Source organism: Emys orbicularis, chromosome 2 (assembly GCF_028017835.1).
Source record: "Emys orbicularis isolate rEmyOrb1 chromosome 2, rEmyOrb1.hap1, whole genome shotgun sequence".
In the NCBI taxonomy this organism is placed as follows: domain Eukaryota; kingdom Metazoa; phylum Chordata; order Testudines; family Emydidae; genus Emys; species Emys orbicularis.
This window is the reverse complement of record NC_088684.1, coordinates 299487888-299622820: the sequence shown is the minus strand read 5'-3', so window position 1 is coordinate 299622820 and position 134933 is coordinate 299487888. Positions and strand designations below refer to the sequence as shown.

At 63.0% G+C, this 134933-nt stretch overlaps 3 protein-coding genes across 3 annotated transcripts in view; 1 reads left to right on the top strand and 2 right to left on the bottom strand.

Moving 5' to 3' along the window:
• The first annotated feature begins 50209 nt into the window (after nucleotides 1-50209).
• Nucleotides 50210-56547, top strand: CDK5 (cyclin dependent kinase 5). Its single transcript, XM_065398793.1, has 12 exons — nucleotides 50210-50266; nucleotides 50919-51007; nucleotides 51370-51437; nucleotides 51834-51894; nucleotides 52084-52140; nucleotides 52410-52505; nucleotides 53045-53119; nucleotides 54840-54936; nucleotides 55035-55104; nucleotides 55403-55463; nucleotides 55960-56040; nucleotides 56461-56547. The coding sequence occupies exons 1-12, from the start codon at nucleotides 50230-50232 to the stop codon at nucleotides 56545-56547; spliced, it is 879 nt and encodes a 292-aa protein (XP_065254865.1). The 5' UTR covers nucleotides 50210-50229.
• A 1991-nt stretch (nucleotides 56548-58538) lies between these two features.
• On the bottom strand, nucleotides 58539-117041 carry ASIC3 (acid sensing ion channel subunit 3). The gene is made up of 10 exons (XM_065398930.1): nucleotides 116487-117041; nucleotides 100267-100417; nucleotides 98161-98288; nucleotides 75453-75603; nucleotides 75061-75117; nucleotides 74392-74545; nucleotides 73754-73845; nucleotides 73211-73290; nucleotides 72543-72614; nucleotides 58539-58643 (listed from the first exon to the last, which is right to left on the bottom strand). Exons 1-10 carry the CDS (start codon nucleotides 117039-117041, stop codon nucleotides 58539-58541), a joined length of 1545 nt encoding a protein of 514 aa, XP_065255002.1.
• Nucleotides 117042-127221: 10180 nt separating this feature from the next.
• Nucleotides 127222-134933, bottom strand: part of LOC135873914 (uncharacterized) — a 14581-nt gene continuing 6869 nt past the window's right edge. The window contains exons 7-14 of the mRNA XM_065398523.1: nucleotides 134893-134933; nucleotides 134250-134337; nucleotides 133813-134012; nucleotides 133503-133745; nucleotides 130812-130910; nucleotides 129770-129963; nucleotides 127529-127703; nucleotides 127222-127355 (exon numbers count right to left, since the gene is read on the bottom strand). The exon at nucleotides 134893-134933 is cut by the window's right edge and continues 52 nt beyond it. Of these exons, the coding sequence (XP_065254595.1) occupies nucleotides 127222-127355; nucleotides 127529-127703; nucleotides 129770-129963; nucleotides 130812-130910; nucleotides 133503-133745; nucleotides 133813-134012; nucleotides 134250-134337; nucleotides 134893-134933 (1174 nt within the window). The remainder of the gene's footprint in view (nucleotides 127356-127528; nucleotides 127704-129769; nucleotides 129964-130811; nucleotides 130911-133502; nucleotides 133746-133812; nucleotides 134013-134249; nucleotides 134338-134892) is intronic.

Genomic DNA, 134933 nt, shown 5'->3' with positions numbered 1-134933 from the left:
GTCCCCTCCCCTCCCCCAGCCCTGTGCCCGGGGGCCGAGTCCCCTCCCCCCAGCCCTGTACTCAGGGGGCGACTCCCCTCCCCTCCCCCAGCCCTATGCCCTAGGGGGGGCGACTCCCCTCCCCCAGCCCTGTGCCCAGGGGGGCGAGTCCCCTCCCCCCAGCCCTGTACTCATCCCCTCCCCCCACCCCTGTGCCCGGGGGGTCGACTCCCCTCCCCTCCCCCAGCCCTGTGCTCGGGGGGGGGGGAGCGACTTCTCTCCCCTCCCCCCACCCCTGTGCCCGGGGGGGGGGGACTTCCCTCCCCTCCCCCCAGCCCTGTGCACTGGGGGGGGCGACTTCTCTCCCCTCCCCCACCCCTGTGCCCGGGGGGGGACGGACTTCCCTCCCCTCCCCCCAGCCCTGTGCACTGGGGGGGGCGACTTCTCTCCCCTCCCCCACCCCTGTGCCCAGGGGGCGTAACTCCCTGTCCCCATTGCAGAGCGAAGGTCCCCAGGGTGCCCCCGAGGGGCCGTGCCTGGTCCAGTGTCTCTCCCATCACCAAGCCCCCATCCAGGCCCCCGGCGGCCGCAGGAGCCCAGCTCAGGTCTCCAGCACCAGCTCTGGAGAGGGGGCTTCCGGGAGCCGGTTGGGTCTGTCAAAGCTCCGGCAGGGCAGGGGAAAGGAGACTCCTGCCTTTGCTCGCAGCCCGGGGAACCCCAGCCGCCCCCACTGCCCTGGGCCCCGCCCCAGAGCAGGCCGCACTCTGGGCGCCTGCGGATGGGACCCAGTGTGCTGTGGCTCCCCCATTGCGGAGGGGCAGCTGTGCTGTGTGGGGCGAGGTCTCCGGCTCCCGGGCAGGGGGAGGCGGGCGCTGGCCAGGCCGGGCGGCAGGAGGGCAGAGGCAGCGAGCAAAGGAAAACAGAGGGGCCGGCTGCTCATAGGGCGGAGGCTCCAGCCAGGTTTGTCTTGGCCCCGAGGCCCCGAAAGAGAGAGCATGCGCCAAGAGAAACGCAGCAGGGCAGCGAGTGGGACGGAGTCCCCAGCCAGCGCAGGCCGGTGCAGCCGTGAGGGCAGGCTGGGGCACAGGCCCATTCGCACTGCAAGCCGGGAGCCCCACCCCACAGACCCCTCCTGAGCCCTGTCCCACAGCCCGCAGCCTGCCAGCTTTGGCAGAGGGAGGAAAGGGGGGCAGGGAGTAGAGGGGTAGGAGTGGAAGGGGGGAGGAGGGGGGCAGGGAGCAGGAGCGGGAGGGGGCAGGGAGCAGGGGTGAAGAGGAGCCGGAGAATGAAGGGTCTGGAGGATGAGGGAGCAGGTGTAAAGGAGGCGGGGGGGGGGGGGCAGGGAGCAGGAGGGGACAGGGGACAGCGGGGAGGGAACTGGGGGGCAGGAGGGGGAGGTAGCAGGTGTAAAGGGGGCAGGGAGCGGGGGGCAAGGAGCAGGAGGGGGCAGGAGGGGAAGGGGCAATGGGCAGAGGGGTGGGGGGCAGGGAACTGGGGAGCAGGGGGCAGGGAACTGGGGAGCAGGAGGGGGAGGGAGCAGGAGGGTGCAGTAGGGAGGGAGCTGGGGGGTAGGAGGGGAAGGGGCAACGGGCAGGGAGCAGGGGGTCGGGGGGGGCAGGGAACTGGGGAGCAGGAAGGGCAGGGAGCAGGGGGGCAGGGAACTGGGGTGCAGGAGGGGGTGGGAGCAGGTGTAAAGGGGGCAGGGAGCGGAGGGGCAAGGAGCAGGAGGGTGCAGGGGGGCAGGAGGGGAAGGGGCAACGGACAGGGAGCGGGGGGGCAGGGAACTGGGGAGCAGGAGGGGCAGGGAGCAGGGGGGCAGGGAACTGGGGAGCAGGGGGGCCGGAGCTCCTCTCACTGCTGCCAGGCACGACGCACTTGGGGCATCTCCAGGCCCCGCGTGAAGCAGAGGCCGAGGGGGGCCCGAGCCCCAGGGGTTTCTGCCCCCAGGCTGATGCTCTGAGCAGGCCTTGGGCCCCGGCCTGTGCTGTGGGGCCTGGCTCCCAGCTCTGCCGCACGCCAGGCCCCAGCTGCAGGGACGCCCTGGGCCAGTGGATGGAGGCCGCGCAGCCCTGGGGTCCCGGCCCAGGCCCAGCCATGAGCTGAGGGGCCACTGGCAACACAACAGCTTCACTAAGGGGCAAATCACAGGCTGCAGTGAGCCTCCCCCCACCCCCCCCGGCCCGGGGTCATGGCACAACCCCCGCCGTGAGCTACAGGCCCCTGCGACGCCCCCGCCGTGCGCTACGGGCCCCTGCGACGCCCCCGCCGTGAGCTACGGGCCCCTGCGACGCCCCCGCCATGAGCTACGGGCCCCTGCGACGCCCCCGCCGTGCGCTACGGGCCCCTGCGACGCCCCCGCCGTGAGCTACGGGCCCCTGCCCTGTGTCTCCAGATGCCAACCCAGCCTCTGCTGGTCTTCAGTGCCCGCGCCCGGCCTCCACCCATACCCAGCACTGCCGATCCCCGCGCCCCGCCTCCACCCGTACTCAGCACCGCCGATCCCCGCATCCAACCTCCACCGGTACCCAGCCCCATCGATCCCCACGCCCAGCCTCCACCCGTACCCAGCCCCGCCGATCCCCACGCCCAGCTCCACCCGTACCCAGCCCCGCCCGGCCTCCACCTGTACCCAGCCCCGCCGATCCCTGTGCCCGGCCTCCACTGGTACCCAGCCCCATCGATCCCCGCGCCCGGCCTCCACCCGTACCCAGCACCGCCGATCCCCGCATCCAACCTCCACCCGTACCCAGCTCCGCCGATCCCCACGCCCAGCCTCCACCCGTACCCAGCCCCGCCGATCCCCGCGCCCGGCCTCCACCCGTACCCAGCCCCGCCGATCCCTGCGCCCGGCCTCCACTGGTACCCAGCCCCGCCCGCGCCCGGCCTCCACCCGCACCCAGCCCCGCCCGCGCCCGGCCTCCACCCATACCCAGCCCCGCCAATCCCTGTGCCCGGCCTCCACCGGTACCCAGCCCCATCGATCCCTGCGCCCGGCCTCCATCCGTACCCAGCCCCACCGATCCCCGCGCCCAGCCTCCACCGGTACCCAGCCCCGCCGATCCCCGCGCCCGGCCTTCACCCGTACCCAGCTCTGCCGATCCCCGCACCCAGCTGCCGCTGACCCTGGGACCGGACTGTCCCATCTGCCGGGTGTAACATCCTCCCCAGGACTTATTGTCCCATGCGGTGCAGACACATGACTGAGGAGGAAGGTGGCGACTGATGACTGGCCCTCACATGGGTTACTCACCCAGCCCTCTCATGGGAGCTCCTCCCCTGGGCCTGGGCCTGGGTGGCACTGACTGCCAAGGGCCTTCCCCTCCCCTGCCCCCCAGCCGGCATCAGCCCTTGCCCTGCACGGGGCGCAGGGGAGGGGATGGTGGAGGGCTCATACTGGGCCTTTCCTGGGCACACCTCAGCAGCAGCAGCAGCCCAGGCCGCCAGGGCTGCTGGGTGTCTCCAGCGGGGCTGCCCAGGGGTCTCCCCAAGCCAGACTCAGCGAAAGTCTCCAGCACTCCCCAGGAGGCCCATGACGCCTGCCCAGGCCCGGCCTCTGCCCTCCCCCACCAAAGGAAGCGGGCACTGCCTGCGGGGCCCACAGCCCCACCCCATGGGAGTCTATGGAGCAGGCTCGGGTGCATTCTGGGGAGCCCAGCTCAGCGGGGCAGAGGGCGCTGTGTGGCCAGGCTCCCAGTCCCACTGCCAGTCCCTGGGTACTTGGGAACGCACCTGCTGAGCCGGGGTGCCAAGGGCAGCTCTCCCGAAGGACGGGCAGGCACCTTTGCCTGTGACAGGCACCACGAGAAGCAGACGCACCCAGACGCCTGGAGCCAGCTCAGCCCGGACGCTTCCCTGGACGGCTCTGCCCTCCTTTGCCTCAATGCATCGTCCCTGCCAGCTGCAGCCTCCGCCACTGCCCGGCTGCCCCCGGCGCCCCTTCCCACAGACCACTGGGGGCTGAGCCCCCAGGCCCACCCCCGAGTCAGCCACTTTCTGACGGGGCCTCTGGGAATGGCCCACCCCAAATGTGGGGCACGTAGCCATTGGGCTGGGTTCCCTCACCCCCTATTCCCGTCCGGAGCCCTCTGGGGGGAGCTGGGCCAGGCAGCCAGTTGGGGTCCCTCGTTCAAACCCAAGCTCCTGCCTGCTGTACCATCCCAGCCCCCTCACCCCCCCCCCCACCCCCGGGGAAGGAGCTGACTCCGTGACACATCCCCCTCTGAGGGCTGGGGTGGGCTGTCAGGCCCCACGGCTGGGGGCTGGGGTTAGGCCCCATGCCTGGGGCTGTCAGAGGTGCCGGGGGAGAGAGAGCCAGGATCCTTGGGAAGAAGCCTTCCAAGGGGAGTAGTGAAGGCAAAAGACATATCTGGCTTCAAGACTAAGCTTGATACGTTTATGGAGGGGATGGTATGATGGGATCGCCTCATTTTGGCAATTAATTGATCTTTGACTATTAGCAGTAAATATGCCCAATGGTCTGTGATGGGATGTTAGATGGGGTGGGATCTGAGTTACTACAGAGAATTCTTTCCTGGGTGCTGGCTGGTGAGTCTTGCCCACATGCTCAGGGTTTAGCTGATCGCCATATTTGGGGTTGAGAAGGAATTTTCCTCCAGGGCAGATTGGCAGAGGCCCTGGGGGGTTTTCACCTTCCTCTGCAGCGTGGGGCACGAGTCACTTGCTGGAGGATTCTCTGCACCTTGAAGTCTTTAAACCACGATTTGAGGACTTCAATGGCTCAGACACAGGTTTGTTACAGGAGTGGGTGGGTGAGATTCTGTGGCCTGCGTTGTGCAGGAGGTCAGACTAGATGATCATAATGGTCCCTTCTGACCTCAAAGTCTATGATTCTAAGTGGCTGGACACCTGAGTCGCTATTTCCAGGGCCGGGGTTTTTCCAGGGCTGGCTGGGCGAGGCGGGGACACGAGGCTGCCCAAGGAGATGCTGGCCGGGCACTGCCGCACCCGGGCCCTGGAACAGTCCCTGCCCCACACATCTCCATGCAGCGGCGCAGGCTGGAGTAGCAGTGTGGGGGAGATTGCAGCTGGTACCAGCGGGGCTCTGAGCCCCTGGCAGCGCCACCAGGCACAGAAGGGGAGAGTCAGAGCCCCGCGCCCCACAGTGCCCTGCCTGGGATGGGATGGGGCTGGAGTAGCCGGGAGCCTGAAACCGGAGCGCAGGTATTTCCCAGCTGTGCAGGCCAGGTGGAGGGAGATCTCTCCTGACCCACAGCAGGGGTCGGGGTGGTTACCCTGTGGGCAGGGCTGGCTGCGATGGTAGGAGAGCTGAGCTCCTCTCCTCCCCATGGGATCAGGGAGCCTGGCAGTACCACACCAGCCTCGTGCCAGCATGAGCAGGTGCCAAGGTTTCTGCAGCGCTCGTCCAGATGAGATTACCCAGAGGAGGAAGGGAGGGGAGCTGCCAACCCAGAGCCCCCTCCCCTCAGGGCCCCCTGTGCCTGTCGCCGTGGGCAATGCCCCCAGCCAGAGCCGCCCACAGAGCCAAGGAAATGGGGAGGGAGCGGGGAGAGGGATGGGCAGTGCCAGCACCCCCACATGCCAGAACAAATGCCTGTCTCACCCCCGCCCCCTCGAGTCCTGCCTGGGGGGGCAGGGAGAGGGAGCCGGTTTGTGCATCACCTCGCTGGCAGGCAGTGCGACAGCAGGGCGCCGAGCCCTAGCTCCACACACACAGGGTCCGTCAGTCCCTTCTCCCAGCCAGCGCCTGCCCCGTCCCCCACAGCCAGCGCCTGCCCCGCCCCCACAGCGCCCCGGCTGGGATGGGGCTGGAGTCGCCGGGAGCCCCCCACAGCCAGCGCCTGCCCCGCCCCCACAGCGCCCCGGCTGGGATGGGGCTGGAGTCGCCGGGAGCCCCCCACAGCCAGCGCCTGCCCCGCCCCCACAGCGCCCCGGCTGGGATGGGGCTGGAGTCGCCGGGAGCCCCCCACAGCCAGCGCCTGCCCCGCCCCCACAGCGCCCCGGCTGGGATGGGGCTGGAGTCGCCGGGAGCCCCCCACAGCCAGTGCCTGCCCTGCGATGCAGAAGACAGAGACCAGCAGCCCTCTGAGATGGAGCCGTATCTCCCCTGCAGCCCTCGCCGTCTCTCAGTGGTGACGGCACATCCCCCATCCTGGCCCTCAGTCCCGCTGGGGCAGCCTTGCTGGCCACACTCCTTCGCTGGCCTCAGGTTAGCGCCTCCTGCCAGGGCCCGAACATGTGCTGGGGGCAGCACAGACCCTGGGGGGATCCTGCTGAGGCCGCGTCAGGACCCCCGTTTGGGCGCCTGTCCTGACGCGCCTCCTGACGCGCCTGTCGCTTCACTGCCCCCCCTGCCCCCGGGAGAACCGGCTCCGACCCCGGCCCGCTCCGGACATACCTTCAGAACTGCTCTGCCTCTGCTCCGGCTCCCGTCAGTGCCCAGCTCAGCTCTGATTACGGGAGATTCACGGAGCCAGAACTTCCACATTCCTGTGGAGCCAGGGCAGATTAGGCTGACCTGCCTCACGGCTTTCCCACCGCAGCTGCCCCCGCCTGTGGGGCTGCCCAAAGGAGACACCCCAGCTCCCTCGGGCTCAATGGGACTGGATGTTCCCCACCTGCCCCAGCCCGGTGCCACGCAGTGCTGCGCGGTCAGGAGGCTACCTGGAGAGTCCAGCTTCCAGCAGGTCTGCCAGGCGGGGAGCCGGGAGCTCAGGGCAGTGCGCTGCCCGCGGTTCTCCCTGTGGGCTCGCCCGGCTCCGTGCGGAGCAGCCGGCGGAGGCAGGTGCCGAGGGCCCACTTGGCGGGGGCTCAGAACCCCCATCAGTGCTCAGCTTCTCCGCAGTAGGGAAGTCAAACCATCGCATTGGAGTCACTGGCCCCCGTGCCTGCCCTCCGGCTCTGACCGCTGCAGCCAGGGAGCTGGGGGCTTTGCACCCACCGCTGCCCAGCCTGAGGGCTCTCCCCAGACAGCATCTCAGAGACAGCCACCTCTGGGGGCAGCAGGAGCAACCCTGCCCCTCCCTTTCCGAGCCCCCTGTGCCCCCAGGCCGTGTCCTGCCCAGCTAGCGCGAGCTGGGAGCCCTGCTCAGAGACCAACAGCACTGACCCCCCACTGCTCCCCCGGAAGGGGGGTCGCCCCCCCCCCCCCCAGCAGCTGAGACATCCGTTGGCTTCCCCCGGCCCATACTCTGGGCCCCTCACCAGGCCTCAGGCCACACCAGGGGTGGAAGTCGGGGCTGGGGGGAGCAGCAGGCCCCAGGCGGGAGCTGGGATTCAGCTCACATCTCCCCTAGGTGCTGTGCGGAGCGAGGTACCTGGCTGGGCTCCACCTCATGGCTGGGCAGCCCAGCTCAAGGCCCTGGGCTGGAGCCTGGCCCCTAGCCAGGGGCCGCAGCACAGGGCAGCAACTTAGCTGAAGGCCTGGCCTTGCGTGCCAGTCCCCAACTTCCTCTGCCCCCCCCAGCTACACAACAGGCACCTCCTTGCCAGGCCCCCAGCCTGCCTCACTGCATGTGGGCACCACAGCCTCCCCTGCCAGACCCATCTGCGGTCCTGCGTCACGGTCTGGCCCAGTCCCTGCAGCTCCTGTGGGCCTGAGCCCGCGCTGTCCCCTCCCCAGCCCGGCCCCACTGCACGGGCGTCCCTGGGCGTCTCAGCAGCTAGCGGAAAAGGGCAGACGCTCTGCAAGGCCCAGCCGGGGACAGCACACTCCCTCGGCCTTCGAGGGGACACCCCATGTACCCCGTGTGCTCACCCCAAGCCGCATTCTCCAGCCTCAGCAACAGCCTGCCCGGGGCACCTGTCCTGGGAGCGCCGGGGAGAGGCCAGGGGAAGCCGGCCAGGGCTCAGTGGCACACGCGGGGCGTCCACAGGGCTGGGGCGCGCTAGCGCGTTGGCCGCTCCTGTGAGATGAGAAGGTAAAATCCACAGAGGTGCCCGCAGCTCCTGCCCCAGGGGCTGGGGAGACCCTGCACCCCTCTGGCCACTGTCAGAGATGGGTCTGGACCCAGAGCCGACCCCCTCGGCCACCCCTACACGGCTCTTCCGCCAGCCCCCCCCCCCACCGTGCCATGAGCCCAGCCCCCCGCGCTGTGCCAGCTGTATGTGGGGGGGCACTGCCCTCTGCTGCTCTCGCTGGCCGGTGCCCGACCGGCCACATTCCTGCTGCTCCCGGCCCTAAGCAGCTTTGTTTAATGCTGGCAGCCCCTCAGGATTACAGCCCGTAAACACCCCGGGGATTGGACAGTGCGGCCGAGCCCCGTTCTCACAGCCAGGAGCCACCCCCGCCCCCCACCCAGCACCCCCAGGCACGGGGCCAGGCCCAACTCTTCCCCCCCCACCCCCAGCACCCCAGGCACAGAGGTCAGGCCCAAATCCTCCTCCCCCCCCCCAGCACCCCCAGGCACGGGGCCAACCCCAAATCCTCCTCCCCTGCCCCAGCACCCCCAGGCACGGGGTCAGGCCTAACTCCTCCGCCCCCCCCCAGCACCCCCAGGCACAGGGGTCAGGCCCAACTCCCCCCCCACCCCAGCACCCCCAGGCACGGGGCCAGGCCCATTCCTCCCCCCCCACACACACGTCCCCCCAGCACTCCCAGGCACGGGGTCAGGCTCCCACCCCGGTCCCATCAGGCACAGGGTCAGGCCCAACTCCTCCGCCCCCACCCCCGCCCCAGCACCCCGTTGCTCCCAGATCCCAGGAGCCGTCCTGCCCCGCAGCCTGGCCTCCTGCAGGAATTCGTGCCCAGCCCAGCCCGCCTGTTAGCAGGTCAGTGGCAAGCAGGCAGCAAGGCGCCCCGCCAAATGCAGTAGTGGGGGGCAGGCAGATGACAGCGCCCAGGGGTGGGGTGCAGAGGGGGCGGTGGCCAGCCCAGGGCTCTGCAGAAAGCATGAGCTAGCTCCACGCACTGCGCCAGAAGGGGTGCAGGCAGCCAGCGGCACCGGGGGGGGGGGGGGGGGGGGAGGCGCCCCCTGCCCGGGTGAGTCACCTGCTGAGCGAGGCTGACGGGCGACAGGCCCTGCTGGAAACTGCTCAGCGCTTCGCCCTGGTGCCCGGAAAATGCGCGACCGGAGCCAGTGGCTGAGTCAGGCCGTTTCCCCTCAGCTGCGCCGTCCGTCCCCCCCCCGCACACACACACACACCAGACGCTGCACGAGGAGCCGGGGCGGGTCCCCTCCCCCACCCATGCCCAGGGGGAACAGGGCTCTGAGGGGCTGAGCCCCACAAGCCCAGACCGTTAGCAGCTTCCTGCAGCTTTCCAGGAACACGCCTGAGGCGCCGGCACTCAGTCTCAGCGGGCGGGACCAGCTCCCACGCCAGGCCCCGTGTCAGCCAGGCCTGTGCCTGGGGCAGCCCCTCCGCTGGGCTCTGGGGACACGGCCCCACTGCCCCGCGCAGTCCCAGAAAGACACCGGCCCACGAGCAGGGAGGGAGAGCTGGGCTGCTGGCTCCAGGGGACGTGTGCCCCGGGACAGAGCAGGGGCGCATGGGACTGTGAGCAGCAGGGGAGGCTGAGGCTGGACCCCAGGGGACACTCCCCAGTAGGAGAGGGGTCAGGCTGGGGCATCCTTGCCCGGAGCAGGGGGCACAGGGAGGATGGCACCAGTGCAGGGGTCAGCTCTTAACCAGCCACCGGACCCCGCTCCCCATGTTCTCTGCTGGGGGCCTTTGCTCTGCTTCGGGGGGGCTGTTGGTGGCTCTGTGGGTACGACCCAGCCAGCTGGGGTTCGCGGTCTCCGGCTCTGCCATTCTCACGGGCAGCGCCGATTCTGTTTGTTTCCACCCAGGCTGCTGCGTCAACACCTCCGCCCTCCCCTGCCACCGCAGGCCCAGCAAGGCCCAGCCCAAGGGGGTCAGGCCCAAATCGTCCGCCCTCACAGGGACACACAGGGGTCATGGCAGTCATGCCTGCAGCCCACCTTCCTCCCGGGGCTAGAGCAGCCTTTCCTGAGCCCCGACGAGCCGGGGGTGGGGGCAGGCCCTGCAGGCCAGGGAGGCCCAGCGGGGAATGCAGAGCAGGGCAGGGACACCCCGAGGGACACGGCCTCACACGCCCCATAGCAGAACTCTCCCAGCAAGACAGCTGGAACCCAGGCAATGCCAGGCTGGATCAGACCCAGGGCCCATCTAGCCCAGTCTCCGGTCCCCAGCGGCTGGCCTCCAATACCAGTCCCTATCCCAGCACAGGGAGCATGGGGCAGCTTGGGCCAAGGGGGCCAGGACAAACCCCTACCGTTACGGAAAGCCCTTGGAGTCTTCACTGTCCCTGAGGACGGCCAGGACTCCTGGGTTCTACCACAGCATCAGAGTCATAGGACTGGCAGGGACCTCGCGAGGTCTCTACTCCCGTCCCCTGCACTGTGGCAGGACTAAGTATTATCCAGACCATCCCTGACAAGAGTTTGTCCAGCCTGCTCTTAAACCAAAACGTCTGTTTTGGTACCGCAGGGGTCTGTTTTGGGACCGGCTCTGTTCAATATCTTCATTAACGACTTAGATATTGGCATAGAAAGTACGCTTATTAAGTTTGCGGATGATACCAAACTGGGAGGGATTGCAACTGCTTTGGAGGACAGGGTCATAATTCAAAATGATCTGGACAAATTGGAGAAATGGTCTGAGTTAAACAGGATGAAGTTTAACAAAGACAAATGCAAAGTGCTCCACTTAGGAAGAAAAAATCAGTTTCACACATACAGAATGGGAAGAGACTGTCTAGGAAGGAGTACGGCAGAAAGGGATCTAGGGGTTATAGTGGACCACAAGCTAAATATGAGTCAACAGTGTGATGCTGTTGCAAAAAAAGCAAACATGATTCTGGGATGTATTAACAGGTGTGTTGTGAGCAAGACATGAGAAGTCATTCTTCCGCTCTACTCTGCTCTGGTTAGGCCTCAGCTGGAGTATTGTGTCCAGTTCTGGGCACCGCATTTCAAAAAAGATTTGGAGAAATTGGAAAGGGTCCAGAGAAGAGCAACAAGAATGATTAAAGGTCTTGAGAACATGACCTATGAAGGAAGGCTGAAAGAATTGGGTTTGTTTAGTTTAGAAAAGAGAAGACTGAGAGGGGACATGATAGCAGTTTTCAGGTATTTAAAAGGGTGTCATAAGGAGGAGGGAGAAAACTTGTTCACCTTAGCCTCTAAGGATAGTATAAGAAGCAATGGGTTTAAACTGCAGCAAGGGAGGTCTAGGTTGGACATTAGGAAAAAGTTCCTAACTGTCAGGGTGGTTAAACACTGGAATAAATTGCCTAGGGAGGTTGTGGAATCTCCATCTCTGGAGATATTTAAGAGTAGGTTAGATAAATGTCTATCAGGGATGGTCTAGACAGTATTTGGTCCTGCCATGCGGGCAGGGGACTGGACTCGATGACCTCTCGAGGTCCCTTCCAGTCCTAGAATCTATGAATCTATGAATCCCCAGTGACCAGGGCCGGCTCTAGGCACCAGCGCTCCAAGCATGTGCTTGGGGCGGCACTTTCCAAGGGGCGGCACTCCGCCCCCCCCCCCTTTTTTTTTTTTGTTTTTTTTTGTTTTTGTTTTTGCTTCGGGCTGCAAAAAGCCAGGAGCCGGCCCTGGCCAGAGCCCTGCCGCTGGAGAGCCAGAGCATCATTCCCTGGAGCCGAGCCCGGGCTGCAGTGGCGAGAGGGGCTCCCAGAGTGTGTGAGGAGCCAGGGAGGGAGGGAAGCGGGGCCCGGGATGCAGGAACGGAGGAGGGGTCCTGCTGCCGCCACCGCTGCTGCTCCGAGTCTCCCCAGGGCGGCGCGGCGTTTCCCCGCCCGAGTGGGCTGTGCAGGGCCCCGCCGGGCTGGGCAGGGGCACAGATCCCGGCTCGCGCGCTGATGGGGCGAGTGGCTGGGCAGCCCGAGCTGCCAGGGAGCTGCCCCCTCCTGCCCCCGGACCCAGCCCGCCGCGCACCTCCCCCGCCTCAGCCCCGCACTGCTTGCCCTGGGGCGGGGCGGGGAGAGGCAGAGCCTGGCTCCGAGCGGGGCAGCGGGGGATACTGCTCCACCGGGGGACCCCCGCAGCTCGGGCACCTGGGGGTCAGTGTCCGTCCTCTCGGCTCTGCCTGCACGGGGCTGGGGAAGCACCTGTCAGTGCCTGCCCCTCTCAGCCCTTGCACCCCCCATCCCGCTCGCAGCCTCTTCACTTGTACCCCCCCATCGCTCCTTCGTCGCACACCTTCCCCTTGTACTCTCCCTTCACCCGCACCTCTCCCCTTGTACCCTCCCCCAGCCCTCTCCTCCCGCACCTCCCCCTTCCCCTGCACCTCTTCTCCCGCAACCCTCCTGATACCCCCTCTCCTCCACGAGTACATCACACCCCGCTTCTCTGCCAGTGTAGAGCCCCCAAGCACCCCCACACCCGCTCCTCTGCCTGAACCCTCTTTACTAGATCCCCATCCCTTTCCGGGTACAAGGTTTGAGGGTTAGTCCCTATGCCTTCCATGTGCATTTGGAGCACTAAAGATGGGGTTGCAGGGGATGGGGGGGGGGCAAGATTTATACTAAAGTGAAATAAAAATAGGAGAAACGGTTTGATCCCCACTGCAAGTGTAAATGGGGATTGCTGTGGTGAACGAGGAGGTCACGTTTGGGGGGGGGAAGCCCAGGGCTGGGGTGGCAGGGGGTGTGGGTGGGGGAGGGCACTGGTGGGAGGGGGAGCCAAAAATTTTTTTGCTTGGGGCGCCAAAAAACCTAGAGCCGGCCCTGCCAGTGACGGAGATTCCACAACCTCCCTGGGCAATTTATTCCAGTGCCTAACCACCCTGACAGTTAGGAGGTTTTTCCTAATGTCCAACCTAGACCTCCCTTGCTGCAATTTAAGCCCATTGCTTCTTGTCCTATCCTCAGGGGTTAAGAAGAAATTTTTTTCTCCCTCCTCCTTTTATGTACTTGAAAACTGTTCTCATGGCCCCTCTCAGTCTTCTCTGCTCCAGACCAAACAGACCCAATTTTTTCAGTCTTCCCTCGTAGCTCATGTTTTCTAGCCCTTTCATAATTTTTGTTGCTCTTCTTTAGACTTTCTCCAATTTGTCCACATCTTTCCTGAAATGTGGCGCCCAGAACTGGACACAATACTCCAGTTGAAGCCTAATCAGCGCGGAGCAGAGCGGAAGAATCACTTCTCGTGTCTTGCTTACAACACTCCTGCTAATACAGCCCAGAATGATGGTTGCTTTTTTTGCAACAGCGTTACCCTGTTGACTCATATTTAGCTTGTGAGCCACTATGACCCCCAGATCCCTTTCCACAGGACTCCTTCCTAGGCCGTCATTTCCCATTTTGTACTTGTGCAACTGATGGTTCCTTCCTAAGGGGAGCACTTTGCATTTGTCCTTATTGAATTTCATCCTATTTACTTCAGACCATTTCTCCAGTTTGTCCAGATCATTTTGAATTTTAATCCTATCCTCCAAAGCACTTGCAACCCCTCCCAGCTTGGTATCGTCCACACACTTTACAAGTGCACTCTCTATGCCATTATCTAAATCAGTGAAGATATTGAACAGAACCGGCCCCAGAACCGATCCCTGCGGGACCCCACTCGTTATGCCCTTCCAGCCTGACTGTGAACCACTGATAACTACAATCTGGGGACTGTTTTCCAACCAGTTCTGCACCCAACTGAGCGTATATTTGTCTAGGCTCTATTTCCCTCATTTGCTTTTAGAAAGTCATGTAAGATAGTAACAACATCCTTACTAAAGTCGAGGTACACCACATCTAGTGCTTTCCCCCATCCACAGGGCTTGTTACCCTGTCAAAGTTATCCCTGGCTCCAGACGGGGAGGAGAGTCTAGATATTAGAGCAGGGGGACTGGGAGTCTGGACTCCTGGGTTCTCTCATAAGAATGGCCATACTGGGTCAGACCAAAGGTCCATCCAGCCCAGTATCATGTCTGCTGACAGTGACCAATGCCAGGTGCCCCAGAGGGAATGAACAGAACAGGCAGTCACCAAATGATCCATCCCCTGCTGCCAATTGCCAACTTCTGGCAAACAGAGGTTTAGGGACACCCAGAGCATGGGGTTGCATCCCTGCTCATCCTGGCTAATCGCCATCGATGGATCAGGAACTGATCTAATTATTTTTTTTGTACCTAGTTATAGTTTTGGCCTTCACAACATCCCCTGGCAATGAGTTCCACAGATTGACTGTGTGTTGGGTGAAAAAATACTTCCTTTTGTTTGTTTTAAACCTGCTGCTTATTAATTTAATTGGGTGACCCCTTGTTCTTGACTTCTTCACTTTCTTCACACCCTTCATGATTTTACAGGCCTCTATCATATTCCCCCCTTAGTCATCTCTTTTCTAAGCTGAAAAGTCCCAGTCTTATTAATCGCTCCTCATACAGCAGCCGTTCCATACCCCTAATCATTTTTGTTACCCTTTTCCAGTTCCAATATATCTTTTTTGAGATGGGGTGACCACATCTGCACACAGTATTCAAGGTGTGGGCGTACCATGGATTTATATAGAGGTAATGTGATATTTACTATCTTATTATCTATCCCTTTCTTAATGATTCCCAACATTCTGTTCGCTTTCTTGATTGCCACTGCACATTGAGTGGATGTTTTCAGAGAACTATACACAAATGACTCCAAGATCTCTTTCTTGCGTGGTAACAGCCAATTTAGACCCTATCATTGTATATGTATAGTTGGGATCATGCTTTCCAATGTTCATTACTTTGCATTTATCAGCATTGAATTTCATCTGCCATTTTGTTGCCCAGTCACCCAGTTTTGGGGGATCCTTTTGTAGCTCTTCACAGTCTGCCTGGGACTTAACTATCTTGAGTAGTTTTGTATCATCTGCAAATTTTGCCACCTCACTGTTTACCCCTTTTTCCAGATCATTTATGAATATGTTGAATAGGACTGGGCCCAGAACAGATCCCTGGGGGACACCACTATTTACCTCTCTCCATTCTGAAAACTAACCATTTATTCCCAGCCTTTGTTTCGCCTCTTTTAACCAGTTACCAATCCATGAGAGGACCTTCCTTCTTATCCCATGACAGCTTACTTTGCTTAAGAGCCTTTGGTGAGGGACCTTGTCAAAGGCTTTCTGAAAATCTAAATACACTATATCCACTGGATCCCACTTGTTCACATGCTTGTTGACCCCTTCAAAGAATTCTAGTAGATTGGTGAGGCATGATTTCCCTTTACAAAAACCATGTTGACTCTTCCCCAACAAATTATGTTCATCTATATGTCTGACAATTTTGTCCTTTCCTATAGTTTCAACCAGTTTGCCCGGTACTGAAGTCAGGCTTACCAGCCTGTAATTGCCCCTGGAGCCTTTTTTAAAAATTGGCATCACATTAGCTATCCTCCAGTCATCTGGTACAGAAGCTGATTTAAATGATAGGTTACAGATGACAGTCGGTCAAAGGATAACTTCAGAATGCCACATCCAACCAATTCCCAAATGTCCGAGCGCATTCTTGGCACCAACAGTCAGACCCCCAGTGATCTGGGGGGAAAGTGAGCGGGAAATGTAGCACTCAGCCCCCTTTAGCACAGCCCCAGCCCCAGCATGCTCGTCTGCAGCTGGAGAACTGGCTGATGGCCCCAAGAATGCCTTCAGCACAAGGCGTAACACGCTGACACCCTCACTGACTTCCCTCCCAGGAAGAACAAAGCGTAACGCCAGGGGAGTGCACACAGCTGCTGCAATGTGAGGGGAGAATGGGGGACCCCGGTCTGGGGTGCACATGACCCCCACTATTTGGGGCAGAGGGAAAGGGGGCCCTATGGGGGGAAGTGGAAATGGAGAGAAGGGGGTAAGGAGGGTTCATACAGAGCCTCTGCCAGGGGAGAACGGGGTGCTGGAAGGGGTGAGGAGGAGAATCGGGGGCTCTGCTGTGGGGGACACAGAACCTCTAGTGGGGGGTGAGACTGGAGGACTCTGGTTTGGGGAAATGGCAGAAAGGGGGGATGGGGGTGCACACAGCCCCTGAGGTGGGGGACCGCGGTGTGGGGGGAGGGGGCACCCAGAGATCCTGGGGAGGAGTCCCTGAAATGGAGGGGGCTGGGAGCATGGCACCCAGGGGTGTGGGGGGGATGGAGGGCTGCAGGGAGCCCCAGTGGTTAGAGCAGGCAGGCTGGGAGCCAGGACTCCTGGGTTCTGTTCCCAGATCTGGTGCTCACGCGCTGTGGGGCCTGGGGGAATGGGGCTGGGGGGAGTGGGGAGCAAGGGGAGGGAAAGCTACAGCCTGGCCCAGAGCCCCTCTGCCCCCTGGACTCTCTCTCAGGCGCCAGTGCACAACAAGGCCCAGGCCCAGCGTGAGACCGGCTGCTCCCACCTGAGCAGCAGGGGTCTGCAGGCCGGATGCAGGCCCCTCGGCAACTCCCCCCCAGGCTCCTCCCGAGGCAGCGCTCCCGGCTGCGCACAAAGGGCTCTTGTTTGCACAGAACAATCCAGCCCAGATAAGCGGGGCAGGTCTGCAGATATGGAGATACGGCTGCCAACGCTGCTGCTCACAAGCCCTGCCCGGCGCCGGGAATTACTGGCTGGCTCAGCTTAGCACGTGTGTGCCAGACGGCGCTGCAGCTCCTGCCACTCGCCAGAGTCACATTCCAGGGACTAGCCTCCACTCGCCCGCCTGAGCCTGACTAAGGCGATTATGGGGCGCGTTGTCTCCGCAGCCCCTAGCAGCACCACACCCCGTGCAGCGAGCCCTGGCCTCCTCAGCCGCCTGCCCGCAGGGCCCTGCTCCCTGGGACGGCCCCATCCCCGTTACCAGCTGGGGCAAGCATGGACAACCCCTGTCCCCGCCCAGCGGGAGGGGGGAGCCAAACAAACCGGGGACAGAGGGAACGGGGAATGGCCCCCAGCCCGCACCGCACAGTGACCGCGCTCCAGGCGGGAGGGCCGGCCCACGGCGTGGGAGTCAGGGTCAGTCCCTGCGCCGCCATGGGCTCCTGTATGACCTTGGGCAGGGACCTCAGCCCAGGCCCTGCCCAAGGGTAACAGCCGGGCCTGCCGCACAGAGACACGGTGAGCAGCGATACATTCCCGGTACTGCCTGCTAGAGACGGCGCGCACGGGCCTGTAAAGTAACTTAGAAACTCCCTGCTCCCCATCTGTCCGAATCTGTTCCCCGCCAGACCGCGCCGCGGCCTCACAGCTCCCCGCTCCCCCCCAGACCGCGCCGCAGCCTCACAGCTTCCCACTTCCCTCCCGACCGCGCCGCGGCCTCACAGCTCCCCACTTCCCTCCCGACCGCGCCGCGGCCTCACAGCTCCCCACTTCCCTCCAGACCGCGCCACAGCATCACAGCTCCCCGCTCCCCCCCAGACTGCGCCACAGCATCACAGCTCCCCGCTCCCCCCCAGACCGCGCCGCGGCCTCACAGCTCCCCGCTTCCCCACCCCCAGACCGTGCCGCGGCCTCACAGCTCCCCGCTCCCCCCCAGACCGCTCCCCCCCAGACCGCGCCGCAGTCTCACAGCTTCCCACTTCCCTCCCGACCGCGCCGCGGCCTCACAGCTCCCCACTTCCCTCCAGACCGCACCACAGCATCACAGCTCCCCGCTCCCCCACAGACTGCGCCGCGGCCTCACAGCTCCCCGCTCCCCCCCCCCCCAGACCGTGCCGCAGCCTCACAGCTCCCCGCTCCCCCCCCCCCAGACCGTGCCGCGGCCTCACAGCTCCCCGCTCCCCCCCAGACCGCGCCGCAGCATCACAGCTCCCCGCTCCCCCCCAGACTGCGCCACGGCCTCACAGCTCCCCGCTCCCCCCGAGACTGCGCCGCGGCCTCACAGCTCCCCACTTCCCTCCCGACCGCGCCGCAGCAACACAGCTCCCCACTTCCCTCCCGACCGCGCCGCGGCCTCACAGCTCCCCGCTCCCCCCCGACCGCTCCCCCCCCAGACCGCGCCGCAGCATCACAGCTCCCTGCTCCCCCCCAGACCGCGCCGTGGCCTCACAGCTCCCCGCTCCCCCCCAACCGCGCCGCAGCATCACAGCTCCCTGCTCCCCCCCAGACCGCGCCGTGGCCTCACAGCTCCCCACTTCCCTCCCGACCGCGCCGCAGCATCACAGCTCCCCGCTCCCCCCCCAGACTGCGCCGCAGCCTCACAGCTCCCCGCTCCCCCCCCAGACCACGCCGCGGCCTCACAGCTCCCCGCTCCCTCCCTCAGACCACGCCGCGGCCTCACAGCTCCCCGCTCCCCCCCCTCAGACCACGCCGCAGCCTCACAGCTCCCCGCTCCCACCAGACCGCGCCGCGGCGTCACAGCTCCTCGCCTGCCCAAGCTCTGCTCTGTAGTTTCCTAGCCTGTCTCTAATCTCCCATCTCTGGGCAAGTTCACCAAGTGGGGTGCCCAGGGCAGAGCGGCTGAGTGCCCAGCTGTGAGAAAATGGGACTGTTCTTAATGTTTTCTCTGAATACTGTGTGGGTGCCTCAGTTTCCCCTATGCAATTCTTAAGTATCTAGGTGGTGGGATCAGGGTGTGTGATTCTTGCAGAGCCCTAGAGGGCCAGTGTGATGGTGTCTGCATAGAGAATGGACGACACTCTGTCTCCTGGCAACTGATGGCCTGGGCCCCTCCTCTGCAAGGTGCCAACTGAAGGTGTGGGAGAACGAAGAGATCAGGTGACCTCCTGGCCAGGGAAGGAGACAAAAGGCCAGAGGAGGGGCTGGAGGGAGTTTCAGTTTGGAGCTGGCTGGGGAAATGGGGGGAGGCCCAGAACTGGGGTCTGGGCTACCTGCCCCCAAGATGGACCTGATGGAGAGGTCCTGGTCTCTGGACCTACAAGCTCTGGTTTAGACCATATTCCTGTCGTCTAATAAACCTCTGTTTTACCAACTGGCTGAGAGTCATGTCTGACTGCGGAGTTGAGGTGCAGGGCCCACTGGCTTCCCCAGGACTCCGCCTGGGCGGACTCGCTGTGGGAAGCGCACGGAGGGGCATATGCTGAATGCTCCAAGGAGAGACCGAGGAGGTGAAGCCGTGTGAGCTTCTTGCCCTGAAAACAGTCTGCTCCATGGGACAGGAGGCTCCCCAAAGTCCTGACTGGCTTCGTATGGAGCAGTTCCAGAGCATCGCCCAGTAACTCTGTGACAACTGGTGGCAGTGGTGGGATCTGCTACACCCCACCGACCAAGCATCCAGCAGTAAGTGACTGGGGAGCAGTAAAACGAAGGGAAACTGCGGTGAGCAGTCCCAGGGGCGGAGGAGTCTGCAGCTTGACCCTGGCAAAGAGGTGGTGACCTGGAGAAGGGCTGGCACACTAGGGGTTCTTCCTGGAAACCATGCGGAGCTGAGAGCACACGGGCCTGCGAGTCCACAACAACTTGGGAACAGCGGAGTGATGGCCTATCACCATCTCCTCAAGAAGGACATTGTAAACCTGTGCAAAAAGAGAGGGTTACGCATTGGAAAGTTCACCAAAGCACAGTTAATCGTGCAGCTGGAGGACGATGACCGCTCTAAGGAGCAGATTCCTGACCCAGATGGGGCTGCAAGAGGATCTGGGAGCAGCGGGAGCGGGAGCCAGGCATCTCCAAGACTCCTGTCCCCAACCAGACGGGGGTCTTCACGATCGGGTTCCCCATCAGGGGATCAGAGATGGGTGGGATTGGAGTTGAGTCCAAGAGGGCTGGAGGACCGTGAGAAGGAGCGAGAGGACCGTGAGAAGGAGCGAGAGCCCAAGAAAGAGGTGCAGGAGAAGCAGCAGCAGCATGGACTGGCGATGGTGGAGCGGAGAGGCATAAGGGGCTTCCCAGGGGTGAGTGGGGATAGACCCCAGGCTGCCAGTTCCGCAGGGAACCTCGACACTAAATTGCTGCCCCTGGTTAAGGGGGGGGGGGAGGATGTAGATGCCCACTGTACTGCCTTTGAGCAGGCTGGCGATTCGAACCAGGGGGACCCTGCGGAAAAGCCCCGGTATCTAGCTCCCTTGCTGGGACCCAAGGCCATAGATGCTGTCAGCCAGATGGGTGGGGTGGTGGACAGGCTCCCACTCCTGGCCCCGGCCTATATGTCTGCATGGAGTCTCCTGGGCTCAGGCCCCTCGGACCCCCAGTGGGAGCAGAAGGTGGTGGTCAATGGGGAGACATGCCTGGGGTGGCGAGATCCTGGGACAGAGAGAACTGTTGTCAGGCCCCGGGGGGTGCAGCCGCAGATGCTGAGGGGCTGTGTGACCTGGGTGAAGGTCCCCGGGATGAAGGCCCTCGCCCTGCCTATGGCCCGGATCCCTGTGCAGACCCAAGAGGGGTCGGGCTGGCTGGTCGTTGGGGTTTTCCAGGATATCAGCTGTGAGGTCCTGTTAGGGGGTGACTGTGTCTCTTTGGGACAGGATCCAGGCCCTGCTCCTGTAACGGCCGAGGATTTGAATTTGAATCCAGGGAACCAATTGGCTAAGATGGAAATGGTCAGTGAAAATGCAAATGACCTGGCTGGGGGGGGGGGGGGGAAGAGCTGCTAAGCTCGGGATACCTGCCTACCTGTAACCAGACCCCTGGGGCTGAGTGGGGGGACACATAGGCTGCCAACCAGGTTTGCCTGGTCCAGACGTGCTGCTGGGAAGTGATTACACAGCAGGGAGGGAGCTACCAGGGACAGGGCTCAGAGGGGCTGTGACCCCAGGCCCAGCCAGCGAGAGGGAGCAGGTCCCACTCCCTTCCCCAGCAGCTGAATTCCAGACCGAGCTGCAGAACGATCCCTCCTTGGAGAAGCTGAGGGAACTTGCTGGCCACAGCGCTGCAAACCCCCTTGGGGAAGGCTGCAGGGACAGAGTCCTGTGGGAGAAGGGATTCCTGTACCGGGAATGGGCTCCCCAAGGGGAAGTAGAACTGTGGGGAATCGGGAGGCAGCTGGTGGTGCCCCAGAAGTACCGTCACAGGCTATTGTACCTGGTCCATGATGTCCCTCTCTCGGGACACCAGGGGATCCAGTGTCCCAGGCAGCAGCTGCTGCAGAACTTTTACTGGCCCAGAGTCTGTGACACAGTCCAGCAGTACGGCAGGTCCTGTGACCCCAGCCAGAGGGTGGGGAGGGCCCGGGATAAGGGTGAAACTCCCTTGAGACCCTTGCCCATCATAAAGGAGCCTTTCCAGCAGGTGGCTATGGACATAGTGGGGTCCCTCAGCAAGGAGACCCGGTCAGAGAAGAAATACATCTTGGTGGGGATGGATTACGCCACCCGCTACCCAGAGGCAGTGGCTCTGTCCTCCACTGAGGCAAACACCGTGGGGCTGGTCCCCAAGAAGGACAGGTCGATCCAATTCTGTGAGGACTATCGGAAGCTTAATGCCATCACCATGTCCGATGCCTACCCCATGCCTAGGCCTGGGGAGATTCTAGACAAGCTGAGGGGGGCTCAGTACCTCTCTACTATGGATCTCAGATGCCAGGTTGAAATCTGCCTTCACCACCGCTTTGGGGCTCTTTGAGTTCCTGGTCCTGCCTTTCGACCTCAAGGGGGCGTCGGCCACCTCCCAGTGCCGGGTGGATCGGTCAGTGAGGGGGATGGAGAACTTGGCCCTGGCGTGCATCGATAAAATCTGTGTCTTTAGCCAGACCAGGGAGGAACATGTGTCCCAGGTGAAGAGGGGGCTGGGCTGCCTCAAGGAGGCAGGACTGATGGTAAAAGCTGGAAAGTGTAAGGTGGGGATGGCAGAGGTGTCGTACCTGGGCCACAAGGTGGGGAGCGGCTGCCCAAGCCCAGAGCCGGCCAAGGTGGAGGGGATCAGAGATTGGCCCATTCCCCGGACTAAGAAGCAGGTCAAGGCCTTTATCAGGATGGCGGGGTACTACCGGGGGTTTGTACCCTACATTAGCCCCCTAGCTGCCCCCATCCCTGAGCTATGCAAGAAGGAGAAGCCAGAAGAGGTGGTCTGGACCGAGGAGGGCCAGAGGGCTCTCTGTATACTGAAGGTTTCAGAGTAGCAGCCGTGTTAGTCTGTATCCGCAAAAATAACAGGAGTACTTGTGGCACCTTAGAGACTAACAAATTTATTAGAGCATAAGCTTTCGTGGGCTACAACCCACTTCTTCGGATGCATATAGAGTGAACCATATATTGAGGAGATATATATACACACACATACAGAGAGCATGAACAGGTGGGAGTTGTCTTACCAACTCTGAGAGGCCAATTAAGTAAGAGAAAAAAAACTTTTGAAGTGATAATCAAGATGGTTCAGTACAGACAGTTTGATAAGAAGCAAGTGTAAGTATTTTCACACTTGCTTCTTATCAAACTGTCTGTACTGAACCATCTTGATTATCACTTCAAAAGTTTTTTTTCTCTTACTTAATTGGCCTCTCAGAGTTGGTAAGACAACTCCCACCTGTTCATGCTCTCTGTATGTGTGTGTATATATATCTCCTCAATATATGGTTCACTCTATATGCATCCGAAGAAGTGGGTTGTAGCCCACGAAAGCTTATGCTCTAATAAATTTGTTAGTCTCTAAGGTGCCACAAGTACTCCTGTTCTTTTTGTGTATACTGAAGGAGGCTCTAATCCAGGGCCCGGTAAATCTGGAAAGCCCAGACTTTGCCAAGCCTTTTGCAGTGTTCACCAACGCCTCAGACGCAGGGCTGGGCACGGTGCTGATGCAAGCCGATGCTGGGGGCGGGGGAGACACCCCATCGGGTACCGGAGCGAGAAACTGGTGCCCCGGGAGCAGAACTATGCGGCCACAGAGAAGAAATGCCCGGCCATGGTGCAGGCCCTTAGAAAGCTGCAGCTGTATCTATTTGGGCGGCGCTTTACTGTGTATACTGACCACTCTCCTCCAACGTGGCGGTGTCAAATGCAAGGGGCTGAGGCCGAGCTGCTGGGGACAGAGACACCTGTTCAGAGGGTGGCCAAGGTCCAGATGGGGGCTCTTAACCAAGAGAGCCCGAATTGCAGCCCTCCAGACCAGAGTGCTGGGAAAAGACCCAATCCCAGTTTAAACCCCAGGAGTTTAGGGCTGGCAAAAGGGCACGGGCTGCATAAACCTTCCCACATGCAGCCTGCAAGCGCCATCAAGCACACCAGACCTACAGGAGGGCGTAAAACTGGAAGGGCCTGGTGTAACTCCCACCAAGGAATGGGAGAGATGATGGGGCATCCATGGGAACGTTGGTGGGTTCGAACTTCCCCAGGTCACCAGCTAAAGTGACCTCGCTCAGTTCAGTCTCAAAGGGGGGAGAGATGTGACGAAGTGGGACTGTTCTTAATGTTTCCTCTAAATTCTGTAGGGGTGCCTCAGTTTCCCCAATGCTTTTCTTAAGTATCAAGGTGGGGGGATCAGGGGGTGCGATTGTTGCAGAGCCCTAGAGGGCAGGTGTGATGGTGTCTGCACAGAGAATAGCCAACACCCTGTCTCCTGGCAACTGATGGCCTGGGCCCCTCCCCTGCAAGATGTCAACTGAAGGTGTTGGAGAACAAGGAGATCAGGTGGCCTCCTGGCCCCGGAAAGAGACAAAGGCCAGAGGAGGGGCTGGAGAGTTTCAGTTTGGAGCTGGCTGGGGAAATGGAGGGAGGCCCAGAGCCTCGGTCTGGGCTCCCCACCCCCCAAGATGGACCTGACTGAGGGCTCCTGTTCTCTGTACCTACAAGCTCTGTTTTAGACCGTGTTCCTGTCATCTAATAAACCTCTGTTTTACTGGCTGGCTGAGAGTCACGTCTGACTGCGAAGTGGGGGGTGCAGGACCCTCTGGCTTCCCCAGGACCCCGCCTGGGCGGACTCGCTGTGGGAAGCGCACGGAGGGGCATATGCTGAATGCTCCACGGTCAGACCCAGGAGGTGAAGCCGTGTGAGCTTCTTGCCCTGGAGACAGTCTGCTCCGAGGGAGAGGAGGCTCCCCAAAGTCCTGACTGGCTTTGTGGGGAGCAGTTCCAGAGCATCGCCCGGGGACTCCGTGACACCAGCGTCCCAGGGCCATGCCATGCGGCACACACGCCTCCTCTCCAGCACACTCAGTTACACCCAGTGGCCCAGGAGCCATGCGCCTTCCCGCCGCTGGACACGTGCTCTGGGCTGTCGAAGCAGTCACGGTGTCTGAGCTCTGTCCAGCCACGCAGCAGCCCCCTGCCTAGCAGCGGTTCGTTCTCTCTAGCCCTCTCCCCAGGAGGAGCTGCGCAGCGTATGAGCCGGGGCTGGGGCTTTTCTAACTAACCCCTAGGTGCCCTGCGCTGGGGGTCTAGCCCTGCACGGGGCTGGGGACCTCCACCGGCAGCGTCTGCACAATCCCGTCGCTGCTCCCTGAGCTAGAGCCAACAGGGAGGCCTCCCAGTGACCTCGACCCCGCCACGTGCCCTGGGCAGCTGTTCCCAAGGGGGAGGGACCTTCACCTTGTTGCTAGATTCAGCTGCCAGCCCTCGGATCTCACGGTGTCTGCCAGACTACAGAGCCCCCATCACCAGACACCTCCTCCCAGAGCACAATCGAGTCACCTCTGGGCCGTGTCCTGGACAAACCAACGAGTGAGTCACTCGACTCGGACTCTCAATCAGCGTTTCCAGGCCTGGACTCCTCCTTGGGCCTCTTTTCTGAACCTTTCCCGTGCGTCCAATGACCTTTGCTGAGCGTAGCCCCAGGGCTGGTCTCACTGGAGTAGCCCACACAGGCAATTCCACCTCCGGCCGCTGCTGGCGACAGCCCTGCTCACCCAGCCCAGGAGCCCCTCTGGGCTACATGCCGCACGGGGCCCGTGTTCGGCTGCTTTCCGCACGACCCCCAGGTCCTTCCCCGGGCCACTGATCCCCAGGATACAGCCCCAGCTGGGGAGCACGACCCCCACCCTGGCCCCCGCTGGCTGCCCCCGCGGTTAGCCGGATTAAAGCACATTAAAACACCTGCCAGGGATGGTCTAGAGCAGGGGTCGGCAACCTTTCAGAAGGGGTGGGCCGAGTCTTCATTTATTCACTCTAATGTAAGGTTTTGCGTGCCGGTCATACATTGTAACGTTTTTAGAAGGTCTCTTTCTATAAGTCTATAATACAGAACTAAACTATTGTTGTATGTAAAGTAAATAAGGGTTTTAAAATGCTTAAGAAGCTTCATTTAAAATTAAATTAAAATGCAGAGCCCCCCGGCCGGTGGCCAGGACCCAGGCAGTGTGAGTGCCACTGAAAATCAGCTCGTGTGCCATAGGTTGCCTACCCCTGGTCTAGAGAATACTTAGTCCTGCCCCGCATGCAGGGGACTGGATTAGGTGACCTCTCGAGGTCCCTCCCAGCCCTACGACTCTGTGATTCTATGATCTCGTTCACAATATCTTTATGAAGGCTGTGTGTGCCTCAGTTTCCCCACATGCTGCACTGTTACCTGGGGAGGGGGAAGGCCTGTCTGCTCTCAGGGCAGGCTGGGAGTCGCTAGCTGCTGAGGCCCTAACCCCATAGCAGTGCAGCATGAGAGGACAATGGCAAATCCAATGGCCAGGACGTGGACACCCAGCAACCCACGCCCCAGAGAGATCTGGACCCCCCTGAGCTACAGCCCCCAGCTCGGGATCACAGGACAGGGAGGGGGGGTTACGTGGGGCTGCGGGAAGCAGTCGGGGCCCATATGGGAACTGACCAAGGAGGCCGCACAGACAGAGCCAGACCCCAGGGTTCCCCACAGCCGGGCTGGGTTCGGGGCTGGCCAGGACGGACCCTGCTTCCCCCTCATTGCCCCGGGCTGCCCTAAGGCCCCTAGGCCAGGCGCCCGCTAACGACTGAACCCGGCTGTGCCCGCACTGGGAGTGTCCCTGCTGGGGCTGGGCGAGGGGCCCTGATCCCTGCGAGTGGCCGAGTCTCCCTCAGGGGTGTCTCCGGGGGACTCGCTGCCCAGAGCTCGCAGGGTGGGGAGGGGGCTGCAGGCCCAGAGGGCCAGTCTAGGGGGCGGTGAGGCCGCGTGGCTCACCCTGGAGGCAGAGCAGGACCCCCGGGGGGCTGGCCCAGTGAAGGGGCCTCCCAGAGACCATCCCAAAGCTGGGGGCGCAGCCCTGACCCTGTGGGTCTGTGACAGAGCCCCTCTTCCCCAGCAATGCCAGGTGCTCTGGGGAACTGACCCCACTCGAAACGCCCCCGTGGAGAATGGTTCCCCATTTACAGCTTTTTGAGAGATGGCGGGTGGGAGTGCGCCCGGCCTGGGGAGCGGAAGGGGGGGAGCTCTGGGATGGTCCATGGGTCCTGTGGGCTTCGCTCCATGCGCTCGGACTGGCCCAGAGCAGCTTTCCCTGCACTGGACCCCGCTGCACCCCCAGAGCCGAGCTACCGACTGCAGTCTTCAGCCCAGAACTTTGGGCTCTTTTAGCCATCCCTGGCCCAGGTCCCTACGGTCAGAGACCGCGACTGGGGCAGGCTGGGTTTTGGGAGCCAGCAGAGGACGGTGGTAGTGTGCTCAGGGCAGCCTGTGCGGCCAAGGAGACGCGACGCGCTGCAGTGCGCTGTACTGGTGGGAGCTTTCTAATGACCGACGGCTCCCTGCCCAGGTACAGCAGAACAACCAAGGCCCGTTCACCGCCCGCCACACTGGGCTGGAGTGTCCAACCAACCGCAGAATCGCAGCGCCCGGATGCTGCTGTGCGAGCGAGGAATCCGAGTGCATTCCTCCACTCTGGCCTTAGCCCACCGAATCCTCAACGCCCCGCCAGGCCATTCTCTGGCCACCAGTATCAGCTCCCTCCCGCGGCTCCATTCAGCCAGCGCTCTGCACCTCGGAGCACTGGGCTGCTGCAGTGGGAGCGGTGTGGGATAGGCAGAGCTGTGTGTCACCCGCACGCTGCTGGCCCAGTTGAACCTGTTCCCCCAGTGGGTCCCCAGCAGGGTGGAAAGGTCCCGAGAGGGCCCTAGTGGTGCGGGGGAAGTTTCCCCAGCATGGCCATCTTCTGGGGTGCATCCTTCCAGGATGCTGGAGGGTAGGGCTAGGCTCCAGAGGGACCTAGACAAATTGGAGGATTGGGCCAAAAGAAATCTGATGAGGTTCAACAAAAGACAAGTGCAGAGTCCTGCACTTAGGACGGAAGAATCCCATGCACTGCTACAGACTAGGGACCGAATGGCTAAGTGGCAGTTCTGGAGAAAAGGACCTGGGGATTACAGTGGACGAGAAGCTGGATATGAGTCGACAGTGTGCCCTTGTTGCCAAGAAGGCTAACGGCATTTTGGGCTGCATTATTAGGAGCATTGCCAGCAGATCGAGAGACGTGATTATTCCCCTCTATTCGGCACTGGTGAGGCCTCATCTGAAGTCTTGCATCCTGTTTTGGGCCTCACACTACAGAAAGGATGTGGACAAATTGGAGTCCAGCGGAGGGCAACGAAAATGATCAGGGGGCTGGGGCACATGACTTACGAGGAGAGGCTGAGGGAACTGGGATTGTTTAGTCTGCAGAAGAGAAGAATGAGGGGGGATTTGATAGCTGCTTTCAACTACCTGAAAGGGGGTTCCAAAGAGGATGGATCTAGACTGTTCTCAGTGGTACCAGATGACAGAACAAGGAGTAATGGTCTCAAGTTGCAGTGGCAGAGGTCTAGGTTGGATATTAGGGAACACTTTTTCACTAGGAGGGTGGTGAAGCACTGGAATGGGTTACCTAGGGAGGTGGTGGAATCTCCTCCTTTAGAGGTTTTTAAGGTCAGGCTTGACAAAGCCCTGGCTGGGATGATTTAGTTGGGGATTGGTCCTGCTTTGAGCAGGGGGTTGGACTAGATGACCTCCTGAGGTCCCTTCCAACCCTGATATTCTATGACTGAGACCATGGCAGCGCCTTACCCTGGGCCCTGCCCCTCCCTCGGGCAGCACGGCCGTGTCCCAGGGCCGACAGTGCTGGGTGCAGCAGAAGCCGAGTCTGCCTCTCTCCACTGCCAGCAGCAGATCCCCATCACAGCCAGTCGGGCGGTTTCTGTCCCACGCCCTGGTCTCAGTCCGGGTTGTCCCAGGCCCATGGTTTCCTAGCTGCCTTGGGCTCTCAGCTAGGAGCGGCTCAGGATCGCCAGGCTCCTGAAGATCCATTGGGCTGCGTCTGCTCCTTCATCCCACCCAGGTCCCCGAGGGCATCCCTGGACCCTCGTCCTGATGGACTGCCACAAGCTCGTACCATCTCCTCCGTGGCAGATCCCTGGGGAGCAGCCCCTTGGCCTGCAGGGCCTGCCAGGATGACAAGCGGTCACTGCAGCTGAGCCCAGCAAGGCTGAGCAGGCAGCGGAGGGGGAATGACAGACATCCTGGCTACTTCTGCGCCGGGGCGGTGGCTGAGGAAGAGCTCTGGGCAACACTAGCCCCATCATGGCATCTGGCAGTGCCCAAAACTCCTCCCATGTTGGGGGTCTCTGGACGCATCCCGGCCATCCGCCCTGCCTCCACAAGGATCTCCCTGGTCCTCCGGGGGCCAGCAGCCTGCCTCCCACCTGTGCCTGGGACATGCCCACAGCCCTGTGATCAGCGGCGCTCTGGGGGAGCCAGCAATGGGCCGCTGGCTGTGGCGAGCAGCAGGAGCCCATCTCTCCCCCTGCCTAGAGCCCAGGGCAGGACACCCCTCAGCACAGCTCTCTGCCCCGTGCCCAGCAGCAGGCAAGGAGCAGAGCCGGAAAGGAACCACCACCAGGACACGATACCGCCTGACTACAGACCAATGGGGCCACACCACCTGCCCAGGGTTACTGCGTCTGCAGCTCACAGGACAGGCTCAGAGACGGGCGGGGAGCATTCGAGCCTGCCGGAGCAGGGACCGCTCAGCACGGCTGGATACACATGGGCCAGCGAAGGTGGATCGCGGGCTCCCGTTTGCCCTCTCACAACACAAGGACGAGGGGACCCTGCCAGACTGAAAGGCAGCACATTGAAAACGGATCCCACAGCAGCCAATTAACCTGTGGAACTCACTGGTACAGGCCCCAGCTAGCCAGGTGCTTACGTGGTCCCTATCCCATGCTCAGCGGGAACTGACGGACAGGCCGGCAGACCCCATGCAGCGCACTGGAGCCTGCCAGGAAGATGTGGGTCCCAAGCAGGGGCTGCGGGTTCCACCCGACTGCACTAGCAGCAGCCCCCCCCGGCCCCCCACGTGCCCACAGCTCCGCCAGCCTTGGGGGGCAGAGCCCCAGGACGCAGGTGCTTTGCCTCACTGCCAGCATGGCCCGGGCTCAAGGCTCTGCTCACCCTCGGCGGGTGCCAGCGAAAAGGAGGAATTCAGCCGTAACAGGCACTAATCCCCACGGCTGCTCTTCATCCAGCACATTCCTCACAGGCTCTAATGTTCCACGGTTAAAGAGCTACCAGGAACCGGCCCAGGCAGGATGGGGCCCCAGCCCCTCCCGGTTGCCCTCGAACACAGCACCCTGGGGAGGGAGGGAGGCACGGCCTGCCCCCTCAGCTCAGGTTTCGCTCGCCGGTCCCGTCCCAGGAGAGCTGCGCTGACGTGCGGGCCACAGTGAGCTCACGCCCCCAAGCGGAGGGGCAGGACCCCTCAGCCCAGTGCTGGCCTGACGCTCCCCACCCCAAGGAGGCTACCAGCAGGCATTAGCACTGGCACCCAGGCGCCCCGGCCACAGGCCAGGCCCCGCTGTGCCAGGCGCTGGACACACAGAGCCACACGCCGGTGCCCGGCCCAGAGAGGGGACGGCCTGCTCTGACCCCCCACCCTGCTTCGGCACCCAGGCCTGCGAGGAGTCCCAGGAGACATGCAGCCCTTCCCCCTGCACTGAGACGTACTCACCCCCTTCCCGACCCATGGGCACCTGCCAGCCCCCCGGCTCCTGCCCCACCCCACTGGCACTTTCCAATCCCCAGGCCCTGAATACCAAACGGGAGAGGTTTGCTGCTCTCTGGAGAGGCCTTTGACTCAGTCCTGCTTCCACAGCTGAGCCCGGGGCAGAGCTGGGGGAAATCCCGACCCAGCCCAGCGCTCACCGGCGCAGCGTGGGACAAAGGCTCTGAACCGGGGCAGCAGCCGGCCCCTGCCCCTCTCTCCTCCCCAGCGAGAAGGCACTTAGCAATGCACATCTATGGAAATCAGCCCCGGCAGCGCTCACCGCAACACAACCCGAGCCCTGGCCAGAGACCAGGTGCAGTCAGGAGACCCCCTCGCCCCAGAACCAGCAGCAGGAGGCCCCCGCCAACAGCTGGAAAGGTGCAACCCAAGGCAGCTGTCAGGGGTGCCCCAGAGGCAGGGCTGGGATCTGATGGGGCCGCGCTAGGTCTGCCAGCAAGAAGGGGGCAAGGAACCCCATTCCCCAAGCTCAGCTGGGGCAGAGAGTCAACGAGATCCAGAGCCTTCCTGCTGCCCAGAGCACCAGGGAGCTCCCACCCTCGGCAGAGAGGCCCTGGCATCCCCGGACTCCGGCGGCGAGCCGAATGCTGGGAGACGGCGCTGCAGGCCACCCCCATTTCTACAGCCGGCTGCTCTGCCTACCCCAGCCAGCTGGGGCCCCGCTCCACAGGCTGGTTTCCTCCCCCGGCGCCCCGCACAGCTTGGCCCCTGCCAGGCGATCAGAGGGCCCTGCCCCTCCCAGCCCACACGGCTTCACCCAGCCTTTGGGTCTCTTGCTCTGTCCTGGGATGCCAGGCTCTGCGCATGCCTCAGGCCCGGCAGGGCCCCTGCCTGCAAACCAACCCCTTCTGCCCAGTCACGGCCAGGCCAGGGAGCTCTGTCTTCCCTCCTGTCTCCATGGTGAGAATTGAGGCATCTCCAGACAGGGCAAGCCTGGCCCATGAGCCCACCTGCTCAGCACCCCCTGCCGGCCCCCAGCAGCCTCCCCAGACCGTCCTGTGTCAGACAGAGATCTCAACACCGTGACTCCAGCAGCACCATTCCAACATCCCTGCCCCTCCGCAAAGCAACCGGCTCCTGGGGATGGAGCCTGCCCCGCTCCACAAGACCGAGCGCAAAGCCGGCACGCCCAGGAGGGCATGGGGGGCCTGCAGAACGGCTGGCCTGAAGCACAGAGGGAGGCAACGTAGGCTGCAGAGCACCTGGGCACAGAGCAGCCTTCCCAAGGTGCTGGCAGAGGTCCATGCCAGGCAGACGGCTAGCAGGTGAGTGGGGGCGGCTAGCACTGCCCTGTCTCTGGACCCACTAGCTACAATGGGCTGGGTGGTCTGGCCCTTGAGCAGCGAGACATCCCCTGAGGGCCTGCGGGAGGGAGGCTGTGGGAGCCCATGGGGCAGGTGACAGAGGGTTTCTGATCACCCCGTTGCTAAGCCTCGTGCCCAGCCTGTCACCACCTCCCTGTCACACTCGGCTCGCCCCAGGGCCAGGGGAGGTACCACACCAGGAGCCGATAGCCGTTACCTGGCACCGCAGGGCGTGAAGTCGGTGCGGGAACCCGCCCAGGGAGCAGCATAGTCCGGACCCTCTCCAGCCCCCACCAGTGTCTCCGCCCCCAGCACAGGGACCCCAGAGTCCAGCTCTGAGACCCCTGGGCTCTGGTGGGCACCGTGCCCCCTGCCAGACACTTCTCCCCAGCAGCGGCTGAGCCCCAAAGGATGCCAGCCCGGAGGGGAGGCCCATGGAGGCTGCTGGCCGCAGCAAGTGCAGCTTGGTTCCAGCTGGAGCACTGCAAGCTGGGAGCTGTAGTTCCCACGTGCCTGGCCACAGGGCCCAGCTGGACCACATCTGGCCCTGAGCTCACACAGTGGCCTGCTCTGACCAGAGTAACTGGCCCCAACCAGCCTCCTTCCCCCAGGCAGAGCGGGGGGGGGGGGGGTCGGGCAATAGCTCCCTGCTACACGCCCCTTCTCCACCTCACCTGGTGACCATCCCCTCCCCCGGGACGCGGTGCACCCCTCCCCACAGTCCCCCTCCCCGGCGCACCCGTCTGCTAAGTGAGACCGGGGCCCTGGCACGAGGGAGTCCCTTGTCCAGCTCTGGCGGCGCAGCCTGGCTCCGGTGCCCCGGCTCCGCTGGCACGCACAGAGCTGCAGCAAATCGCACGGGCAGCGGCCCCAGCACAGCTCCCAGTGCCCTCCTCTTCCCCCACAACCGGAGAGGCGCCAAGCCCCCGCAGGGCAGGGAAGCGCCTGCACCCCACTCACCCCACAGCATGGCCTCCCACGCAGGGATCCCGGGCACCCAGCCTCACAGGCTTCACTTCTCAGCAAGTTGCTTCTTGCTTAATGCAGAGGCTGCCGGGGCGTCTGCCCACCTCCGGGAGAGCCCTGGAAGGAGGAGCAGGCAACACCGCTGGGCAGCCGGGGGCCCCTCAGCCAGGAGTGGGAGCTGCCATCCCACCCCACAAGGCGGGACTGCTGCTGCCCATTTGCTGGGGCAGAGCTCAGCTCTGCCGGGCCAGCCCAGTGCCAACGCTGGACTTGGGTGCAAAGGCGCCACCTCTCCGTCCTGTCCCAGCGAGCGCTGCCCAGCGGCTCTGAGCCCGCATGCCTGCCTCACGCTGGAGGCTTTTATACTCGTGTGAAAGGGAAAAGCAGCCGCGGCCAGACTTTGTTTCAGCAAGTCTGTAACAGGCGCGTTCCCCAAACAAGGCTGCCGGTGCCAAGTCTCTGTAACTGCTCCTCCGAGCCCGGCGGCTGCAGCGAGCCCACCCGCTGGGCACAGCCGGCCTGCACTGGGCAGGGAGCCTGGCTCGCAGCACAAAGGAGGCCAATGTCCAGCACTGGCTCCAGAGCGGGGGTGGGAGAGAGGAGGAAAAGGAGCAGCAGAGGAGTGAATGTAACCACTTCACCTGGGTCCGAGGGGGAGGCGCTCAGCTACCCTGGCAAGGGGGCCATGAGTCAGGGCAATGGGGCGAGATTGCGGAGGGGCTGGGGATCTGGCCTGAGGGCACCCAGCACTGGCAGGCGGGAGAGGCCGGCTCTGGCCCCGCAGGGGGGCTGGGGATCTGGCCCGAGGGCACCCAGCGCTGGCAGGCGGGAGGAGAGGCCGGCTCTGGCCCCACAGGGGGGCTGGGGATCAGGCCCCGCAGGGGGGCTGGGGATCTGGCCTGAGGGCACCCAGCATTGGCAGGCAGGAGGAGAGGCCGGCTCTGGCCCCACAGGGGGGCTGGGGATCTGGCCCGAGGGCACCCAGCGCTGGCAGGCGGGAGGAGAGGCCGGCTCTGGCCCCACAGGGGGGCTGGGGATCAGGCCCCGCAGGGGGGCTGGGGATCAGGCCTGAGGGCACCCAGCATTGGCAGGCAGGAGGAGAGGCCGGCTCTGGCCCCACAGGGGGGCTGGGGATCAGGCCCCGCAGGGGGGCTGGGGATCTGGCCTGAGGGCACCCAGCATTGGCAGGCAGGAGGGGAGGCTGGATCTGGCCCCACAGGGGGGCTGGGGATCTGGCCGAGTGCACCCAGTGTGGGGAGGCAGGGCCAGCTCTGGCCCTGCAGGAATTCCACAGGAGCCGAACGCAGAACCTGGGGAATCTCGCCAAGTGCCAGGCCTGGAAAGGCAGCAGCAGCTCCTCGGAGAATGCTCACTGGCCAAAAGGGAGCCGGAGCAGGACTCCAGACTGGGTCAACCTGCCTTCCATCTCCCCTGTGAGAGGGCCCTTGCCAGAGCAGGTCCCACTGCCCAGACACTCTGCCCCACGGGCAGTGGAGAGAAGACAGTCCCTCCCTCCTGGTGCTCTCAGCCAGCCGAAGGGAAAGGCAGCAGTTGAGCACACGCCATAGAATCACAGAATATCGGGGTTGGAAGGGACCTCAGGAGGTATCTAGTCCAACCCCCTGCTCAAAGCAGGACCAATCCCCAACTAAATCATCCCAGCCAGGGCTTTGTCAAGCCGGGCCTTAAAAACCTCTAAGGATGGAGATTCCACCACCTCCCTAGGTAACCCATTCCAGTTCTTCACCACCCTCCTAGTGAAAAAGTGTTTCCTAATATCCAACCTAAACCTCCCCCGCTGCAACTTGAGACCATTATTCCTTGTTCTGTCATCTGCTACCACTGAGAACAGTCTAGAGCCATCCTCTTTGGAACCCCTTTTCAGGTAGTTGAAGGCAGCTATCAAATCCCCCCTCATTCTTCTCTTCTGCAAACTAAACAATCCCAGTTCCCTCAGGCTCTCCTCATAAGTCATGTGCTCCAGACCCCTAATCATTTTTGTTGCCCTCCGCTGGACTCTTTCCAATTTTTCTACATCCTTCTTCTAGTGTGGGGCCCAAAACTGGACACAGTACTCCAGATGAGGCCTCACCAATGTTGAATAGAGGGGAATGATCACGTCCCTCAATCTGCTAGCAATGCCCCTACTTGGACAGCCCAAAATGCCGTTAGCCTTCTTGGCAACAAGGGCACATTGTTGACTCATCTCCAGCTTCTCGTCCACTGTAACCCCTAGGTCCTTTTCTGCAGAACTGCTGCCTAGCCATTCGGTCCCTAGTCTGTAGCAGTGCATGGGATTCTTCTGTCCTAAGTGCAGGACTCTGCACTTGTCCTTGAATCTCATCAGATTTATTTTGTCTACTGGACCCCATCCCTGCTCCCCTGCCAGGAGAGCTGTAAAGGAATCCACATGATGCCACAGGAGTCCCCCCGCTGGCCTGTTCAGTATCTGATACAACATCCTGCAGCAGGAAGTTGCACAGGTAGCTGGAATCGCAGGCAGGTCTGAGTCTCCAAGCTTGGGCTTTTGCAATTCCCTTCCCATGCTGCACCGACAAAGCGCTGGGCCTTCCCACCCGCCAAGGGAGCACCGCATCCGTCCAGCGCGCAGCTACGCTCCTCCAGAGCAATGCCAACGAGTCACACAGCCATGGCTGGCGAGGAAACTGCATCCCGTCCGGGCGCACAAGGACCAAGCCCCGGTTACACACGGGTCTGTCACCTGCCAGATGGACTCGGCCGTGTTGCCTGGCTAGAGTGCCAAGTGGCCACCTCGGGAAACTCTGATGAGTACAGAGCGTGCAGCTCAGCTGGCGAGCTGCCACCGGCTACCAGCACGTCGCACCCAGCCTCCATTCGCTGCACTTGTGCCCCCCAGAATAGCAAGTCCAGGCGTCGATCCTTATCCTCCAGGTTATCTGAAAGGGTCCACAGCTCGGCTCTGTCCAGCGCCTGGGCAAGGGACGGAGCTTGCTCAGGGGACAGTCCCAGCCTGGAGCAAACCCCACAGGACCCACAGACCAACCTAGAGCTCCCCACCTTCCGCTTCCCATGCCGGGCGCACTCCTCCGAGCTGCCGTCTCTCCTACGCAGAGAGCACAGGGTACAAACAGCCTCTCCCCTACGCCCATACTTACAGGAGGGGGGGCTAGCCCAGGAAGCCGGGACCCTGGAGGTCCTGAGGCACAGGCAGCGGCCTGCGAGCCCCCAGTGCGACCCTGTGGCCTTCCCGGGATTGGCTGCGGGAGCTTGATGGAGTTTGAGTAACAAGAAGTTTGGGGGGACGATCCCAGGCTGTAAGGAGCTACCTGGGGAACCAAGGTTTGATGGGGGCTCTTCCCTCGAGCAGAGCCAGCCAAGCTCCAGGTGGGAGAGAAGGCGAGCATTTCTAACAGGGAGGGAAGGGAGCCACTCACCAAGGCTGCAGACGAGCCTCTATTGCTGGCAATGTTGAAATCAGGCTTGGCTGGTTTTCTACAAGCCCTGCTCTAGTCCAGCCGGGAATGAATGCAGGCCAGCCCTGGGGCCGAGGTCAGGATCACAGGCCCCAGAACCGCTGGCCCCCTCGGGGAGGGGGAGAGACGGAGGACAAGCCGCCCACGGCAGACACCCTGGTGCGGAGAGCTGTGTACAGATGTGAACAGCTCGGGGCAGAGAAAGCGCTGCAGCCTTCCGGCCCGAACCATCCGCTCAGGAACCCCACAAAATACCTCCCAGCGAAGGGGGCACAAGGATGGCCCGCGGGTGGGGGCTGCTGTATTTTCTGTGTCAGTCAGTCCAGAGCTCCTGGGCACAAGGCGCTCGCAGCCCCAGCCTGGCACTGCTGAGCCAGTTCAGTTTGCTCTACGTCCCATATGGGAAGCCCCCAGAGGAGCTCTTGGCGCCGACGCCGCGAGGGCCCCGGAGAGCTGGCACTGGCAGTAACAGCACGGGCTCCGCTCCTCGCCGCGGGAAGGGCTGCCCGGCCCAGCGCTGGGGGCCCCTCCCCCCCTCTTCGCCCAAACGCCAGGGACTCCAGAGCTCTCAAGCCCAATCCCATGCTGTCAGCCCCCCCGGCTGGCTCTCACCCGGCTCCCAGGAGCTCTGGGATCCAGGGACCAGAGCCGAGTGCAGAGTCCCAGGGAGTTTCTCCAGAGCCCCCCAGAGGGGCTGTCCCCTCTCAGTCCCGGAGCAGAGGTCTCTGTGTGCAGCCCCCACCCTCCACGGGGCTCCAGCCCCTCCTGCGGCCACCACGCCTGATCTGCTGCCCCCAGCCGCTCCCCCTCCTACTCACGCCTTCCCCTGTGAATCGTCACCACAAGACCTCCCCGCCCAAACTGTCCAGCCAAGGGGCCTCCTGGTGAACCCAGCAAGACCCTGCCGGTCCCCCCGCAGCCTGTGCCAGCGGGAGGGGTGTCCTCGTGGAGAGACCCCCAGGCCGCCCCACCCTTTCGGGTAGCTGCAGCAAAGGCACTGGCAGCTGCTCCCTGCTCTAGCCGCCACCCTTCATGGCTAGAGGGTCCCCAGCCCAGCAGGGAAGGACTCGGAAGGTTAACAGCACCCAGCCCCGCAGCAGGCCTTGGAGGGCAGGAGGCAGAGCGGAGCAGCCTAGCTGGGCACCCCTCCCCTACAGAACGAGGCAGCTCAGCTGGGAATGGGGACAGTGGGAGGTAGGGCCCTGACAGGTGTGACTCACCAGCCCCCCAGGGCAGCGCACGCCCGGGCCAGCGCCCATCTGCCTAGCTCAGGGGCCAAGAGCCGCGACAGCCACAGACCCAAGGACACGCCTGGGCTGCAGTTCCACTGCCCGGGGGACCTAAGCTAAGCTGGGTGGGATCCATCTGCACCCACCCCCATTGGACTGCAGCAGGGACAGAGCAGAGACCGGCGCCCCTCGGACGGCTGGGAGCCGAGGGAGCCATCCAAGCACCCGCGCCCTGGAGCAGGGGGTTTGCCACCCTGCTTCCCGTGGCACCCGCCCAGGCAGAAGCCGCGACCGAAGGAAACGGACTGAGGTGCCACCCAGAGGGCTGTGCCGGGAGCTGCTCCGGCCCAGCGGCAGGGCGGAGACTGACAGGTGCCAGCCAGGGCGGATCGTTAGGGCAATGAAATCCCTCTGCCTTTGGCAGCCTGCTTGAAGCACTCCAGTGACCCCGAAGAGCCTGAAAGGGGGCTGGGCGACCGGCCCCCTGAGGGCAGTGGGGCTAATTGCTCTAACAGAGCATGCTCCGCACAGACCCACCCCAGCAGCCGAGGGAGGCTCAGACAGGCTGTACCGTGGGGGGGAGCCCTTCCCCCTCCCAGCCCGGCCTTCCTGGCTGCCCCACAAAGCGACCCGACGCCACGGGAGCTGTGCTAATGAGAGCCCGAGCTGCGGGAGGAGCGGCCCCAGCCCCACACTCTGCTGGGAGGAACACGGCACGGCCAATGCTGTCCCCACGCAGCTCCGGGAGCCCTTGCCCCTGCACCCCCAGCGCCCTGGGACCCTGACCCCACTGCTACCCCCATCCGCTGCCACCCCCCACACACTGCCAGCGCCCCGGGACCCTGGCCCCACTGCTACCCCCATCCCCCTGCCACCCCCCACACTGTCAGCGCCCCGGGACCCTGGCCCCACTGCTACCCCCATCCCCCTGCCACCCCCCACACACTGTCAGCGCCCCGGGACCCTGACCCCACTGCTACCCCCACCCCCTGCCACCCCCCACACACTGCCAGCCCCCCGGGACCCTGACCCCACTGCTACCTCCATCCCCCTGCCACCCCCTACAGACTGTCAGCGCCCCGGGACCCTGGCCCCACTGCTACCCCCATCCCCCTGCCACCCCCCACACACTGCCAGCGCCCCGGGACCCTGGCCCCACTGCTACCCCCATCCCCCTGCCACCCCCCACACACTGTCAGCGCCCCGGGACCCTGGCCCCACTGCTACCCCCATCCCCCTGCCACCCCCCACACACTGTCAGCGCCCCGGGACCCTGACCCCACTGCTACCGCCATCCCCCTGCCACCCCCCACACACTGCCAGCCCCCCGGGACCCTGACCCCACTGCTACCTCCATCCCCCTGCCACCCCCTACAGACTGTCAGCGCCCCGGGACCCTGGCCCCACTGCTACCTCCATCCCCCTGCCACCCCCTACAGACTGTCAGCGCCCTGGGACCCTGACCCCACAGCTACCTCCATCCCCCTGCCACCCCCTACAGACTGTCAGCCCCCCGGGACCCTGGCCCCACTGCTACCCCCATCCCCCTGCCACCCCCCACACACAGTCAGCACTTCCGGAGACCTCGCCCCTTCGCCCCCGCAGCACTGCTGCTACCCGGGACCCTGGCCCCACTGCTACCCCCATCGCCCCCCACCCCACCCCCGCCAGTGCCTCAGGGACCCTGGCCCCAGCGCTACCCCATCCCCCGCACACACAGTCACTCCCCCCACAGCTGGCACCACCCCTGCCACATGGCCAGCGCCTCAGCCCAGCAGGCAGGGCGGCAGAGAACACGCTCATCTTCTTCCCCCCAGCGGTGACCCGCTGGGCCCCGCAGACAGACGCAGCGTCAGGACACCGGCTCTGGGGCCCGTGGAACAGGCGGCAGAAAGCCACGTCCGGCACATCAACAAGGGACAGGAATCAGGCTGGACACGTGCCCCCTACATCGCTCAACCGCTCCCAGCATCACGCAGCCACGAGGTGCCACCCTTACCCAGCGCGGGACACAGCACATACCCACAGGCTGACCACTAGCCCCCCAGGCCTGCAAGGGGCCACCAGCGACACGAATCAGCAACTCTCAGCAGAGCCCAGGGACCTTTGAGCGCAGCACATGCATGTCATGGGCTAGCCAACTCCTCAGCAGAGCAGGGCTGGACAAGCGGGGGCAGGGACAGAGCTGGGGAGGGGAGCCCAGGGCTGGAAGAGCAGGGGGCAGGGGCAGGGACAGAGCTGGGGAGGGGAGCCCAGGGCTGGAAGAGCAGGGGGCAGGGGCAGGGACAGAGCTGGGGAGGGGAGCCCAGGGCTGGAAGAGCAGGGGGCAGGGGCAGGGGCAGGGACAGAGCTGGGGAGGGGAGCCCAGGGCTGGAAGAGCAGGGGGCAGGGGCAGGGACAGAGCTGGGGAGGGGAGCCCAGGGCTGGAAGAGCAGGGGGCAGGGGCAGGGAGAGCTGGGGAGGGGAGCCCAGGGCTGGAAGAGCAGGGGGCAGGGGCAGGGACAGAGCTGGGGAGGGGAGCCCAGGGCTGGACGAGCAGGGGGCAGGGGCAGGGACAGAGCTGGGGAGGGGAGCCCAGGGCTGGAAGAGCGGGGGGCAGGGGCAGGGACAGAGCTGGGGAGGGGAGCCCAGGGCTGGAAGAGCAGGGGGCAGGGGCAGGGACAGAGCTGGGGAGGGGAGCCCAGGGCTGGAAGAGCAGGGGGCAGGGGCAGGGACAGAGCTGGGGAGGGGAGCCCAGGGCTGGACGAGCAGGGGGCAGGGGCAGGGACAGAGCTGGGGAGGGCAGCCCAGGGCTGGAAGAGCGGGGGGCAGGGGCAGGGACAGAGCTGGGGAGGGGAGCCCAGGGCTGGAAGAGCAGGGGGCAGGGACAGAGCTGGGGAGGGGAGCCCAGGGCTGGAAGAGCAGGGGGCAGGGGCAGGGACAGAGCTGGGGAGGGGAGCCCAGGGCTGGAGGAGCAGGGGGCAGGGGCAGGGACAGAGCTGGGGAGGGGAGCCCAGGGCTGGAAGAGCGGGGGGCAGGGGCAGGGACAGAGCTGGGGAGGGGAGCCCAGGGCTGGAAGAGCGGGGGGCAGGGGCAGGGACAGAGCTGGGGAGGGGAGCCCAGGGCTGGAAGAGCGGGGGGCAGGGGCAGGGACAGAGCTGGGGAGGGGAGCCCAGGGCTGGAAGAGCGGGGGGCAGGGGCAGGGACAGAGCTGGGGAGGGCAGCCCAGGGCTGGAAGAGCAGGGGGCAGGGGCAGGGACAGAGCTGGGGAGGAGAGCCCAGGGCTGGAAGAGCAGGGGGCAGGGACAGAGCTGGGGAGGGGAGCCCAGGGCTGGACGAGCGGGGGGCAGGGACAGAGCTGGGGAGGGGAGCCCAGGGCTGGAAGAGCAGGGGGCAGGGGCAGGGGCAGGGACAGAGCTGGGGAGGAGAGCCCAGGCTGGAAGAGCAGGGGGCAGGGGCAGGGACAGAGCTGGGGAGGGGAGCCCAGGGCTGGACGAGCAGGGGGCAGGGGCAGGGACAGAGCTGGGGAGGGGAGCCCAGGGCTGGAAGAGCAGGGGGCAGGGGCAGGGACAGAGCTGGGGAGGGGAGCCCAGGGCTGGAAGAGCAGGGGGCTGCGAGTCAGGAGTGAGGAGCACTGCAGTTGGACGGAGGAACCTTAGGCTGGAAGAGCAGGAGGCTGGAAAGGTGGGGCACTGACAGAGCTGAGGAGATACCTGGCTCGGAGGTGCACCTTGCAGCCCTGAACTGTCCCTCCCGTACATGGCTGTCAGCCGGCCATGGGAGGTCTCTGAAGCAGAGAGAACAGCTGCAGTACCCGGGGGTGTCTACCCAACATCATTGTCCTACGTCAAACCAAACGTCTGGGGCTTCCCGCACACTCCCTGCGCCCCAGCAATGAGCCACCTCCGCCTGGGCACAGCGTCCGGACAGACTCACCTGCACAGTGACTTCCAGCACCGCTGGAGCTCAGGACGGGCAGCGCAGAGAAGGGACTGATCCACTCAGCACCATTCCACCAGTCACTGAAATACAGAAAGGACAGTAAGGGGTTAACAGCAGTGCCCCTGGCCCCACTTCACTGCCTCCCCCAGACCCCCCTTCTCTCCAAGTGACACCAACGCCAACCCTCGGGGCGCTAGCGCCAAGCACAGGAACGCCAAAGTGGCTCCAGTCACAATTGTATGGTACCATCGCTCCCCAAAGCATGTTGGGAGAAGACTCGCAGAGCCAGGGTGGATCAGGGCATTAGACACGGGATCGATACCCTCAAGGGGACTCTGGCTCCAATCCGTCCCCAAGGCATGGGGAACAGCTGGCTCAGGGGGGCAGGGAATGGGGACACGGGGTTTTTCCCCTCTAGGGGACACCAGCTCCAGTCCTGCCCCAAGGCAGGGGCCTGGCTGGCTCAGGGGAGAAGTAAGGAATGGACACAGAGAATGTCATGTCCAGAGTGATACAGGCATTCCCGGTTTCCAGGCTTGATTGCTGAGACTTATTATAGAGGTTCTCTGAAAGCCACTCGTTAGGGCTGCGTGCTGAAATAGGCTTCAAATCCCCGTTTCTGGCCCTGCTCCAGACGCCCCTTGACCCAAATGACCGTCACTCACATTCGAAGGCCAGAAGGGACCCATTTGCCCAGAGAACCACACCAGGGCTGGTAAAGGAACGGCCCCCCCCCCGATTCCAGCATCCAACCCGGCACTGCGGTGTGTGCTGGAGTGGGCCTGGCAGAGAGTTGCCCAGGTGGGAGGGGCTGGCGAAGGGCGCAAGGCAGGCTGAGGTTCCTGAGGCGGCAGAGTTCAGGCTGGGCTGGTGGAACGGGGCAGCCTCTGGCTGGGCCAGGAGTAGATCCACATTCATCTCCTTGCACTTGTGGGCACGAGTCAGGCACGCCGTGTGTGCCACAAACCGAACTGCTTCACACCCGCGCTCCCGCACGTGCACTGCCCCTGAAGATGCAGCTGGACTGCCTCCGAAAGCTCCCGCTGGTGCAGAACACAGCAGCCTGTCTGCTCAGCAGCGTAGGGCTGGCTCCAATAACAGTTCTCCACTCTGCACCTTCTCCCCACTGAACAGAGGCTAATTCAAGGTCTCTGCCCTGATTTGCAGGGGCTGGCCCTAGCTCCGAGAGCCCTTGTGACAAAGTGGGAATTGTTTGTAATTTTTTCCTGAAACCAGCATGTGCCTTGGTTTCCCCTACACTTTGCATGGCTGCGAGGGGGGGCGGGGGGGTGGAGAGAATTACCATCTGGATGGAATGAAGAGTCATTAAGGATCTGGTTGAAACCACCCCAGGTCACCAAGGGGGTCAGCGAGACAATGGAGCAGCAGCTACTCAAGGATTTCCCTGCCGAGAGTCGAGCTCCCAGCTGAAGAACAAAGGCCTGAGGGGTGAGTGTTGGCTTCTGAAGGAAGCTCTCTCACCTGAAAATGGGGTTCCCGGCAGCTTGGCTGGTGCGCGGGGCTGACCAGCATGGACTCGGCTTTACCCTTCAGGTCTGTGCGCTGACCTAAGGACGGCCGATGCCATGCGCCAGTGACTAATAAACCCGACTGTAAACATGCCGAGGTGCAGCGGTCCCTGCAGAGCAGGTGAGTCTCTGCCAGGAGTCTGGCTCAGTTGCTCTCGCTGGGCAGAGCTCACGGGGTGCAGTGGGGGGCTGGCGCCCCAGAGGTTCAGTTTCAGCAGGCGGTGAGGCCTGCCCCGGAGGCTGAGTGAGACCCCTGGGGCTCCGGCACACTGAAGGGGTTCCTCCATCAGACTGTTGTGAAACAGGAGGTGTTGCCCCGATCCTGTGGGTACATGACACCCCTTCCCTCCACAACCCCAAGCTCACACCACAGCTCAGTTCTGACAGAACAATTCCACTGTCGCCCAACTGGAGAAGACTCACAAGTGCAGGAGACAAGTATAGGAACTGGCCCTAGCCTCAGGAACTCTCTGCCACCAGGGACAAGAGACCCGTAGCCGCACCGCGCTGCTCTCAGACTCGGCTTCCTCTCGAGCCAGGCTAAAGGCAAATAAGCCTGGTACCCACTGATGCCATCTCTCTCTGACGGGCCAGGCAGGCAGAGGAATTGTTGCGGTTCTATTTTTACCTCCTAGGGCGGTGCTCAGACAGCGAGGGGACGAGACAATTAGATGAGGCAGAATGGAGCAGCAGGAGACAGCGCTGGGTTCGCAGCAGTGAGGAATGGCTGGAGAGAAAGTGACAGTGACCAGGGCAGACACAGGGAAAGGGAGACAAAGCTGACAGCGAGTTGATGGGCAGGGGAGACAGGAGCAGTCGTGGAGATGCCAGGTGGGGGAGAGGAGTCCCGAGGAGGAGGAGAGAGGCGGCTGGACACCTCAGGGCAGAGAGGCAGAGGCCCAGCTCAGAGAGATTTGAGAAGCCCCAGTGGACCGGTGGTGATGGAAACACTGGGGCAAACGAGGCCTCCAAGAGGACAAACCTGAGTGACACCAACAGGCCTGGGGGAGAGGGGCGGCCCAGCCAGGGACAGGGAGCCAGCAAGCAGACAGGCATGGAACTAAGTGGGCAGGAAGAGGAGGGAGCAGAGACTTACAGCGTGGAGGAGGGCGCCAAGGAGAGCCGAAGCCAGCTTGGAGGGGAGCAGGCAGGGAAGTGGAGGAGACACAGCCCAAGCCCGGAGAGTGGGAGGAAGCCGGGCGAGGAGGGCGCAGAGCGGCAGGAGGGGACACGGTCAGGGGGTTACAGGCTGACCGGGCACATGGGAGCAGGAGGAGGAGGAAGCAAGTACTTGGGAGCTAGTGACAAGTTTGTTTCCTTTACAGCTGGCCGGGGAAGTGGGGGGGGGGGTCAGAGCGAGCGGGGGCTGGAGGCAAGAGAGCGACTGAGGAAGGAGGAGTGACGCTGCATAGGCTGGGCACGGAGAGGATGCCGGGGCAGTCACAGGATGCCCAGGCTATGCAAAGCAGGGTCCAGGTTTGGGGGGTGATCTCCCCTCTGCGCCCTGAGTCAGGGCCCTTGCCTGGGGAATTCCCCACCACCAGAAGCCCTCCCCCTCCAGGGTACGAGAGGCTAGACTCACCTCCTCCCAGGAGGGCTGCAGTATGGCCCTGGCCAGGGGGCACTCGGATGGGATCCTTCTCCTTTCTCCGAGAGAGGCTGCAGGGAGAGGGGGAGGGAGGGTTTGTTCCTCTTCCTGGAGGGAATGAACATGCTTCTAAAGTTACGCAAGAGCCCCATCCCATGGGGAGCCGCCTCCCAGCCGGGCAGCAGGGAGCAGCACCTGCCCACCCCCACTCCCACACCACTAGCCCTCACCCCCAGCCCAGGGGACTCCACCCCCTGGGGCCGAGCCCAGGGCTTTTCACTCAAGGGGGCTCAGTCACTAACCCAGGCCACCATGGAGCTGCTGCTCCCTGCCCGCTCTCCAGCTGGCCTGGAGGGGGACCTGGCAGGGATTCCCTGACAATTCTCCTTCCCGTCCCTTCCTAACACCTGCCCCTGGCTCCCGGCCAGCTCTGCAGCCTGCCCCCCCGCCCCCCTGGGTTCTGCGCCCCCCAGCTCTGCAGCCAGCCAGCCCCCCCGGCCTGGGGGCTGCCTTTCCAGCAGGGCTGCTCCTGGCACAGCGACACCCCCTCTGGGAGCTGCCACAACACACACCATTAGCACCACCGACCATGCGAACCGGGCAGCTCCCAGCCAGCCGGGGGCATCTGCACGGCTCTGCCCCACGTTCTCCCAATCTCCCCGCCCCACTGAACACCCCCTGCCCCACCATTCCCTCCGTATCCCCCCTCAACTGCCCACAGGCCCCCTTCGTCACACGCACCCCTTCAGACTTCTGTCCCCCCCACACACACCCAGCCGTCCCCCACGTCCCCCCGGCCATTCCCCCGGCTCAGCCAGCCCAGCTACCCCCCACCCCATTCCCCTGCTCAACCAACCCATCCCCTCATCCCCCTGCTCAGCCAGCCCAACCACCCCCCCGCCCCATCCCCCCCACATACCCCGCCCCATCCGCCCGCCCAGACACCCCCTGCCCCATCCGCCCGCCCAGCCAGCCCATCCCCATCCCTCTCGTGCCCCCAGCCCCAGCCCCCCCTCAGCCAGCCCATCCCCCACCCCTGCCCCATCCCCCTGCCCAGCCAGCCCATCCCCCCCACATACCCCTGCCCCATCTGCCCGCCCAGCCAGCCCATCCCCATCCCTCCCGTGCCCCCAGCCCCAGCCCCCCCTCAGCCAGCCCATCCGCCCGCCCAGACACCCCCCGCCCCATCCGCCCGCCCAGCCAGCCCATCCCCATCCCTCCTGTGCCCCCAGCCCCCCCTCAGCCAGCCCATCCCCCCATCCCCCTGCTCAGCCAGCCCAACCACCCCCCCGCCCCATCCCCCCCACATACCCCGCCCCATCCGCCCACCCAGACACCCCCTGCCCCATCCGCCCGCCCAGCCAGCCCATCCCCATCCCTCTCGTGCCCCCAGCCCCAGCCCCCCCTCAGCCAGCCCATCCCCCACCCCTGCCCCATCCCCCTGCCCAGCCAGCCCATCCCCCCCACATACCCCTGCCCCATCTGCCCGCCCAGCCAGCCCATCCCCATCCCTCCCGTGCCCCCATCCCCCCCTCAGCCAGCCCATCCCCCCCCACATAACCCTGCCCCATCTGCCCGCCCAGCCAGCCCATCCCCATCCCTCCCGTGCCCCCAGCCCCCCCTCAGCCAGCCCATCCCCCCCACATAACCCTGCCCCATCTGCCCGCCCAGCCAGCCCATCCCCATCCCTCCCGTGCCCCCAGCCCCCCCTCAGCCAGCCCATCCCCCCCACATAACCCTGCCCCATCCCCCTGCCCAGCCAGCCCATCCCCATCCCTCCCGTGCCCCCAGCCCCCCCTCAGCCAGCCAGCCCGCGCCCCCCCCCCTCCACCCTCCGCGCAGCCAGCCCGCGCTCCGGGCTCCACTCCCCCACTCATTCTCCCTGCCCCCCCCCCGTGCTGCGGGCTCCTGCGCGGGCATCGGGAGCGCGCTTCCCGCGCGTGGAGCTCGCTCCGGCCCCAGCCTACCTGAGGCGGCTCCTCCTCCGCGCGCCCGGGGATGAGCGGGGCCTGCGCGCGCCCGAGGCAGGGGGCGGGGCCAGCGGAGGAGCGAGGGGGCGCGCTCCCGAGCGTGTCAAGCGCTGAAACTTTCCACGTGTCAGGAATATGCGCGTGCCCGCCCGCCCAAAGAGACCCCCCCGAGACGCCCCACACAGAGACCCACCAGCAGCCCCCGCCCCAAGACTCCCAGCCCCCTGCACCGAGACCCCCAACCCACCCCCCACACTGGGACAAGCCCCCCACCTCCAGTCCCAGCCCCCAACCCCCCAAACTGCCCCACACAGAGACCCACCACCAGCCCCTGCCCCAAGACCCCCAGATCCCAGCCCCCTGCACCGAGACCCCCAATCCATCCCACACACTGAGACTAAGCACCCCCCAAGTCCCCTCCAGATTCCAGCCCCCCACACCGCAACCCCTCAAGTCCCCGCTCTCAGACCCCCCAATACCAGATCCCTCCAATCTCAGCCCCCCACCATGATCCCCCAAACTCCAACCCATCCTCTGCACCAAGACCCCCCAAAGCAACCCCCTACATCAAACCCCCCACCAGTCCTCTACACCAAAGCCTCCCAATCCACACCAACCCCACACCTTGAGGCCCCTATCAGCCCCTTGTGTCAATACCTCCAAAACCTCTCAAATCAGACACCCCCACTGAGACCCCCAAATCCCAGAGCCCCCCACACCACAACCCTATCCACACCCTCAATCCCAGCCCCCCTCCATCTCCTGCACAGAGACCCCCATCAGCCCCCTATGTCGACACCCCCAACACCTCTCAAATACCAGACCCCCCTGCACTGAGACCCTCAACAAGCGCTAAATCCCAGACACCCCCACCCACCCCCCACACTGAGACCCCCAAATCCCAGCCCCTCCCAGCCCCCTACGAGGCACACAAACACCCATCCCTGGCCCCCCAACACCCTCTACTGAGACCCCCCCAAATCCCAGAGATCCCTAATTCCCCTCCCTGCACCAAGGTACACAACAGCCCCCTCCAAGAATCTGCACTGAGCCCCACAGGGGCAGATGGGTCCAGAGGCCTCGCCCGCCCTGCCCCATACACACGTGCCTGCGGTGAGCCCGTGCTGCCCCCTGCTGAGCGACAGGCAGCAGTGCAGGGATGCTGCAGCCAGAGGGGACAAAGAGTCCCGTGGCACCTTATAGACTAACAGATGTATTGGAGCATAAACTTTCGTGGGTGAATACCCACTTCTTCAGACGCATGTGACATGTGAGTATTCACCCACAAAAGCTTATGCTCCAATATGTCTGTTAGTCTGTTAGTCTATAAAGTGCCACAGGATTCTTTGTCGCTTTTTACAGATCCAGACTAACACGGCTACCCCTCTGATACTTGCAGCCAGAAGGAGCAGCCGAGGGGGGCTGGGCAGCCCCACTGAGCCACACACGGGACAGACCCAGAGAGAGACAGGCCCTGCCCGGGCCACGGCCAGCCCCCCTGGTCAGCACAGGAAACAGAAATATCATCTCTGCCAGTCAGCATGGTTTCGAGGAAGTTGGGGCGTGTTTTGGGTGGTTGTTTTTTTCACAGGATTGCAGGTCTGGCTGATAAAGGTCACTGCATTGGTATCTCCAAGGCATTTGACGTAGTGCATGGCATTTTGATGAAAAAGCTTGTACTATGTGGAATTATCAGGGCACATGATTAGATTAAAACCAGGCTCACGGGCAGATCTCAGAATGTACTTGGTCATAGGGAGAGATCAACTGGTGCGGCAGTTTCTAGTTGATGTTATCAAATCGTGCAGATGAGAAAGGTTGGCAGAGTGATAAATATTGAGAGGAACAGGTCACTGTTAGAGTGCTCGGAATCGCCTGGTTAAATGGTCACAGCCCAACACAAGGCAATACAGGAGCCAAGCACAGGGGTCATACGTACAGGATGGGAGAGCACTGACTCGGAGAAGGACTCGGGGTCATTGCAGACAGGAGCTCTGGGTGCCAGGCTGTGGTGCAAAGGGCTAATGTGATCCTTGGCTGTGTAAAAGGGGAATATCAAGTAGAAATAGGGACGCGATCCTGGGAAGATCACTAGTAGAATACTACCGGCAGTTCTGGTGACCACACTTTGAGGAGGAGGTGGAAATACTGCAGAGTGCCAAAGGGGGCCACAGGAATGACCCAGGGCTGGAAAACAAGCCATATAATGCAAGGCTAAAGGAGCTCAATGTATTCAGCTTACTGAGGCTGAGAGGTGACCGATCAGTGTCTAGGCACCGACACTTGGACAAGAGATCTGGTAGTGGGGGCTTTGCAATGCTGCTGACTACAGGTCTGTGCCCCTGGGATCTCTATTAACTCCTGAGCGGGCACAGACCTGGCGCGCCGCGGGCCCTGCCCCGAGGGAGCCGAGCGGGGCGCGGGCCTGGCGCGCCGCGGGCCCTGCCCCGAGGGAGCCGAGCGGGGCGCGGGCCTTGCCCCGACAGCTCCAGTGTAACTAGAGCGAGGCAGAGGATTATTGTCCCGTTGTGGCCCAGGGCCATTCCCCAGCGCCGAGCCGGTGACAGGCTCTGGGAGCTGAGCCCTGCTCCAGAATCAAGGAACACCCCGCCCCTCAGAGCGAATTCCCCCGCCCCTGGAGGCAGAGTGTGGAGCGCAGGCTTTTGGGGGGCATCCTGGAGACAGAGGGGAGCAGGCTGTGCCGGGGGGGAGGGGGAGGGGAGGGGGCGGGCTGTGCCATGGCGGGAGGGCGGGGGGAGGGGCGGGCAGGCCCCACGGGCTGTGCCATGGCGGGGGGGGGAGGGCACGGGGCGGGCTGTGCCATGGCGGGGGGAGGGGCGGGCAGGCCCCACGGGCTGTGCCATGGCGGGAGGGAGGGGCGGGACGGGCTGTGCCATGGCGGGGGGAGGGGCGGGCAGGCCCCACGGGCTGTGCCATGGCGGGGGGGGGGGGAGGGGACGGGACGGGCTGTGCCATGGCGGGAGGGCGGGGGGAGGGGCGGGCAGGCCCCACGGGCTGTGCCATGGCGGGGGGGGAGGGGACGGGACGGGCTGTGCCATGGCGGGAGGGCGGGGGGAGGGGCGGGCAGGCCCCACGGGCTGTGCCATGGCGGGGGGGGGGGGAGGGGACGGGACGGGCTGTGCCATGGCGGGGAGGGCGGGGGGAGGGGCGGGCAGGCCCCACGGGCTGTGCCATGGCGGGGGGGGGGGAGGGGACGGGACGGGCTGTGCCATGGCGGGAGGGCGGGGGGAGGGGCGGGCAGGCCCCACGGGCTGTGCCATGGCGGGGGGGGGGGGGAGGGGACGGGACGGGCTGTGCCATGGCGGGAGGGCGGGGGGACGGGCGGGCAGGCCCCACGGGCTGTGCCATGGCGGGGGAGGAGGGGACGGGGCGGGCTGTGCCATGGCGGGGGGGGGGGGAGGGGAGGGGACGGGCTGTGCCATGGCGGGAGGGCGGGGGGAGGGGCGGGCAGGCCCCACGGGCTGTGCCATGGCGGGGGGGGGAGGGCACGGGGCGGGCTGTGCCATGGCGGGGGGAGGGGCGGGCAGGCCCCACGGGCTGTGCCATGGCGGGAGGGAGGGGCGGGACGGGCTGTGCCATGGCGGGGGGAGGGGCGGGCAGGCCCCACGGGCTGTGCCATGGCGGGGGGGGGGGGAGGGGACGGGACGGGCTGTGCCATGGCGGGAGGGCGGGGGGAGGGGCGGGCAGGCCCCACGGGCTGTGCCATGGCGGGGGGGGAGGGGACGGGACGGGCTGTGCCATGGCGGGAGGGCGGGGGGAGGGGCGGGCAGGCCCCACGGGCTGTGCCATGGCGGGGGGGGGGGGGGGAGGGGACGGGACGGGCTGTGCCATGGCGGGAGGGCGGGGGGAGGGGCGGGCAGGCCCCACGGGCTGTGCCATGGCGGGGGGGGGGGAGGGGACGGGACGGGCTGTGCCATGGCGGGAGGGCGGGGGGGAGGGGCGGGCAGGCCCCACGGGCTGTGCCATGGCGGGGGGGGGGGGGAGGGGACGGGACGGGCTGTGCCATGGCGGGAGGGCGGGGGGACGGGCGGGCAGGCCCCACGGGCTGTGCCATGGCGGGGGAGGAGGGGACGGGGCGGGCTGTGCCATGGCGGGGGGGGGGGGAGGGGAGGGGACGGGCTGTGCCATGGCGGGAGGGCGGGGGGAGGGGCGGGCAGGCCCCACGGGCTGTGCCATGGCGGGGAGGGGGAGAGGCGAGGCGGGCTGTGCCATGGCGGGAGGGCGGGGGGAGGGGCGGGCAGGCCCCACGGGCTGTGCCATGGCGGGGGAGGAGGGGACGGGGCGGGCTGTGCCATGGCGGGGAGGGGGAGAGGCGGGGCGGGCTATTATTGGAGAAGCGCCCGGGGGGGGTCCGGGTCCGGGTCCGGGTCCGGGTCCTGTGACCTGGCGGGGCGGGGCCTGGGCCAGAGCCAGGACAACAAACATCCGGACCGGCCTGGAAGCGCGGGGGCTGCCGGGAGCCGTGGGGGGGGGGAGTGAGCCGCGGGGGCTGCCGGGAGCTGCGCTGGGGGCGGGGCCGCGCGGGGCCTGACGGGAGTTGTAGTCCGGGCGGGCCCGGTGCGGAGCGATGCAGAAATACGAGAAGCTGGAGAAGATCGGGGAAGGTACCGGGGGGGCCGGGCCGGGCTGGGCTGTGCGTAGCCCCCGCCCCGCGGCCAGGCCCCGCTCGGCTCAGAGTCGGCAGCTGGGGCTGCGGTGGGGGCAGTGATGCGGTGGGGCTGGGATTGCAGTGGAGGCAGTGATGCAGTGGGGCCGGGCTGGGGTTGCAGTGGGGCCGGGCTGGGGTTGCGGTGGGGGCAGTGATGCAGTGGGGCTGGGCTGGGGTTGCAGTGGGGCCGGGCTGGGGTTGCGGTGGGGGCAGTGATGCAGTGGGGCTGGGCTGGGGTTGCAGTGGGGGCAGTGATGCGCTAGGGCCGGGCTGGGGTTGCAGTGGGGGCAGTGACGCAGTGGGGCTGCGGTTGCGGTGGGGGCAGTGATGCAGTGGGGCCGGGCTGGGGTTGCAGTGGAGGCAGTGATGCAGTGGGGCCGGGCTGGGGTTGCAGTGGGGGCAGTGATGCGCTAGGGCCGGGCTGGGGTTGCAGTGGGGGCAGTGACGCAGTGGGGCTGCGGTTGCGGTGGGGGCAGTGATGCAGTGGGGCCGGGCTGGGGTTGCAGTGGGGCCAGGCTGGGAGTCAGGTGCTGCAATTGCTGTATGGTTGAGCTACAGGTTGCGGGGCTGGCACTGGGGTGCCTGGTTCTCACGGCCTCTCCCCACAGGGACCTACGGGACCGTGTTCAAAGCCAAGAACAGGGAGACCCATGAGATCGTGGCATTGAAGAGGGTCCGGCTAGATGATGACGACGAGGTGACCAGCCCGCTCTGCTTTAGTGCCCAGCGGTGGCCGGTGCTGCTGCTTTGGCCCCATAGTGCCTCCAGTATGGGGGGGTGGCCGTTCCCCTCAGGGACCAGATGGGGGCTGCAGCTGCCAGCAGATGTTCCCAGCTGCCGGGGAACAGGTTTGGGCCCAAGCCTTGCCATGGCTGCCTATCCTGGGGGCTGGGGGCTCACCAGCCTTTGTGGTTCCTGGGCCCTGTTCTACTGTTTCTGCCCCACTGGGCTTGAGGCTAATGCTTCTCTGTGCATTTGGCCAATGCCCTGCTGGGGGCACGTAGGGTCCTGGCTGTGTGGGGCAGCATGTGCTGATAACCTCTCTCTCTCCTTCTCTAGGGTGTTCCCAGCTCTGCCTTGCGGGAGATCTGCCTGCTCAAGGAGCTGAAACACAAGAACATCGTCAGGCAAGGACATTCCTTGTGCCAGGCAGGCCAGAGGGCTCTGGATGGGGCTGGGGTTGGATCTGGACACGTGGAGCTCCTGGGTGCTGTGTGGCATTGTCCCCCCTCTGCTCTCCTCTCCATGAGTCCCATATGAGCTCTGGGGAGCTGCTCAGGGCTGGGGGATGGGAAAGTGTTTGTCCCTTTCACAGCAGGGCTGCCACTGGGGTGACCTGCTTGTTTTCCACCCAGGACCCCGGCCCTCGGTCCCCTGAGGCAAACGGCCGGGGGCCTGTGCTGGACCTCCCCTGGGGGGGGGGGCATGCTCTCGGCACTGGGGCTGGCAGGAGGCCCCATTTGCTGTTGAAGGGCCCGTGGGTTCCTGCTGGGGGCGCTCACTGGGTTTTCCCTGCATTGCAGGCTGCATGATGTCCTGCACAGTGACAAGAAGCTGACGCTGGTGTTTGAGTTCTGTGATCAGGTGAGCTAGGGAGGGGGAGCCCACAAGGCACTGAAGGCCCTGGGGGTCCGTATGCTCCCCTGCCTCCAGCAGGGAAATGGGGAGCCCGGGGTGAATTCCACTGTCATCCCCGAGGGGGAGCGGAGATGTCCGGGTGCCCCTGAGCTCCTCAGCTCCCCTCTGACCCAAGCGTCCCTCTTTTCCTGCTAGGACCTGAAGAAATACTTTGACAGCTGCAATGGGGACCTGGACCCTGAGAATGTCAAGGTGGGTTTGCAGGGCTGGGCTATGATGGGGCCTCGCGGGGGAGGGGGGCATCAGTCACTGTGCCCAGCTCGGTGGCCCCCATGAGCAGCCCCCTTCCAAGGGCGGTTCTGAGTTGGCAGCTGCCCAGGCTCACAGCATCATAAGCTGCTGCTCCCAGACAGTGGGTCTTGGTTCCCTTGGGCCTGGCGGGGAGAATTCCCTGTCCTGGCTGGGGCACGGGTAGGTCTGGGTTCCACCTGCAGCATGCTCAGCGCTGCCCTCTCTTTCAGTCCTTCATGTACCAGCTGCTGAAGGGCCTGGCCTTCTGCCACAGCCGTAACGTGCTGCACAGAGACCTCAAACCCCAGAACCTGCTGATCAACAGAGTGAGTGACCCACGCAGGCCAAACAGGGGGGCCAGTGCTGCTGCTGGGCTGGAGGGTAGGGCATTGACAGGGCTGGCGGGATCCCAGGGCTAGGCTAGCAGGGGCTGCCGGTCGGGATTGAGGGGGACCGGCAGGGCTGGGCTGGCAGGGGCTGCCGGTCGGGATTGAGGGGGGGACCAGGGCTGGGCTGGCAGGGGCTGAGGGTTGGGATTGAGGGGGGGCCCAGGGCAGGGCTGGCGGGATCCCAGGGCTGGGCTAGCAGGGGCTGCCGGTCGGGATTGAGGGGGGGACCAGGGCTGGGCTGGCAGGGGCTGAGGGTCGGGATTGAGGGGGGGACCAGGGCAGGGCTGGCGGGATCCCAGGGCTGGGCTGGCAGGGGCTGCCAGTCGGGATTGAGGGGGGGACCAGGGCTGGGCTGGCAGGTGGCTGCCGGTCGCTGTGCTGCTGCTCTGGCTCTGGGTGGCAGCCGCAGTTCCTGGCGGGCGGCGCGCTCTGCAGGGCTGATTCGCAATGGCTGGTTCATCTCCTTCTCTCTGCAGAACGGGGAGCTCAAACTGGCCGACTTCGGCTTGGCTCGGGCCTTCGGGATCCCTGTGCGCTGTTATTCGGCAGAGGTGAGCGGTCGGGGACGTCGTGGGGGCCCCGTCAGCACGTCGGCTGGTGTGTGCGGCTGTTCTGCAGGGGACTAGCCCCTAGGGCTGTGCTGTGAAAGGAGAGCCCAGCCCAGCCCCCCCCGGCACCACGCTGGGGCAGTGAGGTCAGCACTCACTGCGAGGGGAGAGCGCCCCCTGCTGAGCCCCCGCCTCGCTCCCTGCAGCTCAGCCCCACCTAGAGCTGCACTGATGCACGGGGGGGGGGGCAGCGCTGACTCGGGGGGGGAGAGCGCCCAGTAGTGGTGGTTCATGGGGATGGGCTGTTCCCATCCTCTCTTCCCTGCTTAGCCGGTGCCTCTGCTTGGATCCCACGGCAGCCGGGGCAAAGCTAGGAAGCTGCTGCTGGCTCTGGGGGGTGTTGGCCAGCCCCATTTGTTATACCAATAAAAACTAGCGGGATCTTATTAAAGGGGACAAGATAAAGATGCCACATTTATTATGATAACAATTTGATTTATGACCAATAACTAATATCTTAATCCTTATACACACACATTATACCTAATACCTATACACACACACACACACACACACATCCATCAGATGTTCTGCAGCTGCTGCATAGTTACCAGTCCTGCTTGAGTCCGTGGCTTGAGTTTGCAGCTTGGGTTCGTAGCTTGTGGCGGCTAACTGGCCAGGAAAGCCGGGCACAAGGACGAGCTGGGTCTCTGTTGGGCATGCACCGATGCCCTTCCATGTTGGCAGCAGAATGTTACCCTCCTCCAAAGTTTTCCATCTCACCCATCCTTTTTGTAGGCTTTAGTCTGAATCCAGAGTCTATAGGTCTTGCTGTGTCGCACTGCCTCTGGGTTCGGTGTGATTGATCACCTGTCAATTGCAGACATGACTTTCAGCCTGGGACCGGGCTTTGATCTTCCTTCTATTGCACCTTTTCTTTTTAGGGTGGATTCTTCTTACTTTGTTAGGGCTCTTGTCTGCATCTTCAGCCGTTGATGTTTGAACTCTATTTAATCAGGACAGGCTGGGGCTGGAGGTTGATTCCATCATCCATACATACCTCATTCACACATCTAAACTAAACTAATAAGATTACAGCAGGGTTTGCAAAAATGAAGGTTGCAGCAAGCCCTTACAAAATGTAGTAAGCGTTGTAAAATGGGGTTTGAATTACAATATGGCAAACAGTGAACACAAGTTACAATATAGACAAGTATAATGGATGGCAAACAGTGAACAGAAGTTACACTGTAGGCAAGTGTAATAAATGGTGAACAGAAGTTACAATACTGAAACAGTGCAAGTCTCAGTGATTTAAGCAGGAATTGGATTGATAGTGAAACTTACAAAGGCAGCTGACTGAACAGCTATGGCTCTTAACAAGCATCTTAATTGTTAATTAGCTGGTTATTGGGGTAACCGGTTTTATGAATGAATATTGTTTCATTCATAAAACTTTACTTATGAAGTTACATTAATAAAGTGAACAATTAAAAACAATTTCATTCATCAGTTCTACACATTCTCTGCAGGGGGGACGGGTCAGCAACCGTGGCGGGGTGCTACAGCAGCCATGGAAGGGGGCTATGGGAGGAGGGGGAAGCCACCCAGTGGCCCACCCAGCTGCCCAGAGCTTGGGGCCAGATGTGGTCCTCAGGCCGGCAGCTCGGCTGCGCCTCCCGCGGGCAGTGGGGGTCTGACCGCCTGTCTCCACCCCCTGCAGGTTGTCACGCTGTGGTACCGTCCCCCTGACGTGCTGTTTGGTGCCAAGCTCTACTCCACCTCCATAGACATGTGGTCAGCTGGCTGCATCTTCGCAGGTATGCGGTGCCCGGCTCCCCGCTGTGGAGGGGCTGTGCTCCGAACGCGCGGGGGTCTGCAGGGCTTCCTGGGCTCAGCCCCGTCTCTCTTCCCGCAGAGCTGGCCAATGCCGGGCGGCCCCTGTTCCCGGGGAACGACGTGGACGACCAGCTGAAGAGGATTTTCCGATATCCTTTTTAACCTGGTGTTTGGGCAGGTTTGTTTAGCAAGAGGAGGGGAGAACAAAAGGCCCAGGCAGGACGACAGCCTGGGTTTCCTGCCCTCCTTTGGGTGGGAGGGGCATGTGGCTGGGGGGGGGGGGGGGATGGCCTCCCCCTGCCCGAAGGAGCCCTGCGGGGGATGGTAGGATGTGCCTTGGGCAGGGCCTGGCTCTGCCTGTGGGCCGGAGGTGAGGTGCTCCCCTTCCCTCCCCCGGTTGGCTGTCTGGGGTCTGTGGGGGCAGAGATGGCCCTTAACCCGCCCCACGTTGCTGGGAACCCCAACCGAAGAGCAGTGGCCGGCCATGACCAAGCTCCCAGACTACAAGGTGAGTCCCAGGCTGGGGATGGGCGCCCAGGGCCTGGCCCATTGAGGGGGGCGCTCTGGGGCCCGCCCTGTTCTCGGGAGCAGGGGGCACGGAGCTGCCCCCTCCAGCCACAAGCTGCAGCTCTTGGGTCCATGTCAGTGGGAGCCACAAACGACGTGTGACAGGTGTGAGCCCGGCACAATGGGCAGGCCCCGGGTCCGCTGGAGACGAGCGTATGTAGGGGCTGGCTGGGCCCTCGGAGCATCAGGGCCAGGGAGGGAGCAGCTGCCAGGCCCAGTCTGGGGGTTAGTGCCTGTGGCGGGGGGGCAGGCTTAGTGTCTGGAGGGGGAAAGGGAGGCAGGTTGGCCTGTCTCCGGGGGGGATGAGTGCTGGGTCGAGGTTAGTGGGCAGGTGGGGGCAGGTTGGCCTGTCTCCGGGGGGAGGTGGGGCTTGGCCTGTCTCCGGGGGGGGGATTTGTGTTGGGGGGTGTCCTAGCTGTCTCCCTCTCTCCCCTCAGCCGTACCCCATGTACCCTGCAACAACGTCGCTGCTCAACGTGGTGCCCAAACTCAATGCCACAGGTCGGGACCTGCTCCAGGTGAGTGCCCTGCTGCCCCGGGTTGAGCAGGCGCTGTGGACCCAGCCCCATAGCACGCAGTGGGGGCGGCTGGCCCCAGGAAGGGGCAGGCCTGTCCCTGGGGGACTGCTGGGGTCCTGTGACTGACCATGACGGTTTTGGGGCACCTTGGCCCAGGCCCTTCACGTACGTACGTACCGCTGACAGCCCCCCTCTGTGTTCCCCGTGGGTGGGGGCAGCAGCTGTTCTGCCTGGGCTGTGCTGGGCAGCCAGGTGGCTTCTCTGCCTCTCCTCGCCGTGGGGCTACCCCAGACAGCCCCCTCCCCAGGGTGGGGAATGGGCTTCTGACCCTCCCCTGCAGCTCCAGGGGTGGGGGGCGCCTAGCCCCATTGCCCTGCTCCCCCGCCCCCTCCTCACCCAGTCCCTCTCCTACCTCCACAGAACCTGCTGAAGTGCAATCCGGTGCAGCGGATCTCGGCCGAGGAGGCGCTGCAGCATTCCTACTTCACTGACTTCTGCCTCCCGTAGAGACTGCCCGGAGCCGGGCCTGCCGGCCAGCCTCCACCCTGCTCCACTGGCGTGGGGGGGAGGGGATGTCCCGGGGCCAGGGCACTGGGTGATGGGCAGGGCCCTGTGTCCCACCCCCTCCCCCAAGGTATTTATTAGGTTTTTAACCCATTGCAGCGCCTGGTTTTCTACCAGTCTCTGCTGGGACCCCATGGACAGGAGCCAGCCCCCTCCCTGCCCTGCTGCGAGTGCTCATCGCCCCGGTACCCTGCAGCGTCACCTGCCTCCCACGGGACAGGGACGGCCCTGGGGTTCCAGCGGGGCACAGGAAAGGGGGGAGCCACTGCTGTCCCTTCCTTTGCCGGGGGTCCAGGGGCAAGAGACAGCTCCTGCTGGGCTGGCATGGGATGTGGTGCCCCCGGCGCAGGCTGCCCCTTCTTGCCACGTCCCCTGCAGGCCCCTGGGCCCTGGGTGGGGGCCCCCCTCCAGCTGGGACTCCTTGGGGGGCCGGGCAGCTTCCCTCCCCCTCGTACCGTGCTCCTGTGTGGCTGAAGGTGTATGTTTAATTTCATAAACAGTTCCCCTCCCCCAGCCCGCGTCCTGCGCTCTTGTCCCTTCCGTGGTGGCGGGGGAGGGCTGCTGGGGCTGCCCCGGGCATTACACTCAGCCTGGGCCAGCCCTGTGGGTCAGGATGCTGACGCGCCTGCCCTGCTGTTCATGGGAGGGGCAGCGAGTTGGGGGGGTTGTGGCTGAAAGGTGGGGGGCTGCTGCTACACCAGGGCCTGGGGAGAGCCTGGCTGTGGTGACGACCAGGTGCCGGCTCCGGGGTCCTGCGGGGCGAGCGGAGCATGGCGATGGGGGACTCCCCCTCCCCCCCAGGTGGCAGGGGGGTAGCCCGTGGGCTGCTAGCAGAGAGCTGGACGTGCCCCTTCACTGCAGGCCCAGCCTAGCACCCTCCCCTCGAGCCCCGTGTGGGACCTGCAGGGCCCCCCAGGCCTCTCCAGCCCTGCCTCCCCCTCCCCGCAATGACGCGCGCCTGCTTAGAGCCCTCCCAGCCTGGAATTGACCAAGCAGAGATGGGAAGTTGGAACCGCCAGGCGGGTTTTTAATGATACACAGGATCCGCGCTAGGCTGGAGAGATGCAAGCTGCAGCTGTCTCTATGCTGGGGGGGGCACAGATGTGGGGGAGCAGGGCAGGGGGCACAGATGGGCAAGGGGCGCAGGCAAGGGGGGTGCTTCAAGCAGCTCATGCAGATACGTGGCCAGTGGGACTGTCAGACAGGGTCACTAACACAACGGGCCTGGTTAGTCCCTGGGGCCTCCCAGTCTCCATGTGCCCCAGCAGAGGGGCCCAAGGCCACCCCCCGCCTCTCCCCGTTGCAGGGCCCAGGAAGACCAGGAGTGCAAGCCCTGCCCAGCCCCAGGGGTCAGCCGTCCTGAGTGAGTTGTGAGGGTGCTGGTGCCCCGGGGCGGGGGAGCCCTGGGGGCGGTGCCCCGGGGAGGGGCTGCAGGCAGCGGGAGGCTATGCCAAGCTCAGTGCTGGGGTAGAGGCTCCCTGGGGAGGGGAGAGCTGGCTCCGCTCTCTGTGCCTTGGCAGGGATGCTGGGAGGCAGCCAGGCACCCTGGCTTGTCGGAGGTGCTGCCTCCCATCCCTGGGGCAGCTGGCGTGATCCTGGCCAGGCCAGGGCACTCCAGCGCTGGGCTCAGCACCCCCCTGCCCGCAGAGGGGCTGACCCCTGGGGACCCCAATTCCCCCCTCCTCATGGGGCAGGGGGGAAACCAGAGCATGAGTTCCCCGGGCAGGGGCCGTGCATGGAGCCACAGCTCGCCCCAGGCCCCACTGAGCCCAGTGTGGGCAAACCCAGGACTGCACCACTGCTGATGTCGCCTTCCCAGGGGCTGCCCTGGTGTCCTCTCCACCGCCAAGCCGTGGCTGCCTGGCCGGAGCAGCTCGGGTCTTGCTGGAGGTGAGAGGCCGGTGGGCTGGGACTGCAAGGCGCAGCCGCCCCCCTCAGCAGGCAAACTCCTCGAAGTTGCCGAGAGCTGGGTGCCGAGGTAGCATGTTCGGGGTGTAGCCGAGACTGTCCGAGTGGCTCCGCAATGTGTTACAGGTGCTCTGAGGAGGAACAGGGGGTGAGAAGCAGGCAGTGTCTCTGTCCACCCGCCCACCCCCTCCCAGATCCCTGCCCTGCTGCCCCCACAGCCGTGGTCTGCCTCCTCTCCCCACGTTCCTGGGTCCCTGGCTGGGGCTGGCTGCTGGTGCCATGACCCTCCTGGCGTGCTCTGATGCCAGGGCCGTGCCAGGCTCCCCCAGTTCTGGGCCGGGAGGGTCTGTGGGAGCCACATGCAATTGGCCTGGGCTGTGTCTGTAACATGGGCGTCGATGATGGCACAGGACGTGGAGGGTGCTAGTAAAATGTGCTGATGAGACGGGGCGGTGCTGTCAGCCGGGGCACTGGAGGAGCCCGAGGCAGGGGAAGAGCAAGAGCAGGGGGAAGAGGGGCAGTGGGAGACACGCCCGGCCCGGACTCACTGACCCCGCGTGACAGAGACACCCCCCCCCTCCCCGGTCAGTCGATCCAATGGGGGCGACCCTCCCCGGGGAAAATCGGCTCCTTATTCCCAGCCGGGACGGGGCCGGTTCAGTTCCAGCCAGCAGCTCTGGTCCGGGCCCTGCCGGCCGGAGCCAAGGGCCGTCTGCCACCGGGCTCCGGGCACCTGCAGCCCACGCTCACGGCACTGCTGACCCCTCCCCTGCCCAGACCGGGCTCCGGGCACCTGCAGACCGCGCTCACGGCACCGCTGACCCCTCCCCTGCCCAGACCGGGCTCCGGGCACCTGCAGACCGCGCTCACGGCACCGCTGACCCCTCCCCTGCCCAGACCGGGCTCCGGGCACCTGCAGACCGCGCTCACGCACCGCTGACCCCTCCCCTGCCCAGACCGGGCTCCGGGCACCTGCAGACCGCGCTCACGCACCGCTGACCCCTCCCCTGCCCAGACCGGGCTCCGGGCACCTGCAGCCCACGCTCACGGCACCGCTGACCCCTCCCCTGCCCAGACCGGGCTCCGGGCACCGCTGACCCCTCCCCTGCACAGACTGGGCTCCGGGCACCGCTGACCCCTCCCCTGCACAGACTGGGCTCTGGGCACCTGCAGCCCAAGCTCACGCACCGCTGACCCCTCCCCTGCCCAGACCGGGCTCCGGGCACCTGCAGACCGCGCTCACGCACCGCTGACCCCTCCCCTGCCCAGACCGGGCTCCGGGCACCTGCAGACCGCGCTCACGCACCGCTGACCCCTCCCCTGCCCAGACCGGGCTCCGGGCACCTGCAGCCCACGCTCACGGCACCGCTGACCCCTCCCCTGCCCAGACCGGGCTCCGGGCACCGCTGACCCCTCCCCTGCCCAGACCGGGCTCCGGGCACCTGCAGACCGCGCTCACGGCACCGCTGACCCCTCCCCTGCCCAGACCGGGCTCCGGGCACCTGCAGACCGCGCTCACGGCACCGCTGACCCCTCCCCTGCCCAGACCGGGCTCCGGGCACCTGCAGACCGCGCTCACGCACCGCTGACCCCTCCCCTGCCCAGACCGGGCTCCGGGCACCTGCAGACCGCGCTCACGCACCGCTGACCCCTCCCCTGCCCAGACCGGGCTCCGGGCACCTGCAGCCCACGCTCACGGCACCGCTGACCCCTCCCCTGCCCAGACCGGGCTCCGGGCACCGCTGACCCCTCCCCTGCACAGACTGGGCTCCGGGCACCGCTGACCCCTCCCCTGCACAGACTGGGCTCTGGGCACCTGCAGCCCAAGCTCACGCACCGCTGACCCCTCCCCTGCCCAGACCGGGCTCCGGGCACCTGCAGACCGCGCTCACGCACCGCTGACCCCTCCCCTGCCCAGACCGGGCTCCGGGCACCTGCAGACCGCGCTCACGCACCGCTGACCCCTCCCCTGCCCAGACCGGGCTCCGGGCACCTGCAGCCCACGCTCACGGCACCGCTGACCCCTCCCCTGCCCAGACCGGGCTCCGGGCACCGCTGACCCCTCCCCTGCACAGACTGGGCTCCGGGCACCGCTGACCCCTCCCCTGCACAGACTGGGCTCTGGGCACCTGCAGCCCAAGCTCACGCACCGCTGACCCCTCCCCTGCCCAGACCGGGCTCCGGGCACCGCTGACCCCTCCCCTGCACAGACTGGGCTCCGGGCACCGCTGACCCCTCCCCTGCCCAGACCGGGCTCCGGGCACTGCTGACCCCTCCCCTGCCCAGACCGGGCTCCGGGCACCTGCAGCCCACGCTCACGGCACCGCTGACCCCTCCCCTGCCCAGACCGGGCTCCGGGCACCGCTGACCCCTCCCCTGCACAGACTGGGCTCCGGGCACCGCTGACCCCTCCCCTGCACAGACTGGGCTCTGGGCACCTGCAGCCCAAGCTCACGCACCGCTGACCCCTCCCCTGCCCAGACCGGGCTCCGGGCACCTGCAGACCGCGCTCACGCACCGCTGACCCCTCCCCTGCCCAGACCGGGCTCCGGGCACCTGCAGACCGCGCTCACGCACCGCTGACCCCTCCCCTGCCCAGACCGGGCTCCGGGCACCTGCAGCCCACGCTCACGGCACCGCTGACCCCTCCCCTGCCCAGACCGGGCTCCGGGCACCGCTGACCCCTCCCCTGCACAGACTGGGCTCCGGGCACCGCTGACCCCTCCCCTGCACAGACTGGGCTCTGGGCACCTGCAGCCCAAGCTCACGCACCGCTGACCCCTCCCCTGCCCAGACCGGGCTCCGGGCACCGCTGACCCCTCCCCTGCACAGACTGGGCTCCGGGCACCGCTGACCCCTCCCCTGCCCAGACCGGGCTCCGGGCACTGCTGACCCCTCCCCTGCCCAGACCGGGCTCCGGGCACCTGCAGCCCACGCTCATGGCACCGCTGACCCCTCCCCTGCCCAGACCGGGCTCCGGGCACCGCTGACCCCTCCCCTGCCCAGACCGGGCTCCGGGCACCTGCAGACCGCGCTCACGGCACCGCTGACCCCTCCCCTGCCCAGACCGGGCTCCGGGCACCTGCAGCCCGCGCTCACGGCACCGCTGACCCCTCCCCTGCACAGACCGGGCTCCGGGCACCTGCAGACCGCGCTCACGGCACCGCTGACCCCTCCCCTGCCCAGACCGGGCTTCGGGCACCTGCAGACCGCGCTCACGGCACCGCTGACCCCTCCCCTGCCCAGACCGGGCTCCGGGCACCTGCAGCCCGCGCTCACGGCACCGCTGACCCCTCCCCTGCCCTGACCGGGCTCCGGGCACCTGCAGCCCGCGCTCACGGCACCGCTGACCCCTCCCCTGCACAGACCGGGCTCCGGGCACCGCTGACCCCTCCCCTGCCCAGACCGGGCTCCGGGCACCTGCAGACCGCGCTCACGCACCTCTGACCCCTCCCCTGCCCAGACCGGGCTCCGGGCACCTGCAGACCGCGCTCACGCACCACTGACCCCTCCCCTGCCCAGACCGGGCTCCGGGCACCTGCAGCCCACGCTCACGGCACCGCTGACCCCTCCCCTGCCCAGACCGGGCTCCGGGCACCGCTGACCCCTCCCCTGCACAGACTGGGCTCCGGGCACCGCTGACCCCTCCCCTGCCCAGACTGGGCTCTGGGCACCTGCAGCCCAAGCTCACGCACCGCTGACCCCTCCCCTGCCCAGACCGGGCTCCGGGCACCGCTGACCCCTCCCCTGCACAGACTGGGCTCCGGGCACCGCTGACCCCTCCCCTGCCCATACCGGGCTCCGGGCACCGCTGACCCCTCCCCTGCCCAGACCGTGCTCCGGGCACTGCTGACCCCTCCCCTGCCCAGACCGGGCTCCGGGCACCTGCAGCCCACGCTCATGGCACCGCTGACCCCTCCCCTGTCCAGACCGGGCTCTGGGCACCTACAGCCCACGCTCACGGCACCGCTGACCCCTCCCCTGCCCAGACCGGGCTCCGGGCACCTGCAGACCGCGCTCACGGCACTGCTGACCCCTCCCCTGCCCAGACCGGGCTCTGGGCACCTGCAGCCCGCGCTCATGGCACCGCTGACCCCTCCCCTGCCCAGACCGGGCTCCGGGCACCTTCAGACCGCGCTCACGGCACCGCTGACCCCTCCCCTGCCCAGACCGGGCTCTGGGCACCTGCAGCCCGCGCTCATGGCACCGCTGACCCCTCCCCTGCACAGACCGGGCTCCGGGCACCGCTGACCCCTCCCCTGCCCAGACCGGGCTCTGGGCACCTACAGCCCACGCTCACGGCACCGCTGACCCCTCCCCTGCCCAGACCGGGCTCCGGGCACCTGCAGACCGCGCACACGGCACTGCTGACCCCTCCCCTGCCCAGACCGGGCTCTGGGCACCTGCAGCCCGCGCTCACGGCACCGCTGACCCCTCCCCTGCCCAGACCGGGCTCCGGGCACCTTCAGACCGCGCTCACGGCACTGCTGACCCCTCCCCTGCCGAGACCGGGCTCTGGGCACCTGCAGCCCGCGCTCATGGCACCGCTGACCCCTCCCCTGCACAGACCGGGCTCCGGGCACCTGCAGACCGCGCTCACGGCACCGCTGACCCCTCCCCTGCCCAGACTGGGCTCCGGGCACCTGCAGACCGCGCTCACGCACCACTGACCCCTCCCCTGCCCAGACCGGGTTCCGGGCACCTGCAGACCGCGCTCACGCACCGCTGACCCCTCCCCTGCCCAGACCGGGTTCCGGGCACCTGCAGACCGCGCTCACGCACCACTGACCCCTCCCCTGCCCAGACCGGGCTCCGGGCACCTGCAGCCCACGCTCACGGCACCGCTGACCCCTCCCCTGCCCAGACCGGGCTCCGGGCACCGCTGACCCCTCCCCTGCCCAGACTGGGCTCCGGGCACCGCTGACCCCTCCCCTGCACAGACTGGGCGCCGGGCACCGCTGACCCCTCCCCTGCCCAGACCGGGCTCCGGGCACCTACAGCCCACGCTCACGGCACCGCTGACCCCTCCCCTGCCCAGACTGGGCTCTGGGCACCTGCAGCCCAAGCTCACGCACCGCTGACCCCTCCCCTGCCCAGACCGGGCTCCGGGCACCGCTGACCCCTCCCCTGCACAGACCGGGCTCCGGGCACCTGCAGACCAGGCTCCGGGCACCGCTGACCCCTCCCCTGCACAGACTGGGCTCCGGGCACCGCTGACCCCTCCCCTGCCCAGACCGGGCTCTGGGCACCTGCAGCCCAAGCTCACGGCACCACTGACCCCTCCCCTGCCCATACCGGGCTCCGGGCACCGCTGACCCCTCCCCTGCCCAGACCGGGCTCCGGGCACCGCTGACCCCTCCCCTGCCCAGACCGGGCTCCGGGCACCGCTGACCCCTCCCCTGCCCAGACCGGGCTCCGGGCACCGCTGACCCCTCCCCTGCCCAGACCGGGCTCCGGGCACCGCTGACCCCTCCCCTGCACAGACTAAGGCAGCTCAACCTATGCGGCAGGATCTGCAGAGCTCGACCGTCACTGGCTCTTTTCTGAGCTCTGCCACTTGGTCAATCCCGGTTCTGAGGAGCAGGTGCCAGCGCAGGCAGCCGCCCAGGATGGCTCCGGAACAGGGGCTGAATCACCATGCTCCTCCTTCGCCCCCGGGCAGCCCTGCTGGGTGGGCTCCACCCTGGTCCCAGGCCCCTTTTCGAACTCCCAGCCCCCACGCTGTGCCTGTGCCCAGCCCTGCTGCTCCCTAGCAGCGAGCTGTCGTAAACCCTCCGTCCCTTTGGCAGGCGTGAGCCCAGCCAGCTCTCCCGGGCCAAGATCCCAGGCCGGGGCTGAAGGCAAAGCCAAGCCCTCCCAAGCGCTGCAGTGCCCAGAACCCGGCACTCAGCTCCAGCCACTCGGGCTCCCGCCTGGCCCTGGCGCTGTGGAACCTGCAGAGGCAGCTGGGATGTGCTGCACTTAGGGGTCTGGGTTTAGCTGCACCCACAGAACTAATGAACTCACGGGTGCAAAGGGGCGCACACACTACCCCAGTGGACCACGGCAGGTGAGTAGGGGGGGGCTCACTCTCCTGCACTCCCAGGACCCCCCTGCCACACTGGGGCAGGATGAGGGGGTGGGGCTGGGTGGAGGGTGGAGGGTGCTCCTGCGGGTGGTCAGGCCACCCACTGAATCAGGAGGAACCTATGGGAGCCTGCCCCCCGCTGCCGGGGACGAGGGACCCTGCTCCGTGCTCGCTCACGGCTGGCTGCGGCAGGGTGCACCATGCACGAGAGGGGCCTGGCGCAGTGGCTCGTCCAGGTGCCGCAGCCTGGCAGCCAGTGCCCGCAGCCCAGTGCCGCCGCCTTGCGTGGACACAGCCCTGCCTCCCCATCCGCGCGGACACTGCAGCAACGCCTCAGCTAGACCAGTTGTGACGAACTAGGAATGTTCTTAATGTTTTCTCTGAATACTGTGTGGGTGCCTCAGTTTCCCCTATGCAGTTCTTAAGTATCTAGGGGGTGGGATAAGGGTGTATGGTTGCTGCAGAGCAAAGGGCCAGTGCACCTAAATGCCCGACACTCTGTCTCCTAGCAACTGATGGCCTGGGCCCCTCCTCTGCAAAGGTGCCAACTGAAGGTGCTGGAGAACAAAGGGATCAGGTGACCTCCTGGCCTGGGAAAGAGACAAAGCCCAGAGGAGGAGGGGCTGGACTGGAGTTTGGAGCTAGCTGGGGACGGGAAGGGAGGGCAGATGGGGGTCTGCCTCGCTGCGCCCCAGGATGGACCCGGCCGAGGGGTCCCGTTCGCTGGACCTACAAGCTCTGTTTTAGACCGTGTTCCTGTCGTCTAATAAACCTCTGTTTTACTGGCTGGCTGAGAGTCACGTCTGACTGCGGAGTGGGGGGTGCAGGGCCCTCTGGCTGCCCCAGGACCCCGCCTGGGCGGACTCGCTGTGGGAAGCGCATGGAGGGGCATATGCTGAATGCTCCCAGGAGAGACCCAGGAGGTGAAGCCGTGTGAGCTTCTTGCCCTGAAGACTCCATGGGAGAGGAGGCTCCCCAAAGTCCTGACTGCCTTTGTGGGGAGCAGTTCCAGAGCATTGCCCCGGGGACTTGGTGACAACTGGTGGTAGTGGTGGGATTCATAGATTCAAGGACTGGAAGGGACCTCAAGAGGTCATCAAGTCCAGTCCCCTGCCCTCATGGCAGGACCAAATACTGTCTAGACCATCCCTGATAGACATTTATTTAACCTACTCTTAACAGGATGTACTGCACCCCGTGAATGGCGCTTCTTGCAGTAAGTGACTGGGGAGCAGTAAAACGGGGGATAACGAGGACCAGGCGTGCTGAAGGCTCAGGGAGGGACGGTTTCAGGGGGCGATTAACCCCTGGGAGTGTGTGACCAGTGAGAAGGACTGTTGGAGTAACTGCAGCGAGCAGTCTCAGGGGCGGAGGAGTCTGCAGCTCGACCCTGGCAAAGAGGTGGTGACCACGAGAAGGGCTGGCACACTAGGGGTCTCCCTGGAAACCATGGGGGAGCTGAGAGCACACGGGCCTCTGAGTCCAAAGCAACTTGGGAACAGTGAAGTGATGGCCTATCACCATCTCCTCAAGAAGGACATTGTGATCCTGTGCAAAAAGAGAGGGTTACGCATTGGGAAGTTCACCAAGGCCCAGTTAATCGTGCAGCTGGAGGACGAGGACTGCTCTAAGGAGCAGATTCCTGACCCAGACGGGGCTACAAGAGGATCTGGGAGCAGCTGGAGCAATAGCCAGGCATCCCCGAGAGTCTGGTCCCCAACCAGACGGGGGTCTTCACGATCGGGTTCCCCATCAGGGGATCAGAGATGGGTGGGATTGGAGCTGAGTCCGAGAGAGCGAGAGGACCGTGAGAGAGAGCAAGAGCCCGAGGAAAAGCAACAGCAGAGTGGACTGGCGATGGTGGAGCGGAGAGGCATAGGGGGCTTCCCAGGGGTGAGTGGGGATAGACCCCGGGCTGCCAGTTCCGCAGGGAGCCTCGACACTAAATTGCTGCCCCTGGTTAAGGAGGGGGCGATGTGGATGCCCACCGCACGGCCTTCACGCAGGCGGGTGATTTGAACCAGGGGGACCCTGCGGAAAAGCCCCGGTATCTAACTCCCTTGCTGGGACCCAAGGCCATAGATGCTGTCAGCCAGATGGGTGGGGTGGTGGACAGGCTCCCACTCCTGGCCCTGGCCTATACGTCTGTGTGGAGTCTCCTGGGCTCAGGCCCCTTGGACCCCCAGTGGGAGCAGAAGGTGGCGGTCAATGGGGAGACATTCCCGGGGTGGCGAGACCCTGGGACAGAGAGAACTGTTGTCAGGCCCCGGGTGGTGCAGCCACAGATGCTGAGGGGCTGTGTGACCTGGGTGAAGGTCCCCGGGATGAAGCCCCTCGCCCTGCCTATGGCCCGGATCCCTGTGCAGACCCAGGAGGGGTCGGGCTGGCTGGTAGTTGGGGTTCTCCAGGATCTCGGCTGTGAGGTCCTGTTGGGGGGAGACTGTGTCTCTTTGGGACAGGATCCAGGTCCCGCTCCTGTAACGGCCGAGGATTTGAATTTGAATCCAGGGAACCAATTGGCTAAGATGGAAATGGTCAGTGAAAATGCAAATGGCTGGCTGGCAGGAGGGAGGGGTTGCTGGGCTCAGGATACCTGCCTACCTGTAACCAGACCCCTGGGGCAGAGTGTGTCAGAGAATTACTCCCCACCCCCCTGCACACCGGAGAGGGGGCTCACGCTGGCTCTGATGCTGTAAGGAGAGCAGAAAGCTCGCTGCCTGCCCCCACTGGGACAGCCCGGGCAGCACTGAGCACGGTGGGAGCTGAGACCCCAGCTGAGTGGGGGGACACCCAGGCAGGGCAGGTCGGCTGCCAACCAGGCTTGCCTGGTCCAGACGTGCTGCTGGGAAGTGATTACACAGCAGGGAGGGAGCTACCAGGGACAGTGCTCAGGGGGGCTGTGACCCCAGGCCAGACCAAGCTGCAGAAGGATCCCTCCTTGGAGAAGCCTCCTTGCTGGCCACAGCGCTGCAAACCCCCTTGGGGAAGGCTGCAGGGACAGAGTCCGGTGGGAGAAGGGATTCCTGTTCCGGGAATGGGCTCCCCAAGGGGAAGTAGAACTGTGGGGAATTGGGAGGCAGCTGGTGGTCCCCCAGGAATCCACAGGGTTCTTCCCTTTCGAGCTGCTGTATGGGAGGAGAGTGAGGGGACCCCTGGACCTGGAAAGGGAGGATTGGGAGGAGAAGGGGGAAGACCCCCTGGTGGATCTCTTCCCTGAGGTGGGAGCCAATCTCCCAATCAGGTGTTCCCCGTTCAGAGTCACTGGAAAAGCAGCCCAGAACCTGGAGAGAGAGGTCTAGGACATGCTGGCTTTAGATGGGATCCAGCCGTTCAACAGCCCATGGGCCTCACCCGTGGGGCTGGTCCCCAAGGAAGACAGGATGATCTGGTTTTGTGGGGACTATCGGAAGCTTAAAGCCATCACCGTGTCCGATGCCTACCCCACGCCTAGGCCTGGGGAGATTCTAGACAAGCTGAGGGGGATGGAGAACGTGGCCCTGGCGTATGTCGATGACATGTGTGTCTTTAGCCAGACCTGGGAGGAACAGGTGTCCCAGGTGAAGAGGGGGCTGGGCTGCCTCAAGGAGACAGGACTGACGGTAAAAGCCGAAAAGTGCAAGGTGGAGATGATCCGAGATTGGCCCATTCCCCAGACCAAGAAACAAGTCCAGGCCTTTATCAGGATGGCGGGGTGCTACCAGAGGTTTGTACCCCACGTTAGCCCCCTAGCTGCCCCATCCCTGAGCTATGTGAGAAGAAGCCAGACGAGGTGGTCTGGACCGAGCAGGGCCAGACAGCTCTCTGTATATTGAAGGAGGCTCTAATCCAGGGCCCAGTAAATCTGGTAAACCCAGACTTTGCCAAGCCTTTTGCAGTGTTCACCGACGCCTCAGACGCAGGGCTGGGCACGGTGCTGATGCAAGCCGATGCTAAGGGCGGGAGACACCCCATCGGGTACCGGAGCGAGAAACTGCTGCCCCGGGAGCAGAACTATGCGGCCTCAGAGAAGAAATGCCCGGCCATGGTGCAGGCCCTTAGAAAGCTGCAGCTGTATCTATTTGGGCGGCGCTTTACTGTGTATACTGACCACTCTCCTCCAACGTGGCGGTGTCAAATGCAAGGGGCTGATGCCGAGCTGCTGGAGACAGAGACACCTGTTCAGAGGGTGGCCAAGGTCCAGATGGGGGCTCTTAACCAAGAGAGCCCGAATTGCAGCCCTCCAGACCAGAGTGCTGGGAAAAGACCCAATCCCAGTTTGAACCCCAGGGGTATTGGGGTGGCAAAAGGGCACGGGCTGCATAAACCTTCCCATATGCGGCCTGCAAGTGCCATCAAGCACACTTGACCTAAGGAAGGGCCTGGTGTAACTCCCACCCAGAAATGGGAGAGATGCTGGGGCATCCATGGGAACGTTGGTGGGTTCGAACTTCCCCAGGTCACTGGCTAAAGTGACCCTGCTCAGTTCGGTCTGGAAGGGGGGAGAGAGACCCAGGCCATCAGTTGCTAGGAGACAGAGTGTCAGGCATTTAGGTACACTGGCCCTTTGCTCTGCAGCAACCATACACCCTGATCCCACCATCTAGATACTTAAGAACTGCATAGGGGAAACTGAGGCACCCACACAGTATTCAGAGGAAACATTAAGAACATTCCCAGTTCGTCACACCAGTTGTTTTCAAACTTGTTTTCTGGTGACCCAGTTGAAAATTGTTGATGCCCGTGACCTAACAGAGCTGGGGGTGTGCAGGCTCTGGGCTGGGGCAGAGGGTTGGGGTGCAGGGGGTGAGGGCTGTGGGATGGGGCCAGGAATGAGGGGTTCAGCATGTAGGAGGGGCTCTGGGTTGGGGCGCAGGAGGGGGTCAGGGCTCTGGGCTGGGGGTGAGGGATTTGGGGTGCAGGAAGGGGCTCTGGGTTGGGGGTCAGCAGTGCAGCAGGGGTGCTAAGGCCGTCTTCCTGCCTGTCCTGGCACCATGGACTGCGCTGCGCCTCAGAAGCGGCCAGTAGCAGCTCTGGCTCCTAGGCAGAGGCACACAAGCAGCTCCTCGTGGCTTTTGCCTGCAGGCATCCCCCCCCCCCCCCCATTGGCCAGGAACCGGAGCCAATGCTCGGGGCGGGGGCAGCACGTGGAGCCCCGTGCCCCCTCCTTGGAGCCGGACCTGCTGCTGGCCACTCCCGGGGCGCAGCGTGGTGTTGGAACAGGTAGGGACCAGCCTGCCTTAGCCGGGCAGCACCACCAACGGGACTTTGAACGGCCCGGTCGGCGGTGCTCACCAGAGCCGCCGCGACCCAGTCCTGGGTCACCACCCGCAGTTTGAGAACCACTGGATTAGAGGAAGGGGGGCAGGGCCACCGGGTGCTAACGTGCCCCAGGCTGGCTGGGGGGTTCTCCCGGGTGGTGCTGAATCCGGTGTCACCAGCAGGTGCTGCGGCAGGGCCAGGACCACGTTAGCCCCGGGCCAGCCCCGGGAGTGTCCCAGCCCGCGCGGAGGGGGCCCCGGGGAGCTGAGTGAGCCGCGAGCAGACAGGCTGGGAAGGAATCTGCGCGGGGAGCTTTGCTGGTGCTGGGGAGGCCTCCTGCTCCCCACGCCGCCCCCCACGCAATGGCAGCAGCAGAGGGGAGGAGGCCAACACCCCAGCGGAGCAGGAGCCAGCGCAGCCCAGCCCCGGGACGGGGGACAGCCCAGAGGGCTGAGCAATGGCTCCTCCTGCGCTCAGCTCGGTCGCCCCAGGGCCCCGCCGGCAGCGGCGCCCTGGGGCTCTTTGGCACATGGCAAAGTCGAAGGCTCCAGCCCGGCATGTCCCCGGGGCACTGGAGGGTCTGTCCTGCAGCCCGCTTGCAGGACGGAAGGGCCCTGGGCCGGCCCCTGGCTTGGGGCAGGAGCAGGGAAGTGGGTGACGGAGCACTCAGCCCTCCGGCCTGCAGGGACCCACTGCCCCCAGCGCCTGCAGGAACGGGCTGCGGGTGGCTCTGCTGGGCACAACCCCCAGCCAGGAGGTCCCCACCCCGCCAGCACAGCCTGCTGAGCTCACACGTGAGAGCAGGTCACGCAGCGCCGTGGCAGGGACTGGTGCTGGGGCTGTTCTGATTCACCTCCGGCCGCTCGGGCCCCCCCAGCCAAGGGGGCTGCCCCCCACCCCCAGCACCCCAGCGGGAGGTCTCTGAGAGCAGTCTGCTGCTGCGCTGCCCCCGGCTCTGTCAGGGGCTCCCACGTGCTGGGCTCCAGCGGGCAAAGGGCCTGGCCGGCCACGCGTGTCAATGGGGCGGGAGGGAGCGGGAGGCCAGGGCTCTCGGGGTGCTCCTGGCACAGCCGCGGGGCAGACAGACAGATAGACAGAGGGGGGACGATGAGGCGAGGGACAGCCTGGAATGCGGAGGGGGCTGGCACAAGGGGGCAAGGCATGGGGGTGACAATGGGGTGACGCAGACCCTCCCCTTGAGCAGACAGGCCAGCCAGAGAGGAGCCAGAAACCCTTTGGGCTGCCCCAAAGCCCCCCTCCCCCCCCGGGTGCGAGCCAATTGCCCCTGCTCTGGCCCTTCCAGCCCCGCGCCCCCTCCCCCCCGGCTCACCACCTTGCGTGTGTCTGGGAAGGGGCTGCCCCTTCCCCTGCCCGGGCACCAGTCCCTCGGGGCAGTCCTGTGCTGAGACGCGATGCGACGGGGGAGCCCTGGGACAGGGGGAGATGCTCTGTGCCCCATGGGGGGGCTGGCACCTCCCCTCCCCCATGGATTGTCAGCCTGAGACAGCAGCAGCCCCACCCCGCAGCCTGGAGCAGCCCCGATCCCCAGCAGGCCTCAGCACTGCAGGGTGCTGGGCCGGGCTGTTCTGGGGGGACGGGGGAAGCTCAAGGGCCCCTCCCCTGGCCGGGCGGTTCTGGGGGGACGGGGGAAGCTCAAGGGCCCCTCCCCTGGCCGGGCGGTTCTGGGGGGATGGGGGAAGCTCAGGGGCCCCTCCCCTGGCCGGGCGGTTCTGGGGGGATGGGGGTGTGACGAAGTGGGGGATTTTCTTGTTTTCCGTGTTTTTCCAATGGTTGCATGCAGAGCGTGTGGGACTCAGTGTCCCTGGGTGTTACTGGTTTAACGAGGTGAGGGGAGAGGGAGTGTGTCGGTACAGAGGACCGGAGAGGGAACTTGGGACCCCAGCCAATGGCCTGGAGGAGGGACACCCCAGCGACTGGTGACCTGACGACCAGGAGGCCCAGCTCGGGAGTAACAGTCGGTTCTGGCCAGTGGGAGGACAATGGGCTGCGGAGAGAGGACCCAGTGACCTGACCAGCCGGTTCCAGCCAGAGGGGCCACAGGACAGAAGAGGGGAGAGGAGGCCCCGGTTTACGACCCTGTTTCCCTGGAGAGAAGACAATGGACAGAGGCGGGGCCTGGGGCCGGGGATCTCAGATGCCCAGCTGCGAGCAGGGGGGCTCGGGGCTGGAGAGGGGAAGCAGGCAGAGCCCACCTGGATGCAGAGAGACTGGGATGTGCTGGGCTGAGGGAGGCCAGGCCTGAGGCCTGGAGAGTTTCCTGTGCTGTGTTCAACGCTCAATAAACCCTCCTGTGTTATGCTGGCTGAGAGTCACTCCGGTCTAGAGAACAGGGGGCATCGTCCCCTTCGGGGGTGGAGGCCCGGGGGGGTCCAGAGCGAGTGGACTCCCTGAGGGGGCCCACAGCACGTGCTAAGGCTCAGAGAGGTGCGGCTCCAGGAGGTGGAGGGGCCTGACCCCGAGAGAGAGTGGACCCCCGAGAAGGGCTGTCGCACTGAAAGGGGCACCCCCCACGGACCGCACGGGGCCAAGAGTGGGCACAACCAGGGAGTCCGTGACAGGGGGAAGCTCAGGGGCCCCTCCCCTGGCCGGGCGGTTCTGGGGTGACGGGGGAAGCTCAGGGGCCCCTCCCCTGGCCGGGCGGTTCTGGGGGGACGGGGGAAGCTCAGGGGCCCCTCCCCTGGCCGGGCGCCCGGGGGCTGGTTACCAAATTGTCGCTGTTACTCCTCTGGGGTCTCTTCTTGTTCTTGTAAAAGCTGAGGAGTTTGTCCCGAAACACCTGGGGGAGATAACTGGGTCGTCACCAATGCGGGGGGGGAGGGCAGGGGGGCTCTGCAGTGACCTCTCGGGGGGTCCCCATTGTTGGGGGCTCCTAGCCCCTTTGTACTTCCCCTGCTTGCTGTGCCTGCCGGGGAGAGTCCAGGGGGCCGGCACTAGCCTGGCTGGCAGGAGCCCCGGTTTCAAGTCCCTGTTCACCGTGTGGGGTGCTGGGCAGCCCCATGGGGGCACAGCCTGGCCCTGCTTCTCGGGGGTGGGGAAATGCGTGAAGGGGTGAGCCGTGCCCGATGCTGCAGTGAGGGGCAGAGCTGGGCCATGGACACCCCTGTGACCAAGTGGGAATTGTTCGTAATATTTAATCATGCCTGTGTGGGCCTCAGTTTCCCCTACATGCTGCATTGTTACCTGTCGGTGGGGGGAAGGCATGGTGGGGGGGAGGGGCGTGGGGGCGTGGGGAGGGGCTGGGGGCACATGCACTGGGGGCTGTGGCTGTGGTCAGCATTGAAGCTGAACTAGTCTCAGGAGTGTTGTCGAGGGGGAAGGCTCGGGGGGCACCAAGAGCCCCCTGCCCACCGCTGCTCGGCCCCACGCCCTCACCTCGTACAGGTAGTCGAAGATCTCCAGGATGGTGAGGATGCTGGCCCCGATGAACAGCCCCATCTGGCCCCCGATGTCCCCTGGGGGCAGGGGCAGAGTGTGAGTGGGCAGCCGGGCCACACCCACCCGATGCTGCTCCTGCAGCGTGGCCATGGCAGGCGGGGGCCAGCCCCACCCACGCCCACGCAGAGCCAGGAGGGGGCACTGCTCCCCCCCGGCCGCAGGATTGCAGCTCCTCTGGGGCACCCTGCCCCACTGCGAGTGCTCCCCCAGCCCCCCGGGCAATCACCAGCCCCCCTGGGCACTCCCCCAGCCCCCCCAGGCAATCACCCAGCAGCTCCCCAGGCCCTTACCCAGCCCCCCCGGGCACTCCACCAGCAGCCCCCAGGCCCTTACAAAGCCCCCCCAGGCCCTTACCCAGCCCCCCAGGCACTCCCCCAGCCCCCCTGGGCCCTCACCCAGGAGCCCCCAGGCTCTCCCCCAGCCCCCCCAGGCCATCACCCAGCCCCCCCAGGCCGTCACCCAGCCCCCCTGGGCACTCACCCAGCAGCCCTGCCACCTCATATGCTTTCTTCTGCTCGATGGTCTCATAGTTCAAGGCTTCAAAGAAAACGTCCAGCACCAGCACATTGTCCCTGGGGGGCGCCAGCGGGGCCGGGGCCGGGGCCGGACACAGACAGACAGACAGACAGGGGTGAGTCCAAGTGACCAGTGTGGTGACACCAGGGCCCCGCAGGGCTGGTGTGGGCACTGGGGGGCAGGCTGGGAGGAGCAAAAGGGGGGGTGCACCATGTGGGGCTGTGGTATGTTGGGGGGGGTCACTCATAGGGGGCATGCTGTCTGCAGCAGGGGGTATACTGGGGGGTCGTGCTGTGCATGGGGGTGATGTCTGGGGGAGCTGTGTGCGGAGGGGCTGTCTGGGGGGGACTGTGGGGGTGCCGTGCTGCGTGCGGGGGAGGGGTACTCACGAGATGTACTGTGTGCAGGGGGGCTGTCTGGGGGGGCGTGCTGCGTGCGGGGGAGGGGTACTCACGAGATGTACTGTGTGCGGGGGGGCTGTCTGGGGGGGCACTGGGGGGCTGTGCTGCGTGCGGGGGGGACTCACGAGATGTACTGCATGCGGGGGGGCTGTCTGCGGGGGCGCTGGGGGGCCGTGCTGCGTGCGGGGGGGGGAAACTCACGAGATGTACTGCTCGCTCTTGTTGTACTTCTTGGCCAGGTACTTGGCCGAGGCCTTGCTGGGGATCTTGACCATGGAGAGCTCCTTGCCATAGCGCACCATGTCGCAGGGCGTGCGGCACACGCAGAACTCGCTGTCCTTCTTCACCAGGAAGTCTGGAATGCGAGGACGGGCGTGAGCCGAGAACAGCCCGACCGATGGGCCAAAGAGCGATGGGGACAGGGACGGGGATGGCCTGAGAGCCACGGGGATGGGATGGGGACGGGACAGAGAGCGATGGGGACAAGGCGTGAGCCAGCACCGCCCTGACGGGCCGGAGACCCATGGGGACGGGCCGGAGAGTCACAGGGATGGGGCGTGAGCCAGCAGCACCCTGATGGGCCGGAGATCCCCAGAAACTGGGCTCATACACAAGCCCTCGACTGCTTGAGCAACAGGGCCAAGGGGGTCCAGTCCCTCCCCTCTCGGGCAGCGACACGGGCTGAGGAGGAGACTCTGGAGGTTCCCCAGGGGTCTCCGGCCCTGCTCCCCATGTCCCCCAGGGGGCAGCCCCAGTGCCGGGGATGGGTTGAGCTGGAGCAGGGCCGTGGGTGTCAGGATCCTGGCTGGGTGTGGGAGGGGTGCAGGGGACGAGGCACGGCCCAAGGGATGGGCCGCGGCGGGTACATACCCAGGGCAGGGTCGGCGCACTCCTTGTACTGCTCTGGCGTGCACACGTTGGCATTCCCTGGGGAAGGGGGCACAGGGTCACTCGGGGGCGTGGCGGGGGGTGGGGGGCTGCAGGAGCCTTGTGGGCGGTCGGGGGCTGCTTCTCATTAGAGCCCCATGTCTGAGGCTTGGGGAAGGCACGCTCCTCCTCCTGCCCCCAGGAGCAGCACTTCTCTCCCCAGCAGCCCCCTGCCCTCTCATCCCCTCCCAACTCCCACTTGCATGGCCCCCCCCCCAGCATGGGGCCTACCCACATCCGCCCCTCCCCCAGCATTGGGTCTCCCTGCAGCCCCCCCCCCCCCCCCCCGCTCCCCCAGCACGGGACCTCCCCACGGCCCGGCCCGCACCCCTCACCGGGCATGTGCACCATACGGCAGTTGCAGTTCTCGGCCAGGTAGCGGGTCTCGCAGTCCAGGCGGCAGGCCGTGATGCTGTAGCTGGTGAAGAAGTCGGATTCAATCGGGGTGGATTTGCAGTCCCCCCAGGGGGGCGGGAGGTAGACCAGCTATGACACACAGGGTTAAGGAAAAGGCTGGGGAGTGGCCAGGACCCCTGCCCCCCCCGCCCCTCACCCCCGCCCCTGTGCTGCGATGTGACCCCCCTGCCCCTCGCCTCTGCGCTGCGATGTGACCCCCTCGCCCCTGCCCCTGTGCTGCGATGTGACCCCCTCATCTGTACCATAGCAGCAGCAGGGCCCCCCCCAGAATGGCAGCCGGGCATCTCACAGGCTGGCACGTGGGCACACGCAGCACACATGGCACCGCACTCACCTCTGCGCACACGCGCTACGGGGCTGCAAATGCACACGCATTCGACATGCATGTGCAGACATGGCGCTGCAGGCCCCTATGCACACACAACGCGGCGAGCAAGGCATTGTGGGTAACGCCAAGGGGAACAACTGCTGGAGGAGGGCAGCAGAGAGGGACAGCACGAGGAGGGGGGCAAGGTGCTGCGTGCCCGTGTCCCGAGGCGGCTGAGCGGAGCGGCGCGGGGAGCAGGCCGGGTGGGTACAGAGACAAGGGAGGCTGCTTCCCTTACAGTAACTGGCTCAGCGAGTCCTCGTCCGCATGGACCCCACTCGAGGCGCAGGTGCCTCGGGCGTGAGATCAGACTCTTTGGCCAGCAGAGTCCGGGGGGGCCATGCTGCACCCACACGTCCTACAGTCCCACCCCATCCCGCCGCTCCCTCACTACTCCCAATCCGGGCTCTGAAGGAGGGGCTGCCTGCAGGGCGGCTGGTGGGATCCACACGGAGAAATCATCGCCAAGAACTGCAGAGCCTGTCACCCATCTCACTCCGGGGAGTCTCTGTCTCACCCAGCCCCCCCAGGGGCACTCACCCAGCACAGACCCTGGCGTGGAGTGCCAAACTGTATCATACTGCCCCGCCAGCAGGTGTGTGACATACCTTATTGAAAGGAACCTCAGCTGTGCCTGGCCAGGCACTGAAGGATGAACACACCTGGTGTGTATGAGCAAGCGCTGTGGCCAGTCTGTACCTGATATCGGAGCAGGACATGGTGGCAGGAGTAAACTAAGAACAGCAACAGAAGGAACAACAACAAAGGTTGCAGGAGCTCATCAACATGCTACTCTTCGTGCCCCAGACACCTTCAGCTTTGACAAACCTTCCCAATGGACGGACCAAAAACAATATTTCACAAGATTTTCCATTGCTACCAAGCTCCACAAGGAAACTGATAATATCCAGGTATCTTCTTTATTTTATGCTGTGGGGAAGCAAACAGAGCATCTCTTTAAATCCTTTGACTTTACTGACGATAGTGGCAGAGACGACTAGGAACGGGTTCTGGCTATGTTTGATGTACATTTCATACCTCAGAGCAATGTGCTTTATGAAAGAGCATGTTTCCACCAGAGACTTCAAGAACCAGGGAAAATGCTGAAAGTTTTATAAGAGCTCTGCATACATTGGCTGAAAACTGGGATTTTAGGAATGCAAACCATAAAAATAACAGAGACAGGCTGGTTATTGGGTTAACAGATAAAAACCTTTCACAGCAGCTGTAATTGAAGAGAGATTTAGCCCTAGCCACGGCTATCCAAAGAGCAAAGCATTCTGAGCTGGTGAGACACCAAAATCTAGGGCAACTCGAGAACCTTGGAAAACCTGAAACTAGCTTAGGGCTAGTCTACACCGGCAACACTAAAGCGCTGCCACAGCGGCACTGCCACAGCAGCGCTTTAACGTGCCTTGTGTGCATTAATGGCTATTAGCCAGGATGGGTAAGGAATGGTGTCCCTAGCCTCTGTTTGGGTATGTCTACACTACAGGATTAATTCGAATTTATATAATTCGAATTTAGGAAACCGATTTTATAAATTCGAATGTATTCGGCCACACTAGGCACCATTAATTCGGTGGTTTGCGTCCAAGCTACCATAGTATCATCGATTTCCAGAGCGTTGCATTGTGGGTAGCTTTTACATAGCTATCCCATAGTTCCCGCAGTCTCCACCCCCCTTGGAATTCTGGGTTGAGACCCCAGTGCATGATGGGGCAAAAAACATTGTCGCAGGTAGTTCTGGGTACAGCCTCCCCCTCCCTCCCTGAAAGCAACGGCAGACAACCATTTCGCGCCTTTTTTCCTGAGTGAACTCTGCAGACTCCATTCTGCATCAAGCATGGATCCCGTTGTGCTCCAGAACGCAGTCTCGAACATTATAAACACCTCGCGCTTTCTCGTGGAGTTTATGCTTACACAGGACCAGAAAAAAGAGGCGAGGAGGAGGAGGAGGCGGCGATTGCAGCGCAGCGACCAGCGTGATGAGGACATGGACACGGACACAGAATTCTCTGAGACCGCGGGCCCCGGTGCTTTGGAGATTATGATGTTAATGGGCCAGGTTATAGGCTTTGAACGCCGATTCTGGGCCCGGGAAACAAGCACAGACTGGTGGGACCGCATAGTGTTGCAGGTGTGGGACGATTCCCAGTGGCTGAGAAACTTTCGCATGCGTAAGGGCACTTTCATGGAACTTTGTGACTTGCTTTCCCCTGCCCTGAAGCGCCAGAATACCAAGATGAGAGCAGCCCTCACAGTTGAGAAGCGAGTGGCGATAGCCCTGTGGAAGCTTGCAACGCCAGACAGCTACCGGTCAGTCGGGAATCAATTTGGAGTGGGCAAATCTACTGTGGGGGCTGCTGTGATGCAAGTAGCCAAAGCAATCACGGAGGTGCTGCTACGAAAGGTAGTGACTCTGGGAAATGTGCAGGTCATAGTGGATGGCTTTGCTGCAATGGGATTCCCTAACTGTGGTGGGGCAATAGATGGAACCCATATTCCTATCTTGGCACCGGAGCACCAGGGTACCCAGTACATAAACCGCAAGGGGTACTTCTCAATGGTGCTGCAAGCACTTGTGGATCACAAGGGACGTTTCACCAACATCCATGTGGGCTGGCCGGGAAGGGTTCATGACGCTCGCGTCTTCAGGAACACCAATCTGTTTAAACGGCTGCAGCAAGGGACTTACTTTCCGGACCAGAAAATAACCGTGGGGGATGTTGAAATGCCAATTGTTATTCTTGGGGACCCAGCCTACCCCTTAATGCCATGGCTCATGAAGCCATACACAGGCAGCCTGGACAGGAGTCAGGAGTTGTTCAACTACAGGCTGAGCAAGTGCAGAATGGTGGTAGAATGTGCATTTGGCCGTTTAAAAGGTCGCTGGCGATCCTTATTGACTCGCTCAGACCTCAGCCAAACCAATATCCCCATTGTTATTACTGCTTGCTGTGTGCTTCACAATCTCTGTGAGAGCAAGGGGGAGACCTTTATGGCAGGGTGGGAGGCTGAGGCAAATCGCCTGGCTGCTGATTACTCGCAGCCAGACACCAGGGCGATTAGAAGAGCACACGATGAAGCGCTGCGCATTAGGGAAGCTTTGAAAACCAGTTTCATGACTGGCCAGGCTACAGTGTGAAATTTATGTTTGTTTATCCTTCCTGAAAACCCGCTCCCTTTATTGACTCATTCTCTGTAAGGAACCCACCCTCCCCCTTCCCCCAGCTTGCTTTCAAAGGAAATAAAGTCACCATTGTTTAAAAATCATTTATTCTTTATTAATTGATTATAAAAAGAGGGAGAGAACCTGAGTGGGGTTTGGGAGGAGGATCAGCGGGAAGGAAAAGCCCAGTAAAAAAAGGTTAAGAAAATGGCAGCCTTTTGCTTGGGCTGTCCACTGGGGTGGAATGGGAGGGTGTACGGAGCCTTCCCCCCCGTGTTCTTACACGTCTGGGTGTGGAGGCTATGGAACATGGTGAGGAGGTAGGGGGGTTATACAGGGGCTGTAGCGGCACAGAACCTGAGTGGGGTTTGGGAGGAGGATCTGCGGGAAGGAAAAGCCCAGTAAAAAAAGGTTAAAAAAATGGCAGCCTTTTGCTTGGGCTGTCCACTGGGGTGGAATGGGAGGGTGTACGGAGCCTTCCCCCCCGTGTTCTTACACGTCTGGGTGTGGAGGCTATGGAACATGGTGAGGAGGTAGGGGGGTTATACAGGGGCTGTAGCGGCACTCTGTTCTCCAGCAGCCGTTCCTGAAGCTCCACCAGACGCCGGAGCATGTCTGTTTGCTCACGCAGCAGCCCCAGCGTTGCTTCCCGACTCCTCTGATCTTCCTGCCGCCACCTCTCATCTCGAGCGTCTCTCCTCTCCTCACGTTGGTCCCTTCTGTCCTCACGTTGGTCCCTCATGTCCTCACGTTGGTCCCTCATGTCCTCACGTTGGTCCCTCCTGTCCTCACGGTCACTGGCTTCTTTCCTATACTTGCAAACCGTCTCCTTCCACTCATTCAGATGAGCTCTTTCATTCCTGGTGGATTGCATGATTTCGGAAAACATCTCTTCTCTCGTCTTTTTTTTACGACGCCTTATCTGGGATAGCCTTCGGGAAGGAGGAGGGAGGCTTGAAACATTTGCACCTGCTGGAGGGAGTGAAAAAAGGAGAGAATTTTTTTAAAAGATACATTTTTCAGAACAATGCTTATACTCTTTCACGGTGTATACTATTCACATTACATAGCACATGTGATTTCTGTGCAAGGTCGCATTTTGCCTCTTAATATTGAGTGCCTGTGGCTTTGCTGCTAGAGATCACAGACGCAGGTCGGGGCAACAGAATTCACCTTGCATGCTGCCATGGTAAGCCACTGTCTTTAGGCTTCTGCGCCCTGCTTTCCCACATACCAAGCAAAGCCCGTTGTGCTGCAGTTTTCCTGTTAGCTTGTTTTCTGCTGCTGAAGGTTAACACCCCCCCCCCCCCATCCAATTCTCTGGGATGATTGCTTTCTCCCTCCCCCCACCGCGTGGCTGGTATCAGGGAAGATCCCTGCAGGAACCAAACTAACACCACCCCCCCCCCCCACCCGCCATGAATTCTCTGGGATGATTGCTTTCTCCCTCCCCCCACCGCGTGGCTGGTATCAGGGAAGATCCCTGCAGGAACCAAACTAACACCACCCCCCCCCCACCCGCCATGAATTCTCTGGGATGATTGCTTTCTCCCTCCCCCCACCGCGTGGCTGGTATCAGGGAAGATCCCTGCAGGAACCAAACTAACACCCCCCCACCCCCACCCGCCATGAATTCTCTGGGATGAGTGCTTTCTCCCTCCCCCCACCGCATGGCTGGTATCAGGGAAGATCCCTGCTAGCAAAACGCGAAAAGCTCTGGGCCAATCCTCCCCCCCCCTTGCACTTGGCTAAATGCAGGGAAGGATTTCTTTTCAGCCACAGGCAAACAGCCCAGTAGGAACGGCCACCTCAGTCCCCTTAATTAAATTCCCTTATTTCAACCAGGTTACCCTAAGCGATATCACTCTCCTGAGGATTACACAGCAAGATAAAGAACGGATGTTGCTTGAATGCCAGCAAACACCGGGACCATACGCTGCCAGGCTGTGTCAGGCAATGATACCAGATTACTTGCTACTAGCATGGCGTGGTCAAGTGTCCTACCATGGAGGACGGAATAAGGCTGCACTGCCCAGAAACCTTGTGGCAAGGCTTTTGGAGTACCTCCAGGAGAGCTTCATGGAGATGTCCCTGGAGGATTTCCGCTCCATCCCCAGACATGTTAACAGACTTTTCCAGTAGCTGTACTGGCTGCGAATGCATCCCAAGTGCTCAGGGCAAATTAATCATTAAAAATGCTTGCTTTTAAACCATGTTTTCTATTTTAAAAGGTAAACTCACCTGAGGTCCCTTCCATGGGGTCATGGTCTTGGGTGCTGGCTTGGGAGGCTTGGGAGGGTACTTCAGTCAGGGTGAGAAACAGTTCCTGGCTGTTGGGGAGAACGGAGAGCTGGGTGCTCTCTGCCAGCTCGTCCTCCTCCTCCTCCTCCTCTTCCCCTTCCACGGAATCATCAGGTGTACCTGATGAGATTATCCCCAGCTCGGAATCCACAGTCAGAGGTGGGGTAGTGGTGGCGGCCCCCCCTAGAAATGCATTTAGCTCAGCGTAGAAGCGGCATGTCCGCGGCTCTGACCCGGAGCGACCGTTTGCCTCCTTTGCTTTTTGATAGGCTTGTCTGAGCTCCTTGACTTTCACGCGGCACTGATCTGTGTCCCTATTGTGGCCTCTCTCCATCATGCCCTTGGAAATTTTTTCATAAGTTTTGGCATTTTGTCTTTTCGAACGCAGTTCAGCTAGCACTGAATCCTCTCCCCATATAGAGATCAAATCCAGTACCTCCTGTACGGTCCATGCTGGTGCTCTTTTTCGATTATCAGCCTGCATGGTTACCTGTGCTGATGAGCTCTCTGTGGTCACCTGTGCTCTCCACGCTGTGCAAACAGGAAATGAAATTCAAATGTTCCCGGGTCTTTTCCTGTCCACCTGGCCAGTGCATGCGAGTTCAGATTGCTGGCCAGAGCGGTCACAATGGTGCACTGTGGGATAGCTCCTGGAGGCCAATAACATCGAATTGCGGCCACACTAACGCTAATTCGAATTGACAAATTCGATTTTGGCGCTACTCCGCTCGTCGGGGTGGAGTACAGAAATCGAATTAAAGGGCTCTTTAATTCGAATTAAATGGCTTCGTTGTGTGGACGGGTCAAGCGTTAATTCGAATTAAGGCAGCTAAATCCGAATTAAAGTCGTAGTGTAGACCAGGCCTTTGTCAGAGGGTGGAGATGGATGGCAGGAGAGAGATCACTTGATCATTGCCTGTTAGGTTCACTCCCTCTGGGGCACCTGGCATTGGCCACTGTCGGTAGACAGATACTGGGCTAGATGGACCTTTGGTCTGACCCAGTACGGCCGTTCTTATGTTACGTTCTTATGTGTGGTCACGGCGCAGCGCTGGGAGCGCGGCTCAAAAAACCACCTCAATGAGGGGCGTAGCTCCCAGCGCTGGTGCCTTGTCTACACTGGCGCTTTACAGCGCTGAAACTTGCTGTGCTTAGGGGGGTGTTTTTTCACACCCCTGAGCAAGAAAGCTGCAGCGCTGTTAATTGCCAGTGTAGACAAGCCCTTAGAAACTGTAAACAGACACTTGAGTGTTAAAAGTCATTATCATCAAACCCCTGAGGCAAGGAGAGAGAATGCCTAGGCTAAGAGGGACAAATTCCAGCCTAGGTGCAGAAGATGTGGAACAGGTCATATCCCAAGAGGTGATGAATGTCCAGCCAGAGATGCAGGGTGTAAAAAATGCACAAAATATGGACATCTTGCAGCTGTTTGCTGCACCAAAGCAGTCAGTGGGTTGACTGACTGACTGATGTTATTGATGTTATTGACACAACCTGGGTCCGTATAGATCATTGTTGCAACCAAGGTCCTGTAGTGGCACCAAATCTTGTATAAAGGGGGTCAAATAAGGTGTCTACGACAAGGTTATGATTTGCTGGTTATGATTATGCTCTCTGGATGCATATATCAGATTTGTATTTAAAGTTACAAGTACACCTCTACCCTGATATAATGTGACCCGATATAACACGAATTCAGATATAACGTGGTAAAGCAGTGTTCCGGGGGGGCGGGGCTGCGCATTCCGGCGAATCAAAGCAAGTTCGATATAACGCGGTTTCACCTATAACATGGTAAGATTTTTTGGCTCCCGAGGACAGCGATATATCGAGGTAGAGGTGTATTGGCTCTGTACTGTCTGTATTTCAAACTTGTGCTGTGCTTCTGGGTGACACCCCAGACAATTTGGTGTCAGCTCGGCCTAGCCTGCTTGATGGCCCATTACGGACCATCAGCTACACAACTGACCCATTGAGAGAAGGCAGATACGCCTTGTAACTCAGCAAGGCAGGGACAGGCCTATGGACAGAACTCTAAGGTATTTCCCTGCCATGTGCTGGGTAGCTTGTTTTTGGAACAAAGAAAGCAAGAGACTATAAAAAGCTGCTGCAGCTCCTCCATCTTGTCTTCAATCCTGCTTCTTGCCTCTGAACATAGGTGCCAACTCCGTGGTGCTCTGGGGCTGGAGCACCCACGGGGAAAAATTAGTGGGTGCTCTGCACCCACTGGCAGCCAAGCTCCCCCCCGCCTCTGCCTCCTCCCCTGAGCGCACCGCGTCCCAGCTCCTCCGCCTACCTCCCAGCGCTTCCCGCCCAGCCGCCACCAAACAGCTGTGGCAAGCTCCAGGAGGGAGTGGGGAGGAGTGGGAACGTGGCATGCTCAGGGAAGGAGGCGGGGCTGGGGCGGGGATTTGGGGAAAGGGTTGGAATGGGGACGGGGGGGCAGGGGTGGAGTCGGGGCCGGGCCGGGGGCAGAGGTGGGTCGAGCATCCACCGGCACCATTAGAAGTCGGCGCCTCTGGAGGGACCTTGCTACAAACTGAAGCTCTGAACAAAGGACTGAGGACCCATCCCAGCTGTGGATGTTCCAAAGACTTGATTTGAACCTGCAGTTTATTCTATCGCTGCTACAAGCCTGAACCAAGAACTTTGCCATTCCTGTATGTAATTGATTCCATTTAACCAATTCTAACTCTCATCTCTATCTTTTTCCTTTTATGAATAAACCTTTAGATTTTAGATTCTAAAGGATTGGCAACAGCGTGATTTGTGGGTAAGATCTGACTTGTATATTGAGCTGGGTCTGGGGCTTGGTCCTTTGGGATCGAGAGAACCTTTTTCTTTTACTGGGGTATTGGTTTTCATAACCATTTGTCCCCATAACGAGTGGCACTGGTGGTGATACTGGGAAACTGGAGTGTCTAAGGGAATTGCTTGTGTGACTTGTGGTTAGCCAGTGGGTGAGACCAAAGTCTTCTCTGTCTGGCTGGTTTGGTTTACCTTGGTGTGCCTAGAAACCCCAGCCTTGGGCTGTAGCTGCCCTGCTCTAAGCCAGTGGTCTTTTTTGATCACGCACCCCATCAGTAAAAAATATTTGAGCAGGCACACCCTGCCGCGCCAGCTCTACCATTTTTGCCAAAGCAAAAAAAAAGGCCACTCGGAATCCCTCCTGAACTGACGAAGCAGCAAAAAAAACAAAAAAACCCACTCCTCCTGCCGCGCACCCCGAAGGATCCTCTTGCGCACCCCCTGGGGTGCGTGCACCCCACTTTGGAGACCACTGCTCTAAGCAATTTGTCCTGAATTGGTACTCTCAATTGGGTCCCAGTGAGCCAGCATTGTTACACTCACATTACAAATAACCAAGAGACATTGTTTCTGGGATCTGTCCCTGGTGATGACACAGAGGCTGCCTGGAAAGTGAAACTGAATATTCCTGGCAAGACTGTTTGTCTGTGCAAAAAAGCTGTTTGTAAATGAAGTTTCTGAATGTCTGTCTAATGTCTCAGAAGTGAATCTGGAATTAGATAAAGAGCAGAAAGTTCTCATTGGTCAGGAAAATGTTTCTCAGGAGCAGATTAAAGTGGATGGTCAGGTGAAAGCCCTAACTGAGGAAGGAAAGGGTAGATCTTTGATGGGTGATGGATTGTTGGCTAGTACAGCTTGTAAAAGGGAACCTGAAAAGGGTAACACTGATTTGCTGGAAGTAGCTCAGTGTAGTGGGAAGAGCAGCAGTTTATCTGTTGGGAGTGGCAATGTGCCTGTAGGGTTACCATTCGTCCGGATTCCCCCGGACATGTCCGGCTTTTTGAGCTAAAAATAGCGTCCGGGGGGAATTTGGAAATGTCCGGACTTCCCCCCATGCAGAGCGCGCGCGGCTAACAGGGCAGCCGGCCGGATGGTGCCACTTACATGGGGCTCCGACAGCCAGAGAGCGCCCCTCCTCCTCCCTCCTGCAGCAGAGCTCACTCCCTCCCTCCCTGCATTCGCAGATGGCCTCCGGCAGTCTGGAGCTCCTCCCCTGCTCCCCAGCGTGCCGGGACGAACGGCTCAGGTCGTTCCTGAGCAAGTTCACAGAGACATTAGGCGAAGGCCAACAACAAGGGAGCCAGGGGGTCGGAGAAGGGGCAGGGAGGTTCTGGAGGGGGCAGTCAAGAGACGGGGGGGTCGGGAGTTCGGGGGGGGGGGCTTTCTGGGGGTGGGGGTGTGGATAAGGTTTTGGGCAGTCAGGGTACAGGTAGGGGGTAGGGTGCTGGGGGACATTTGGGGGGGGTCTTAGGAGGGGGCAGTTAGGGGACAATGAACAGGGAGGCTTAGGTAGGGGGTGGGGTTCTGGAGGGCAGTTAGGAGCAGGGGTCCCAGGAGGGGGCAGGCAGGGGACAAGGAGCGGGGGGGGTTGGGAGTTCTGGGGGGGGCTGTCAGGGGGCAGGAGTGGGGAGAGGGAGCGGAGCAGTCAGGGGACAGGGAGCAGAGGGTTTTAGATGGGTCGGGAGTTCTGGGGGGGGGCTGTCAGGGGGTGAGGAGTGGTTGGATAGGGCGTGGGAGTCCCAGGGGTCTGTCTGGGGGTGGGGCTGTGGATAAGGGTTGGGGCAGTCAGGGTACAGGTAGGGGGTAGAGTCCTAGGGGGCCAGTTAGGATGGGGGGAGGGTCTCAGGAGGGGGCAGTCAGGGGACAAGAGGCAGGGAGGCTTAGGTAGGGGGTGGAGTCCTGGGGGGCAGTTAGGGGCAGGGGTCCCAGGAGGGGGCAGTCAGGGGACAAGGAGCGGGGGGAGGGTTGGGGGTTCTGAGGGGGGGAAGTGGGAGGGGCAGGGGCGGGGCTAGGGCAGGATGGGGCGGGGCTAGGGCAGGACAGGGGTGGGGCTAGGGCGGGGCTCCTCCCCGTCCTCTTTTTTGCTTGCTGAAATATGGTAACCCTACTGGTAGGGAAAGTTTGGATGGGCCTAGGCAGCCTTGTGAGCTGACGGCTTTGTCTAGTCAGCAGCTTGGAAAGGCAAGGAGAGTGGAAGGTGAGTGTCCCTATCCCTTACCTGTTACCTGTGTGGAGAACAGTGACAGTGAAGGGAATGGGCCTGTGTCTGTCAGGGGTATTGACTTGCCTATGGAGGAAACTACCTCAGTCTCCAAGCAGTTGTCTGTGAACAGCCCTGTGTGCTGGGACAAGGGAAATGAAATCCCGAGCTGTGTGTCTGGTAAAGGAAAATGTGTCTCCAGCTCTTCTGTGTCTGTGGAGCAGACAGAAGGTGCCTTTCAGCCTGTGAGGGTTGAGAATGATTCAGTTGTCTCAGAGTTGGTTCTGGATTCAACTAAAGCCCAGGAAGGGAATGGTCCTAAGTTTGTGTCTGCTGGGGAGAACGGCACTGTAACTAGGGTGCATCCAGTGAGTGTCTTAGCAAAATCCCAGAGACCAGACAATTCTGGTGCTTGTATTTTGCCTATTGCTAATGTGTGGTTGGAAAAGGGTGTAGCATCTCTGTCTGATCAGGGTAATACCCTAACCAGGGCACAAGGAGAGCAGAAAGGTGATTTGATTGTGTTACCTACTGACAGTTTGAAAACTTATAGCAAGAAGGAAAAGATTCCTGAACTTGTGTGTGGCAAAGGGAAGGAAAATACTTCTGACCCTTTGTGACGAAGTGGGACTGTTCTTAATGTTTCCTCTGAATATTGTGTGGGTGCCTCAGTTTCCTCTATGCATTTCTTAAGTCTCTAGGTGGTGGGGAAAGGCCAGTGAGCATAAATCACTGACACTCTGTCTCCCTGGCAACAAATGGCCAGGGCCCCTTCCCCCCCTGCAAGGAAATAGCTAAAGGTGAACAAAGAGATCAGGTGACCTCCTGGCCCAGGAAAGAGACAAAGCCGAGAGAAGGAGGGGCTGGAGGGGGTTGGAGAGATGGAGCTGGCTGGGGACAGGGAGTGAGGGCAGACGTGGGTGTCCGGCTCTCTGAACCCCATAATGGACCCGGCCGAGGGGTCCCGTTCACCGCCGTACCTACAAGCTCTGTTTTAGACCATGTTCCTGTCATCTAATAAACCTCTGTTTTACTGGCTGGCTGAGAGTCACGTCTGACTGCAAAGTGGGGATGCGTGAAGGTCTTCTGGCTTCCCCAGGACCCCGCCTGGGCGGACTCGCTGTGGGAAGCACACGGAGGGGCATATGCTGAATGCTCCCAGGAGAGACCCAGGAGGTGAAGCCGTGTGAGCTTCTTGCCCTGAAGACAGTCTGCTCCAAGGGAGAGGAGGCTCCCCAAAGTCCTGACTGGCTTTGTGGGGAGCAGTTCCAGAGCATCGCCCAGGGACTCCGTGACAACTGGTGGCCGAGGTGGGATGTACGGCACCCCGTGAATGGGGCTTCTTGCAGTAAGTGACTGGGGAGCAGTAAAACAGAGGGGGGACAGTTCAGGGAGCGATTAACCCCTAGGAGTGTGTGACCAGCGAGAAGGACTGTTGGAGTAATGGGGTCCCCCTGAGGACTGCAGCGAGCAGTATAAGGGGCGGAGGAGCTTGCCGCTCGACCCTGGGAGAGAGAAGGACGTTTTCAGTAACAGGGTTCCCCTGGGGATTGCAGCGAGCGGTCCCAGGGGCGGAGGAGTCTGAAGCTCGACCCTGGCAAAGAGGTAGTGACCACCAGAAGGGCTGGCACACTAGGGGTTCTTCCTGGAAACCGTGGGGGAGCTGAGAGCACACGGGCCTGTGAGTCCAAAGCAACTTGGGAACAGCGGAGTGATGGCCTATCACCATCTCCTCAAGAAGGACATTGTGATCCTGTGCAAGAAGAGAGGGTTACGCATTGGGAAGTTCACCAAGGCCCAGTTAATCGTGCAGCTGGAGGACGAGGACCACTCTAAGGAGCAGATTCCTGACCCAGACGGGGCTACAAGAGGATCTGGGAGCAGCTGGAGCAGTAGCCAGGCATCCCCGAGAGTCTGGTCCCCAACCAGACGGGGGTCTTCACGATCGGGTTCCCCATCAGGGGATCGGAGACGGATGGGACTGGAGCTGAGTCCGAGAGAGCGAGAGGACCGTGAGAGAGAGCAAGAGCCCGAGAAAGAGGTGCAGGAGAAGCAGCAGCAGCATGGACTGGCGATGGTGGAGCGGAGTGGCATAGGAGGCTCCCCAGGGGTGAGTGGGGATAGACCCTGGGCTGCCAGTTCCGCAGGGAGCCTCGACACGAAATTGCTGCCCCTGGTTAAGGAGGGAAGAGATGTGAATGCCCACCGCACGGCCTTCACGCAGGCTGGCGATTCGAACCAGGGGGACCCTGCGGAAAAGCCCCGGTATCTAGCTCCCTTGCTGGGACCCAAGGCCATAGATGCTGTCAGCCAGATGGGTGGGGTGGTGGACAGGCTCCCACTCCTGGCCCCGGCCTATATGTCTGCGTGGAGTCTCCTGGGCTCAGGCCCCTTGGACCCCCAGTGGGAGCAGAAGGTGGGGGTCAATGGGGGGACATGCCTGGGGTGGCGAGATCCTGGGACAGAGAGAACTGTTGTCAGGCCCCGGGGGGTGCAGCCGCAGATGCTGAGGGGCTGTGTGACCTGGGTGAAGGTCCCCGGGATGAAGGCCCTCGCCCTGCCTACGGCCCGGATCCCTGTGCAGACCCAGGAGGGGTCGGGCTGGCTGGTAGTTGGGGTTCTCCAGGATCTCGGCTGTGAGGTCCTGTTGGGGGGTGACTGTGTCTCTTTGGGACAAGATCCAGGCCCTGGCCCTGTAACGGCCGAGGATTTGAATTTGAATCCAGGGAACCAATTGGCTAAGAGGGAAATGATCAGTGAAAATGCAAATGGCTGGCTGGCAGGAGGGAGGGGCTGCTGGGCTCAGGATACCTGCCTACCTGTAACCAGACCCCTGGGGCAGAGTGTGTCGGAGAATTACTCCCCGCCCCCCTGCACACCGGAGAGGGGGCTCATGCTGGCTCTGATGCTGTGACCAGAGCAGAGAGCTCACTGCCTGCCCCCACTGGGACAGCAAGGGCAGCGCTGAGCACGGTGGGAACTGAGACCGCAGCTGAGTGGGGGGACACACAGGCAGGGCAGGTCGGCTGCCAACCAGGTTTGCCTGGTCCAGACGTGCTGCTGGGAAGTGATTACACAGCAGGGAGGGAGCTACCAGGGACCGGGCTCAGCGGGGCTGTGACCCCAGGCCCAGCCAGCGAGAGGGAGCAGGTCCCACTCCCTTCCCCAGCAGCTGAATTCCAGACCGAGCTGCGGAAGGATCCCTCCTTGGAGAAGCTGAGGGAACTTGCTGGCCACAGCGCTGCAAACCCCCTTGGGGACGGCTGCAGGGACAGAGTCCTGTGGGAGAAGGGATTCCTGTACCAGGAATGGGCTCCCCAAGGGGAAGTAGAACTGTGGGGAATTGGGAGGCAGCTGGTGGTGCCCCAGGAATCCACAGGGTTCTTCCCTTTCGAGCTGCTGTATGGGAGGAGAGTGAGGGGACCCCTGGACCTGAAAAGGGAGGATTGGGAGGAGAAGGGGGAGGACCCCCTGGTGGATCTCTTCCCTGAGGTGGGAGCCAATATCCCCATCAGGTGTTTCCCGTTCAGAGTCACTGGGAAAGTAGCCCAGAACCTGGAGAGAGAGGTCAAGGACATGCTGGCTGTAGATGTGATCCAGCCGTTCAACAGCCCATGGGCCTCACCCGTGGGGCTGGTCCCCAAGGGAGACAGGATGATCTGGTTTTGTGGGGACTATCAGAAGCTTAAAGCCATCACCGTGTCCGATGCCTACCCCACGCCTAGGCCTGGGGAGATTCTAGACAAGCTGAGGGGGATGGAGAACGTGGCCCTGGCGTATGTCGATGACATGTGTCTTTAGCCAGACCTGGGAGGAACAGGTGTCCCAGGTGAAGAGGGTGCTGGGCTGCCTCAAGGAGGCAGGACTGACGGTAAAAGCCGAAAATTGCAAGGTGGAGATGATCAGAGATTGGCCCATTCCCCAGACCAAGAAACAAGTCCAGGCCTTTATCAGGATGGCGGGGTGCTACCAGAGGTTTGTACCCCACGTTAGCCCCCTAGCTGCCCCCATCCCTGAGCTATGTGAGAAGAAGCCAGACGAGGTGGTCTGGACCGAGCAGGGCCAGAGGGCTCTCTGTATACTGAAGGAGGCTCTAATCCAGGGCCCAGTAAATCTGGTAAACCCAGACTTTGCCAAGCCTTTTGCAGTGTTCACCAACGCCTCAGACACAGGGCTGGGCACGGTGCTAATGCAAGCCGATGCTAAGGGCGGGAGACACCCCACCGGGTACCTGAGCAAGAAACTGCTGCCCTGGGAGCAGAACTATGCGGCCACAGAGAAGAAATGCCCAGCCATGGTGCAGACCCTTAGAAAGCTGCAGCTGTATCTATTTGGGCGGCGCTTTACTGTGTATACTGACCACTCTCCTCCAACGTGGCGGTGTCAAATGCAAGGGGCTGATGCCGAGCTGCTGGAGACAGAGACACCTGTTCAGAGGGTGGCAAAGGTCAAGATGGGGGCTCTTAACCAAGAGAGCCCGAATTGCAGCCCTCCAAACTGGAGCGCTGGGAAAAGACCCAATCTCAGTTTAGACCCCAGGGGTATTGGGGTGGCAAAAGGGTACAGGCCGCATAAACCTTCCCACATGCGGCCTGCAAGTGCCATCAAGCACAACGGAGCCATGGGAGGGGTGAAGCGGGAAGGGCCTGGTGTAACTCCCACCAAGGAATGGGAGAGATGATGGGGCATCCATGGGAACGTTGGTGGGTTCGAACTTCCCCAGGTCACCGGCTAAAGTGACCTCGCTCAGTTCAGTCTCGAAGGGGGGAGAGATGTGACGAAGTGGGACTGTTCTTAATGTTTCCTCTGAATATTGTGTGGGTGCCTCAGTTTCCCCTATGCATTTCTTAAGTCTCTAGGTGGTGGGGAAAGGCCAGTGAGCATAAATCACTGACACTCTGTCTCCCTGGCAACAAATGGCCAGGGCCCCTTCCCCCCCTGCAAGGAAATAGCTAAAGGTGAACAAAGAGATCAGGTGACCTCCTGGCCCAGGAAAGAGACAAAGCCGAGAGAAGGAGGGGCTGGAGGGGGTTGGAGAGTTGGAGCTGGCTGGGGACGAGGAGTGAGGGCAGACGTGGGTGTCCGGCTCTCTGAACCCCATAATGGACCTGGCCGAGGGGTCCCGTTCGCCGCCGTACCTACAAGCTCTGGTTTAGACCGTGTTCCTGTCATCTAATAAACCTCTGTTTTACTGGCTGGCTGAGAGTCACGTCTGACTGCAAAGTGGGGGTGCAGAACCCTTTGGCTTCCCCAGGACCCCGCCGGGGCGGACTCACTGTGGGAAGCGCACGGAGGGGCATATGCTGAATGCTCCCAGGAGAGACCCAGGAGGTGAAGACGTATGAGCTTCTTGCCCTGAAGACAATCTGCTCCAAGGGAGAGGAGGCTCCCCAAAGTCCTGACTGGCTTTGTGGGGAGCAGTTCCATCGCCCGGGGACTCCGTGACACCCTTTGACTATGAAATCCAGCAGTTTGCCTGAAAGGGGATTGGGTAGGAATCCAGCTGTTGGGCCAGAGGTGATTCTGGATGTAAGTGAAACTCCGGCGTTGATAATGGCTCAGCAGAGCAATGCTTCTGTGGAGCAAGGTCAAGGTGAATTGGTGCTTAGAAAGTTAGAAAATTCCTGAAGAGAAAAATGTCAGGGTAGTCTTTGCAAGCAGTTTGCTGTAGCTGAAGGGTGTGGAAGTGATTTGATCAAGGAAGTTTCAGTTCCTAACAGCCAGAAGTTTTCTGTGGTGAATGGATCCACTGACTTTCCTTTTGAAAGATCCAGTGTGGGTAGCTTTGAGACGGTCTCAGATGGAGTGAAAGCTGTTAAGGAAGTTGAACAGCCCTATAACCAAGTGGCTGAGTTTGGCCAGTTTGTTGGGGAGACAAGGTTGTTGAGAGAGGACTGTCTCCATGCTAATTCGTTAAGTGAGCAGTCTGTGCTTCAGGGTCTGAGGACAGATTTGGTTACTGGTGTGTCAGAGCAGAACAGTTTTATGGCTAAATGCTTAAGGATGCGGGGGAGAGCAAGCAAACTCTCACCCTCAGACTCTTGGGATTTGTGTGGTATCTCTGTAAGACAGAGTCCAGCCTTGGAAATGATAGCAGTTAATGATCTGAAAACTGGTAAACTGGTTCCTGTCTGTGTTGATGCAAATTACCTGGCTGACAGGGAGAAGACAGACTTGCTAATAGCTGTTAGCACAGAGAGCCCACCCCATCAGCCAGTGAATTCAGTTAAGCAAGAGAAATCAGGGTTTGATCCTGCAGGACAAGGAGGAAAGAGAGAACTTAATTTTGCAAAGGGCAGCCACAGGGTAACCTTAAAACTCCAAAACCCCAATGGTATTGAGCCAAAGGTGTGGCATGAAAAAAATGATTGTAAATGGACACTTGCAATGGATTTGTTGTTATTGCTAATGGTGATTTTTGTAACTAATGTGTTGCTATTACCAAGAACTGTAAAAATGTACAATGTGCCTAATCTTTTGGGAAAACCCTTGAACATGTTAAGAATGATACATAAAAACACACTTTGTGTTAAAAGGCCTTGTAATGCTGATGTTGCACAGTTAGTACCTGTAAACAGTATTGGAACTTTTCACAGGAGAAAAGACATTCCAGACCTGACGTGCTGTATGAAAAGGGAAACTGAGGCACGCTATCATATTGCTTTCATGGCTAAATGCCAAGATTCCGTACTATGGACAACATTAATATCTACATTGTCTTGATGTTAATTGGGTACCAAACATTTGCCAGAGCTTGTATGGATAAAGTAGCTACGTTCTTTAGCTCTTGGCAAGATCACATGAGACATACAGGAACCATGCTGCAAGAGCAGATCCAATCCACTGTTGTTCTAACCAAGTTTTACCTTGAGTTTGTAAAAAGATTTAATCATGTTTATAGATTCATAGATTCTAGGACTGGAAGGGACCTCGAGAGGTCATCGAGTCCAGTCCCCTGCCCGCATGGCAGGACCAAATACTGTCTAGACCATCCCTGATAGACATTTATCTAACCTACTCTTAAATATCTCCAGAGATGGAGATTCCACAACCTCCCTAGGCAATCTATTCCAGTGTTTAACCACCCTGACAGTTAGGAACTTTTTCCTAATGTCCAACCTAGACCTCCCTTGCTGCAGTTTAAACCCATTGCTTCTTGTTCTATCCTTAGAGGCTAAGGTGAACAAGTTTTCTCCCTCCTCCTTATGACACCCTTTTAAATACCTGAAAACTGCTATCATGTCCCCTCTCAGTCTTCTCTTTTCCAAACTAAACAAACCCAATTCTTTCAGCCTTCCTTCATAGGTCATGTTCTCAAGACCTTTAATCATTCTTGTTGCTCTTCTCTGGACCCTTTCCAATTTCTCCACATCTTTTTTGAAATGCGGTGCCCAGAACTGGACACAATACTCCAGCTGAGGCCTAACCAGAGCAGAGTAGAGCGGAAGAATGACTTCTCGTGTCTTGCTCACAACACACCTGTTACTACATCCCAGAATCACGTTTGCTTTTTTTGCAACAGCATCACACTGTTGACTCATATTTAGCTTGTGGTCCACTATAACCCCTAGATCCCTTTCTGCCGTACTCCTTCCTAGACAGTCTCTTCCCATTCTGTAAGTGTGAAACTGATTTTTTCTTCCTAAGTGGAGCACTTTGCATTTGTCTTTGTTAAACTTCATCCTGTTTAACTCAGACCATTTCTCCAATTTGTCCAGATCATTTTGAATTATGACCCTGTCCTCCAAAGCAGTTGCAATCCCTCCCAGTTTGGTATCATCCGCAAACTTAATAAGCGTACTTTCTATGCCAATATCTAAGTTGTTGATGAAGATATTGAACAGAGCCAGTCCCAAAACAGACCCCTGCGGTACCCCACTCGTTATGCCTTTCCAGCAGGATTGGGAACCATTAATAACAACTCTCTGAGTACGGTTATCCAGCCAGTTATGTACCCACCTTATAGTAGCCCCATCTAAATTGTATTTGCCTAGTTTATCGATAAGAATATCATGCGAGACCGTATCAAATGCCTTACTAAAGTCTAGGTATACCACATCCACAGCCTCACCCTTATCCACAAGGCTCGTTATCCTATCAAAAAAAGCTATCAGATTGGTTTGACATGATTTGTTTTTTACAAATCCATGCTGGCTGTTCCCTATCACCTTACCACCTTCCAAGTGTTTGCAGATGATTTCCTTAATTACTTGCTCCATTATCTTCCCTGGCACAGAAGTTAAACTAACTGGTCTGTAGTTTCCTGGGTTGTTTTTATTTCCCTTTTTATAGATGGGCACTATATTTGCCCTTTTCCAGTCTTCTGGAATCTCTCCCGTCTCCCATGATTTTCCAAAGATAATAGCTAGAGGCTCAGATACCTCCTCTATTAGCTCCTTGAGTATTCTAGGATGCATTTCATCAGGCCCTGGTGACTTGCAGGCATCTAACTTTTCTAAGTGATTTTTAACTTGTTCTTTTTTTATTTTATCTGCTAAACCTACCCCCTTCCCATTAGCATTCACTATGTTAGGCATTCCTTCAGACTTCTCGGTGAAGACCGAAACAAAGAAGTCATTAAGCATCTCTGCCATTTCCAAGTTTCCTGTTACTGTTTCTCCCTCTGTCTTTGGTCTTCCTCTTGCTTCTAATGTATTGATAAAAAGTCTTCTTGTTCCCTTTTATTCCCGTAGCTAGTTTGAGCTCATTTTGTGCCTTTGCCTTTCTAATCTTGCCCCTGCATTCCTGTGTTGTTTGCCTATATTCATCCTTTGTAATCTGTCCTAGTTTCCATTTTTTATATGACTCCTTTTTATTTTTTAGATCATGCAAGATCTCGTGGTTAAGCCAAGGTGGTCTTTTGCCACATTTTCTATCTTTCCTAACCAGCGGAATAGCTTGCTTTTGGGCCCTTAATAGTGTCCCTTTGAAAAACTGCCAACTCTCCTCAGTTGTTTTTCCCCTCAGTCTTGATTCCCATGGGACCTTACCTATCAGCTCTCTGAGCTTACCAAAATCTGCCTTCCTGAAATCCATTGTCTCTATTTTGCTGTTCTCCCTTCTACCCTTCCTTAGAATTGCAAACTCTATGATTTCATGATCACTTTCACCCAAGCTGCCTTCTACTTTCAAATTCTCAACGAGTTCCTCCCTATTTGTTAAAATCAAGTCTAGAACAGCTTCCCCCCAGTAGCTTTTTCAACCTTCTGAAATAAAAAGTTGTCTGCAATGCAGTCCAAGAATTTGTTGGATAGTCTGTGCCCCGCTGTGTTATTTTCCCAACATATATCCGGATAGTTGAAGTCCCCCATCACCACCAAATCTTGGGCTTTGGATGATTTTGTTAGTTGTTTAAAAAAAGCCTCATCCACCTCTTCCACCTGGTTAGGTGGCCTGTAGTAGACTCCTAGCATGACATCACCCTTGTTTTTTACCCCTTTTAGCCTAACCCAGAGACTCTCAAAACTTCCATCTCCTATGTTATTGAACATGACTTTGATAAACCATTTCTGTTATACACTGGTACGGCTTCTAACCCAATACTAGCTGTAGTGAGACAGACCCAAGGACGGGGAGCTCTTGGGATGCAGTCAGTGATGTCTGTGTCATCCCTTCCTGCATCCATTTTGCATTGGGGGTGTGACATTATTGACATGAACTGTGACCGTATAGATCATTGTTGCAACCAAGGTCCTATAGTGGCACCCAAATCTTGTCCAAAGGGGGTCAAGGAAGGTGTCTATGAAAAGGTTATGATTTGTTGGTTATGATTATGCTGTCTGTATGTGTGTATCATTTTTGTATTTAAAGTTATGAATATTGGCTATGTACTTGTATCTCAATGTGTTTGATTCTAAGTAGCACCAGTGAAGCAATTGGTCAGCTTCTTGAGAAGGGGCTATTCTCAGTAAGTGCCCAATCAAGAAACACTGAACTGACAGTGAACTTTGGGAGACGCCAATCCACATCTGAGGAGCCTCCCTGGGAACGTTCAAGGTAGCATGTGAGCAATGGCTGCCGCCTGCCAGATGAGTCATGCATGGACATGTGACTTGCCCATGTGACTCCAAACTCCACCTGGCTGCTGTGATTTCCACAGTAAGAACAAAGGGGTCTTTCCACACGGCAGAGGAGATAAAAGGCCCTGGAATCCCCTCCATCTTGTCTTCAATCCTGCGTCTCACCTCTGGAGGAACCTTGCTACAAACAGAAGCTCTGAACAAAGGACTGAGGACGCATCCCAGCTGGGGATGTTCCAGAGACTTGATTTGAACCTGCAGTTTATTCTATCGCTGCTGCAAGCCTGAACCAAGAACTTTGCCATTACTGGATGTAATTGATTCCATTTAACCAATTCTAACTCTCATCTCTATCTTTTTCCTTTTATGAATAAACCTTTAGATTTTAGATTCTAAAGGATTGGCAACAGCGTGATTTGTGGGTAAGATCTAACTTGTATATTGACCTGGGTCTGGGACTTGGTCGTTTGGGATCAGGAGAACCTTTTTTTTTTTTTTTTACTGGGGTCTTGGTTTTCATAACCATTTGTCCCCATAACGAGTGGCACTGGTGATGATACTGGGAAACTGGAGTGTCTAAAGGAATTGCTTGTGTGACTTGTGGTTAGCCAGTGGGGTGAGACCGAAGTCTTCTCTGTTTGGCTGGTTTGGTTTGCGTTGGTGTGCAAAGGAACCCCAGCCTTGGGCTGTGATTGCCCAGCTCTGAGCAATTTGTCCTGAATTGATACTCTCAGTTGGGTCCCACCAAAGGCCGCTTCATTACACCAACCAACCCTAGCTACTAACCCAACCCAACCACCATCCCCAACCAACCCACACCAGCTATAAGTGCAATCCAGCCACCATTCCCAACCAACTAACCCCAACCCAACCCCAGCTACTAACCCAACCCAACCACCATCCCCAACCAACTAACCCCAACCCAACCCCAGCTACTAACCCAACCCAACCACCATCCCCAACCAACCCACACCAGCTATAAATGCAATCCAGCCACCATCCCCAACCAACTAACCCTAACCCAACCCCAGCTACTAACCCACCCCACCATTTCAACCCACCTCAACCAACTAACCTTAACCTACCAAAACCAACCAACTGCAACTATGGACAGACAGATGGAAGGACGGATACCCATGGTGCTAACCCCACACACCATCTGAACCCCAACCAATCAACCCTAACCCACCGTCCCAACCAACCCAACCCCAACTAATGCTAACCAACCCACCATCCCACCCCAGCCATTCCCAATCAACCAAACCCAACCAATCGTAACTAACTATCAATATTTCATATTTGCAAGTGCCTGAGGACAAGGTGCTAGAGTGGACCTGGTGGAATGCGAGTCCCACCTCACTGCCACAGGTACCAAGCGGGGAGAGCAGTCAGGGTCACTTTGTCTCTACCTGCCCCCAGTGGGTGGCACCAGGACACACAGGCACAGAGTGCCCCCCCCCTCCCCGACACTGGTGGCCAAAGATTCCGATCACATGTGCATGGGGAGCCTGCCTGGAGAGGGGGATCCACACGGCCAGGGCCTGGGGGAAGAAACGGCTCCTGACCTCCCTTGCAGAGAAGGGGCAGCCTCATACCAGCAGCCCCTCCCCAGGGATCCCTGAGGAGCTGACCCCCCTTTCTGTCATCACCAGGGCTCCCTCCCTCCCAGGCTGCCTGCCCCACGAGCACTGGGGTGATGGGCAGGACCCCTGCCGGCCCGTAGGCCCGGGGATGGACAGACAGATGGAAGGACGGATACCCTCTGCTGCTGGCAGGACACGAAGGTCTGGAAGCCGGGCGCCACACCGAAGCCCAGCTGGTCGATGAAGGGCGGCTCCTCCTGGCTGTGGATCTGCACCTTGATCCCGGCTTCGTAGGAGATCTCATCTGCAAACACAGCAGAGCACGGCGGTGTTACTGGGGGCAGGGGGGGGACACCCGGGGGTCAAGGAGGTGGGAGAGGGCTCCTGTTCTGTGCGGGAGCTGGCTAGACCTGATTCCTGCCCTCGGGGAGGGGGATGAGATAGGCCTGTCCATGCCAGGGGTGTTGCTCTCTGGGGGGAGGGAGGCGCAGAAAGGCCTGTGTGTGCCGGGTGTTGCTCTCTGGGGGGTATTGCTGTCCCAGGGACAGGGTCAGGGAGGGCTGTCCACGCCGGGTGTTGCTGTCTGGGGGGTGTTGCTGTCCCAGGGACAGGGTCAGGCAGGGCTGTCCATGCCGGGTGTTGCTGCCTGGGGGGGGTGTTGCAGTCCCAGGGACGGGGTCAAGGAGGGCTGTCCGTGCCGGGTGTTGCTGTCTGGGGGGGGTGTTGCGGTTCCAGGGACAGGGTCAGGCAGGGCTGTCCGTGCCGGGTGTTGCTGTCTGGGGGGTGTTGCGGTCCCAGGGACGGGGTCAGGGAGGGCTGTCCGTGCCGGGTGTTGCTGTCTGGGGGGTGTTTCTGTCCCAGGGACGGGGTCAGGCAGGGCTGTCCGTGCCGGGTGTTACTGTCTGGGGGATGTTTCTGTCCCAGGGACGGGGTCAGGGAGGGCTGTCCGTGCCGGGTGTTGCTGTCTGGGGGGTGTTTCTGTCCCAGGGATGGGGTCAGGGAGGGCTGTCCATGCCGGGTGTTGCTGTCTCGGGGGGTGTTGCTGTCCCAGGGACAGGGTCAGGGAGGACTGTCCATGCTGGGTGTTGCTGTCTGGGGGGTGTTGCTGTCCCAGGGATAGGGTCAGGGAGGGCTGTCCATGCCGGGTGTTGCTGTCTGGGGGGTGTTGCTGTCCCAGGGACAGGGTCAGGCAGGGCTGTCCATGCCGGGTGTTGCTGTCTGGGGGGGTGTTGCAGTCCCAGGGACGGGGTCAGGGAGGGCTGTCCGTGCCGGGTGTTGCTGTCTGTGGGGTGTTGCGGTCCCAGGGACGGGGTCAGGGAGGGCTGTCCGTGCCGGGTGTTGCTGTCTGCGGGGTGTTTCTGTCCCAGGGATGGGGTCAGGGAGGGCTGTCCGTGCCGGGTGTTGCTGTCTGCGGGGTGTTGCGGTCCCAGGGACGGGGTCAGGGAGGGCTGTCCGTGCCGGGTGTTGCTGTCTGCGGGGTGTTGCGGTCCCAGGGACGGGGTCAGGGAGGGCTGTCCGTGCCGGGTGTTGCTGTCTGCGGGGTGTTGCGGTCCCAGGGACGGGGTCAGGGAGGGCTGTCCGTGCCGGGTGTTGCTGTCTGCGGGGTGTTGCGGTCCCAGGGATGGGGTCAGGGAGGGCTGTCCATGCCGGGTGTTGCTGTCTCGGGGGGTGTTGCTGTCCCAGGGACAGGGTCAGGGAGGGCTGTCCGTGCTGGGTGTTGCTGTCTGGGGGGTGTTTCTGTCCCAGGGACGGGGTCAGGGAGGGCTGTCCGTGCCGGGTGTTGCTGTCTGGGGGGAGTATTTCTGTCCCAGGGATGGGGTCAGGGAGGGCTGTCCATGCCGGGTGTTGCTGTCTGGGGGGTGTTTCTGTCCCAGGGACGGGGTCAGGCAGGGCTGCCCGTGCCGGGTGTTGCTGTCTGGGGGGAGTATTTCTGTCCCAGGGATGGGGTCAGGGAGGGCTGTCCATGCCGGGTGTTGCTGTCCCAGGGACAGGGTCAGGGAGGGCTGTCCGTGCTGGGTGTTGCTGTCTGGGGGGTGTTTCTGTCCCAGGGACGGGGTCAGGGAGGGCTGTCCGTGCCGGGTGTTGCTGTCTGGGGGGGGTGTTGCGGTCCCAGGGACGGGGTCAGGCAGGGCTGCCCGTGCCGGGTGTTGCTGTCTGGGGGGAGTATTTCTGTCCCAGGGACGGGGTCAGGGAGGGCTGTCCATGCCGGGTGTTGCTGTCTCGGGGAGTGTTGCCGTGCCCCGTGTGTGGGGGGGAGCCCTGTGCCCAGCGCCCAGCCTCACCGCTCTCCCCCCAGACGGGCAGGTACTCCTCCTGCTGGATGTTCAGCATGAGCTCCAGCCCGTTGCCGGAGCCACCCTTGACGGTGGTGAGGAGCTCGTTGCCCGGCACCCCTGCGTTGAAGGTGTAGCACTTCCCCAGGCGCGTGAAGATCTGCAGGGGAGACAGAGCCGGGCATGAGGTGTCACGGAGTATGGGGGACTCAGGGCCCTGCACCCCCGGCTTCCTGCGATTCACCATGACTCTCAGCCAGCCAGTAAAGCAGAAGGTTTATTTAGACGACAGGAATACAGTCCAAGACAGGTCTTGCAGGCACAGCCAACAGGACCCCCTCGGTTAGGTCCATCTTGGGGTCCCAGGGCACCACAACCCCCTTGGGAGGTCAGAGACCTGTCTCCCTCCCAGCCACATCACCAGCCAGCTCCAGAGACTCTGCCTTCAGCGACCCCTCCCACAGCCTTTGTTCAGTTTCCCGGGCAAAGGTGTCACCTGGCCTCTAACCCCTTCCTGGGTTCTCATGTTACAGGCTCAGGTATTCTCCTTCGGTCAGTCTCCCATCCCTCAATGCAGACTATCCTAGCCACACTCCCCTGTCAGCATTCAAAGCCCACAGTAAGAACAGTCCCAGTTCGTCACATTTCTCCCCCCTTCGAGACCGAACTGAGCGTGGTCACTTTAACCAGTGACCCGGGGAAGTTCGAATCTACCCCCGTTCCCATGGATGCCCCAGCATTCCTCCCATTCCTTGGTGAGAATTACACCAGGCCCCTCCAGTTTCACGCCCCCCCTTAGGTCGGGGGTGCTCGATGACACTCGTAGTTCGCATGTGGGAAGGTTTATGTGGCCCGTGCCCTTTTCCCACCCCAATACCCCTGAGGTTCAAACTGGGCTGGGGTCGTCTCCCAGCGCTCCAGTCTGGAGGTCTGTGCTTCGGGCTCTCTTGGTTCAGAGCCCCCCTTTTAAACTTGGCCACCCTCTGGAAAGGCTCCTCTATGCTGGGCAAGGGTCCTAAAGCCGTTTTCCTCTTGTCCCGGGCCTTCCTCCCCTTCTGACAGGGGTCACAGGATCGGCAGTACTGTCGGACAGTAACAAAGACCCCAGGCCAGTAGAAGCTCCGTAGCAGCCTCTGCTGGGTACGTCAGGTTCCCTGGTGCCCTGAGAGGGGAATGTCATGGGCCCGGTACAGCAGCTGGCGGCGATACTTCTGGGGGACCACCTGCTGCCTCCTGATCCCCCCTGACTCCATTTTCCCTGGGGGAGCCCATTCTCGGTACAGGAACCCCTTCTCCCACAAGAACCTTTTCCAGCACCCTCTCCCCATGGTCTGTACCGCATTGAGGTCGGCCAGGTCCCTTATCTTCCGCAAGGAGGGATCTTTCTGCAACTCGGCCTGGAACTCAGCAGCTGGGACAGGGATGGCCCCCTGCTCTCTCTCGCCGGCTGGGTCTGAAGCCGCAGCCTCCCTGAGCCGTGTCCCTGGGTGTTCCCTCCCCACCAGGTTAGGGTCCTGCGCCTCGGGCCAGGCCCCCTCCCCAAGGCCAGGGCGCAGTGCCCCTCGCCGGCTCTGACTGCGGGTCACAACCAGTGCACTTGGTGGGTTGCTTGACCAGTCCTCCAGGTCCCCCCCCCATCAACACCTCAGTGGGCAAATACAGGTGTACCCCCACGTCCTTGGGGCCCTCCTTGGCCCCCCACTTCAGGTGTACCCTCGCCACGGGCACTTTGACTGGGGTCCCTCCCACTCCCGTCAGGGTCAGGTAGGTGTTGGGCACCACCTGATCTGGGGCCACCACCTCGGGCCGGGCCAGCGTCACCTCTGCGCCCGTATCCCAGTATCCATTGACCTTCCTCCCATCCACCTCCAGGGGAACAAGGTACTCTATCCGGAGGGACAGCCCCACGCCCACCGTATAAACCGAAAACCCTGAGTCTGGAGCATCCAGCCCCGCAGAGGAGCTGGCCAGGAGCTCTCCTCCCTCCTTAGCAGGTGGTACTCTGCCAGCCCCCCTTCCCTGGGAATGCTGCCCCTTGTCCGACTGGGTCTCTACCCAGTCAACCCTCTGTGGGTTCGGTCTGCTCAGTGTGTCCCTGAGCCTGAGGCACTGGGCCCGTATGTGACCTCTTTGGTCACAGTGATAGCAGCCCATGTCCCGTGGGTCCCCTCGAGCGGGTCGGATGGACCTGATGCCGGATGTTCCCCTTTGGTGGGGGTTCTCCATATTTCCCCGCTGGGAGGTCCTATGGTGACTCTCTCTTTGCGTTGTGGTGGGACTGTTTCTTTGGGACTCCTCCCTGTTATCCCCTGCCCGACTGTTCACAAACTCGTCGGCCAGCTGGCCTGCATGCTGCGGGTTCTCTGGCTTTTGGTCCATCAACCATCGCCTCAGGTCGGATGGGCACTGCTCATACACGTGCTCCAGTACGACTAGGTCAAGCTGGTCCTCTTTAGTTTGGGCCCCAGCCGTCCACTTGCGGGCATACCCCTGCGCCCGGTTGGCTAGTTGCAGGTATGTGACCTCACGGGTTTTACGCTGACTCCGGAACCTTGTCCGGTACATCTCAGGGGTCAGCCCAAACTCGCGGAGCAGGGCCTTTTTGAACAGTTCGTAGTCCCCTGTCTCCGCCCCATTCAGTCGGCTGTACACCTCCCTGGCTGTGGGGTCCAGTGAGGGGATGAGAAACTGGAGCCTGTCTGCAGGGTCAACCTGGAGCAGCTCGCAGGTATTCTCAAAGGCCGTCAGGAAGGTATCCATGTCCTCCCCCTCCTTACGCTGGGCCAGGAAGCACTTATCAAAGCTCTTTGCAGTCTTGGGTCTCCCCTCGCTCACCGCAGCCGGGGGCTCGCTGCTCCTCAGCCTGGCCAGTTCCAGCTCATGCTGACGTTGTTTCTCCTCATGCTGACGCTGGTTCTCCTCATGCTGACGTTGTTTTTCCCGTTCTTCCCGCTCATGCTGACATTGTTTCTCCTTCTCTTCCCGCTCCTGCTTCAGTTCTTGCTGCCTTACCTCGAGCTCGAGCTCTTTCAGACTCAGCTCCCTGTCATATTCCAGTCGCATCCGCTCCCGGGACGGGGAGCTCCGCCGGGACGATCCCCTGCTGGCTGCCGGGGTCAGGGTGCCCTCGGTATTCGCTGGGCTTCCCCCATCCCCTCCCCGAGGCATAGGTAGGCAGGGTCTCGGGATGTCCTCGGCAGCAGTCTGGCCCCTCCCAGCCAGGTCAGGCCCCGGGGCCCACGCTGCATCCGCCGGGCGGCTTCTCTTAGGGACAGGGCTCGGTTCATCCAAGCGATCCCTCTCCTCCAGCTGGGCAATTAGCTGTTCTTTGGTGGACCTCCCAATGCGCAGCCCCCTCTGCCTGCACAGCTCCACCAGGTCGCTCTTAAGGCGTTTAGCATACATCTTCCTGCTGGCCACTCGCCGGCCTGTGCTCTCCGCTTTCCACTGTTCCCGGGGGACCCCTAGTGTGCCAGCCCTTCTTCAGGTCACCACCTCTCTGCCAGGGTCGAGCTGCAGACTCCTCCGCTCCGGGACCGCTCGCTGTGATCCCCCCAGGAACCCTGTTACTGCAAAAGTCCTTCTCTCTGGTCACACACTCCCAGGGGTTAATCGCCCCCTGAACCGTCTCTTTTTGACTCTTCAGCCCACCTGGTCCCCGTCGATCCCCCTTCGTTTTACTGCTCCCCAGTCACTTACTGCAGAAAGCGCCGTCCACGGGGTGCAGTAGATCCCACCGCTGCCACCAGTTGTCACTGAGTATGGGGGACTCAGGGCCCTGCACCCCCGGCTTCCTGCGATTCACCATGACTCTCAGCCAGCCAGTAAAGCAGAAGGTTTATTTAGACGACAGGAATACAGTCCAAGACAGGTCTTGCCGGCACAGACAACAGGATCCCCCCCCCCAGTTAGGTCCATCTTGGGGTCCCAGGGCACCACAACCCCCTTGGGAGGTCAGAGACCTGTCTCCTTCCCAGCCACATCACCAGCCAGCTCCAGAGACTCTGCCTTCAGCGACCCCTCCCACAGCCTTTGTTCAGTTTCCCGGGCAAAGGTGTCACCTGGCCTCTAACCCCTTCCTGGGTTCTCATGTTACATGCTCAGGTATTCTCTGTCGGTCAGTCTCCCATCCCCCAATGCACACTATCCTAGCCACACTCCCCTGTCAGCATTCAAAGACCACAGTAAGAACAGTCCCAGTTCGTCACATGAGGTCAGCCCCAGCCCAGCCCAGGGAGATGCTGCACCGGGACCAGACCACGCTGGGGGGTGGGGGGGGGGGCTGTGCCATGTGCAGAGCTGTGCTGTGTCTGGAGGGGGGCCGGGCCCGTCTGCACTGCCATAAGCCCAGGGCTGGTGGGAGTCGACCCAGCTGTCCTGTGTTAGAGAACCCGGGGCTGGCGCGTCTACACTAGTTCTGAACCCCGTGTTAACAGGGGCTTTGGCGTCCTGGCAGCTCACAGCCCCGAGTCAAACCAGCCTGAAACGGGGCCCCCGGGCCATGGGGCGCTGACTGTCCACCCTGCACGGGCAGCTGCCAGCCCCGCCAGCTGAGGTGCCGTTCTGGTCTGTGCCCTCCCAGCGCCAGCCATGCGGAGGAGGCTCCTTTGGCCAAACCTCTCTGGCTTGCGCCGTCACTCTCCTGGCAGGAGCTCGGCGAGGGCCGGGGGACACTTGGGCGGCGCTTTGACCCACCCAAGGGACCTGGTGGATTTAATGACAGAGCAGGGGGAGGAGGAAGAGGAGGAGGCAGAGGAGGAGGAAGAGTACCTGGCATCGCAGCCTCGTGATGCTCAGCACAGCCGCTAATGCCCAGTCCGTGGCCGGGCATGGCTGGCACAGGGCCACAAGCAGAGCCGGTGGGGCCCAGCACCATGCACCCCGGGGTGAGACCTGGCACCGGAGGAAAGCCACGTTTCTGGAGCGTGGGAGCAGGTTGGGGCCGCACCCCTCTGGGTAAAGACACCCGCAGAAGGCCCCCTGGCTGGCCAGAAGCCGGCTGCCCCAGACGGCTACAGCTCCCCTGCGCTGGAGCTGGGGGGTCGACTCTGGGCCAGGCACGGCAGAGGTGTCTGAACAGCCAGGCGTGTGGTTTGCCCCGAGCGGCGGTAGTAACGCTAGTCCGGAGGCATTGCCGGTGTTGAGAACAGCCCGTGGATGGGACCCATGTGCCCATGGTTTGCCCCCAAGAGCATATGGGCACGACGCTGTTGGTACGCAGGCCCTTGGGACCCACAGAGGCCGATTTACGAGCAGCAACGTGGGCTGCACTGGGGACGTTCACAATGCCAGGGTTTGTCGCCAGTCGACATTCAGGGACAGGCTGGGATGCTATTCCCATGGCAGGACCCTGTCACAAGCGGCGTTCCTGTCCCCACCGTGTGATGCCCTCCTGCCTGGGCTTGTGAAACCAGGCCCTGACCCATGCTCAGCTGGTGCAGAGCGGCTGTGGGATGCGCTGTGGGCAGGTGGCTACACACCCGTTTGGATGCCAGTGTCTGCATCACTGCAGTTGCTGGGCTCGTCCCAGGCCTCGGGGAGCCAATTCCCCCTGCCTGGCCCTGTGATTGCGAGGGGCTATGGAGCCGGTCCCCTCGGCCAGGTTGCTGGATGTACCTGGGCACCAGTAGTCAGGGATGCTCTGCGCTCCCACGCCATGGACTGCCTGGCCCAATGGCATTGGGGGAGAGAATCATAGAGCGGCCGCCAGGGTCGGCTAGTCTAACCCCCGGACGAGATGCAGGATTTGTTGGGTCTGTCCCATCCCAGACAGACGGCTCCAGCCTCCTTCGGAAAACCTCCAGTGAAGGAACTTCCACAACCCCCAGGAAGCTGTGGGAGCAGGGAGCAGGGCGGATTTGACCTGGGAATGTAGCCTGGGAGTTACATTGAGCTACCTGAGCTGTAACCTGAGCCAGGAAGGGGGTGGGAGAGGTGACACCTTCTGCCCAGGAGACTGAACAAAGGAGAGGAGGAGCAGAGGGGAGGGGGGAGAGAGCTGCTGGAGGGATTTGGGAGTTTTCAGTTTTGGGGCTGGGTGGTGCAACGCAGGGAACCCCAAGCTGGGGTCTAAGCTCCCTGCACTCCCCAAAAGGACTTGATTGAGGGGTCCTGGTTGTATCCACAAGCTCTGCTGTAGACTGTGTTCCTGTTATCCAATAAACCTTCCACTTTACTGACTGGCTGAGAGTCACGGTGAATCGCAGGAAGCCGGGGGTACAGGGCCCTGAGTCCCCCCACACTCCGTGACAGAGGCGTCTGTTCCACCGTCCTACTGTTCTTACAGCTGGGAAGTTTTCCCTGAGATTTCATCTAAATCTGCTGTGCTGTAGTTTGAACCCGCTGCCTCTTGTCCTGCCGCTGTGGCCAGAGAGACCAGCTTTTCTCTATCTTTTTTATGGCAGCCTTTCAAGTATTCGAAGATCGCTGTCATGTCCCCCTTCATCTCCTTTTTCCAAAGCAAACATACCCAGGTCGTAGGGCTTGTACTAGTACCGGTAGGAATGTGTTTGTGGGGAGAAAGGGGCTAATTGATTTGAGGGGGGGCCAGAGCTTGGGGGCAGGGCCTTGCTTGTCATGCAATGTCCTTACCAATGACATCCTGGATAAAGGGGGGGGTGTGAATCCATGGGCCCATCCCAGCAAGTTACTGACCCCGTTGCAGTGTTTGCTCCTGATCCTGGGTTTAGCGTCATTATCTCAGCTCTTGACTGTCTGTCTGTTGCAGCGACAGCCAGAACCTTTCGTGATGCCATAAAAGGCTTTGTTTGCAGCGGGTTTGACGGGGCCACACTCAGTCAGCTGCCTTCCAACCCCCAGCCCAAGCCACAGAAGAACATTTCCACAACAAGCCGATAGAAAGCGCAGGACACATACAACCCCCCCCCCCCCCAAACGCTGCATGTGCCCAAGCCCCACAGCTCCTGGCCCTGTTTCTATGCCAGGCAGCCAGGCAGGGCCGTCACTCAAGGAGCAGGTCAGCAGCTGGTCCTAGCTGGTCTGGGCCTGACAGCACCCCCCCCTTCGGGGTCGGCTCCCAGGAGAGCTTGGGCCAGTTCCTCGGGGCAGGCCCAGTGGAAGGCGTGCAGGAGATCTGGGACACGGACTTGTTCTTCCCCCAAATGCTCCTCCGGGCCGTATCCCTCCCAGTCTTCCCCGGCCTCGGCGGGAGCGCTGGGTCTGCTGGAGCACGCTGCCCTCTGGGCCCGGGGCAGTTAATGGTGGCAGGAAAGGAGCTGGAGGCATGGAGAAAAGGGTTCGGGAGGGAGATGTACAACACGGGGGAAAGCTACTCTGGGATTGCAAATGGCCCCAGGTCTTTGGGGTCCAGTTTCATGGGCAGCCAGACCTGGTCCCCTGCCCCAAGGGCAGGGATCGGCTGACGGCGTCCATTGGCCTGGCGCTTGTGCTCTCTCGTAGCCGCTTCTAACCGGTGAGTTCCCGGTGGCCGCGTGCGCTGCGCTCAGCAATGGTGGGCGCTGGGGAGCCGAGGGGATTTCGGGGGGATGCTGAGGGTGGAACCCAGACTTCGGGAAGAATGGGCTCCGCTGGGTCGCGGCGGGGGGGGACGACTGTTGTGGGCGAATTGAGGGGCAGCCAGTCACCCTGCTGGTAATTTAGGAACCAGCGTGGGGCCTGGTCCGGGACCTGACTGACTGCGCCTGCCCGTCGGTACGAGGGTGCTGAGCAGGCGAGGTGCCAGGTTGGATGCCCGGGAGGTGCAGAAATTCCTACCAAAAGCGGGAAGCAAACGGGCAGCCCCGGTCAGATCCAGGAAGGTGGAAGTCCTTGTCTTTGAAGAGACAGGCTGCGTCCTGGGTGATGGGGGCCGCGACACGGGATAAATGCACCAGCGCTGGGGTGCACCCTTGGGAGGGTGGCTGCGCCGTGAGGAAGTCCGTCGACACGCTAGGCTGAAGGAGACCCAGCGCTCTCCCACGGGGGATTTGGGCCAGGTCAGAGGTCACAGGCATGGATGTAGGTTGCTACCAAAGCATGACGGGCCGCCTGGGCTGTGAAGCGACCGGAGCGACCTGCGAGAGGAGCATCGTAGCAGACTTGCAGCCTGGGTTGGCCAGTGGGTACGTACACGTGCCCATCCACACACCAGCGGGGAGCAAAAGCCACAGACACAGGGGCTAAGAGCAGCAGGCCAGGCATGCCCAGGGGGTGACCAGAGTGTGGGGCTTGACTCAACCCATGCTGAAGAGTCTCCGGTGCCCTGAAGGGTAATGACCTAAGGTGGTGGTCTAGTGGGTGAGGGTGCCAGGAGTGACCCATCAGCGGTTCCCACCAGAGCTGGGGGATTCTTACCCATGGCCAGGAGCCCGGGGGCCTTAGTCACAGTCGGGTCCATAAAATTACCGAAAGCCCCCAAGTTTTCTCGGAACACTGTGTGTGTGCCTCAGTTTCCCCTGTGTTACTCAAGTGTCCAGGTGGTGGGCTCGGGGTGTGTGATCCTGCAGAGACCGCTAGAGGACAGGTGTGAGTACCACCGGCACAGAGAATGGCTGACAGCCCCCTTCTCTGCAAGGTGTTGGGAACAGAGATCAGGTGACCTGTTTGCCTGGGAAAGGGGCAAAGGACCGAGGAGGGGCTACAGGGGGTCGGAGGCTGGGCTTGTGGAAGCTAGTCTCACTCTCCTGGTTGGGACTCGGGGAGGGGGTGGCTCAGGGGCACCAGGCCCGGGATCCCACCAAGCTGGACTTGGCTGTAACGTCCTGCGCCCTGTGCTGACAAGCTCCGTTCGACGCTGTGTCCCACGCCACAGCTGCCTGCGGCGTGGGGGGCAGGGCCCCTCTGGCTTCCCCAGGGGTCCCAGCCAGGTGGCCCCGCTGTGGGAAGCGCACGGTGAGACCAGGGGGCTGAATGCTCCGAGGTCAGACCCGGGGAGCCCGTAGCCCGGGAGGCTCCATGCCCTGGACAGCCCCGAGAGGAGTCGCCCACCCCAGAGTCCTGGCTGGCTTCATACCGAGGAGCCCCAGGGCACCGGGCTGTGACTCCGTGACAGGGTCACACCCAGGGGACTGGGCACAGGCCAGGGCATGGGCCAGACCCGACAATCCATGCCACGCATACCCACGGCACAGAATGGGGCCGGGCCTGAGACCATGTCCTGCCCCCCAGGCTCGATGCCATCCCGGGGGGGCTGCAGGGCCCATTGCCAGGAAAGGGAAGAGGAGGCACCAATCGCCCGGGAACCCGAGACGCCGCCGGGCCCGTGAAGGTGACCCCTCCCCGCAGGCAGCCCCAGCTGCCCGCTCCCCCCAGCACGGGTTCGGGAGCAGCTCAAATGGCCTGAGAGCCTGCAGAGCCCCAGTGGGGGGGCTGGAGGGGCTCGCCCCACTCCCTCTGCCCCTAGGGCACAGGGCAAGGCCCACAGGGGCCCTCTGCATGGGGAAGGGGGGGAGTAGAGACCCCAAACCAGCTTCACCAGGGAAAGCACAGCTCCAAGGCACTGCAGGGCCTGTACAGCACACCCGCCGGGGAGCGGGGGGCGGGATGGCCGACGGCCCGGGGGGAGTGGGGGACTGGCCCATGGCCCGGGGGGAGTAGGCGGCTGGCCCGTGGCCCAGGGAGAGTGGGGGACTGGCCCATGGCCCGGGGGGAGTGGCCGATGGCCTGGGGGGAGTGGGGGACTGGCCGATGGCCTGGGGGGAGTGGGCGGCTGGCCAGAAAACAAGGGCCACGCCAATTGCCCGGACGTTTGGCACCCATGGCCCGGCCCCTCCGCGGGAGGCCAGCCGGGTGTGACCAGCGGGAGGACAAGGGCTGACGAGGAGGCAGGTGACCATGTTCATGGGGAACAAGGACAAAGGGCTGAGGAGGGGCTGGTGGGTGTTAAGTGGGGGCTGCTGGAACCAGAAGCGCCTGGCCTGGGCCTAGGGAGGGGTCTGGGAGAGCTGGGCTCTGGACCGACCCTGCTGGACTTGGCTGTAACTTTCTGTTCTCTGTGGTAACTACAGACTGTCTGCGCTGGGTCCAGACGCCCACTGACCCCCGGCTCTCCCACGCTGGCCGAGCGTCACTGCAGTCAGGAACTGGGGGTGCAGGACTCCCTCTGGGGGTGCAGCCTCTCGCAGGCGTCTAGCTCCAGGACGCCCTGAGGGGAGCTCATGGCGAGGAGCAGGCGGGCTGAAGGCTCCGAGGGTGGGTCCCAGGAGGCAGGGGGGGTTTCCCGTTAGTGAAAGAGGCAGCCCCTGAGGGGGCTGAGACACAGGGGTTCTCCCAGGGACGGTTCCGGAGTTGGGCGAGAGCACCGGGCCTGGGGATCTGTGACACCCCCGCACCCCATAGCCCAGTGGTCCCCAGACTGTGCGGCGCGCCCCGCTGGGGGGCATGGAGGAAAGTACGGGGGGCGCACAGCAGGGCCCAGGCCAGCCCCCATGGGGGTGGGGGGGCAGGAGGGAGCCCCACCCAGCCCAGCTCCGGCGCTGGCCCCAGCTCCACTCCGCCCCCCAGCCCAGCCCCACCATTAGTCCCAGCGCCTCCCCCATCCCCAGTTCTGCCCCCAGCTCCGCCGTCAGCCCAAGCTCCACTGCTGAGCCGCCTGCAGCAATGGGGGGGACCAGATTCCATTACTGGTAAGGGGGGGATGATGGCAAAAGTTTGGGTACCATGGCCAGAGCCAGACGCCCCTGCACCCCCCGGTCAGAGCCCCCCCATCACCCCACAGCCAGAGACCCCCCATAGCCAGAACAACACTCCACAGCCAGAGACCCTCACACACCCCATAGCCAGAGTAACTCCCCCCATAGCAACTCCCCCCTGCGCACTGCATTGGCAGAGCCCCCCTGCCCCCACCCAAATCCAGCCACTCCTCTTTACCCCGTGGCCAGAGAGACCCCTGCCCCCGTGGGGTACAGACCCCCCCATGCCATGGGGTGTTGCTGATGAGTTGTGGCCCCTTTCCCCCAGGAGGCACCAGCCTGAATCTGGCCCCTCAGACCCTGCAGCCGGCTGGCAGCCGGGCTCGGACTCCTGGGGGTGGCAGGCACGTTTTCAAGAGCTTGGGCAGGGGAGGCTCCCCCCGCAGGATCCAGAGGGCCCAGGTTCACGCCCTGCTGCCCCCGGGGTGTAACTGGGGCCACGTGGGAATTCTTTGTAATAGCTGTATGCAGTCTTGGCCTGCCTCAGTTTCCCTCGGGGCATGGCACTGCTGCCCAATGGGCTGATACTCCTGGGAGAGCACAGGGGTGGGGGGGCCACGGTGCTGTCTGGGGATGGACAGAGTCACTACAGAACCGGTCCAAATCTACAGAGGGGCCCGCAGGGCAAGGAGATGCCAAGGCCTGACCGACCCCCACCGAGCAGCGGGCCGCCCGGCAGGACTTGGTTACAGAGCTGGCAGCCCGGGGCAGGTGGCTGGGGAAGGGGCTCTTTGGAGGGACTCCGGCGCCTGGGGCGGGGAGACAAAGGGGACAACAGCGAGTGAACTCCGGGGCCGGGGCGGGCGCCGCTCAGCTGGCCCGGCGGGTACTGGCCCGCGGCTGCACTCCTGCCTCGCTGCGCTGACCTCGGCCTGTCAGACTGGCCTGGCGACTAGTCGACGGATCCCGGTTGGCACAGGCGGCCCGTGTGGCGGTGAACGCGCCCGGGAACTTTGCCCCCGGCAGGGCCCAGCACAGCCTCCCGCAGGCCTCGCTGCTGGGAGCATGGAGAGACGGGGCACTGGAGCCTTGGAGTGTGGAGGCCACAGGCGGGTCCCTAGGGAACTGGGGGTCCCTGGGCTCGGCCTGCATAGGGGTCCCGCCCCAGAGCCTGCTGACAGGCCAGGCACAGCCCAGACCCTGCAGCTCTGTGTCAGTGACCCACGGAGACTTCTGGGGTCCTCCACGGCCACCCCGGCACTGCGTAGAACGGGCTGCCTGGCCAGGGACAGGCCCCCCCTTCCCCAGGAAGCCCTGCCTTGGCCAGGGCAGGTGCAGGCCAGCGGGGTGAGCGGTGCCGGCTGGGGGGAGCTGGCCCAGCACTGCACCGGCCCCGGGACTGGCTCTGGGGCAGCTCGGGGGGTTAACAGGAATGCCTAAGCTGGGTAAAGGCCTGGTGCATCCTGGGGGAGGGAAGGGTCCATACACCCCCCCACACACCCCCGTCTGGGACACCCCGAAATGGCAACTGGGCCCTGGGTTGGAGCCTTTCACCCCAGTGCCCTGGGTAGGGGTGTGATGGGCGCAGCAGGCCCATGTGGGTACCGCGGCACCCAACCCACACCAGGGACGCTGTCCTGGCAACTAGGCTGCACAGGTAAGGGAGGGGAGGCATCGCCATGGCAACGGCTGCACTGAAAGAGGGGAGCCATTGCCATGGTAACAAGGGATCCATCTAAGGCAGGGGGAGAGGGGGCCATGGCGACGTGTGGGCGGGGAGCCGCCTCCATGACCAGCCGTGTCCAGTCTCCGTTGAATGCCCCTTGCAGGCCCGCCGGGGCTCGGGGGAGCGGGGGTCATGCCTGCTATTGTGGGGTTGGCCCCACAGGCTCCCTGTGCTGGGGGGGGGGGACCCCAGCTGCAGCGAGAGCTGAGCGCAGGGTGGGCACTGCCAGGCGGTGCTGTGAGCTTGGGGCTGCCCCTTCAGGCCAGGGTCATATGGGGCAGGGAAGTGTCGCAGGACTCCCTCATCGCCCCCTCCACGGGCCTGTCCCCTCTCCAGCCTCCCACGCTCTTCTTGTCCCTGATCTGCCTGCTCCCCATCCCCCAAGCTGCCAGGCCAGCCCGGCCCAGCGGGGCCAGGCCCAGCAGCTCCAAGGGACCCCACGCAGACGGAGACACCCCAAGCCCATAGCGGAGGCCGGCCCAGTGCTGCCAGAGGCAGCCCGGCTGGATGCCCCCCGGGGTCTCTGGAAATTCTCGTTATCCACTGCAACGTCCAACGCTCTGACCATACCTGAGCGCTTGGCCTGAGCGAGACCCTGTGGCAGGGAGTTCCACTGGCTCAGTGTGGGTGGGGACAGAGGGATCCCTCCCCCAGCCTGGAGTGTGCGGCCTGCCTGCCCTGCGCGGGAGATGGAGAGTCTGCACCCAGCGCCCCGCTGCCCTGCGTCCTCGGCCCCGTGCGAAGGTCCCGGCCTGTCGCCCTGCTAGGGCAGGGGCCACCCTAGGCCTCAAACACTCTCAACGCCTGGTGTGACGAAGTGGGGGAGTTTCTTGTTTTTCCGTGTTTTTCCAATGGTTTGCATGCAGAGGGAGCGGGACTCAGTGTCCCTGGGTGTTACTGGTTTAACGAGGTGAGGGGAGAGGGAGTTTGTTGTTACAGGGGACCGGAGAGGGAACTTGGGACCCCGGCCAATGGCCTGGAGAATGGAGACCCCAGCGACTGGTGACCGTGAGGCCCAGCTCAGGAGTTGCAGCCGGTTCTGGCCAGTGGGAGGACAATGGGCTTGTGACGAACTGGGACTGTTCTTAATGTGTTATTTGAATGCTGAGTGGGGAGTGTTGGCCTGGGAAGGTGGCAGGGGGGGTTGGCTGGGACTGTCTGCATTGGGGGATGGGAGACTGGCCTTGAGGGAAGATACCTGAGCATGTAACATGAGAACCCAGGAGGGGGCTGGAGCCGGGTGACACCTCTGCCCGGAAATGGACAAAGGCTGGGGGAGGAGCCGGGGGGAGGCTGAGTGAGAGACGCTGGAGAGAGTTAGGGTTTTGGAGCTGGCTGGTGAAATGGAGGAGGGCCCAGACGGGGCTCTGCGCCCCCCCCCCCCCCCCGGGGCTGTGGTGTCCCTGGGGCCCCTAGATGGACCAAACTAAGGGGGTCCTGTTGTCTGTACCTGCAAGACCTGTCTTGGGCCGTGTTCCTGTCGTCTAAATAAACCTTCTGCTTTACTGGCTGGCTGAGAGTCATGGTGAATCGCAGGGAGCCGGGGGTGCAGGGCCTTGTGTCCCCCGACACTCTGTGACAGGGCTGCGAAGAGAGGACCCTGGTGACCTGACCAGCCGGTTCCAGCCAGAGGACAGAAGAGGGGAGAGGAGGCCCCAGTTTACGACCCTGTTTCCCTGGAGAGAAGACAATGGACAGAGAGGACTTGGGGGCCGGTGATCTCAGAGGCCCAGCTGGGAAGCAGGGGGGCTCGGGGCTGGGGAGGGGGAGCAGGCAGAGCCCACCTGGATGCAGGGAGACTGGGATGTGCTGGGCTGAGGGAGGCCAGGCCTGAGGGTCAGAGAGTTTCCTGTGCTGTGTTCAACGCTCAATAACCCCTCCTGTGTTACGCTGGCTGAGAGTCACTCCGGTCTAGAGAACAGGGTTGCATCGTCCCCTTCGGGGGTGGAGGCCCCGGGGGGTCCAGAGCGAGTGGACTCCCTGAGGGGTCCCACGGCAGAGACAGACGTGCTAAGGCTCAGAGAGGTGCGGCTCCAGGAGGTGGAGGCGCCTGACCCCGGGAGAGAGTGGACCCCCGAGAAGGGCTGTCGCACTGAAAGGGGCTCCCCCCACGGACCGCACGGGGCCAAGAGTGGGCACGATCTGTGAGTCCGTGACACCTGGCTCCATCCGCAGCTCTGCTCACCCCGTTCCACAACAGCTCAGTCCCGAGTCTCCCGCGGTCCCTCAGTCGCTGCAGCCCACGCCCCTGCCCTGCCCCACAGCACCCCCTGCTGGGAGAGGCGGAAGCTGAAGTATCTGGGAGCTCCCCCCAACCAGGGCTCCTGCCCTGCCCCAAACACTGTCTGCCCCACCCCGTTCTTAAAGGAGCAGCACCCAGCAAGCAACAGGCCAAGGCCCTGGCACAGCTAGCACAAGGCCCAGCTCCGCCCAGCCTGGGGCATCAGCAGGGTCTGCACCCGCGCGCCGGCGTCTGCTCCCGAGGGCAGGCCCCAGCCCCCATGTGGAGCAGCCTGGTCAGGGAGCCACAATGCACAGACCTGCGCGCACACTGCCCCATGTCACACGTGCACACATGGCCCCTGCGTCACACACGCATGCACACACGGCCCGTGTTTTACACAAGTGTGCACACGTCTCCCGTGTCACACACGGCCCGCGCTTTACACAAGTGTGCACACATGGCTCCCGTGTCACACACGGCCCGTGTTTTACACAAGTGTGCACATGTCTCCCGTGTCACACACGGCCCATGCTTTACACAAGTGTGCACATGTCTCCCGTGTCACACACGGCCCATGCTTTACACAAGTGTGCACACATGGCTCCCGTGTCACACACGGCCCACGCTTTACACAAGTGTGCACACATGGCTCCCGTGTCACACACGGCCCGCGCTTTACACAAGTGTGCACACATGGCTCCCGTGTCACACACGGCCCGCGTTTTACACAAGTGTGCACATGTCTCCCGTGTCACACACGGCCCATGCTTTACACAAGTGTGCACACATGGCTCCCGTGTCACACACGGCCCGCGCTTTACACAAGTGTGCACACATGGCTCCCGTGTCACACACGGCCCGCGCTTTACACAAGTGTGCGACAGCAGCGACGATGCTGGCAGCGGGATTCTTGGTTTCTGCTCCTGGCACTAGGGTCCGAGCACGGTCCTGTGGGTGTGAACGACACACTGAGTTCCCCCCTCCCCCCCCGTTCAGGCCGCCTGCAGGAACTGAGGCCACGGCGAGCCAGCGTCTCCTTTGTGAAACGCCCGGCAGCCTGCGGCCCAGAAAGGTGCTTTGGGGAATTGTCGGCTCCGCCTTAGCTCCAGCCCCGGCTCCTGAATGTCGCGCAGCTCGTGGCACCAGAGACGGCGGGGTGCCCGCGCGCCGGGGTGGGGCCGGCAGCTCCGTGGCTGGCAGGGGCCGGAGACCCACAGCTGCGGGGTACCAGAGGCAGAGGGGAGCCTGGCACGTCTGCAGACAGCTGGGCTAGGGAACGGATGAGCCCAGGAGCGGGGCTTGGTCTGGACGGGCTGCGGGGTGGGTCTTAGCCCCAGAGATGGGGGATGAGCCCAGGGGGCAGCAGCCCAGCCATGCGGGGAGCAGAAATCCCATGCCCAGTACTAGGCACATGGGGGAGGGGTGGATCGTCACCCCGTTCCCTCTCTGATGCCCCGGGAGTATGAGTCCAACGCAGCAGTGCCAACAGCACGACCCCCCCCAAAGTGACTGACAGACCCAGGCCAGGACCCTCCCCCCGCCCCCCGAGCTGCCCCCTAGGCCTGGAGTCAAACATCCCCCCACCTTGCCCAACGCCCCGTGGCAGATCCCCCCCCGAGCCGCCCCCCGAGGCAGAGCCGCGCCCGGGCCTGAGGCAGGCTGTGGCCGGTCCGATGGGGGCCGCACTCACCGCGGTGAAGTTCTGGGCGGTGCAGTCGGTGCCGCGGAAGCTGCACTGTAGCAGCATCTCGGCCATGTCGTGGCCCGTGCGGTTGTAGAAGTCGGCCATGTCGAAGGGCTTGGCTTTGAAGTTGCGGAAGTTGGCCTTGTCCCGCAGGGCGGCCAGCAGCTGGGGCTCGGCCAGGTGGGGGCTGCGGATCTCGTAGCGGTCGCTGAGCAGGGCCAGCAGCTGGCCCACGTGGTACAGGTCGTTGCGGGTGATGCGGGAGAAGCGGAACTCGTTGAGGTTGCAGATGGTGATGGCGGGGAAGGTCAGGTTGGGCGCGGCCACCTCGTCCAGCTTGGTGACGTGCGGGTAGGAGAAGAAGTAGGTGACGCGCTCCATACAGACCACCAGCAGGAGCCCCAGCGAGCCCAGGAAGAAGAGGGCCCAGAGCACGCGGCGCAGCGAGAGCGAGCCGTGCCGGAAGATGTGGCTGATGCCGTGCAGCGAGGAGTTGTTGGCGAAGACCTGGAGGCTGGAGAGCCGCTCGGCCCGCGCGCTGCCCTGCGAGCAGGCCCTCATGGTGGCTCCAGTCCCTGTCCCTGGCAGTGCCTCACGCCCCGGCGCCGGGCCGGGCGCCTGGGCGCCCCGCTGCCCTCCCTGGCCTGGGCTGCCCGCGGTGCCCGCCCATGGTCAGCTGTCAGGCAGCCGGGTCCCGGGCTCCCCCTGCACCCAGCGCGGCCAGAGCAGGACCCTGCTCCCACCAATCGCAGGCGCTGGCAACCGCAGCCCCGGATCACCACGGCGATGGAATGTGGCCTGGGACCCCGTCGCCGGGCTGCGCCCCCCCTCGCTGGCCACCCGCGCGGCAGCTGCTCAGCAGCTCATTGTGTGCCCGTCTCCGGGGCTGCCTGCCGGTGCAGCCTGCCGGCGCGATGGCTCCGGCTCCTTAGCAGTCTGCTGCTCCCCCGCCACTGAACATGCTCACACAGCCGCTCGACTCCCCAGCCTGAGCCAGCCCGTCCCCTCCCTGCCCCCCTCACACCCGGGCCCCAGCCGTCCCCAGGCCGAGCACACAGCAGCCGGCATGGCCCCCCCGACACGCCCAGCTGGGCTAAACCCGGCACGGCACCCATCTGTGGGTGGGCGAGAGCCGCAGCCCAGGGAGAGCGGCCTAGGGAGCTAGAATGGGGGGCTGGGAGCCGGACTCCTGGGTTCTCGCCTGGCTCTGGGGGGGCAGTGGGGCCTGGTGGGTTACAGCAGGGGGGCTGGGAGCCAGGACTCCTGGGTTCCCTCCCGGCTCTGGGGGGCAGTGAGGTCTGGGAGGTAGGGGGCAGGGGGTCTGGGAGCCAGGACTCCTGGGTTCTCGCCTGGCTCTGGGGGTTGGCAGTGGAGTCTGGTGGGTTACAGCAGAGGGCTGGGAGCCAGGACTCCTGGGTTCCCTCCCGGCTCTGGGGGGCTGGGAGCAAGGACTCCTGGGTTCTATTCCCGGCTCTGGGGGGCAGTGGGGTCAGGGGGGTTAGAGCAGGGGGGCTGGGAGACAGGACTCCTGGGTTCTCACCTGGCTCTGGGGATTGGCAGTGGGGTCTGGGGTGTTAGAGCAGGGGGGCTGGGAGCCAGGACTTCTGGGTTCTCGCCTGGCTCTGGGGGGTGGCAGTGGAGTCTGGTGGGTTACAGCAGGGGGCTGGGAGCCAGGACTCCTGGGTTCCCTCCCGGCTCTGGGGGGCTGGGAGCAAGGACTCCTGGGTTCTATTCCCGGCTCTGCGGGGCAGTGGGGTCTGGGAGGTTAGAGCAGGGGGGCTGGGAGCCAGGACTCCTGGGTTCTCACCTGGCTCTGGGGATTGGCAGTGGGGTCTGGTGGGTTACAGCAGGGGGCTGGGAGCCAGGACTCCTGGGTTCTCGCCTGGCTCTGGAGATTGGCAGTGGGGTCTGGGGGGTTAGAGCAGGGGGGCTGGGAGCCAGGACTCCTGGGTTCTCACCTGGCTCTGGGGATTGGCAGTGGAGTCTGGTGGGTTACAGCAGGGGGCTGGGAGCCAGGACTCCTGGGTTCTCGCCTGGCTCTGGAGATTGGCAGTGGGGTCTGGGGGGTTAGAGAAGGGGGGCTGGGAGCCAGGACTCCTGGGTTCTCACCTGGCTCTGGGGGGTGGCAGTGGAGTCTGGTGGGTTACAGCAGGGGGCTGGGAGCCAGGACTCCTGGGTTCTCGCCTGGCTCTGGAGATTGGCAGTGGGGTCTGGGGGGTTAGAGCAGGGGGGCTGGGAGCCAGGACTCCTGGGTTCTCACCTGGCTCTGGGGATTGGCAGTGGAGTCTGGTGGGTTACAGCAGGGGGCTGGGAGCCAGGACTCCTGGGTTCTCGCCTGGCTCTGGAGATTGGCAGTGGGGTCTGGGGGGTTAGAGCAGGGGGGCTTGGAGCCAGGACTCCTGGGTTCTCGCCTGGCTCTGGGGGGCAGTGGAGTCTGGTGGGTTACAGCAGGGGGCTGGGAGCCAGGACACCTGGGTTCCATCTCTGGCCTTGCTGCTCACTCTGTGTGACCTGGGGCAGACACACTCTCTCTGGCAGGTTTCCAGCAGTAATGCTGCCTGGGCTCAGGGCAGGGGGCCAGGTCTCTGCCCCACCCACAGGTACCTCCTCCAGGGCCTTGCCAGGAACATGGCCTCCGGCCAGTGCCCCCAGCTCCCCCGGCCGGAGCTGCCCGCAGACCCAGGAAGGCGAAGGACACGGGGGGAAGGACAAAGTGGTGGCAGCAGCTCCTGGCATGCTGATGAGCCTGTGCCCTGGCAGCGGCACCCCCAAGCCACGTTGTCCTGCCCTGAGCTGCAGAGAACCGCCAGTTGGTGCCCACCTCCGGGGCAGCTGGCACCAGACCCAGGCCCGACAATGCTTCCCCCTTCCTCTCCGAGCCCCCCTTCACTCAGCGGAGAGACCTGGGAACAAGGATGGACCCACGGGACCGTGGCCGCCCCACAGGGACCCAACCCCTCCCTCTCTGGGGCAGCCCACCCCATGGGGACCAGCCCTCCCGCTGCAGGAGGGCACTGCTCTGGGGAAGCTGGGGAAGTGCCCCCAGCGGTGGGGTCCCTGCCTGCTCTGGTGCTCCCCAGGTGACGGGCATGGCCTGGGGCCGGCAGTAGCTGGGTGTGTGAGGCGAGGGCAGGGCCCTCCATGGGTTACGCCCCCCCCATGGGCCAGGGGGGCTGAGCGCAGCTGGCAGGCAGGGGGCTGGGGCCCACAGACCAGCACCAGGCAATACAATGGGCAGAAAAATGACCATGGAGCCGCAACATGCACATGTGGGCCCCTCGAGCAGAGGCAGCAGCACCTGCCCCGCCCCAAAACCCACCTCCCCTCCAGGAGACCCCCACATCCTGGGCAGGGAGGGGCTGACCCCCGTGCTCAGCTCCAGCACCCTCAAACCAGGGGTCGGGGAGGCAGCGCCTGGGGACCCCCCCCAGACCAGCACTGCACGGAGGGGAGGGGCACTGCGAGACGGGCCCCAGACCAGCTGGCCTGGCCCATCCCCACCCCCCGCCCCGGCTCGGCCAGGCCCTCCCTGCGGAGGTTGCACTTTGGAGGACGGGGATCTTGTTCGGGGGCGGTGGGAAGGGCTGACTGTAGAGGCCATATTGCCCCAGAACAGCCCCTCCGCAATGGGGCTCTGGCTTAGGGTGCCCCAGCGCTGGGACAGAGCCCTGGACATGGGCCCTGGCGCAGGGTGGGGGCTGCAGGGCGGCCTGGCCCAGTGATGCTGGGTCCCTGTTCTTTGCCCTGGGGGGCTCGTGGCTCTGGCAGCGCCACTGTGGGTAAGTCCAGTGCGAGGCCCCACAGCTGGCCAGCGGGATGGGCAGCTCCCCACGCGCCTCCCCTGCAGGGTGTGCTGACTGCTGCCCCCACCTGGACACTGAGAGCTGTATCATTGGCGAGCTCAGCGCCCTGGTGCCAGGGTGGGGGACACAGGCACAGCCGGGGGGGGACGACACAGCACCTCCCCAGCACAGCGCCCCCTGGTGCCAGGGTGGGGGACACAGGCACAGCCGGGGGGGACACAGCACCTCCCCAGCACAGCGCACCCTGGTGCCAGGGTGGGGGACACAGGCACAGCCGGGGGGGACACAGCACCTCCCCAGCACAGCGCCCCCTGGTGCCAGGGTGGGGGACACAGGCACAGCCGGGGGGGGGACGACACACAGCACCTCCCCAGCACAGCGCCCCCTGGTGCCAGGGTGGGGGACACAGGCACAGCCAGAGGGGGACACAGCACCTCCCCAGCACAGCGCCCCCTGGTGCCAGGGTGGGGGACACAGGCACAGCCGGGGGGAGACACAGCACCTCCCCAGCACAGCGCCCCCTGGTGCCAGGGTGGGGGACACAGGCACAGCCAGGGGGGACACAGCACCTCCCCAGCACAGCGCCCCCTGGTGCCAGGGTGGGGGACACAGGCACAGCCGGAGGGGGACACAGCACCTCCCCAGCACAGCGCCCCCTGGTGCCAGGGTGGGGGACACAGGCACAGCCGGAGGGGGACACAGCACCTCCCCAGCACAGCGCCCCCTGGTGCCAGGGTGGGGGACACAGGCACAGCCGGGGGGGGACACAGCACCTCCCCAGCACAGCACCCCCTGGTGCCAGGGTGGGGGACACAGGCACAGCCGGGGGGGACACAGCACCTCCCCAGCACAGCGCCCCCTGGTGCCAGGGTGGGGGACACAGGCACAGCCGGGGGGGGGACGACACAGCACCTCCCCAGCACAGCGCCCCCTGGTGCCAGGGTGGGGGACACAGGCACAGCCGGGGGGAGACACAGCACCTCCCCAGCACAGCGCCCCCTGGTGCCAGGGTGGGGGACACAGGCACAGCCAGGGGGGACACAGCACCTCCCCAGCACAGCGCCCCCTGGTGCCAGGGTGGGGGACACAGGCACAGCCGGAGGGGGACACAGCACCTCCCCAGCACAGCACCCCCTGGTGCCAGGGTGGGGGACACAGGCACAGCCGGGGGGGGGACACAGCACCTCCCCAGCACAGCACCCCCTGGTGCCAGGGTGGGGGACACAGGCACAGCCGGGGGGGACACAGCACCTCCCCAGCACAGCGCCCCCTGGTGCCAGGGTGGGGGACACAGGCACAGCTGGGCACCCTGTCCCCCACCTGCCCATGTCCAGCCCCTGCTAGCCCAGCCCTGGGCAGTGCCTGGCACTTGTGCTAGTTTCTGCTGATTGTCACCCCGTGAATGGCAGCTGCTGCCAAAGGAGACCCCCCAACTCACTGCACAGGTCACCGCTGAGTGCCCCGCTCCCCACCCGCTCAGCTGGACGCTGCACCAGCCCCCTGCACCAGTCCCCGGCTGCCTCTGGCCCAGTCGGGCCCTTGCCGGGGCTGACCCTGGGGCGCTCTGGCTGCCGGGGCTGCGGCCAGAGCCAGCCTGGCTGAAGGGGAGGGAATGGGAATCCAGGCGGTTACACGACAGCAGGTGCCCTGCCCTGGAGCAGTGAGACCAACACGTGCCAGAGGCTGCAGGGCTCCAGTGCCCCCGGCCTCCACAGTGCCAGCCCCAGTGCGCACAGCACAGAGCCAGCCCGGGGCCTGGCCTCTGCCATCAGGGGCCCGGGGCAGGGCTGTGGGGGAGCTCCCGGCTACTCCAGTCCCGGCCTGGGGCGCTGTGGGGGGCAGGGCAGGGGGCTGGCTGGGGGGGGGAAGCTCCCGGCTACTCCAGTCTCGGCACGGGGCACAGTGCAGGGCAGTGGCATACACTCTCATTGCCGTGTCTGTGAGGCTCGTGGTGTGGGGCAGGGGAGCTGTGGCTGCAGAAGGGGCAGTTGCTGGGGCTCTCGGCCCAACATGGCACCCACACTCCAGTCTCGCAGCGGGAGGGGAAGGTCGGCAGCACCTCTGCAAACCCCCCACTGTGCCTAGCACTGCCTGGAGCCAGCCCCCTCCCGGCGCAGGGTGTAACAGACCTGCCGTGGGGCTGGGGGCACCTTGGGTGTGCAAGGCACAAGCCCAGGGCCGCTGGAGCCAGGTGCAGGGCTCCCCAAGGCCCAGCCTTCTCTCTCCAGCAGGCCTGTGCCCTGCCTCTCAGCATGCTGCGGGGGAGCCTGGCAGGCCGCTCACCTGCCCCAGGCCTGGGAGCAAAGGGTGCAGGAGCCGATTTTGACCCAGGTGCCCCTGGGTGCCAACAGGAAGGGGCCCAGAGAGGTGCACAGGGTTACAAGGGTGCACGTCCTAGTGCACCAGAGACTGGCACGGGAGGGCTCCAGTGACAGCCCGTGTCTCACTAGTCTCCAACCTGTGTGTGAAATGCACGTACAGATCCCACGGGAGGGGTCACAGCCGTACCCAGCAGCCACGCTCGCCAGGCCTGTGGCTGTGGGACGAGAGCCGCCCACCTGTAAATGGAGGAGTCTGGTTGCCGGTGGGTCTCCTTCTCAGGCTGAACCGAACGCTGACGCAGGAGCGTGAAAAGGGCAGAGAAAAGTACCGGGCAGACGTACACAGCTGGGGGGCAGACCACGATTACCAACTTTCTAATCACACAAAACCAAACATCCCTGCCCCACCCACGCCACTCACTATCCCCCACCCCCACTCACTTTCACCAGGCTGGGGCACGGGGTTGGGGTGTGGGAGGGCTCCAGGGTGGGGCCAGAAACGAGAGGTTCAGGGCTGGGGTTTGGGGTGCAGGCTCAGGGATGAGGGGTTTGGGCTGGGGAGGGCTCAGGGAGTTGTGGTGAGGACTCTGGGAGGGAGTTCGGGTGCGGGAAGGGGTTCCAACCTGGGGCAGGGGGTTGGGGTGCAGGCTTCACTTACCTCAGGCAGCAGCGCAGCGGGGCTAAGGCAGGTTTGCCCTGGCCCCGCACTGCTCCCGGGAGCGGACGCTGTCTGGCCCCTAGACCAGGGGTCGGCAACCTTTCAGAAGTGGTGGGCCGAGTCTTCATTTATTCACTCCAATTTAAGGTTTTGTGTGCCAGTCATACATTTTAATGTTTTTAGAAGGTCTCTTTCTATAAGTCTATAATATATAACTAAACTATTGTTGTAGGTAAAGTAAATAAGGTTTTTAAAATGTTTAAGAAGCTTCATTTAAAATTAAATAAAAATGCAGAGCCCCCCGGACCGGTGGTCAGGACCCGGGCAGTGTGAGTGCCACTGAAAATCAGCTCTCGTGCCGCCTTCAGCACGCGTGCCGTAGGTTGCCTACCCCTGGTCTAGACGCAGGGGCAGCCAGGTGGGTCTGTGCACTACCCACACCTCCCTTTGGCCGTGGTTGCCAGCCAATGGGAGCTGCGGGGGCAGTGCTGGGGGGCGGGGACAGTGCACGGAGATTTCCTGATTGCCCCTCCACCTAGGGGGCGCAGGGACCTGCTGGCCGCTTCCAGGGCGCAGCGCGGTGCCAGGACAGGTAGGGACTGGCCTGCCTTAGCCCTGCTGCGCCGCCGACTGGACTTTAAATGGTCTCGTCAGCAGTGCTGACCGAAGCTGCCAGGGTCCCTTAAGACTGGGCATTCGGGTCAAAAACCGGATGCCTGGCAAGCCCAGAGCAGGGCTGTCTCAAGGCCACATCAAAGGTTTGCTCTAGTACATTTGGCGCACAAAGATGACACCGTCATCCTCTCCAGGGGAAGGAACCGGACAGCGAGTTTGCTTCGTGAAAGGGGCGTCCAGCAGGTGGCGAGAACTTAGGCTGAAACAAGCGTTGTTAGACAAGAGGGTCATGTGTTCGTTAAGTTCAGGCTCTAAGAAGCGAGTTATAATTTTGTTTTATATGTAACCGTTTGTTTCCAATGTTCTTACTCAGTATCCCCCGAATCTTGTTTTCACTGTCAATATATCTCAGTGCTGAGTGTTCCGCTGGCTGGAGCCGACTCCTCCCCTCTGGTGTGGTCAGCAGCAGGCCTGGGGATTTGGAGAGATCAGTGCACCGCAGAGAAACCCCGAGGGCTCGGAGGTAGGTTGTGCCCATCGCTGCCTGTACAGAGGACGAGGCCTGTGGGGGCCTGGAGGGCAGGGCTGGCCCTCCTAGAGGCTGGTGGGTCCAGGGAGCCAAGCCACAGCAGGCCCAGACCCGACCCCTTGACGCCAAGGGCAGGCGGTGGAGCGGTGCCTCTCAAGGCTGGGTACCCGGGGAGCACCACACTGACCTCCAGGGCACTGGCTGCCCCACCGTCTGCAACGAGGGAGGGGCAGTGCCCGGCCTCGGAAATGGGAACCCTCCGGGGGGAGGCCACGCTGGCCTGGGGTAGTGCTGCCCACACTATGAGCCCCAGGGAGCTGGGACTCAACGTGTCACCACCCTCAGGGCTGGGGACGGGGCTTCCCTAGTCTCAGCCCCAGGGGGGCACAGATCCTCCGTGGGGACAGGGCTCCCATAGCTTCAGCCGGGCCGAGCAGGGAAATGCGTCTCCCTCCTGCCCTTACAGAGGCTGGCGTCCCATCTTCACTCTCGCCCGCCTCCGGCCTGGCTCCCTTGGCACCGACCTGCTCCTCTCCTGCCCCCCGCCCGGCGCAGGCAGCCTCATGGCCCAGCGGGGTTAGCTCTTAGGGGAGGGGCTCCCGTGCGCTGTGGGGAGAGAGCAGCTGGCTCAGCCTCTCTGGGGCAGAAGGGGGTTGCTACCGCGGGTTGAACCCCCGTCTGACACGCTCAGGCCCTGCTTGCACCAGGCAGCCCCGGGGGGGCTCTGTGGGGCTCAGGGTCGGGGAACGCGGTTTGTAGGGGGGCCTTTCCGTAGGACTCCCCGCACTGGTGGGTGCCAGAAGCTGGCTGGGAGAGCAGGGCCCCGACGCCTCTCCCCAGGCACAGGAGGAGAATTCTGCCAGAGGATCCTGCTTTATTCAACGCACCCCCAAACCGGACCCCCCGGCTTGTGGCAGGACGCTGCACGCCCATGGGGCTGTGGGAGGAGCCTGTCCGGGCCCTGCAGCCCCACGCCCCCTCCACCGGGCTTGGATGCTGAGCCCTGCAGAGCCGGGGCTGCGATGGGGAGGGGCCGCCGGGGCTAACTGGGGAGCTCCTCGTCCGACAGCTGCTCGGGGGACAACGCCTGCAGGTGGCTGGCCCGGATGCTGACGATGCTGGGGCAGGCAGCCAGGAGGCTGGCCACACCGGCCGCCGTCACCCCGGAGCCGTCCAGGTTCACCTGAGCGATGGGCACTTGGCGGAGGTAACGCAGCCCTAGAGCAGAGAGAGGCGAGGGGTTAGCCCGGGCAGCGGGACCCAGCCAGCTGGCACAGGGGGCATCCAGCTCCTTCCCATTCCCCACCCCCCAGAACGGGCCTGTGGCCGGTCCCCCACCCCTTCCCCATGCTGCCCCGGGGCAAGTGGAAGCCCTCCTCCCCGGCGTCCGGCCTGGCGGGGGCTCACCTCGGTCGGTGACACGCGTGCGGCTCAGGTTCACCTTGTGGAGCTGTTGGCAGCGGCTGATACCCAGCCTCACCACGCTGTCTCCCACGGGCGTGCTCGCCAGGCCCAGCACCTGGGACAGCAGGCTGGCGTCAGAACACGCTGTGCCCCGCGGCCTGCACCCGCCCAGCCCCGCCCCCCAGGCCGAGGGGGCAGCGAGTAACCCACCCAGCGCAGCAGCCCTTGTGCCACTGCTGCCCCATAGCCTGCTGGGAGCAGCTGTCCATCCATGCCCCACAGCTCCTCCTCAGTGCTGCCCGCCTGTGCTCTGGAGTGAGGAGCAGCGCCATCTCCTGGGCACGCAGGCAGGAGCCGCAGGCAGGCCACAGGCCCCCCTCAGCCCCGCCCCACCTCCGCTGCCATGGGCCACAACCTGGCCTGCTTGGGGGTGGGGTGCCCCAGCCGTTCCCATGGGGGCCAGTGTCTGGGCCAAGCACCATGGGGATGTTGCCAGAACCCGCTGCCAGGGCACCAGCTCTGCCCACGTGGCAGGAACCCCCAGGCCCAGCTGGGGCAGAGACTTTTCACGGGGGAAGGGGAGGAGATGCCCGGGGAGAACCCAGGTACCAGCCTTCCCTGCTAGCCCTGGGCCGCCCTGCTGTGCCCGCCCTGCCCGGTACCTGCAGGAGGGGCAGCTGGGTGATGCAGCGGGCCACGCCTGCGCTGGAGACGGCGGTGCGGTCCAGGCACAGCTCCTCGAGGTGCTGCAAGCCCTGCAGGTGCTGCAGTCCGGAGTCGGTCACCGGAGTGTTGCAGAGAGAGAGCCGCCGCAGCCTGGGGCAGGGACAGGGGCATCAGCAGGGCCGGCGGCTCCCTCCCCCATGGGGACCTAGTGCCCAGCCCCTCCCCCCAGCGTCACTGCCCGGGTGCAGATCGCGGAGGCTCAGGATGTGCACGCGGGTCTATCCCGGGCCTGCCTGGGAGCCCACCCTGAGCCCTGACCCCACCAGCCCCTGCTCTGCTGGGCTCCTCACCCCAACCTGCAGCCGGGCTCGCCACGCCTCAGAGAACCTGCCCCAGCCAGCCAGGGGGGCCTTATTCCAAGTCCCAGTGCCCAGGTCAGAGCGCCCGGCAGACCCCAGCGCACGCCTGCAGCCAACCAGGGACCCGGGGGGAAGGGCGCCCGCAGGGGCTGGGCTGGGCAGGGCAGGGGCTGGACGCCTCCCTCTTCTCCCAGGCACCTGTGCAGCTGGGGCAGATGGCGCAGCCCCTCGTCAGTGATGTGGGTGAAATCGGTCAGGTCCAGCTCCAGCAGCCCCTCCAGGCGGCACAGGAAGTGCAGGCCGGAGTCGGTGACTGTGTGCCGGCTCGGCAGGCTCAGCTGGGCCAGTGGCAGGCCTGAAACAGCCAGCAGGGCAATGAGTGGCCCTCACCCCAGCCCCCCCGCGCCAGCAGCACAGCTCTGGGGCTCCTGCCGGTCCCACCCACCGAGCTGGCCCAGCCCAGCCTCTCGCCCAGAGCCCGGCTCCGACCGGGACACCACACACAGAGCACGCGAAGGGCCTTGGGGCGGTGGACACGTCTTGGGTGGCCGCAGCACCATGAGGGCAGGACCCTGCCCCGGCCGTGCACGGGCAGCTAGTCCCTGCTTCTCCATGGGGCCCGGGGCCCTGCTCTGGCCCCTCGGGGCTCCTGCTGAGCTCGGCCAGGGACCCCCCACCCCAGGGCACTCCTACCTGACACCAGCTGCAGCGCCCGGTCGCCATCCAGGGACTGCACTCCAGACAGGGTGAGCGTGGAGAGGGCAGGGTGGGAGGCCAGGGCCGCCAGGGAGGCTTGGCTCACGCGGGTGTCATCCAGGTGGAGCGTGTGCAGGCGGCTCAGCTGCTGCAGGGCGGAGAAATCCGAGATCTGCCAGAGACCAACTGCCTGTCAGAACCACGCCCAGGGCAACCCCGCCCCCGCCCTGCCTAGAGGGGAATGGCCTCCTACCCCATCCCCTGCCCCCGGGGCCAGATGGGAGCCAGCGCCCCCTAGAGGGGAACGGCCTTCCCTGTGCAGCGACCGCCACTGGACACCTGGTAGCGGGTTTTGCACAGGGAAGTCTTTGCTTATCATTATGCCCCATGCAGGTTCCGGGGCGGCTATATGTGCTACTCAGCTTCCTGGGCTCCGCAGTAAGGACCCCGGACTCCAGGGACATGGCTGCTGAGCCCAGGAAGCCGAGTACCAGCTGCTGCCCCCTCGGATGCCCCGGAGCCTGCATGGGGCACAGCAAAGGCTCAGGTTCTTCGGGAAGAGACATGAGCTTTTCCCGCAGGGTGGCTCGGGGTCTCGGGGGGGGAGGCGCGGTGCGGCTGGGTGGCTCTGGCCAGCTCGAGGCTCCTCTGGGCCGGGGGGGGCTCGGAGCTCCAGATGCGGGGGGGGGAGGACACAGTGGGGCAGGACCGGGGGGCTAGCTTCCCCGAAGGGGGGCTCAGTCTGCCGCCCATGGGCCCCATGCCCCATTCCCCACCCCGAGCCAAGCAGTCTCTGACCTGGGACCAGATGGGAGCCAGCACCCCCTAAAGGGGAAAGGCCCCGTGCCCCATTCCCTGCACCCGTAAGCCAGCCAGTCTCCACCCTGGGGCTGGATCGGGGCCGGTGTCCCTTACAGGGGAAAGGCCCCGAGCCTCATTCCCCGCCCCCCGGAGCCAGCCGGACCCCCGTTGCGGGGTGGGATCGGAGGCAGTGCCCCTTAGAGGGAAAAGGCCCCATGTCCCATTCCCCGCCCCCCTGAGACAGCCAGACCCCCGTCGCGGCGTGGGATTGGAGCCAGCGCCCTAGAGGAGAAGGCCCCGTGCCCCATTCCCCGCCCCCCTGAGCCAGCCGGACCCCCGTCGCGGGGTGGGATCGGAGCTGGTGCCCTAGAGGAGAAGGCCCCGAGTCCCATTCCCCGCCCCCCTGAGCCAGCCGGACCCCCGTCGCGGGGTGGGATCGGAGGCAGTGCCCCTTAGAGGGAAAAGGCCCCGTGCCCCATTCCCCGCCCCCCTGAGCCAGCCGGACCCCCGTCGCGGGGTGGGATCGGAGCCGGCGCCCTAGAGGAGAAGGCCCCGAGCCCCATTCCCCGCCCCCCTGAGCCAGCCGGACCCCCGTCGCGGGGTGGGATCGGAGGCGGTGCCCCTTACAGGGGAAAGGCCCCGAGCCTCATTCCCCGCCCCCCGGAGCCAGCCGGACCCCCGTTGTGGGGTGGGATCGGAGCCGGCGCCCTAGAGGAGAAGGCCCCGAGCCCCATTCCCCGCCCCCCTGAGCCAGCCGGACCCCCGTCGCGGGATGGGATCGGAGCCGGCGCCCTAGAGGAGAAGGCCCCGAGCCCCATTCCCCGCCCCCCTGAGCCAGCCGGACCCCCGTCGCGGGGTGGGATCGGAGCCGGCGCCCTAGAGGAGAAGGCCCCGTGCCCCATTCCCCGCCCCCCTGAGCCAGCCGGACCCCCGTCGCGGCGTGGGATCGGAGCCGGCGCCCTAGAGGAGAAGGCCCCGAGCCCCATTCCCCGCCCCCCTGAGCCAGCCGGACCCCCGTCGCGGGGTGGGATCGGAGCCGGCGCCCTAGAGGAGAAGGCCCCGAGCCCCATTCCCTGCCCCCCTGAGCCAGCCGGACCCCCGTCGCGGGGTGGGATCGGAGCCGGCGCCCTAGAGGAGAAGGCCCCGAGCCCCATTCCCCGCCCCCCTGAGCCAGCCGGACCCCCGTCGCGGGGTGGGATCGGAGCCGGCGCCCTAGAGGAGACGGCCCCAAGCCCCATTCCCCGCCCCCCTGAGCCAGCCGGACCCCCGTCGCGGGGTGGGATCGGAGGCAGTGCCCCTTAGAGGGAAAAGGCCCCGTGCCCCATTCCCCGCCCCCCGGAGCCAGCCGGACCCCCGTCGCGGGGTGGGATCGGAGCCGGCGCCCTAGAGGAGACGGCCCCGAGCCCCATTCCCCGCCCCCCACGCATGGCCCATCACCTCGGTCTGCTTGAGGCTGAGTAGCACCAGGCCGGGCGCGTACTGGGGCAGCAGGCGCAGCGTGCTCTCTGTGATCGCCGTCCTGTTGAGGCTCAGGTAGCTGAGCGCGGAGGGAGCCGAGTGCAGGTAATCTGCCATGCCGCAATCGCTGATTTTGGTCTGGTCCAGAGTCAGGTGCGAGAGGTGCGGGAGCCCTGGGGGGAGCAGATGTTACCAGGGGCAGAGACTGGCACAGCCTGAGGACAAAGCCAGTGTGTGTGTGTGTGTGGGGTCCAGCCGCAATGGGGGGAGCAAGTGGGAGGGTACATGGCGACGGAGGAGAGGTGGGAGGGGGCGGGGCCGGGAGGGACGAGCGATGGGAGGGGGCGGGGCCGCGAGCAGTGGGAGGGGGCGGGGCTGTGAGCCGGGAGGGACGAGCGGTGGGAGGGGCAGGGCCGGGAGGGACGAGCGGTGGGAGGGGCTGTGAGCCGGGAGGGGGCGGGGCTGAGCTGGGAGGGACGAGCAATGGGAGGGGGCGGGGCCGGGAGGGATGAGCAGTGGGAGGGGGTGGGGCTGTGAGCCGGGAGGGACGAGCGGTGGGAGGGGGCGGGGCCGCGAGCAGTGGGAGGGGGCGGGGCTGTGAGCCGGGAGGGACGAGCTGTGGGAGGGGCGGGGCCAGGAGGGACGAGCGGTGGGAGGGGCTGTGAGCTGGGAGGGGGCGGGGCTGTGAGCTGGGAGGGACGAGCAATGGGAGGGGCGGGGCCGGGAGGGATGAGCAGTGGGAGGGGGCGGGGCTGTGAGCCAGGAGGGACGAGCGGTGGGAGGGGCGGGGCCGGGAGGGATGAGCAGTGGGAGGGGCGGGGCCACGATGGACGAGCGATGGCAGGGAGGGGCCGTGAGCCAGGAGGGACGAGCGGTGGGAGGGGCTGCGAGCCGGGAGGGACGAGCGGTGGGAGGGGGCAGGAAGAGGCGGGGCCGTGAGCCAGGAGTGATGAGTGGTGGGAGGGGCGATGCAGGGGGTTGGCCCCCTTCAGCCATGGGGCAGGCTGCCCATGCACTGTACCTTTAATGAAGTGCAGGCAGGCGTCCGTGAGCTTGACACAGGCCGAGAGGTTGAGGTGCTGAAGTCTCTGCAGGTGCCTCACCACGGACAGCCCCTGGTCTGCAGGGAGGGTGGGGGACACATCAGGGCCGGGGCTGCAGACCTCACACCATCACCACACTGGGTCCATCCCGCCCAAGGGGCCTTGTGGGAACCGGGGGGGGGGATCCTGACCAGTGTACACAGGGATCCCTTCCCCCACGGCCGGAGCATCTTGACCCCGCCGAGAGCACAGAGCTCTGCCCCCCTGCGTAACAATATCCCAACAGTCCAGGCAGCCCAGGGCCATCGGCTGCAACAGGGGCTTCAGCGGGCGTGAACAGGACAGGACAGTTATCGAGTGATCCGTCCTGGTCGCCCACTCCCAGCCTCCGGCAGCCAGAGGTTTAGGGACACCCAGGGCATGGGGTTGTGTTCCTGCTCATCCTGGCTAATAGCCATTAATGGACCTGTCCTCCATGAATTTATCTAGTTCTTTTTTGAACCCTGTTATAGTCTTGGCCTTCACAACATCCTCTGGCAAAGAGTTCCACAGGTTGACTGTGTGTTGTGTGAATACTTCCTTTTGTTTGTTTTAAACCTGCTGCCTATTAATTTCATTTGGTGACCCCTAGTTCTTGTTTTATGAGAAGGAGTAAACAACACTTCCTTATTTACTTTCTCCACACCAGTCATGATTTTATAGACCTCTATCATATCCCGCCTTAGTCATCTCTTTTCCAAGCTGAAAAGTCCCAGTTTTATTAATCTCTCCTCATATGGCAGCCATTCCATACCCCTAATCATTTTTGTTGCCCTTTTCTGAACCTTTTCCAATTCCAATAGATCTTTTTTGAGATGGGGCGACCACATCTGCACGCAGTATTCAAGGTGTGGGCGTACCATGGATTTATATAGAGGCAATATGATATTTACTATCTTCTTATCTATCCCTTTCCTAATGATTCTCAACATTCTGTTCGCTTTCTTGACTGCCGCTGCACATTGAGTGGATGTTTTCAGAGAACTATCCACAATGACTCCAAGATCTCTTTCTTGAGTGGTAACAGCCAATTTAGACCCCATCATTTTATATGTATAGTTATAATTATGTTTTCCAATGTGCAATACTCTGCATTGATCAACATTGAATTTCATCTGCCATTTTGTTGCCCAGTCACCCAGTTTTGTGAGATCCCTTTGTAGCTCTTCGCAGTCTGCCTGGGATTTAACTATCTTGAGTAGTTTTGTATCCTCTGAAAATTTTGCCACCTCACTGTTTACCCCTTTTTCCAGATCATTTATGAATATGTTGAATAGGACTGGGCCCAGAACAGATCCCTGGGGGACACCACTATTTACCTCTCTCCACTGTGAACACTAAGGTTACGTAGAACCTCTCTGTTAACCCGATTTATCCTTTAGCTGCCTGCACTGCCAGGCCTGTGCCAGATTGGAGGGGGGGGCTCTTGTGTCATGCATACGCAAGGGAACCTGCCCCAACAGCCCCCTGCCCCAAGGGAGCCAGGGCCTGGGGGGGACACCACAGCCACCCCAGAGAGAGACAAATTGAGGGGCGTGCGACAGCCTGGCCCGCACTGCCCCACAGGGGGCTGCCCGCAGCACTCCATGGGCCCAGGGCAGAGCTCCATGGGCCTTCAGGGGCGGAGAGACCCCAGACCTAGTGTCTGTCTGTGGGCCTGCCATACATCCTCCTCTTCCCCATGAACAGGGCTGCCCGTACCAGCGAGCCAGCACCCCCCCCCCAATACTGGTGAGCCAGGCCTGCCCCGTACCAGCGAGCCAGCGCCCCCCCCCCCCATACTGGTGAGCCAGGCCTGCCCCGTACCAGCGAGCCGCCCCCCCCCCCCAATACTGGTGAGCCAGGCCTACCCCGTACCAGCAAGCCAGCCCCCCCCCCCCAAATACTGGTGAGCCAGGCCTGCCCCGTAACAGCGAGCCAGCCCCCCCCCCCAATACTGGTGACCAGGCCTGCCCCATACCAGCGAGCCAGCCCCCCCCCCCAATACTGGTGAGCCAGGCCTGCCCCGTACCAGCGAGCCAGCTTCCCCCCCCCCCCCAATACTGGTGAGCCAGGCCTGCCCCGTACCAAAAAAAAAAAAAAAAAAAAAAAAAAATTAATGGAGATATCCCATCTCCTAGAGCTGGAAGGGACCTTGAAAGGTCATCGAGTCCAGCCCCCTGCCTTCACTAGCAGGACCAAGTACTGATTTTGCCCCAGATCCCTAAGTGGCCCCCTCAAGGATTGAACTCACAACCCTGGGTTTAGCAGGCCAATGCTCAAACCACTGAGCTATCCCTCCCCCCAATACTGGTGAGCCAGGCCTGCCCCGTACCAGCGAGCCGCCCCCCCCCCCCCCCAATACTGGTGAGCCAGGCCTGCCCTGTACCAGCAAGCCAGCCCGCCCCCCCCCAATACTGGTGAGCCAGGCCTGCCCCGTAACAGCGAGCCAGCCCCCCCGCCCCCCAATACTGGTGACCAGGCCTGCCCCGTCCCAGCGAGCCAGCCAGCCCCCCCCCCCCCCCCGAATACTGGTGAGCCAGGCCTGCCCCGTCCCAGCGAGCCAGCCCGTCCCCTCCCCCCCTATACTGGTGAGCCAGGCCTGCCCCGTCCCAGCGAGCCAGCCCGTTCCCCCCCCCCCCCCCCAGTACCGGTGAGCAGGGAGCAGGAGACCAGGCTGAGGTGCCGGAGGCTCTGGAAGGCCCGCAGCTGACGCAGCAGCTCGTTGGTGGCATAGGGGTAACAGCTGAGGACCAGGGTCTGGATGTGGCAGCCGAAGAAGAGCTCCAGGGTCTTGGGGCGCAGCAGCCGGTGGAGGATCATGTAGGCCAGGAGGCGCTCAGCCAGCGGGGGCGTCAGGGAGGCCAGGCTGCTGCAGTACTGCTTTCGGGGGGCTGTGGAGGAGACACCAGGTAAGGTGCTGGGGGGCACTGGGCTGGGGGCAGGGCCATGGGGCTGTACCTGTCAGCAGGGCCACGGCCGCCCGCAGGGCCATGTGGAAGAGCTGAGGCACGTGGGAGAGGCGGGGGGGGTTCTTGTGCCCTGGGGGTGGGGCCGGCTCCTCTTGGCCCTGCAAGGCATTGTGGAAGCGCTGCTCCGCTGCCTGGGCCACGGCGCCCGGCAGGTCCGAGGGGCCCACACCACGCCCATCGTCTGCAGCCCTGCAAGGAGGAGCTGGGTCAGGCCATGGCCACCGCCCTTGGGGAGAGGCGCCTTCAGCTGGCTCCTCCCCGGGGCCCCGGCCCAAACCCAAGGCAGCAAACTCCCTGCCCCACAGCTCACGCCTTGCAAACAGGCCAGTGCTGGATTCCCTGGGATTCCCACGGCCGAGCAGAACTCTGCCATGACCCCCAGGCCTTCTGCACCCCGAGCTGCCGCCCACAGCCGCCGGCACATACCTGAGCCTGTTGCCCTCTGCCGGCCACTGGTGCTGCGGCTCCACCGGGCCCCGGCTCGGAGATGGCAGCAAAGGAGCCAGCCCTGAGCCTGCAGATCAGAGCAGATCACGTCAGCGGAGGGGGGAGCCACGTCGGGAAAGGGGCCAGCCCCTTGGGCAGCCATCCCCCAACTATCTATCCTGGAGCTCCTGGCACCTCAGCCCCCGTTAACCCAGTGGGCAGCGCAGGGAGCTGTGGGCGCCCAGGGCAAGCAGGCGCCTTCGTGCCATCTCCCGACGCCCACGCAGGGCCGACTGCGATGCCAGTGCAGAGGCGGAGTCCGCTGGGTCCCGACGTGCGCACAGGGGCCCTGCCACCACATGGTGCCCACTGGCCAGATAGATGTGGTGGGACCAGGCCACCCTCCCCATCACAGACTGGGCTGCCCGTTAACACGTCTCCTTGCCTAACGCTGCGGGCGATGGGGCTGTCACGGCCAGAGCAGACACATCCCTGGCACGAGGGATCCCCAACAGGGCAGCCCAGGACTCGGAAACGCCATGGGGCCTGCCCCACACCGACAGTCCCCTCCCTGGGACTGCACCCTGTCCATGTGGCTCTGCGCCCTCCCCCCGCCCCCTGCATACCCTCCGGCCCTGCTGACCTGGGGGGGACAGCTCCTCGGCCAGCGGGCTGCACACAGTG

Coding starts and splice junctions, on each gene's coding strand:
- CDK5 (XM_065398793.1), top strand. CDS start 50,230: ATGCAGAAATACGAGAAGCTGGAGAAGATCGGGGAAG. Junction 55,105..55,402: donor CAGCTGAAGAGGATTTTCCG/ATATCCTTTTTA, acceptor AACCCGCCCCAC/GTTGCTGGGAACCCCAACCG. Junction 56,041..56,460: donor CAGGTCGGGACCTGCTCCAG/GTGAGTGCCCTG, acceptor CTACCTCCACAG/AACCTGCTGAAGTGCAATCC.
- ASIC3 (XM_065398930.1), bottom strand. CDS start 117,041: ATGAGGGCCTGCTCGCAGGGCAGCGCGCGGGCCGAGCGGCTCTCCAGC. Junction 100,418..116,486: donor CCGCCCAGAACTTCACCGCG/GTGAGTGCGGCC, acceptor TCTCCCCTGCAG/ATCTTCACGCGCCTGGGGAA. Junction 58,644..72,542: donor GGAGTAACAGCGACAATTTG/GTAACCAGCCCC, acceptor GTTCCTCCTCAG/AGCACCTGTAACACATTGCG.